Source organism: Capricornis sumatraensis, chromosome 21 (genome assembly GCF_032405125.1).
Source record: "Capricornis sumatraensis isolate serow.1 chromosome 21, serow.2, whole genome shotgun sequence".
In the NCBI taxonomy this organism is placed as follows: Eukaryota; Metazoa; Chordata; class Mammalia; order Artiodactyla; family Bovidae; genus Capricornis; species Capricornis sumatraensis.
Window position 1 is genome coordinate 44,429,923 of NC_091089.1, and position 131,357 is coordinate 44,561,279.

The 131,357-nt window shown below is 45.1% G+C and overlaps 1 protein-coding gene across 3 annotated transcripts; it reads right to left on the reverse strand.

Moving 5' to 3' along the window:
• Positions 1 to 13,542: 13,542 nt before the first annotated feature.
• PPP4R1 (protein phosphatase 4 regulatory subunit 1) lies at positions 13,543 to 62,267 on the reverse strand. Of its 3 annotated transcripts, none has more exons than XM_068993618.1 (20): positions 62,227 to 62,267; positions 62,090 to 62,134; positions 44,002 to 44,137; positions 43,087 to 43,193; positions 38,800 to 38,942; positions 38,210 to 38,356; positions 35,553 to 35,660; positions 35,357 to 35,422; positions 34,561 to 34,719; positions 33,860 to 33,987; positions 26,643 to 27,151; positions 23,858 to 24,006; positions 22,964 to 23,059; positions 21,421 to 21,606; positions 20,250 to 20,411; positions 17,903 to 18,003; positions 16,012 to 16,132; positions 15,767 to 15,901; positions 15,299 to 15,440; positions 13,543 to 14,577 (listed from the first exon to the last, which is right to left on the reverse strand). In XM_068993618.1, the coding sequence occupies exons 1-20, from the start codon at positions 62,231 to 62,233 to the stop codon at positions 14,414 to 14,416; spliced, it is 2,811 nt and encodes a 936-aa protein (XP_068849719.1). In that variant the 5' UTR covers positions 62,234 to 62,267; the 3' UTR covers positions 13,543 to 14,413. The 3 variants fall into 3 exon arrangements, with proteins under 3 accessions (XP_068849719.1, XP_068849718.1, XP_068849720.1); XM_068993617.1 differs by having other exon boundaries at positions 26,643 to 27,154; XM_068993619.1 differs by having other exon boundaries at positions 26,643 to 27,154; positions 44,002 to 44,086; positions 62,227 to 62,258.
• Positions 62,268 to 131,357: the final 69,090 nt, after the last annotated feature.

The following is a 131,357-nucleotide window of genomic DNA, read 5'->3' on the forward strand; positions in this document are numbered from 1 at the left end:
CCCGTGATTAAAGAGCAGATGAGGTTTCATTTGATAAGGAAATGCAGTTATTTCTGTGGCATGCAATACTCTCACTGTCCAATAATTATCCTAAAGTATTGATACATTTCTAGAAACTTCAGACAATTTCTGGAATACATATTAGGAACATATGTCCCCACAAATATAACCTAAGGTTTATCATTATCATTTCTTATTTGACAATTCTTCCCAAGTATTTAACATCTCATTTACAAGATGAGGGCAAATCTTTTGATTTCCTAGAGGGCTCCTGGAAAACGTGAGTTTCAGTTCAGTTCAGTCGCTCAGTCGTGTCCGACTCTTTGCGACCCCATGAATTGCAGCATGCCAGGCCTCCCTGTCCATCACCAACTCCAGGAGTTCACTCAGATTCACGTCCATCGAGTCAGTGATGCCATCCAGCCCAAGTTTACTTTGAGGTAAAAGGACTCTGAGTAGTTTTTTTTCTTTGTTTTTAAATTTCTTGGCTGCAGCATGAGGGATCTTAGTTCCCCAACCAGGGATGGAACCTGCGCCCCTTGGAGTGGAAGCATGAAGTCTTAACCACTGGATCACCAGGGAAGTCCCTCTATTTAGTAATTTGATGAGAAAATGTCAAAAGGATTGAACATTTAATTCAGTAGGATCACAGATCATTGATACAGTGATACTTAATTATCTATTTAAGCAAGGTGACAGTAGCAGATATTAAAGGGAAATACAGAAGTTTACCTTAAAAGTCAGTGCTCTTAATGTTTAGAAGACTGGGTTTTGTTCAGTGAAGACCTGATAAAAATAACGTGAAACAGAGTCAGTTATTCTTGTAACAGAAAATTTTTGCTGTCCACACAGATTACTTGAAAGGTAAACACAAACTCTTTCTTTATAATATAAAGAGCAGAACAATAATCTAAGAGAACTTTTTATCCTTTTAACTGAGGGAAAAATCAAATTCTTAATTTTGCACCAGTGTATTTTAATGATAAAACTAATTTTTTAGAAAAGCTTTAATCCATTTCAATCTTAGCCTGCTTGACCGCATACACACTTCCTTTTCCACAGACATTCTGCATCCTGTGCTGTCCATCCAGGCTCTGTCCCAGATTTCCTCCTCTTTCTTATCCTGGGACTGTCATTTTACTTTCCTTATCTACTTTTCATACTGAGTGGTTACTATCACTGACTTAGTGATTAGAGTTCTTAACCCTTAGAATCCTTAATTCTTGGTGAACACTACCTTAGCACTAGCATTCTGTGGACTGGAAAATTAATAATAATTTTATAATTTCTAGAAGCACATTTATCCTTGTTAAATTTTCCAATGGGGCACAAAACTTGTTTACAGAGAGACCCAAATATCTTTAAAACCAAAAGTGGATAAAAATTTGTTCAGTAATTAATGTGTCAGAATTTTTATTTTATTTGGAAATGATCTAGATATTCAGTGATATCTAATGAATGTCCATCACTTAACTTCTCTCAGTATAAGTTTAAGGTTTCAAGTTACCAAAAAGATTTTGAAAACTATTTTTAAGTAGACATACCGGTAAAGTATAAAGCTATTGTTTGGAAGGTTGATTTATAAATGTTTATCTTACCTCTATTTAATTCACTTGTTCTCAGCAATTATGTTCAGTCATGAAAATCTCACAAGATGTTAAACAGCTAATCATCTTAAGTTATCTTTCTTGCTGACAAATTCTGTAACAGAGATAACAGCTTATTTTTTAGCAAACCTAGGTAGAATAAAAATATTATATTTTATGTCAATAACTTTAATGACATGCCTGTTTTACTTAAACCAACAGACTTAAACTAGCTTTTATTTACTGAATATTATCCTAGATCATATGAACCTGAAAAACATTAAGGTTAGTTTCCATATTTCTGAGAATATATGATTTATGTCACACCTGTCTATATAACCTAATTAAATAGAGCTCTTTACAAATTAACTCTGGCAATACCATTTGGAGGTAGACATACATAAAGATAGACATAAGGAGATACCTTGTAGTGTCTGTTTAAAATTTTAGCCATGATTTTAAACACACTGTAGCATTTCTAGAAGAGAACAGAGAGAAAACATTCTGTGACATAAATCATACCAATGTTTTCTTAGGTCAGTCTTCCAAGGGAATAGAAATAAAATCAAAAATAGACAAATGGGACTTAATCAAATTTATAAGTTTCTGCACAGCAAAGGAAACCAATGAACAAAATGAAAACACAACTTGCAAAATGGGAGAAAATATTTGCAAATGATGTCAACACAACTTCCAAAAGTGTATAATCAGCTAATACAACTCAACAAAAAACACAAATAATCCTATCCAACAATGGGTAGGAGATCTAAAAAACACTTCTCCAAAGAAGAAACACAGATGGCCCCTAGGCACATGAGGAGATAGCTCATCATTGCTAACTATTAGAGAAACGGAAATCAAAACTACAATGAGGTACGACCTCACAGCAGTCAGAATGGCCATCATTAACAAGTCTAAAAATGCTGGAGAAGGTGTGGAGAGAAGGGAACCCTCCTACACTGTTGGTAGGAATATAAACTGGTCCAGGGACGGTGGAAACCAGTATGGTGGCTCCTTAAAAAACTAAAAATATAATTACCATACGATCTAGCAGTCCACTCTTGGCATATATCCAGACAAAACTATGATTCAAAACGATACATACACCTCTATGTTCATAGCAGCACTATTTACAATAGCCAAGACATGGTGACAAGCCAAATGCCCATCAGGAAGAATGGATAAAGATGTGGTACACATATACAATAGAAGATTATTCAGCCATGAAAAGTGGAAGTCGCTCAGTCGTGTCCAACTCTTTGCAACCCCATGGACTATAGAGTCCATGGAATTCTCCAGGCCAGAATACTGGAGTGGGTAACCTTTCCCTTCTTCAGGGGATCTTCCCAACTCAGGGATCAAACCCAGGTCTCCCGCATTGCAGGTGGATTCTTTACCACCTGAGCCACAAGGAAAGCTCAAGAATACTGGAGTGGGTAGACCTATCCCTTCTCCAGCAGATCTCGAACCGGGGTCTCCTGCATTGCAGGCAGATTCTTTACCGAGCTATGAGAGAAGCCCATTAAAACACAAAATAATGCCATTTGCAGCAACGTGGATGCAATTAGAGATTATTATAGTAAGAAAAAGACAAATATGTTACCGCTTATAATCTAAAATATGACACAAATGAATTTATCTATGAAACAGAGAACAGACGTGGTTTCCAAGGGGGAGGGAGCAACTGGGAGGCTGGGATTAACAGGTGCAAATATTACATACAGGATGGATAAACAAGGTCCTGTGTACAACACAGGGACCTGTATTCAATGTGGTAAACCACAGTGGAAAAGAATATTTAAAAGTTGAATATATAACTGAATCACTGCTATACAGTAGAGTGTAACACAGCCCTAGTCTTCAGAATCCTCTCCTCTGATGAGAACTGCTTAGAGAAAGCAGGGAGAGCACTTACAGCCCAGAGGCACAGAGAAAGAATGCAAGTCCCACCGGGGAAGGACTTCCGCTCCCTAAATCCCTGTCTTTTTGATGTCTGCAAGCCTTCTGAACAGTATGAAAAGGCAAAATGATAGGATACTGAAAGAGGAACTCCCCAGGTCAGTAGGTGCCCAATATGCTACTGGAGATCAGTGGAGAAATAACTCCAGAAAGAATAAAGGGATGGAGCCAAAGCAAAAACAATACCCAGCTGTGGATGTGACTGGTGATAGAAGCAAGGTCTGATGCTATAAAGAGCAATACTGCATAGGAACCTGGAATGTCAGGTCCATGAATCAAGGCAAATCAGAAGTGGTCAAACAGGAGATGGCAAGAGTGAACGTCAACATTCTAGGAATCAGCAAACTAAAATGGACTGGAATGGGTGAATTTAACTCAGATGACCACTGTATCTACTACTGCGGACAGGAATCCCTCAGAAGAAATGGAGTAGCCATTTCAGAAGAGTCTGAAATGCAGTACTTGGATGCAATCTCAAAAACAACAGAATGATCTCTGTTCATTTCCAAGGCAAACTATTCAATATCACAGTAATCCAAGTCTGTGCCCCAACCAGTAACGCTGAAGCAGCTGATGTTGAACGGTTCTATGAAGACCTAAAGGCCTTTTAGAACTAACACCCCCAAAAGATGTCCTTTTCATTATAGGGGACTGAAATGCAAAGTAGGAAGTCAAGAAACACCTGGAGTAACAGGCAAATTTGGCCTTGGGATATGGAATGAAGCAGGGCAAAGGCTAATAGAATTTTGCCAAGAGAACACACTGGTCATAGCAAACACCCTCTTCCAACAACACAAGAGAAGACTCTACACATGGACATCACCAGATGGTCAACACCAAAATCAGATTGATTATATTCTTTGCAGCCAAAGATGGAGACGCTCTATACAATCAACAAAAACAAGACCGGGAGCTGACTGTGGCTTAGATCATGAGCTCCTTATTACCAAATTTAGACTTAAATTGAAGACAGCAGGGAAAACCACTAGACCATTCAGGTATGACCTAAACAAATTCCTTATGATTATACAGTGGAAGTGAGAAATAGATTTAAGGGCCTAGATCTGATAGATAGAGTGCCTGATGAACTATGGACTAGGTTCATGACATTGTACAGGAGACAGGGATCAAGACCATCCCCATGGAAAAGAAATGCAAAAAAGCAAAATGGCTGTCTGGGGAGGCCTTACAAATAGCTGTGAAAAGAAGAGAAGAGAAAAGGAAAGATATAAGCATCTGAATGCAGAGTTCCAAAGAATAGCAAGGAGAGATAAGGAAGCCTTCCTCAGCGATCAATGCAAAGAAATAGAGGAAAACAACAGAATGGGAAAGACTGGAGATCTCTTCAAGAAAATTAGAGATACCAAGGGAACATTTCACGCAAAGATGGGCTCGATAAAGGACAGAAATGGTATGGACCTAACAGAAGCAGAAGCTATTAAGAGGTGGCAAGAATACACAGAACTGTACAAAAAAGATCTTCACGACCAAGATAATCAAGATCGTATGATCACTCACCTAGAGCCAGACATCCTGGAATGTGAAGTCAAGTGGGCCTTAGAAAGCATCACTACGAACAAAGCTAGTGGATGGAGGTGATGGAATTCCAGTTGAGCTATTTCAAATCCTGAAAGATGATGGTGTGAAAGTGCTGCACTCAATATGCCAGCACATTTGGAAAACTCAGCAGTGGCCACAGGACTGGAAAAGGTCAGTTTTCATTCCAATCCCAAGAAAGGCAATGCCAAAGAATGCTCAAACTACCGTACAGTTGCACTCATCTCACACGCTAGTAAGGTAATGCTTAAAATTCTCCAACCCAGGCTTCAGCGATACATGAACCATGAACTCCCTGATGTTCAAGCTGGATTTAGAAAAGGCAGAGGAACCAGAGATCAAATTGCCAACATCTGCTGGATCATCAAAAAAGCAAGAGAGTTCCAGAAAAATTATCTATTTCTGCTTTATTGACTATGCCAAAGCCTTTCACTTTGTGGGTCACAATAAACTGTGGAAAATTCTGAAAGAGATGGGAATAACAGACCACCTGACCTGCCTCTTGAGAAACCTGTATGCAGGTCAGGAAACAACAGTTAGAACTGGACATGGAACAACAGACTGGTTCCAAATAGGAAAAGGAGTACATCAAGGCTGTATATTGTCACCCTGCTTATTTAACTTATATGCAGAGTACATCATGAGAAACGCTGGGCTGGAAGAAGCACAAGCTGGAATCAAGATTGCCGGGAGAAATATCAATAACCTCAGATATTCAGATGACACCACCTTTATGGCAGAAAGTGAAGAGGAACTAAAAAGCCTCTTGATGAAAGTGAAAGAGGAGAGTGAAAAAGTTGGCTTAAAGCTCAACATTCAGAAAACTAAGATCATGGCATCTGGTCCCATCACTTCATGGGAAATAGATGGGGAAACAGTAGAAACAGTGTCAGACTTTATTTTGGGGGGCTCCAAAATCACTGCAGATGGTGACTGCAGCCATGAAATTAAAAGACGCTTACTTCATAGAAGAAAGGTTATGACCAACCTAGATAGCATATTGAAAAGCAGAGACATTACTTTGCCAACTAAGGTCCGTTTGGTCAAAGCTATGGTTTTTCCTTTGGTCATGTATGGATGTGAGAGTTGGACTGTGAAGAAAGCTGAGTGCCGAAGAATTGATGCTTTTGAACTGTGGTGTTTGAGCAGACTCTTGAGGGTCCCTTGGACTGCAAAGAGATCCAACCAGTCCGTTCTAAAGGAGATCAGTCCTGGGTGTTCTTTGGAAGGAATGATGCTAAAGCTGGAACTCCAGTACTTTGGCCACCTCATGGGAAGAGTTGACTCATTGGAAAAGACTCTGATGCTGGGAGGGATTGGGGGCAGGGAGAGAAGGGGACGACAGAGGATGAGATGGCTGGATGGCATCACTGACTCAATGGATGTGAGTCTGAGTGAACTCTGGGAGTTGGTGATGGACAGGGAAGCCTGGCATGCTGCGATTCATGGGGTCTCAAAGAATCGGACACGACTGAGCGACTGAACTGAACTGAAGCCTTCTGGGGTGAACAGGGAGGTTTGAGGACTGGAGAAAAAGCACAGGTGGAGGTTTGGTTTGTTTCTAGAGCCACATTACTGTTCTTGGAAAGACAGTTTGTGAGACAAGTGCTGTTGTTAAATTCTTCCAAGAGATGAGTCATGGTACCAACGTGCTGCCCACCCTCCCGACCTCATCATCTTCCTTTTGCTTCTTCGTATCAGTGAGGTCAGTCAAGATGAAAGTCAAAAGGTCCCATGTCCTAGGTTTAGAGCTGTGTGTCTTTGCAGAAGGACTTCCTAAAACATTCTAAAGGCTTCAGAATGTTTTTCTTTCTCTGTGGGTATACAGTTTCATTCCAGCTTTGGAGAGAAGGCTTAAAGAAAGTTCATATTAGGCTCTGAATATCCGTTTCTAATTTGGCCAACTTCTGACCATAGAGCTACCTAGAAAAAAAAAAAAACTTTCACATATCTTGTCCAGGTTTGGTCAGTATTCCTGACAGTGAACAACCCCATGAATGCAAGGGGTGTCCCCAAAGAGGGTGCAACAGATGCCCCCAAAATCCAGAGCCACCCCTAAAGGGCCCAAAGGAGGAGCTCTTTAGATGATTCCCCTGAGAGCTGGCGAGTCAGTAGGACGCTAGCAGCAAATGGGGTGCGGCCCTCAGTTCTGCCTCATCAACCTGATGGCAACTAAGCCTAGTTCTCAGGACACAAAATGAGACCAGTAAGAAGGTAACATCTGTCCCCAAGAGAGAAAAGGTCAACAACCAGTGGGTGCCTGAAAGCACACATATCACAGTTACCACTCAGTTCTCACAAGGACTCTGCCTGCTGGTCTGGATCTGGAAAGCAGGTGACAACAGAACATTTCCCCTCCCTCGCCACCAGGCACCATGGCGGACGCTAGCAGAGCTGGCTTTGGCAGGATTCTCGCCCTCTACCGGCTTCTCCAGTTTCCCCAGGCTTCCCTCTGCAGGCCCTGGGACAAGTTGTGTCCGGGGGTGTCTTCCTGGTCAACGGACGCTGTGGAGGAGGAGACAGAAACTCCTCTAGGTTAAAAGCTTTCTTCTACAGACGCTGATTCAGGATCACCTTTGGTACCATTACCTGCTTGTTCATCCTCAGACCTTTACTCACGTGAGGCCTCAAGGACCCAGCTGAGCCGAAGTCAGACCTGGTTTAACCACAGATGTGGCTGGCTCACAACTCAGACCCAGTCGAATCTGGACCCAGTCCTGTTTCTCAGTACGACCTAGTCTGACACAGCCGATTTCCAGGACCCAGACCGGAAGAAGAAATGTTCAGATAGAGTCTGATGGCTCAGGATAACAAAGCTGTGGGGCCCAGTGAGTACCTGCGCCTGGCAGTGTGCTGCTCACTGGACCATCGGGGGCTCCTCTGGGCCCGTCTGATGCTACAACTGTTAATCAAGAATTGGGGCCTAGAAAAACATTAAAAGTTGATTTGAATAAAAGTGACTTGAATCAGGCAGCACGTACTCTAGCAGCTAAAAGGAGTTCCAAGGAGCAGGAACAGGAAGTCACCTTGGGCTAAAGCTGGGTGGGTTATTGTGAGGTCATGCCAGCAGACCTGGAGACGTGGTAGGTTTGGTTCCAGGACACCCCAGTAAGGAGAATATTGCAATGAAACATGTCACAGGAAGGCTTTGGTTTCCCAGTGCTTATAAAAGTTACGTTTACATTACACTGTAGTCTGTTAAGTGTGCAGTAGCATTTTGCATAAAACAACGTACATGCCTTAATTTTTAAAAGTTGCTATTGGATAGACTTGCTTGACTCAAGGTTGCGACTCAAGGTTGCTACAAACCTTCAATTTGTTAAAGAAAAAAAAAATTTGCTGAGCACAATGAAATGAGGTGTGTACCTGCCTTTAGATGTCGGGCGTTGTCAGGCGCTTCCTGATTGACTGGTTTAAGATTCATTTCTGGGAGAGCTGAAGCTGTAGTTAATTCAGGCCAGGGCTGTGCACAAACCTCTCACCATCTGGGGCCCGAGTCAAGACCGAGGCTCAGAGCCCTAAGGTGTAGCTGCCGACACTCCACATCCCCTTAGTCTGAGAGGGGATGAGCTGGCACCAACCGACAACCTGGGCCCCAACCTCCGACAAGATCGGAACAGCTGGGCGCAGGGGGAACGGACAAGCGTGGTGCTCTTCTGAGCCGAGTGTCCCAGGCCTCACAGCTGCAGGCAGCGCTGCACATCCCGGCTGCAACTGGAGAAAGCAAGGGCTGCCCTCTGGGAGTTGCAGGGTGGAGGGGGTATTGGCAGCATTCCAAAGGAGGGCCCACCCCAAACTCCATTGCTTCTCACATGGGGATAAAAAAGTGTGTCCTCTACTGCTGCAAGGTTAACTCGATGCTGGGGGCTTCACGCCAGGGGCGGCAGTGCGGAAGGGCCTGCGCGTTCTCTGGATGAAACCTTAGCTCGGCCGGTGGCGCGGCGCCCACAGCACACATGGTCCACCCCCCTGGGGACAGAGGCCCCAAGCAGAGGTGTGGCTCCCAGTTGTCTGTTGACATCAGTTGGCGTTACCAGGAGGCAGCCATGTACACAGACGCCCTGTTACAGTGGAATTTCAGGTCAACTGTGATTAGTATTTGAACGTAAGATTGTTCCACACTTCATTGGGTATCTTTTTTTTTTTTTTTCCCCTGAGACTTTTTGCCTAAAGCAGTGACCTCAAAAGCTGTCTTTACTGGCTTTCCTCTCCTTTTCTGTTTATTTTCAGTCTGGCGTGCCCTGCCTTAAGGGCCCAGATGGCACTGATGGTGAAGAGCCCGCCTGCCAATGCAGGAGACATTAAGAGACGGGTCTGATCCCTGGGCTGGGAGGATGCTCTAGAAGAGGGAATGGCAGCCCACCCCAGCATCCTTGCCTAGAGAATTCCACGCACAGGGGAGCCTGGCAGGGGATGGTCGCAAAGAGTCAGACAAGACGAAAGCAACTTAGCGCTGCCTTAGCATCTCAAGTAGCAACTGGGCTGATGACCCTGATACAAAAGGGTAAATAGGTCCCTAGCGGTGTGCAGGTCAGAGCTGGTGACACTTGGGGGAGGCGGGTAGGGGGAGGTGGGGGGACCCAGTGTGGTGAGTGCAGGAGAACACGCACGGCCTGCTGACAGCTCGAGCAGGTGGGCCTGGAGGAGCAGAACGGATTACAACTGACCAGGTTTGGCTCTTGGCCTTGCGTGTAAAAGCGTGGGGACACCCACTGAGCAGGCGCACCAGGGCTGACGCTGCCACCTGGGGGCTATAATTCAGGCACCAGAGAAGCTGCTTTAATAGGAGACATCCTTCCCCTCTGCTCTCACCCACTGTGCCCACCGGGCCTGCAGGAGGGCAGCCCTGGGAACCCCAGGCTCTGGGCTCACCCACGTGCAGCTCAGCTCTGCACTGCCATCGCAGCTGCTGAGGCTGTGACCACCTGTCACCTGTGGGCATGACACCCAGAGCGTCTCAAAGCACTGACTTGCAACTCAGGAAATAAAATGCAAATACTGAGTGTGGAACAGTCGTTTTTGATGAGGCTTAAGAAAGTTATGGAAACAGTGTTAATCTGGGCAAGGCAGGACCCCACAGCCACGGGGTCCCCCTGCTCTGGTAGGAGCACTGGCCTCAGGCCTCACCTAGACTTGCTGGGTCACTGGCTGTATTTTCATGGGCTCCAGGGTGACTGAATGCATAGCGATGTTTGAGCAGCACTGTCCTAAATCACCTACTCAAGATACTTGAAAGCCAAAACACACTATAAGAGTCCAGAAAAATCTCCAAATGAAGGACGATCAAAGACAGGTGGCAGCCTCACCATGAGCATGTACACACCCACACACTTATACACACACACACCTGCACGTGCACAGGCACGTACTCTCCACTGTCTCTGTTCTGTCTGAGCCACAGGGAATGCCCTCCGGGCCTGGCACTGCTCGCTGTGAGGCCGTCCTCATATCACCCTTTGCCCACCCGCTCTCACTGGAACACCCTGGGATGAGCGGTCGCCCAGTGCAGGAGTGGCTGATAGCCTGCGCCATGGAGCATCTGAAGACACCAGTCCCCCCAGGAGACGTCTGCAGCCATTCAACCGCCACCGCTGACTCCTGAACATGAAACACAGCTGATGAAGGTGAAAGAGTCACGTGGTTAGGCTAAAACTGTGTCTGATTTTGTCAAATTTAAACCAGCAAAATGTGTCCTCAAAAAGATTCAGCAGAAATCAAGCTATAATAGTGCTGTAAAACATTCCAGGGACTAAAATCTGATCACTTAGGTTTTCTAGGAAAAAAATTTAAAAGGAAAATAACTTTCGTAAGATCGGACTAAAACTAGTCGGTTAGTCCCCTACGTAAACACTGCAGAGTACTGACTTAGTAGGGTTCACGGCAGAAGAGGCCTTCAACAAAAATGGGTCACAGTAGGAACTCTGTTTATAAATAGTCAAAATGTCCTCAAAGTCAAATCTCCACCGGCTCAAAACCCTCACTTTCAAGCGGTCACAAAACCCCCAGTTTGGAGTTGCTGGTGGAGGGCGAGAGCTGGACTGCCCTCCCCACAGTCATCTACCCCACGTCCAGCTCCGACCCTGGCAGGTCATCGCCCCACGGGGCTCGACGCGTTCACAAAGGCAAAGGTGGGGAGCCTCAAAGGCCTGCTCCCAGGCTCACCTGCTCTGGGCTGGAGGACTCCCACCATTCCGGAGGCAGGGGCTCAACTCTGGGCTCCTGGGCGCCTCTGCTTTTTCCTCCCGCTGCCCACTGCTTCCATCTCCTGGAACCTCAGAGAGGGCAGTGCTGGCAGCTGGTGCCTGAGACACAGCGCTTTCCCTGTTGGGGTCAGTTTCATATTGGCTGCTCCCTATCTCCGCTGCTCCCTATCTCCAACACACTGCCCCTCGCCACCCCCCAGGGTCCTGGTGCCCACCCGCTGGGGACGGGCTGCCAGGAGCAGGCCCACCCAGTGCCACACAGAGGTGGGAGGGACCCTGTGGGCTGCGTCATCAGGCCAGCTGTGGACTCAGCCCTCACCAATTTACGGTTCCAGAGAGTTCCAGAAAGACTGCAGGGTCTGGCACCACAAGGGCCTCGGGGGCTTCAAGGGGAAGCTCACAGGCACAAAGGCAACCCCTAAGCCTCTAGGAGTCACAGAGGGCTGGTGGCCTTGGGTGGTGGGTTTTGTTAGGGAGGGACACTCAGGTACTTGGGAGAGGCTCAAGGGGGACTCCCCCATGGGGACATGGGGGACCTGGGAGCAGGCCTGGCTGGAGGGAGGCAGGCGACAAAGGGGCTGCAGGAGGGGCGACATTCAAGGACACTGGCCAGGCAGGAGGCTCCAATCTGGAAAAAGTTTCCTGTTCACTCAGGTCACTCAGAGTCCCGCAGCAGCACAGAGTTACTCCCGCGAGGAGCCGCCCAACACTAAATGCCACCAGCACAAATCCTGTTCATTTTGGGTACTTACCAGATTGTGGTCTCTTTTAGCCTCTGGGGGACCTGGGAGAAGCACGGAGGCATCAGTGTCTGAGTCCGCTGGGTTTCACTGCCCCTGGGGGCCGGTGTCCTCCCGTCCTCAGAGGCTCCACCTGCCGCTCCATTCACCCCTAAGGGTGACTAGAGAAAGCCGCGATCAGGAGCTGACAGGCCAACCTCACCTTCTTTTGAGCTCTGACGGAGGTGGCCCACGGCGAGAAGCCTTGACCATCACTCAGGCGTCCTCCCCTGCCCGCTGTGTGGAGGCCCCTGGAATCCAGCTCAGGACCCGACGGTGAGGACATGGCCCAGTGCCACGGGAGGAGCTGGCTGATGCTCTAGCTGACCCTAAATCCAGGTTCTTCACCCCAAAACGGACTGTTATTCTTGCCACTGCTTCAAAAAAAAATGCAGCTACTAGTATAGCTGTTGTTCAGTTGCTCAGTCGAGTCTGATTCACCATCTCCCAGAGCTTGCTCAAACTCAATGTCCATTGAGTTGGTGATGCCATCCAAGCACCTCATCCTCTGTCATCCCCTTCTCCTCCTGCTTTCAATCTTTCCCAGCATCAGGTTCTTTTCTAATAAGTCAGTTCTTTGCATCAGGTGGCCAATGTATTGGAGATTCAGTTTCAGCATCAGTCCTTCCAATGAATATTCAGGGTTGATTTCGTTTAGGACTGACTGGTTTGATCTAGTGTAGAATTCTAATTAATTTACTGAACTGAAATGTGGGGGAAGGGACAGTAGTATATCTTTATAGCCTAATAGCAGAGAACATGCATCTCAGAAACTAGGCTGACATCAAGAGGCCTTACCTCCTTCCATCTCTACTCTTACATTGACTCACAGACGTGTTCCCCTAACGCCTGCCCGCCACCCCCATCACTTTTTACTCTGCGGCTCTGCCCTTATTACCTGCGTCACACATTACCTGTGTGCTTTTTTGTTCGTCTCCGTGAATCTGTCCACAAACGTTCCCAGAGCACAAACATCCAGTTATAATGAAAGAGGAGGAACCAGAGGCTCATCTGTAATGACAAGTGCAGGAAGCAGCCTGTGGATCCCCGAGGTCTGAGGTCACAGTGGGCTCACGACACGCCTGGGGAGTGCCCACCAGCTGAGAAGGCAGAACGGAAACCACGAGCAAGCATCTCTCACAGCCTTCACGAAGCTTGTCCATGCGGCATCTCACTTGCCAGACGTGGGGCGGGCAGGCTTCACCATCCCCTCGCACGCACAGACCTGGGCTCAGAGGCCTTTCCGGGGAGTGAAGACCGCCCCCCCCCAGGTGGTGTGGGGGGTGGGAACCGGGGTGCATACTCGCCCTCAGTGGGGAGGCCCTGCTACCGGCCCAGGATGTGCACAAGTTTCAAAGAAGTTACCAAACTAGTTAAAAGACAAATATTTTAATCCAGTTTTCCCATTTTATACTAAAATCATTAATACAGGTCACAAATTGCATTTATTCTAGAAAGCAGTCAGAAGTGTGTCCATCTCTGTATAGATCTTAGTAATAAATTTTATTTGGACAAGAGAACTTGTGCACAACAGTCCAAGAGCATGATTACAGACTGCGGCCCTCCCCGGGGGCACGGTGGTATACAGTATGTGAGACAAGTTGCACCTCAGAGCCGATCATGATCAAGTTAAAAACACCTGACATACAGAATACGTGCTAATAAATTTCCTCCGGGTCATGACCAGCATGAAGAAACCAGGACACGGATGCTCGGCAGACTCTGTGAGTGTGCACAGCAATATGCTGCATTTAAGAGTCACAATCAGCTCCACGTAGTGTTAGCATTGAGCCCTCAGGAGAAATCCAAAAAATATCTCCTCCCCGTTTATGCACGGCTAAACTAGTCATACTCTGGGCTGGACGGGGCGGCGGCCGCAGCCCCCGCAGGGCCCTGCCCGCGTGGACACGGCGAGGCCTGGTGCTGGCGGTCTCGGCCCAGCCCGGATGGCGGTCTCCACCTTCTGGCTGCGCTTCCGTCTTGCGGTGGTGAGATCAACCAGCGGGAAGCAAAGAGGCCTCGGCGTCGCATCCCTTCCGAGGAGAACGCTGGGCGATTCAAGTTTCGTTCAGTCAGGAAGACGGAAGGATTTAAGGCTTCGGTGACAATTATAATCCTCTGAGAAAAGTGTTTTCCCTTCAAGTCAAGACGAGACAACGGCGTTGACTGCACTTTCTCTTGACTCTGAGAATCCCTGGAATCGGTGTAGGCAACTTGCACCTGCAGCCGAGTGTCGCGGGAGGACGGGCCCCAAGGCTGTCCTGGCCACGCGTGGGCGCCAGCGGGACCTCGGCTCCCCGGGAGCGAGAGGCCCCCGGGACCACGCCAACTAGTAGGTGGAGGAGGCTGTGCTCAGGGCGTCTTCAGAGATCCTGGTGCTGGCCGGGTGGGTGCTGGCGAAGTACTTGACGTCACTGTCGCGGTCCATCTGCAGGGCCATGATGGTCTGCTCCACGGCTTCCTGGTGACAGCTGGCGGAGGTCAGGAAGTGCTCTGGAAACAGGAAGTGCAGACAATCAGAGTTAGCTTTGTTGGAGAACCAACAGTGATCCAGACTAACTCATGTTCTATGGAAAACACCCGAATATAAGAGAATCAAAAATTTACCTTGTTTTTCTAACAGACTAAATCATGTGAGATCTAATGGCAGCAATGCTAATAAATATATTAAAACTGGTGCTTGTTACAGCCATTACTTGACTTAGGTAGAGGAAAAACTTTTCCAAATACAAACTACCTACACAAAGAGAACCAGAGTCTTCTCCAACCATTCAGTGATGAATTCCAAAGGAGAAACGGGGAGCAACATACAGGCCCCTGTGTTCTATTTCAAAGTTTGTCTACGCAAAATTCTACCTGTCCCTGCTCACGAATTCACACGTTCAAGGGGTATATATCAGGCATTTGGGTGGGGGCAGTCCAACAGCCTGAGTCTCGAGGGAGGAGCTTATAATCTGCAGCAAAGCAGACAATAAGGGCATGTCCTCCACCTGACGCACATGCGCCTCCCGCCCCGAAGCTGAGATGGAGGTCAGGTGGGTGCCGAAGGCATGGTCCTCGCTGGATACCCAACTGGCCACACTACTGACTTCAAAGTATGAAGACAAGGCCATGTGGAACAGGCAGGTGAAAGTTCAGAGTCCCTCTCCTCGCCCCTGACTCAGTGTCAGACTTTCCCACAACCCCAGCCCTCCTGCTCAGGCCTCCGGCCCACCTTTCTCCAGCAGAGTTTGTCTCAGTGTCTTTGCAAGCAGCACGCGCACGTTGGGAACCCTGTCGTTCGCCAAGGTGAGCAGGTGTGGCATCAGCTGCACGGCGAACTGGTCCATGGGCAGGCAGTCATCCTCGATGACGGTCTGGGGACAGAGACCTGTGTCAGCTGCTGGCTCCATCAACCAGGCTGGAATGCCAGCTCGAGAAGCCCTTCAGAAACTGCTGAAGTGCCTCAGAGTCCCACGACTACCTTTAAACTAATATTCCAGGCACTCAGGAACTTGACATGATGCAGTAAGTCCCCGAGAGATGCACAGCGGAGGCTTGGCAACACGTTCACCTTCACAAACCTGGGAACTCCAGGCACCAATGGCCGCTACTGGGAGCGCAGGGGATGGGGTGGGGGTGGGGTGCCCAGATAGCAAAACTCTGCCTTCAGGGACAGGACGGGAGTGAAGGGGGCCCTCACCTGGCAGACAAAGACGAAGGCCTGTCGCCCGGACCACCGCGGACAGCGGCCGAAGCTCTCCACCAGCTCCTGGATGAGGTCTGCACCAAAGGTGGGCGGCGCTGCCCGGTGCAGCTTGCGCACCATCTCGCTGACCTGCGGGGGACACGCGGGTGAGCCACACCGCTGCCTGGCCTCACTGAGGCCGCTGCTCCAGGGCCCCGTTTCTCCTTTGGAATTCATCACTGAATAACGCGACCACCTACCAGCTTGTAGGAGATCCAGCGCACGGAGGACACCTTGTCCGCACAGAGGTTCAGGGCGATGGGGCGCAGGTAGTCGTACACATCCCGGGGGCTGTACAGCTCTAGGAGCAAGATGAGCTGCCTGCAGAACGATGAGAGGCAAAAACGCAGTCACAACCCCTCTGCCAGCATGAAAGACGGCTGCTCGCCTGCAGCACATGCCGTCCTGGTTGAGTCTGAGTGGAATGCACGGCGGGTCACATGCCCAGTCAGATGAACAACAAAGCGACGAGATGCCCCATCAAAGGGCACGCAGACCCCGGGAGAGGTGCCCTGCAGACCCTGTCCCAGCCTTGGAAAGCAGAGGAGGCCATGCCCTCGTGAGCAGAAGCCTCAAGCCCCCAACTCCATGGAAAGGCAGCAAAGCCTGTCAGCGCCCCACGTGGAAGCTGGCCCGGAAGGCCAGGCGGAGCTTCCTGAGCCGAGACCCCTGGCTGATGCCAAGCCAAGAGTCTTGTCCTGCTGGAAAGGGGTGGGGAGCACTGCCCAGATGGAGCACGGATCCAGGCAGTGACATGGCCCCAGGGAGGGTGAGGGCTCCAGGGGGCTCCAGCACACAGGCCTCCCCAGGACTGAGGCCCAACCAAGGGGGCAGAGGGCCTCCCTTTGCCCTGCACTGGGCAGCCTCTACCACACAGGTGGCAACCCCAGCCCAGGGCTGGGAGGGCTCCGGGTAGAGGAGGCCCCCAGTCCCCACCCTCAGCAAAACGCAACGGCAGCCCACACTGTGTAGAAGCGCCCTAGGCACAAAGGTGACACGGTGACACCACCTGACGTGGCGTCCGCTGCCTGGACAGACGCCCCCCGTCTACACCAGCTGCAGAGGAGGAAGCCGGGCGGGACAGAGCTCGGGTCAGCGACCCTGGAATGCGCTGAAATAAATACCCCAACCCCAAATCCAGGCAAAGGCGTCTTCTGAAAATGCAGGCGATGCCCAGAATCCAGAATATTTGACAAAGACCTCTGACAACGCCCAACTGAAAAACAGGCAATGGACTTGAAAAGACGTCTCTCCAGAGAACAGGTGCAAGTGGCCAACAGCACATGAGAAGGTGAGCATCACTAATCACTGAGGAGACGCGCACCGAGACCCACGGTGCCACTCTACACCTGCGGCGATACTGGCTACGACTGGAGAAAGAGGGAAGCGTGGGAAATGCGCCCCTAACCCGGGCACCCCCATCACTGGTGGGGATGCAAGAGCCGGCAGCCATTGTGGAAACAGCCATGCGGTTCCTCGATCAAATGAACACACAATCAGTGGATGACCCAGCATGTCCACCTCAAAAACCTGAAACCACCACCTATCCATGGGTGTTCACAGCAGCAACGCCCACAGCAGCTAAAACGCAGAACCCGGCCAGGGGAACAGACTGAAAGGTGGTGTGTTCACGAGAGCAGTGCACACTCGTCACAGGGAAGGGCATTCCGACAGCTGCCCGCGAAGAGCATGACGGCATGGCTATGTGAAGGGGCCGCACACCCGCCCGCGGCTCACGCGGTCGCCCCGGAGGAGCTGCTCGCAAGTGTACGGACACAGCGGACTGACTGGGCTGCGGGTGCCCGGGGCGTCCTTCTCGGATGAAGAGACGCTCTAAACGGGACGGTGGGGGCACCGCGCCAGCGGCAAAGGTGCTTGTGTGTATTTTACCACAATTTTAAAAAACGAAGGTGACAGAGTCTTAAAAAAAAACCAATCTGTGAGAACTCACTGCCAGTCAGACCCCACATCACAAGCCTCATGAAAAGAGCTGGACGCCAGACAGAAGTGAGGATCCACGCGGTGACGAGGCAGGAAACCCAGGACAGGCCGGGGGCGCAACCCCCACCCCAAACACACCCGAGGACTCACTCGGCCAGCTCGGCTCGGAAGCGCCAGTTCCTGCTGTTGTCAGTCACCAAGAACTCCTGAAGCTGATACAGGTACTCTCTTCTCTTGTCGATGTGAAGAAGCTGAAGAAGCAAAACAAGAGCGCTCACGAGGACGAGGCGGAGGCGGCTTCCCTCGCCCGCTGCTGAGCAGCTGCGAGCCGCGCGCCCGTCCTGGGGGAGGACAGAGGCCGTCTTCCAGCGCCGGCTGAAGCCTGCCGCTCCTGACTCCGCCACCCACCGTCAGGAGTTCTCCCTTCCTCGTCTTTGCTTCCTGGGCCAGCGCATGGCCTCCTCTGGCCTCCGCTGCGCCCTGCCCACACCCCAGGCAAGGCCCAGGAGCACCCCAGGGCCACCCCCGAGCAGGCACCATGCTCCTGCTCACACGTCTGTGCCCAGTGCACGGCACTGTAATGGCACATTGTAGGTGCTCATAAATACTTGACTGAAAAAAACTAATCTACCCCAATAATGGTTCTGTAAATATTTGAAAGTAGCTTCATAGTCAATGAGGGGGCAACCTCTAAAAGTTGACGTGTCTATTAGTCGCTCAGTTGTGCCCGACTCTTTGAGACCTCATGGACTGTAGCCCACCAGGCTCCTCTGTCCATGGGATTCTCCAGGCAAGAATACTGGAGTGGGTTGTCATACCCTCCTCCAGGGGATCTTCCTGACCCTGGGATCAAACCTAGGTCTCCTCCATTGCAGGCAGATTCTTTACCATCTGAGTCACAAAGAAACAGTCTAAGTTTAAACTCAGTATTCTGATTCTCTAGCTTCACAGAGTACTTTCTAACGACAATGTGCTAAAGGACGTCCTGACCATTATGTGGCTGGTTTCATGTTGAACTTATTATTGGAGCAATTCTGAAACTTTTTCATTTGCTCAACTAAATTAGCAAATGACTAAATATGGTAATGATGCTAAAAAACAGAGCTTTTACCACAAGAAAAGAAAAAGTGTGAAGAAAGGAGAGGAAATGGTGTTGGATTGGAAGTGAAGACACCATATAAACTAAATGCCTTTTCAAACCCTCTCCCCAAGCTCTTGTCCCCTGAGAACGAGAGCCTGGAGCTCAGCTCCAGACACCCAGGCTCCCCAGAAAGGACCAGGGCTGCCGGGGAGACAGGAGAAGCCGGGCCTGAAAGTGAGACGGGCCTGGAAATGAGGGGCAGAAAGGACACAGGAGGTGGCTTTAAGGGCTCTCAGTTGCCAAATTTACACTTCAAACAAACAACAGAAATGGATTCTGTTACACAGAATAAAAAGGTAATTCTGGAGTCCACACTGATACTATCAAAAAAAAGAAAAAAAAAAAACTTCCAAAAAGGCAGAGGAAGAGAAGGAAAAGGTTATCTTTACAGGAGATACTAGTAACTATAGAAAGAGTTACAAAAATAGAACATTGGTATTTTACAACCCACAGGGTCATAAGTGATTCAGGGGGGAGCTGGGTACAGACACACGAGCACAGAAGCAGCGGGGAGAGATGCTCAGAGCCTGAATGCACTGCCCATTGAGAGGCACCGACCCATGACCAGGAGTCTGGACTCAGCACCACCGGGGCCCCAGGAGCCCACACCATGTTACCCTTGAGAGGAGACCCAGGACCCATGCAGAGAGGCCGTGCCCCTGCACGCATCACCTGTGACACTGAATCTGACTAGCTGACAGCGCTCAGACATTTCAAACTGGGGACATTCGGCAAGACCACCAGCCCAGCCTCTTCAAACAGGCCCAGGCCACTGAAGGTGGGAGTCAGGGAGGCTGATCTAGATCTAAGGGACTGAAGAGACACTTCAATGCAACGTGCGATTCCCCACTGGGGTCTGAGTCGAGGGGACAATTCAGGACACTCTGAGAAACTGTGATTACAATTCTCCTGCACCTCAGACTTAGGACTACGGTAGCTGCCCAGGGCTAAACCATTTACGGTCAGTGCTCTCGTACTGGAGACCACGGTCCACGTCAGAGGGGGAGGACAAGGGGACCTCTCAGAGTTCCCACACAACACAGAAGGCTGAACGTCTACAGGACTTTCTGTGTGTTCAGTTCAGTAACGTTTGAGAAAAAAATGTACTAATGTTTGTAACCGTGATGTAACATCATTTCCAAATGAAACTCAGCGTGATTTTTAAATTAAACACTAAAGTGACATCAGCAAAACTGATCAGAGTGGGACTATTTTCTAAGTCATCTTTTGCCATCAAGCTCATGGCAACACTTCTCACGGAACACACGGGAACCTATCTTGATGGCAGCGTGGAGTCAAGACTCTAAATCTACAGTGCAAGACCAGTGTTTGAACGTAAAAGGACTTAGAAGTTACCTTCAGAAAGTCGTGCAAGTGCTTCAGGACACCTATCCTGACTTCATCGAGGTCTTTTAAAAATCCATTAAAAATTGGGACCAGGTCTGCAGCTGTGAGCTGGTCTCCCAGGATGACAGCGAGCTCATGGATGGAGAAGGCTAACGTTCTTCGAACCTTCCACTGCACGAGTGAAGACGATGGCATTAGTGAGCTGAACACAAAGTCCTGGTGCTTTGACGTCCGGACAATACATGAAGGCTAATTTATATCTGAACGTGTTATTAACCTCAAGTGAAATCAAAATAAAATAGTAATAATAGATACCCAGTTTAAAATGCTCACTTTCTATCAAAAACTGGCAGAAAAACGTCAAGTCCCTCAGAGTATGTATCATTCCCCCTTTCACTCAGGAAGAAACACAACGCTTGGCAAGCATGGTGGAGCCGCCTGCGTGCCTTCGGAGCACTGGGGGCCCAACCTCCTGGTGCCCCCCTCCTGGCTCCACACGGTCTACCCTGGATTCAAAACAACCCCAAAACATATTCTTAAGGAACTGGCCATTAAAGAAATACAAGATTGGGGAAATCTCTTGAAGGCAGCCCTGGAAAAGAACCACTGAACAGGAATGCCCTGCTTTTATAGGCAACTTTATGTCAAAACCTTATTTATCTTCATGTGGGCTTGATTTAAAATTTTACTTTTTTATTTTGCTTAAAACTTTACTTGCTGAGAAGCTGGTTAGGACAAGGGGTTTATATCCCCATTCCCAAACACCAGGACCTCTTCCTGAGACAGAACGCTGTGCCTGCAGCGATGTGCCCCACCATGGAGGAGGGCAGGGTGCTCCGCTCAGAGCTGTCCCGTCACTGTCACCACAGCCACGAGAGGCCGGGCAACAAAGGCGGAAAACCGCTCAGGGTCACCGGCTGTGTGGAGGAAGCATTTCTGCTACTGTTTCTGGCGGAAGGGCCCCACTTTCTTAAGAATTAATCTGCACATACATTTCAGACCACAGCGCCAGCACCTCTGTGAGTTGGGGACGTCGGCAGTTCAAATGGGAGGCGGATTTTAGGGGTTTAGTCCAAAAGAAGGAGCGATGTGCGAGTGGAGGGAGGAGCCTGGACCTGCAGCCTCCCCTCTGCGCGCCGCCCCGTGCCCCGGCCCCGAGGTTTGGCCGGCGGCCCTGCACCTGCATGTCCGAGGCCAGCGTCTCGTAGGTCTCACGCAGGCAGTGCCAGTTCTGGCGGCCGAGCGTCAGCGCCACGCCCGGCAGGCTGTAGGCGCAGTGCTTGGCGATCTCGGTGTCCACGGTCTGCGCCCGCGAGGGGTCGGTCATGGACAGGTACTGGTCAAGCAGGGCCTGGGGCACCACGTCCTAAACGAGACAGGGTAAGACTTTGTAGATTAGGTATGCTTATGTTAAATACCTGGATTTAACGCAGCATCTCATACAGCAGCAAAAAACCTGTCTCCACGTCTCTAATAACTGAGAGAGAAGAAAACATGCAAAGGGAAATACAAGTATCAGTGAATAAAAGTACCTCTAGGACAAAGACGACAGACAAGACCTTAAAACAGAAAACAGCTTAGATGACGATGAGAACTGTTCACTAAATTTACAAGACGCCAGAAACAAGAGCAGGTGCTTCAGTGCTGGCAAAGATTATAGAGTCTGGAGTGACCCAGAGACTCGGGAAACGGGTCTGCTCCCGCGCCGCCAACCAGCCAGCATCTTAAAACCACCACCAACCACCTCCAGAGGGGAGTTTTAGCAATGATCTATGGAAACTCGAAGTGTGCATACCTCTAACAACTAGTATCAATGATCTTGGGTGATACAGCTTTGCAGGGAGCTACAAGATAAAGGCACAATGCTGCCTTGGGTGAAAAACCAAGTGGGTGCTGGAGAAAACTGTGAAGGAAGCGCAATTCTGAACTTTGTAAACTTAGTCTCTATTTTTAAAAAATAAAGTGGAAGTTCATGGAAGCAATGAGCCAGACTGTATGTACTAGCTTGGAAAAGCGTGCTTTAAAACACTGTGAATGTGGGCTCCGTTTTTAATCAACAGAACAAACAACAATCAAGGATTCGCCCCCTTTGGCCCAGGCACCATCATGGTGCATGGGCTTCACCTGTAATGTCAGAGCACACCTGCACCCCCGCCACAGCCCTGCCCACATGGCGGGGGCGCTGCTGTGCTGGGGTGGGGGCGGAGGTGATCTGTGTTCCTGTGCAAAGAGCTCTAAGACACGATGTTTTTAAAATGAAAAGAAAGAAAGGCACCACCACACCCCAGCGGCCCCACACTTGAAGCCTCTGTCTCAGGGCACCCTGTGGCCGATGGCACCTCATGGCGGCTCTGGCCCTGCGTCCACGTTCTCCTCCCTGAAACCCAGCTCCACCTTACAAGCCACACAACCCAGGCATGAAGATCAGGCGTGACAGCCTGTCTGTCTCTGAAAGACAAAGGTGCGCATGCCTGTGCTCACGTGCCCGCAGACTCGCTCTGAGGAAACATGGAAGGAGGGTGGTTGTGGTCACCCTGGGGGGAAGGGGTCATTGTGTGAGAAAGGAAAGGTCTCTGCTTGTCCTCCACTCCACAGCTTGAATCTTCTCATCAAAAATATGACACACAAGCAAGCACTCCTTTCCAAAACATTATCAGAAGGGCCAGATTCGGGGAGAAATGGGCTGAAAGTGGGGTGAAAGTAACGTGTCTGGGGTCGCTGACCTGGACTTTAGCTCTCCTTTCCTCTTCAGGGCTGAAGCCACTGCCAGGGCCCACGTCTGAGCCATTGTGCATGGAGTGCAGGGCAGAGTCCACAGTCTGCTGGGAGAAAAGCCACTTAGACAGCCACCCCTGTCAGGCAGCTCCTTGCTCCTACACCGTCTAAGCTGCTCACCTTTCACGACCTCCAAAGGAGGAATGCATATGAAGTCTTCATGCTTTTCAACGTTTATCAACAGACGTAAGACCTCCTAAGAGTTCCCCTGCCTCAAATCAAATTTGCAGAATAGGCTACTTAAGGTTTAAAAATAAATTCCAGAAGAAATGTAATTGAAAAGCTAATATAGAAGTAATTTTGGAAAGGCCCAAATATCTAAAATTAGCAATCAATAAAAACAGTACTTAGAGGGTACTACAGTCAACTCTTCTACGGTATGTTGTACGCAGTTTTTCTTCTACTACTTCTGGCTATTTCTAAGTTCACAAAGACACCTTTTTTTCTTGTCACAGATGACACGGTAGCACGGGGAAAGCCAGTGCAGGACACAGGCCGGGGGCCAGCTCAGCCCACACCTACTCCTGGCCTCAAGTCCCGATCTTCACTCAACACCATGCTCGCTGCAGGGAGAGGCCGGTCAGAGACCCAGCGCCTCTCCAGAAAGACAGGGGGGCAGTTCGTCACCCCAACAGAGGGCTCTGCCCCCTGCAGTGCCCTCACCTGGGCTGCAGTGGGCAGGTGGGGAGGATGGACCAACTGCTAACTCCAAGCAAGGAGCCGTGACCCTCGGGTGTCACAGAGATGACATGCGGCGACTTTATGCAGAAGGGGGACACTAAGTGGCCGGGATGAGCCCCACGGCCGCCCGAGAACATGTGCCCGCCCTGCGGCACCCTCACCTCTTCACTGATCAAAGGCCCAGCGGCGTCATGGTCAAGCCGGCAGCTGGGGAGCTCGTCCTGGGGGGCCCTCCGGGCGGCCTCGCCGGCCTCGTCGCCAGCGTCCAGGCTGGAGGCGCGCAGGGCAGCAGCCAAGACATCCACCTGTGCTGTGGGTGGAAGGACAGGCTGTGAGCCGGGCCGCTGTGCGGGACTACCCCTTCGCGGACGCTGTTATGGGCTCAACGAGGCGCAGTGTTCTGGGGACACTACCCTCGAGAAGCTGGAAGAGACCACTACTGTGGTCAATCATTAGTTTTCCCAGGGAAGAAGTAGAAAACTAACACGCTTTCATGAGATTAAAGTGTTTACCCACTACTGTGCATTATTCTGCGTTAGTACGAGAAGAGGTGCTATCTAGTCAATTTCAAGGTCAGTGAACTATGTTTCGGGGACCATGAGTGGGACTGGCTTACTTACTAAGCCACCTTAGCAGGAGAGCAGTCACACAGACCCTGCCAACATAAAACACGGGAATTACAAAGACGTCTGTGGCAGTCACATTTAAACATCTCACATCTTACTCTGGTTTATTTATATTTTCCTCTAATTTTTTTAAGTGAAATCAGTGACTTGCCCCAAACACAGGGATCCCAAACAAGCACTGTCTTGTTCTCAGGAAAGCAAAACAACAGATCGCCTAGCAGCAGTGCTGAAGTCTGACAACCAGCATTGTCTACGACTTTGAGTTATATCTTCTGTATAAAAGTTGTTCAAAGCGAAGACAAGCATTCTTCCTCCTCTGCCCCAAATGAGGAATTTAGCAAAAAAAAGAAAAAAAATTTTGTTTAGCATTAATTCAAGTAACAATCCCCCTGGATGCTCAAAACATAGGAATTTATAAAGTTTAACTGCAAATTTACTTAGTACAAAGATGAGAAAGTGGGCTCCTGCTCTACTTAGAGATGATTAAAAAGCAATCAGCATTTTATTAAGATAGCCTATTACCATGCTACAGCATTTATAAAATTTACCATAAAGTTTCCTACGAGTAACTGGCAGCAGCGACACAGGAAATGTACAGGATGAGCTGACTGAACACATTACACTGAGGTGTCCAATCGTGAAAGCTTACTCGCGGACTGTATCCCCACTCTTCCGGGAATCTCGGCGGCTATCTGTACTAATCCTTTAGTCACTTCTGCTCCCCTTTCAGAATCCTCTGAGTTCCCACAAGGAAATCACCGCAGAACTAGAGGAGGCCGACTGTCCGGTCCATGCTCTGGACTGGCCAAGTGCTCAGCCCCTGGTGGACACGGCAGGTGGGGTCTGTGTCCCTGACCCCTGATGACGCTGTCCCGGGAAGCCTTTCACAGAGCACGCCTCACACAGGCAGCCTGCTCCAGGGGGCGCTCTGTACACGCCTGCTAGTCAGCCAACTCTCTAACACCTAATAAACATTAATGGGAATATCGAATATGCTACTTTAAATGCTTTTTAAACAATAAGCTAGAAGTAATTTGTGTAGTTTGCTTTTTGAAAAGAGCTACACGGACATATGAGTTTCAGGATATAACTGTGTGTTTCCCATCGTGAAACAGTGACTAACACTGTCTGACCTAAAATTTACAGCCTGTAATTGAGATTTTAGTAGCAATACTGTATTACGATTTAATTATTTCTCTAATTCAGCTCTTAAACCTGCTACAATTTAAACGTGTCACCCCATTCTCTCTGTCCGCAATGCTGATGATTGAGAACACAGTCATTTATCGACTAAATCATCCAGCGTCCCTTACCGAGCACCTTGTATGCGCCAGGTGCGTGCTCCAGACAAGTGACCATACGGTGACAGCAGACGCTAAGGCCCAGCGAAGACAACTGCTGACTTCCCCTCCACTGACGACACTTCCCAAGTTCAATGTAACTGGATTTTGTGTGCCTGGAAGGACACTGAAGGTATGGCTCTGTCTGCTTTAAAAGCAGGGATCTGCCAGCACTGAGCTAACTGACAGTTTACAAGTTTAGCTTCTGCAACAAACAAGGAAAGCCAAGTCCACAGAAGATCTGGAGACTTGCAGTTTGGGGATTTTTCAAAACTGCTTTCTGTTTCACAGTAACATTCCAGATTGCCCTGACGGTTAGCGTGGTCAGGAACCCTCCTGATGCTCTGATGTCACCGGCGTCAGATGCCCACGCTCAGACCATAAACCACCCCCGGAATGGGCGGCCTGGGCCCTCTCCCCACACCCATACTCCACGATGTGAGAGCAGCTTGCTGTTTTTAAACAGTCACACAGAGCGACCTTCAAGGCTGCCTTTCACAATGGCAGAACCCAGGTGACACATGTGTAACCCAATGGGAACAAGGGCCGAACTGAGGCACGAAGACGCCAGTGGGACCCTCGCCAATGAGCACCACATCCTGCTCCACAGGAAGACGGGCATCTCATCCCCGCTTACAGGTCATGGGCCTTCCTACACAGTCCTCCTTCTGTAAAACAAAGCACTGTCTATTGAGACCCAGGGCAGACGAGCAGAGGCAGGACTCAAGGTTTAACCTGTAGACCAGTGAGTGTGTGTGAACACATCAGAGCGATCTATGAACCAGGACACTGGAACCTGCTACACTCAGACAATGACAAGCTCCTCTAAAATTAACTCCCTAAAATGCAGACCGATCATGCTCAAGATAAGAATGCATGATGACAATGGTTGATAGCAATTTTTAAAAGGTAACCTTTCTGGCAGAAAAAACTCAGAAAGTAACATTTCATCAGAACAAAGAACCGACTCCCTCCCATACCTTTCACATCGGGGTCATCAATGTGTGGCTCCAGGTTTTCTATCATCTCCTCCAGCTCCTTCCTGGTGGCCATGGTGATGCTGGTGGGGCCGGGGGCGGGCACTTCGGGCTCCACATCCAGCCCCTGTGGACTGGGCTCGTTCCCGGAGCCCTGCTCCAGCTCCACGTCCAGGTCTATCTCGGGGAGAGGAGTCCTCCAGAAGTGGAAGGAGTTGTACTGCTCCTGGTCCAAGGGAGCTGAGTCCTGTGCACCGGTGCCGGCCTCTGGCTGGGACGCTAACCTGCAGGCGCAGGCCTCTTGCTCCTCCTCGCTGCCAGCCGCGTCCGGGGGAGGCTCCGGGAAAGACCGGTGAGGTGAGGAGCTCTCCGCAGGAGCGCTCAGTTCGCCCGGCGGCTGCCTCGGGGTCTCGGCACCGTCCGCCAGCGCCTCTTCCAGGTGGACGCTGGAATCACCCCCAGTGGGCCTGGCCTCTATGTCCTCTGGAGCATCTGCACCCCTGGTCCTTTCACTGCTTCGTTCGGGAAAAAGAAAGTCAAAGTATCAAGATAATTCCTGAAGAAAACCAAATAAAGATACTACTTAAAACAATTTAGAGTTAAAATTAAATATTAAAGATTTTTATTTTTAGAAATATTAACTTTAAATGTTAAATATTAAAGATTACAAGTTATCCATACAAATTCAGTGGTTTGTGTATATTACTGATGATGCTTCTTTTTCCATCAGGTGTCCTGTGGAAACATCAGTTAAGTCTAGATATTAAACTACTAGGTATTAGCTGGAGGAGATAATATTTAAGATGTGATGATAAAATATCATGCTAATTAAAATAATAAAGAAACTAAAAAGGAACAGTAGGAAGATAAATTCCCACAGGGCATTTTAAGCTAAATACATCTTCTAAATTATCTGATTTTTAGGATTATGGTATTGTCACTGTGTTCCAGTGACATACTGACAAGCTCAGAAGTAAAACCACCTTGCCCACACTGAAAAGAAACAAACCCCTCCACACAACATGAGAGAAGATCCTTATTCACTCTTACAAAATACATTCAAGTCCACTTAGGTGTAAATACAGTTAATTCTACTTCTGCACTTTCAGCTCTACTCCCAGATGCTTCCCTAAAATGGAGTCATGATCTAACTGGTAGAGAGATGGTACAAGCCACTACACCTAAAGCTCACTGGTCACTACATCCATCACCTAAGCTAAGTTTATCCCCTAAAGTTTATTTGACTCAATTACATTTAACAAACGTGTACTGAGCACCTCCTAGGAGCCAGGAGGTGACACTGTATTGAGGATCTGTGTGTGAATGAGACTCAGGTCCTGCTCCTGAGGTTGTAATTAGAGGCAAACAGCAACAAAGCAGGTGACCACCGGCAAAGCAGTGCGCACAGAAGCACGCCCATGATCCTGGGAGGCGGGGCTGGGAGGAAAGGCTTCAGTCGGAACAACAGGAGTCGTGTCTGAAGAAGCAGTCAGCGTCTGCGAGGCTGGAGGGGAAGTGAGCTCAGACAGGCGTGCGAAGGCAGGGGTGACAGAAGAGGGGCAGCGCTTTCAGGAAGCAGAAATGCGAGTGTGATGGCTCAGAGAGGAGACGCTGCCGTCTGCATGGGCCGCGCTGGGGTCTACACGCTGTTCCAGGTGGTGACGCCCTGGGAGGGTGGTCACACCCTGAGCCAGACCAGAGGGGACTCAGGAGGATGAGTGTGGGCTGGGCATGAATGTCCGCACGCCAGGCGTGCAGAGTAACCAAGAGTACGGCATTCTTCTCGTACAAAAGGGTGCGTGAGGCGTAGGGAGAAAGGTCAGAAGAGATGAAGAACTGGAGATGCAGGAGGCTGACGGAATAGCTGGCAAAGCCACGTCTTTCTCGAGAGAACAGACGGGGGCTGAGAACCCAGGCGGGCAGATGAGACAGGTGACGAGACACCTCTTTCTAAGAACCATGACAGGGAGGTGAGGATGGACACATGTCCCGTGAGTGTGGGGGGAAAGCTAAAGGTGCTCCCCTGAAACACAGAATAAAAGGCATTACACAGGAGGCTCCCCGGCCTGCACCCTGGCAGGTGACGGCACCACCTATGTGATACCCCAGCCACCGTGCATGGTCTCGGGAGGTCACTCCCTTCCCGGATTAGATTTTGTCTTATAGGAATGTTTACACTGTTTTCAGAAACGATTTTCTGAAAACACAGCATGATTATTTTACAAAGCTGTTTTAGATACAGATACAGACATTTTAAAAAGTCATCTGAAAACAGACCACACAGTGACAGCATTTAAAATTCTGGTGTTTCTCCTCCGTCCTGATAAACCATAAACTAGGCCACATGCGAACTGTGCGAGAGCTCGGTCCTCACCCTGCATTCGCGCTGCAGGCTCCACGCTCACACCCTGTTCAGAAAGCGAGGGGCTGGCTGCGAGGCCTACAGCACCCTGGAGGGCCCCAGCAGTCCTCCAAGCCAGTGCTCCTGTGTGTAATATGTACATATGAATTGCATGACGTTTTTCCAACCGTCTTCTCTATTAAAGATATTTTTTCTTTTGTTTTAAAAAATGATTGGGATAATTGGTAATATTTGAGTGAAATCTCTAGATGACAGTATTGTATCTATTTTAACTTTTCAATTGTGGTAATGAGACTGTGGTTATGTGTTCATGTCTGTGTGTCTTGAGAAAATACACAGTGAAATATTTAAGAAAGTATATCATGTCTAAAACTTATCTCAAAGAACTCAGAAAAATAATAACAAAGCAACTATGGTAAAATCTTAACATTTGAAGAAATCTAGAAGAAGGGTTTATGGGATTCTCTGGTATTTTTACAGCTTTTTTGATATTATGCAAACTAAATTTTAAAAATCAAAGCAACAGGACATTGCTTGGTGGGGGTGGGGAGCAAATGACTGAAACTTCAGACATCATCTGTTACCTGAAGAACTTAATAAATTTCCATTTAAAATTCACAAACAAAAACTTATTCAAAGCCAATTAGTTTGGAAAACTATTCCAAGGGCCTGAAGCTCCTTTATCACTGCCTCATCTCAGCATTAAAGTTAAATTTTAACATTCTCAGCAAGAAAAGCAGAGTCACCAGCCAAGTCACTCTGTCTGCTAATGAAAATTACTAATCTGTCCTGACTTCAAACTCCTGCCACGGTTTTCAAGAGAGAAAAACATCTTCCCTCACATGAAATTCTGCAAAGTATTAAATTCTGTATGAATACCAGTTGCTTCAAACTGTCAAAAATATGAATTCTCTAAATATGCTTTTTCCTGAAGCTGAGTAATAACCAGTGCACCATCAAGCTGCTGAAGACGGTCAGGATTCTGACCTTCCTAATAGTTAGTCTTGCAAACACCACCATACGAGAAAACACTGCCATACGTGCAAACACACTGGAGGAGAGGGGTTGGCACAGTGAGCAGAGCACCCAGCTCCTCGGAGGTGCCAGAGGGTCAGCCAGGAATACGTCTCCACCAGCACCCACGTCCCCTGGGATCTACACTGGCTGACAGTTAACATCCTTAGGGTCCAGGTGAGCCAAGACCCTGGCCTAGGGAAGTGACTGGGGAACCGCTGGTCCCAGAAGTGCATGGGCGAGCTGGGCAGCAGCAGACACGGACTCCATGTGCTCACTTAATGGAGTCTCAACATCAGTGAAATACTTCCAGATTTAAAACAATAACAATCAGTTTTACTTACACAAAGTTAGCTTTATGGTAAACTGACAAAGACTAGCAAAAACGATTCAGTTACTTAAGGCTTTTGGGATAAAATCCATTACTTTCTTACATTAACTCATTTGAGATTTATCATGTGCCGAGGGCATGCCAGGGCTGGTGATGGTATGAGAACACAAGATAAACCCAGGCTACCGTGCAAGGGACCTGCAGTCTGTGGATGTCGTGTGCAAGCACAGGATGAGGAGACAGGCCCACATCAGCGCTTGTTCTCCAGCGCTCAAGACAGACAGGATGCAAACGCTCTGGGTTTCCTCCAAGACACTGAGGTCGTCCGTCCAGACAGCTCTCTGTGAAATGAGGCGTGGGCAGAACAGGATGGCGTCCCAGACGGGAAGAGGGAGACCCAGAAGAAGGCAGTGTGCAGAGAGTAATGTGATATTAATAGCTGGTTTAGCTAAATGGAAGACAGGGTGCTCATCTCAGATAACAGTGCAAATCTCAACACTTAACCACTCTGGAAGCACCTTTCTCAACACCTTCAAAGAAGCCTGATCCAGGGTGAGTGAGGGTGAGTGAGAGAGAAACCTGGCATTTTATAAAGTCAGAGATTTATAACCAATACATGCTTCAAAGAGTAGTAAGTGATATTAAGTAGCTCCAGGATCAGATAAAACAATACAAACAAAATAAACAGCAGTGGAAACATATTGCTAAAAACTTGCTTTGTAAGACATCTGCTTGAGAAATCTGAATTCTAGGAAACCGAGAGGACCCTGAGAACAAGAACCAAGTCCTGTGTATCTGGCTACAGTCACTGGTTCATAGTAGGTGTTCAATTAGGTTTTGCTAAATGAACCAATCAACAAACCTTAAAAAGCAAAACTAGATTTAAGGCAGCTCAACACGTATTTAAGAGTGGGCCATCCAGCTAATGGCTCTGAGATAAATAATACATGGAACTACATGTCGGCTTTTACAATATCTAACAGAACTCTTTTCGCAGCCAGGAACTGCCTCCTCCCTCCACCAACATCATTAACATGAGTCAACAAAGTCTAAAAATATAGTGAAAGTCCAATGCTACAACAGCACTGACCTGACACTAAGACAGATCTCATTACAATGGAAGGGGAGTTAAGGTTTGTAGCCAAAAGATGACCAACAGTCTTTAAACAGCTCTTCCAACAAGATCCTATAGAGGCAGTCCAGCAAAATCACCAGCCATGTTTGGCCACACCAATGTTTTTGTCAATAAAGTTTTATTGGAACACAGTTGAGCCCACACACCACGGACTGTCTGCAAAGGCAAGGTGAGTAGTTCTGACAGAGACTTTAAAGTATTTTCCGCAGGTCTTTTATGGGAAGTCTACTCACCCCTGTCCTATACGACTCTCCGTAAATTTACATTATCACTTCCTAGACTCTTTCCAGATTCAGAAATAAATAAAAGCTATGCAACAGTCTTCATACAATTAGTGCCACTAGCGAAAAGCTCGCTGATCTTAACAGTGAGAGGAGAGAACCCCCACCGCCCATCATCACTGAAAAACGTCCTGCAGCAATGGTTTTCAAAAGCAGTGACTAACTTTCCTGGCTAGGAAGATAGCTTTAGGGTGATTTTTCTTCCTTCACAGAGAACAGTACCTTGGGTTTGACTATTTAGCAGGACAGGAGGAGAACGGGCAAAAAGGTAGAACAAGGCAGCAGAGAAGAAAGGAAGGAGTGCCAAGTCACAACATCAAGAGAGGAAATGCCCCAGAACCAAGACCTACAGAAGAAAATGTCCATTAGCATCGTGACAAGGGGGGCGGGTGCCCAGGGAACTCGGCCCAAGGGCACACCTGTCAGAGTCTGTGTGTGTTTCTCGTGCACTAAGGTTAGGTCTGGGCTGCTTTCCCCCAAGGATATTCTAAATCGTAAAAACTAAAACTCAATTTAAAATTAAATGCAAAAAAAAATTTTTTTAAGTAAAAATCACAGGTGTCCTCTTTAAGCTTTAAAATTTGGTTGCCTTATTGCTGTCATTCAATCTCTAAGTCATGTCTGACTCTTTTTGACCCCATGGACTGCAGCATGCCAGGCTCTTCTTTGTCCTTCACCAACTCCCGGAGTTTGTTCACTCATGTCCATTGAGTTGGTGATGCCATCCAACCATCTCATCCTCTGTCGTCCCCTTCTCCTCCTGCCTTCAACCTTTCCCAGCATCAGGGTCGTTTCCAATCAGTCAGCTGTTCGCATCAGGTGGCCAAAGTACTGGAGTTTCAGCTTCAGCATCAGTTGTTTCAATGAATATTCAGGGTTGATTTCCTTTAAGATTGACTGGTTTGATCTCCTTGCTGTCCAAGGGACTCTCAAGAGACTTCTCCAGCACCACCACTTGCAAGCATCAGTTCAGTGCTCAGCCTTCTTTAGGGTCCAACTCTCACATCCATACATGACTACTGGAAAAACCACAGCTTTGACTATATATATGGACCTTTGTCAGCAAAGTGGTGGTCTCTGCTTTTTAATATGCTGTCTAGCTTTACCGTGACTTTCCTTCCAAGGAGCAAACGTCTTTTAATTTCATGCCTTCAGTCTCCATTTGCAGTGATTTTAGAGCCCAAGAAAATAAAATCTGCCACTGTTTCCACTTTTTTCCCTTTTATTTGCCATGAAGTGATGAGACCAGATGCCATGATCTTAGTTTTTTGTCTTATTAAATGCTCTTAAAAGTTGATATTCCAGTTAATAAGTACACTGGTGGTGCATAGTTTAGTGGCTAAGTCATGTGTCTTGTGATCTCGTGGACTGTAGCCTACCAGACTCCTTTCCTATGGGATTCTCCAGGAGAGAATACTGGAGTGGGTTGCCATTTCCTTCTCCAGAGCATCTTCCCAACCCAGGAATTGAACACAGGTCTCCTGTATTGTAGGCAGATTCTTTACTGACTGAGCTATAAGGGAAGCTCCAGTAAGTACACAAACTTGGGGCTAATCATTAAAATATTTCCCCCATATAATTGTTGACAAATAATTATTATGATTACTGACATAATCATTATTCTGAGACAGAATGGAAGATCCAAAAGGAAATTGACTAAAGAGGAAAATAATGGTAAGAAACTGACTTTAGAGTAACACATAACCTAAATTAGGTTTTACTCCTTGAAAATCCAAACCCTTTAAATTGTATAACCATTACTTTGTATATTCTTTGTAAGTGTTAACAGATGGTTTACTAGGTAAATCATTAAATAAACTTACGCAAAAATTATCAAATCTATCATGACAGCTTTCCATGTGTCCAGCACCAAGCTAGCTGTGTTACATGCATCTTCATCTTCTCATTTCAATACACAATTAACCAAAGAGATGTTTAACAAATGTGTTTACAGTAAGATTCTATAAAAAATATTTGCCAACTTTTATAATCAAGAGAAATAATAAACTCTCCCAAAAGAACATAATAAAAGTAGTGAAAATGAAAAAACTGCTCACAAGACGTAAAACTTGAAAGCAAAGTTTTTAAAGATCTTACCTATTTTTGTCTTCTACTGATGTATCTTCTGAGCTTTTGTTTTCTTCTTTAAAATACTGGCCCGAGCTGGATGGATTAGCGAACGTAGATATGAAAGGTCCCAGAGACTGGAAAGCTGCTTGCCGAACCTATGGAGGGAAGAAAGGATAGGAGAAGACCCTGAGTCCATCCTCAGCGAGGAGCTACAATTCCCCCTCAATCATTTTCTCCTTTTTACTTTTAAGCTTTTTAATCTTGGCTTGAATATCCAAACCGTGAGGATGTGAATATGAGACCCTACAAAATATTTGCATGGAATAGAAATTTTGTCCTGTTTTAAAAAAAAAAGTTAATATAGAGTCCATCGTCTACTCCCAGAAGTTATCTGCAGTAATGTGTGTATTTGAGTGTGCAAAGTTGCTCAGTCGTGTCCGACTCTTTGTGACCCCGTGGACTGTAGCCCACCAGGCTCCTCTGTCCATGGGATTCTCCAGGCAAGAATACTGGAGTGGGTTGCCATTTTCTTCTCCAGGGGCTCTTCCCAACCCAGGGATCAAACCCAGGTCTCCTGCATTGCAGGCAGACGCTTTATCCTCTGAGCCACCAGGGAAGTCATCACCAGTAACATAACTTAAATGATAAATTATTTCTTAAATTATGGGATTAAAATCCTATTTTCTGTAAAATGCACTGTTTTACAAAAATGATAAACAAAGCCCTACCCAACGTGAAGGATCACTGATCAAATTAATGAAGAGTGCTGATAGTTTAGTCCGTCGAATCTCTTGACACGTGGCACATGAAACAGCCATGAAGCACTCCGCGCAGGCCTTGCGGACGCCCCACACGTTGTCCGAGCAGAGCTGGAAAAACCTGGGCAGCTGGGCGAGAGGGGCCCCGATCATTAGGCAGAGACACGCAGGTTTCAGTTGTTACTTTTACTTCATTGCTCACTTTCCCGGCATTTAAAACATTAGCTTAACAAAATTTAGAAGACTCATTTAATATTAGCAATTAGTAGCTTTAAATAAATCACACCCAATTCATTCCACTCCTGACCGTGGAAAAGCAAAGACACTCCTGACAAATACAGCTCGAGTTTGTACTTAATGACTCTCTGCATAATAGGTGGTTTCCAAAACTCGAGCACATTAACTTGTACATTAAGCCCTTACATCCCATGAACTAACCATTTAAAAGTCACCTGCTGTAAATCTAATTGGTCAGTAAAATATTCTAGGATTGTAATAAAATGAAAGATTCATTTGAATAAATACTGATTTTATAGAAATGAGAATTAAAAAGGGATTGATGATTCTTAACACATCCACACTTTTAACAAACTGTCATTAAACACAACACAATACAACCCAGATTACAGAAACTTAAACTCTCAGCATCATACTATCTTTCTGGAACTATGTTAACACAATTTGGTGGCTGCTGCATGTATTTCAAATTTCAGGAGCCGCTCTGTGACGCACTGCTTTCTCCTTGGTTCCTGTCTGCAGGCCTTACCAACATCTCCTCAGTAGCTTGCTGGCCGACGACGCTGCAAATATCTCCAAAATTGGCGGCACAGACCTGACAATGAAAGCATCATTGACATTTCAAAATATTGTAAGCGTTCTTTAAAAAAAATCTTTTAAATCCCACAGATCAATACAGTAACCGCAAGAAGAACCAAGTATCTTAAGCACCACCAGCACAATACCTTTCGAACATGAAACATTCTGCAGTCACAGCACATCTCACAAAACCGAGGGAGGATCAAACGCTCCGTGATGTCCTTGCCAACCATGGGGGCCATTTTGCACATTATCTAAAATAAATGAGAGCACAGACATACTGAATGCACCTTCACACTAAGACTTCTGCCAATTTATTAAAAGTATGTAACCTAAGGAAGTATAAAATATGACATGATGTCCTTATACATCACAAAAGAATTCATCTTACTTATCCAAGTTGAAGACAGAAAAACAGATATTAACTACTACCAACAGAATCAGCCCAACGACTATTAAAGGTACAATAAACCCGGAGAAAATCCTAAAAATTGCATTTTTACCTATAGCTTCAACCTTATTAATCATTTTGCCTAATAAAAAAAAAAAAAAAAAAAAAAAAAACTCCTGTATTTCCCTGATAAGAGAATAAATGGTGACTGCTCGAAGGCAAGACTATCCATCCACAAAAAGGTCTGGACGCGGGACACCTGCACTGCTAAGCAAAGCCTGCACACAGCCAGTCCTCATTGTGCAAAGCACCCACTGTCTCTGAAACTCACAAATGGGAAGACCACACGCTTACTCTGCAAAGCCAGGGCTCCAGGAAGGCATGGACAGAGGCCTGAGATGCACAGGATTTGGATAACACCATTCCAGCCAAAGTGAGGACAGACTGTTTGAAAACCAGCTCAACGTATTTGAATACCCTCCCCACAGAGTTAGAATACAAGGAATCTGACGGTCCGTCATCATTGTATGTCACGTCCACCCCCAGCCCAGGCAAATACTAGGAGGACAGGCAACTGACTGGGTAGAAAGGGGACTCTACCCACACGTGCATGGCTGTCTACAGACCACATCGCAAGGAACCTACAAGAGGCACTGCAACAAACAAGTGAGCTTAGGAGGTTTGCAGGACAAAGGACAGAATGAAAAAAAAATGTATTTCTGTAAATGATCAACGAACAACCGAAAATGTATACAAATATTCACAATAATGAAAAACAAACACACAAACATGAAATTTAACACAGTACACATATGATCTATTGAAAACTACCAAACACTGAGGAGATGAGGGAAAGACCTAAACAAATGGCGAGATCTCTGTGCCCACAGACTGTCAGGTTGGCCCATCCCTATCAGACCCACGACCCTCAGAGTGGGGTGGGGGCTGGGGGGGGGCACTGACACCCCCCATCCCCTAAAGCAACGTGGTTTCTTGACTCCAGACTGTTTACAGGCATCTCCAAGCCCAAGCTAACGATCACCAATCTGGCATAATTAAATTCTTAGGATGAATTATTCCCAAAACAAAACAACTGGGAAGACAAGGAATGCAAAACATTAACAATAAACACAAACCATTTGTGAGAGAATCACACGCTTCTCATTAGCACTGGGTGTAGCCTTTTGTTTTAATTACAATGTTTTACTATTCGTAAATCACATCAAAAATCATAACACAGCAAGTTAAGCTCTGCTCAATATAAACCAACAGTTACACCAAAATCAATTTCCTTTTTCTTGAGAAGTTTGAGAAATTAAAAAAAAAAAAATCTATGATTTGGAACTTGACGGAGGTGATACACCACCATGAACGTACTAAATGCTCCTCAACTGTGAACTTTAACATGACTGATCCTATATTATGTGAACTTCACTCCAATAAAAATGCAATTGCTGAAAACTATCTAAATTCATTGTTAACTGGTACCTAAGTATCTAAAAATAAAATAACGGAACTTCCAACGAAAGGCACTAGAGAGAAAATACAGTTCATCCTACACAAGATCCAGAAGCACTATTAAATCATTTCTAGTGTAACTTTCTTTCACATCAACACAAACCCCATTGCATTACGTTTAAATAGCAAATTCTCACTACCTAAATAATTTAAATTATTTTTCAGATGGATTCATCACTTTTCTATTATAAGAATTCTTACTTTCTAAACTGAGGAACCACAGATGTGAATGATAACATACTATCCGTGTAATTCAAGCCCAACTTGCAATGGCTCTCAAGTAATCAAACTATTTGCTAACCATGTCCCCAAACCAGAGAACTCAACATATTTGACTTTATTATGTGCATGACGACTTAATCTGTGTGTTTTTCTAGTAATTGTAACTTGTATCATATATTCCTCCCTGCAAAGAGCATGCCATCAAGGACAGGAGCAACAAGCAGCATCCCTCTCTTTTCTTACTGTGCACTCACAGTGCCTAGAAAAGTGCCCAATAGCAACTCGAGGAGCTCAAATGCGTCTTCATTCAATAAAGAGTTTTTAAAAGGATCCTGGCTATCTTTGCCACCTTACTTTTTCCTTTTGATGAGATGAATTCACAGCTGATTCACTATTTTCTTGCCGTTCATCCTGGCCTCTCTGAGCCTAGCAAGGACCATCATCCCAGGAGCTCCACGCAGCACAAGCCCTCCAGGAAAGACACCTCTGCCCTCGGAAGCCTGTGTCCGCTCCGAGCCCAGCATTTATGTTTCAAATTCCATGACCCGCAGCTACTCTGATACCCAACACGTACCCACCCTACCACATGTAATATGGCGTTGTGTCTAACGTCACCTCCTACGGTCACACACTAGCTCATCTCCCTGAACTGAAAAACTGAGCTCTGCTTACAGCCACAGCCTCCGTCTTCACGTCGTCGTTGCTGTCGGGGGCTGTCAGCTCCACGAGGACGGGGCACACCTTGGTCTCCACATCAAAGCGCTCGATCAGCTCCTGCTCCAGCAGGGCCAGCAAAGCTGCCTGGCTCGTTTTTCTTACCTGGGAAAAAACAAACATGTCAACAAGGCACGTCTACAGTATGATGAAACCTTAAGGCATGAAGTTCACAAATCTGCAGACTCCTCACCGAAGGTTCACAACTGGCACAACTTTTCAGATGAAAACTGGTGGCTGCTCTGCAAAGACAGAACTCAGCAGACTGTGTCGTAACAGGTCAAGGGGAACAGAAAAGCCACTCCTGGAAAAGAGGTCTCCCAGTGACAAACTCCTGGGGGCCGCCTGGAAGGGTGGCAGGTGAGCAGCAGCCATTGGCGCTGTCTGCTGCAGCACTAAGGCGATCTCCTAGACTCTGCCCCACCTCCTCTGAGATGTCATTTTGTCATTCTGAGAAACCGAATGACCAGATCTAAGTGGAAGGAACATTCTAAGCAGACCACCAGATGGCACACATTTCTGTGGGAACGTGGACAGGGCCCTCCTACCTGGTTATTCTGATCTGCGAGATATCGAACCACAATGGGCAGCAAGTACTTTGAGAAGGCGTACGGGATTGCTGGCCGGTTTTCTTGGCAGAACAAGGCAATGTGAGGCACCTGCTCCATCAGCTCTGCCCTCACGGTCGGCTCTGCGGAAACGACAGGAAGGTGAGTGGATGCATCCTGCCCGAACGAGGTTCTCGCCAGGCGGGCAGTCAGGAGAGCCCCAGACTCTCCTCCTGGCATCCTGAGTGTTCGGGGAACACACTCCACTCTGTGATGCTCTTCACAGTCACGGCAAGGTCACCCCCTCCCAGATTCTGTCTTCAGAGCCTGCCTGGAGCCTGCGGTCACTCCCTGTGAGGACTGGACCTGTCCACCTGAGTTCAGGTCAACTGTACATGGCATCACCCACAAACTCTGCTCTCTCAGAGCCCCCAGGACAGGCTATCAGGACTGGGTCCTAACCTGAATGCAGCCAGTGAGTGCAGGCTTTGTAGTCAGACTTAACGACGACGATAGAGGGTCAGCAAATACTAAAGGAGACCAACAGATTGAAAATAACAACAACAACAAAAATCTGAAGAGACCCAAGTGCATATGGTAAATTAAATGTGACAGCATTCCAAAAAGACCACTGTCCCAAGTAACGGTAAGAAAGCAAGCTGGTTACATGAGGAAAAAAGGTGAGATTCCTACACTGCTCTCTACACATAAATTCTAGGTGAATCAGAGATCCAAATTTTTTTTTTTTTTTAAGATCAAAAGCACTAAAAGACAAGATTTTAAGGGATTTTCCTGGTGGTCCAGAGGTTAGGGCTACGCACTTCCACTGCAGAGGGTTCAATCCCTGATTGGGGAAATAAGATCTTGTAAGCTATACGGCAAGGTAAAAAAAAAAGTTGAATCTTGAGGTGTGAAGCCCTTCAGTTCAGTTCAGTTGGTCAGTCGTGTCTGACTCTCTGCGACCCCACGAATCACAGCACCCCAGGCCTCCCTGTCCATCACCAACTCCCGGAGTTCACTCAGACTTGCGTCCATCGAGTCCGTGATGCCATCCAGCCATCTCATCCTCGGTCGTCCCCTTCTTCTCCTGCCCCCAATCCCTCCCAGCATCAGAGTCTTTTCCAATGAGTCAACTCTTCGCATGAGGTGGCCAAAGTACTGGAGTTTCAGCTTTAGCATCATTCCTTCCAAAGAAATCCCAGGGCTGATCTCCTTGCAGCCCAAGGGACTCTCAAGAGTCTTCTCCAACACCACAGTTCAAAAGCATCAATTCTTCAGCGCTCAGCCTTCTTCACAGTCCAACTCTCACATCCATACATGACCACTGGAAAAACCATAGCCTTGACTAGACGGACCTTAGTCGGCAAAGTAATGTCTCTGCTTTTGAATATACTATCTAGGTTGGTCATAACCTTTTTTCCAAGGAGTAAGCATCTTTTAATTTCCTGGCTGCAATCACCATATGCAGTGATTTTGGAGCCCAAAAACATAAAGTCTGACACTGTTTCCACTGTTTCCCCATCTATTTCCCATGAAGTAATAGGACTGGATGCCATGATCTTCGTTTTCTGAATGTTGAGCTTTAAGCCAACTTTTTCACTCTCCTCTTTTACTTTCAACAAGAGGCTTTTCAGTTCCTCTTCACTTTCTGCCATAAAGGTGGTGTCATCTGCATATCTGAGGTTATTGATATTGAGGCTATTGATATTTCTCCCGGCAATCTTGATTCCAGCTTGTGTTTCTTCCAGTCCAGCATTTCTCATAGAACTGTTCAACTTCAGGTGAAGCCCTTCAAGGCAAATAAAACCCCCAAACTAAGACCAGCTAATTTCACCTTACAAAGACTTCATTATGGACAAAAGATGTATCTAACAGGAGTTCTGTATTTTAAACCACGTATAAAATGTATAAAACATTTTGCCGACAAAGGTCCATAGAGTCAAAGCTATGGTTTTTCCAGTAGTCATGTACGGATGTGAGAGGTGGACTATGAAGAAAGCTGAGCACTGAAGAATTGATGCTTTTGAACTGTGGTGTTGGAGAAGACTCTTGAGAGTCCCTTGGACTGCAAGAAGATCCAACCAGTCCATCCTAAAGGAAATCAGTCCTGAATATTCATTGGAAGGACTGATGCTGAAGCTTCAATACTTTGGCCACGTGATGCGAAGAAATGAGTCATTAGAAAAGACCCTGATGCTGGGAAAGATTGAGGGCAGGAGAAAGGGATGACAGAGGATGAGATGGTTGGAGGACATCACTGACTCAACAGACATGAGTTTGAGCAAGCTCTGGGAGATGGTGAAGAACAGGGAAGCCTGGCATGCTGCAGTCTATGGGGTCGTAAAGAGCCAGACACGACTGAGCAATTGAACAACATTAACAATAAAACATCTACTTAGACAAAAGAAAACTTAAAAAAATATAGGAGTCTGAGATGGAGGAAACGTAACATTAAAAATATTAAGACCAAAACTTCCTGATATCTGACAGAGAGACTAGAAACCTCAAACTCAAGGAGGCTGCGACGGCGTGGCTCTGACAACCCTCTGGCCCTGACACTGCTCCCAGATGACTCCTAACAGTCAGAGGAGCTGCCCAGCAGGCCTTCCTGCCAACCCAGCTTCTCCTCAAGTCAAGGCTCTCTGCATTACTGTTTCAAATCACAAGCGGTGTGAACTCTCAGACCCAGAACAGTATAAATCTTTACAATCTAGCCCTCAGCCCCCTCGCTTAAGCCTAGTTTTTCTAAACTGCAGGACTAGTAAACCCACTGTTAACCAAATGGGCCAGTGTCCTAAGCTCCCCAGGCCCCTACACCTCTCCTTTCTTCTCCCCTCTGTGCCATCAGACCCAGTTCAGATGCCTCCAGCTGTCTGAAGCCAGCCCCGATCCTCCCTGTTACGGCTTACTGATAGTATGTCGGCTGCACTCACTCAACTGTTAATTTGATGGCAGGAATTCTTATTTATCTTGGTAATGGCTCTGACATTCAACCTAGAACCTGGCATAGCGTATGTACTGTTTACACATATCCAAAGTATAAATGTCAATAGAGATATTTATCAGGAACTCAACAACTTGAGATACATTTTAGAACACATACAGGAGAAGGGAATGGCTATCCACTCCAGTATTCTTGCCTGTGAAATCCCATGAACAGAGGAGCCTGGCGGGCTCCAATCCATGGGGTTGCAAAGGGTCAGATACAACTGAGCAACTAACACTTTCACTTTCACATATTAAAAAATAGCAGTGCAGTTTGTAAACAGGCAGAAGAAATACAAATTCTGCCTTCAAGAATATCTAGGTCTCTACTAAGAAAGGAATAAATACAATGGAATGCAACAATGCCAAAATTTTAAGTTAAATTGTTTATCTCTGCCAAATCAAAAATAAACTTAGTAAAAATAATAATTGACGACACTTCCCTAAAAGCACTTTGGAACAGGCATATACATGAGCAATTATACAGAACATCATATGAGATAATAATGGAATATTAGTGAGCTTACTCACTTTTTTTCCTACAGAAAAATAAAACTATCTACGGCTGATGTGAATAGTAAACATATTTCCATAAAAAGAGACGCTCACTAAAAAATGAGCTCATCTAAAAATAAAAGGATGAGAATGCTGACATGCCAGAAAGTTTGATAGAAATGGAAAAATAACCCATTTCAATAAAGAGATCATGGATTTAAAAAAAACATTTATTTCTGAATTGTTTCTAAAATCAAATATAGGAATATGCTCAAAGCAATATTAGGTTAAAATGGTAAATTTTACCTATGTTTTGCCTCAGTGAAAAGTATTTTTTAAAAACGTAGTAAACTCTATTCTAAGTCTCAAAACAAGTTTACCTCGTAAGCAGACTCTCCTCCTAACTGCACTTTAGAGACAAACAGCTTTAGTTTTACAATGAAATGATTAACATTTTTTAAGTAAGAATGCATTTTTTTCAAAAAAGTTTTACAGCCCACTCATCCCTTTTTACTTATTCAAAAGAGTTTAGTTTTTATTACAGTAATAAAATAGTTATTATGAATGTACATGATGCAAAACAATGTTCTTAGATTCTTCTGAAAAATTTCCAAAGTCAAACTAAATGGGCCTGGTATATAAAATGTCTGGATCTTAGTAACAGGTTTTTTATTTTCTTGTTACTCATGGGTTAGATAATTTAGTTAGGAAATATTTCCAAGAAACCTCATGTTACACTTAAGTTTTTCATTAGGTTTTAGAAACTTAAATTTGATAAAAGAAACCTTATTCTGCATAAACACACACCTGAGTCATCAGCTAATCTGCTGATTCTTTCCAGAACAGCAACGCACTCTCTCTCATCATCGCACACTTCCCTCAGCGTGTCCAGCAGACTCCGGGCCACCATCTGTCTGCACAGAAGAAGGTTATACCCTGGTCAGTGGCACCCAACAGTTAGTATTCAGAATTTAAAAGCCAGAATCCATACGGATTTAAAAAGTTTTTCTTAACACATTTTCTAAGTGACAATTTTCTAAGTGACAAATACTGGTATGGATTTTATTTTAATTAAGATGAGACTGAACATTTACCAGAATGCTTCACCTTTATCTGACAAATTTCTAAGGTCACTGAAAATTTGTTTCAAGTAACTATTAATACCTTCAATTATCACAGATAGGGGAAAAGTATAATTATTTTTCATATATAAAATGTTATCTTTACATATTTGATTAAATGAGTTTCATACATCTGCACTCAGAAGATGCTAGAAAAACTTTTCAATTTCCCAGAGGAAATGAGAATTTCCCAGGTGGTCTGGGGGCTGCAGGTGGAGAAACTGCAACTGGGGAGAGTTAGCACATGTCCCGCCCCGACAGCCAGCCACCTGGTCCACGGCAGGGACACACCGCCCCCTGCTGGAGGAATAACCGACTCAGTAGCCACTGCACATGAACGGCAAAATGATGCGTAACAGCAAAAAAGTAGTGGGGTTTTTTAGTTGTTTTTTGCCAAAAAGCCAAGAAAGAATGCGTTTTCTTACAGGATGGAGGAGTAACGAGTGTAAAGGCGGCCACAGCTGTGACCAGTAGTGAAGCTGGGTGACTCTCACTGCCTGTGGCAGTGACACCTGGTTTAAACTGGGTACTTCTGTGAACTGAAATTCGTGCAATAAAAGCCACCCTCCCGCCTCCCCCAGGGGCAAGCACATGCACGCACCTGTTAAACACGTTCTCACTCGCAGCATACTTGTCCAGTCTCCCCAGCGGCGTCAGCATGTCATCTTGCGAGACGAAGTCCAGGGCTGAAGGTGCAACAATCACATCAGACTCTGAGCTGCAGTCATCCAGACCAACTATCAGAGACATGAGAACAGTCCTCACACACCGAGCACGGAGAGGCACCCGGGCCTCCCGGGCAGCACAGGCCAACCCGCCCCTCGCTGCGTCTGGAGGGCACACAGCCACAGGAGGAGCTGGGTCGGAGGCCACGGATGACAAGGGGCCTCCTCTCCTCCTTCGATGGGTGCATTCTAACCGCCCCGAGAAGCACAGGGGTCAGAGGCCGCAGAGGCTCCGTCGTGTGACCAACTGACAGAGAGACCAGAAAAGGGTGACCCCACAGGCCTGAGAGCCCACACGCCCAACCAGACCACTGCCACCTGTAAATAAACGAAGGGTCAGACACCGACAGAGTTAATCCTGCCAGGCAGCCAGAGAACCCACACTGTACAGAGAAGAGCAAAGACGAGAGTTACAGCAGCCTTCTCGCCAGGAAGAACACAAGCCAGAGGCAGCAGAGCAGGCCTGCAAGGGACTGCAAGCGAAGCGCCAACCTACACCTCCAGATCCAGTGAACAGAAGTGAAAAAGTTGGCTTAAAGCTCAACATTCAGAAAACGAAGATCATGGCATCTGGTCCCATCACTTCATGGCAAATAGATAGGGAAACAGTGGAAAACAGTGGCAGACTTTATTTTTCTGGGCTCCAAAATCACTGCATACGGTGACTGCAGCCAGGAAATTAAGACGCTTACTCCTTGGAAGGAAACTTGTGACCAACCTAGACAGCATACTAAAAAGCAGAAACGTTACTTTGCCAACAAAGGTCCATCCTGTCAAGGCTATGGTTTTTCCTGCGGTCATGTATGGATGTGAGAGTTGGACTGTGAAGAAAGCTGAGTGCCAAAGAATTGATGCTTTTGAACTGTGGTGTTGGAGAAGACTCTTGAGAGTCCCTTGGACAGCAAGGAGATCCAACCAGTCCATCCTAAAGGAGATCAGTCCTGGGTGTTCAATGGAAGGAATGATGCTAAAGGTGAAACTCCAATACTTTGGCTACCTGATGCGAAGAGCTGACTCATCTGAAAAGACTCTGATGCTGGAGGGATTGGGGGCAGGAGGAGAACGGGACGACAGAGGATGAGATGCCTGGATGGCATAGCCGACTCGATGAACATGGGTTTGGGTGAACTCTGGGAGTTGGTGATGGACAGGGAGGCCTGGCGCGCTACGGTTCATGGGGTCGCAAAGAGTTGGACACGACTGAGCGACTGAACTGAACGTAAAGGTGAAACAAAGACTTCTTCTGACATACAAAAGCTGACAGACATCAGTAGCAGCAAACTTACAAGAAATACTGGAAGTCCTGGAACCAAAAAGAAAATTACCCCAGATGGAAATCGGAACCTACACAAAGGAATGAAGACCATCAGAAACGGCGAATGTGTGGGCAAACACAAACGCCTCTTCTTATTGAAAAAAAAAAAATCTTTAAAGATAATTGCTTAGGGCAAAACTATGCACTGTAAAATAAAGAGAAAAATATACTGTGAAGTTTATAATATGTGCAGAAGTAAAATACACGACTGTGTGTACTCAGTTGCTAAGTTATGTCTGACTCTTTTGTGACCCCACGGACTGTAGCCCACCAGGTTCCTCTGTCCATAGAGTTTTCCAGGCAAGAATACTGGAGTGGGCTGCCATTTCCTCCTTCAGGGGATCGTCCTGACCCAGGGGCTGAACCCAGGTCACCTGCATCTGCAGCACTGGCAGGCAGTCTTTAGCACTGAGCCACCTGGGAAGCCCAAAACATAAGATTACAACAGCACGAAGGCAGAAAAAGAGTGTATACTGTATACATATACATGAAGACTGACGGTAATGAGTCAGAGGAGCACACTCATCATAAACTTCGCAGCAGCTACTAAACACCAAAAACCCCACCTGAAACATACAGCAAGTAAGGCAATAAAGGCCATTAAATGGAATCACAGAAAATACTCAGACGAAAAAGAGAAGGAAAGGAAGACAAACAGGAAACAGCAATATGAGAGGAAAATCAAACCGTATCAGTAATCATGGTAAGTGCAAACACTCTAAACGCCCCCAATTAAAAGGTAGAGAATTGTCAAACTGGACTAAAAATAACACCTAACATGAAAATAATTTCTTACATACAGAAAGATTTTACCAGGTTGTTCTGATCTACGAGTTACAGCAAAGTACCTCATGCGTTATGAATCAGTTGTAAAACCACCCAGGCACTATCATTTGGCCTGTTTCCTCCTCTAGGATTGTTGGCTGGCATGACCTGGAAGGTGCCTTTATGCAGGCTCTAGAATTCTATGACTATGACCAAACTGTTTCATCAGTCGCACACCTGTCAATCTTAAAGATAAACATGAACATTGCAGGTTCTGGTCCCTAAAAAGGCAGGGGCTGTTGGGAAGAGTGCCAGAACAGTGATAGTCACGCATGGCTGTGTTTAGGACAAGCCTGGAGCACTCACCCTAAAAGGCAGACCCCCCCCCATGTCTCATATTCAGACCCTGATTGTGCAGGTGTGGAGTGAGACTCAGAAGCGATCGTTTTTAATAAATACCCCCAACAGGCTTAAACACAGATTGTTGAACAACTATATTTGAGAAATCCCAAGAGGGTAACAAACCATATTCTGCCTCCACTTGTGTTTCCGTCTGTCTTCACATCGTGGGTGAGGTTCGTCTCTACATGGAAGGGAGTGCTGTGCCCCAGCAGGGCGCTGGGGCAGACATACGCTCCCCAGCACTGCAGCCTCCTGCCAGCACTGGTGGACGCCCCCTGCCAGAACTTCCTCTCCAGGGTCAGGACTTCCTCGTCCACTCCTGACTGGACTAAGTGGCTCTGGATTTCCTCTTTATGGAGGCAGCAATGATCTAATTACTGTGGCTACAGACTGCATACTTAAGTCTTTACCTAGCCATCCTGCAAATGCCTGCCACAGGTGACAAGTAGGAGAAGCACACAAATAATCAATAAAGCTGTCACCACTAAAAAAGAGAAATCCTGCAGCATAAATGATGGTAGAGTCAGTAACATCCTAGATAAAAAAGACAGAACACAGAGCGTGAACGTAGCTATGCTGCTACAAGGACTGTGAATAGCTTATGCAAAGCGGTGCATTAATTTAAATAGATTATGGTAGATTAACAATGCAAATTACAATCCTGAGGAGTCCTGGCTCAGACAGTAAGAGTCTGCCTCCAATGCAGGAAACCTGGGTTCAATCCCTGGGTCGGGAAGATCCTCTGGAGAAAGGAATGGCTATCCACTCCAGTATTCTTGCCTGAAGAATTCCAGGGACACAGGAGCTTAGTGGGCTACAGTCCACGGAGTTGCAAAGAGTCAGACACAACTGCGCGACCAATATTTCCAATTCCAATGTGAAACGCCCAAGAAAGGATGGCTAGAAAGCCAACTGGGAATTAAAACAGAACGCTAAAAAATAATGAGTTAATATCCCCAAAGAAACTCACAAAAGGAGCAACAGAGAAAAAAAGACATGAAGAGAAATACGCAATCAGATCAATAATTACATTACTTATAAATAGACTAAACATTATAAGTCAAAAGGTAGAGAATCGCAAACTAGCAACAAGGTAAAAACTACAGGTGTTACTCAACTATAATCTGTCTATCAGAAATGTATTTTTAAAGTCCAAATTTCAACCCATGGATTGAAAAGAAAAGGATTAAGAAAAAAAGACATAAAACATGACACAGCACAAGAAAGCCAGCGTGGCTATTTTATCATCAGACAAAACAGGCAAGGAGCATCTCAGGAGAGGAGGAGGATCTTTCATCACCTGACATGTGTGCTCCAAGGCTGCCCCTCCTTTCTGGAACACTTACTTGATTCTGGATTCTTGGACACTACATAGTAATAGCCCCTTACAGTGCTCACTGCTTTAAACATCCAACTTCCTCCACTGACGAAGTGAAAAAATCATGTTGGCTTTTAATGTCATTTGAAATTTCAAAATGACTCAAAAGCAATGAAAACAATGATCATTCTGAAATGTTTTTTCAAATTGTATCTATACTCCCCAAATCCCAAGGCTCCTCTTCCCCTGTAAACCCATCCTGGGTAGCTGAAAGGGGACCAGCATGGAAAGGAAAAATGAAGATGACCTGAATGGTCAACATGAGACAGAATTCCTACACTTGTGCAGGAAACCTTCATTTCTCAAAATTTAATATTTAATTATAAAATAAAAGCTTCCATGAAGAAGCTAAATGATTCAAGTGTCAACAAAAACTTGTGTTTCTTAGTGAATTTTACCAGAATTCCTTACGGGAAGAGAAACCTGGGATATGGACTGAAGCCCTGTCCTTAAGGGTTAGTGCATCTTGCCTCAAGTCAGAGTCAACAGATTCTTCTAGTTCAAATCAGACCAGAATCAAATGTGTTACAGTGTAAATAAAGAGAACATCCAGGAAAGGGGAACAAGAGAAAGAAATGCTAAGACAAGGGCCTTCATCTTGTTACTTATAAAAGTGAATCCCTCCCCTTGTGTGAAACTAAGGGGCCACACAGCAGAGGTGGCCGTTGACACCCCTGCAGGTCAGGAAGGTCCGCTCCAACCCCACTTGGGCACCAGCAGAAACTCAGAACCACAGGAACCAACACCCCAACTTCCAGCCATTTTAAATTCAAGGAAAACGATGTCTTAAAATGTAAAAATTTAAAAGCTGGACCCATTTGAAATGTAAAGATGAGAGGTCCCTACATGGTTACAGCGAGAGTGACGTGACAAGGACAGAGGCTCGTTAAAGTTAAGACAAATCTGAGTCCAAATCTCAGGTCCTGCTCCTCGCGAACTCTGCCTGTGAACTTGTGCAGGTCATTCATTAACTTGGCTGCATTTCCTCACACAAACACGTGTTTGTTGTCAAGTCTTTCAGACACACAAAGATAACATCTATCACGCACCTAACACAGTGTCAAGCTAGGACATCAATATTCCCTCAAACCTACAATTCACGTGCTTCTGAGACAACCTCAGCACGGTTTCCCTGAGTTTTAAAAGTCTTCACCCGTCTCATTCAACCAGTAAGCAGGACGCTGTCTCCTGTTTACTGTGAGTGTCAGGCACTCAACGGAGAACACTGATACAAAACCTAGACAGAGTGTGTACACACAGAAGTGTCTATGAGCACACATGTATATATAGGCATGCACAGACACAAACACAAACATGCTCCAAAGAGCACACACACAACGTGCTCTTCACCTTACACGGCTAGGTGTGCCCGGAGAGCAAGAGAAGGCCTCACAGCCCACAGTCCTGGGAGGACACGGGGCTGCCCCGCAGGACAGACGGTGGAAGAGTGTCCTAAGCCAAGAAGCCTAGGGACAGGGTATCAAGGAAAACCAAGTCACATCAAGACAGATGAGAAGACGTTCAGGGCACAGGGTTCACACAGAAGTGAGGCGGGAGGAAGAGGAGGGGCCCAGATCAACCTGGCCTTCTGCATTTCAAAGAGTTTGCAAAATCTTCCTACTTGGCTGGAAAACCTGCCTTTGAGATTTTCTAAGCAACAACATAGTTAAATTCAACCATTACGTCCTTTGAGCAGTGGACATAACTATATGAATAAGTGATTTAAATGTGATTTTAAAAGATCAATTGTTAATTAAAACCATCTTTTTCATTTGGAAAGAAGCAGAGCTCGTCATGTCTCTCCCAAGGGCAGGGTATTCCAAGAGCACCAGAGCCTGAAGACACAGAAAATCCCTGCTGGAAGGCTGGCGTTAGATGATTGGTTGGGCACTGTAGGCTGTTCACTGGAGTGGGCATCTTTGCCTAGCTGGGAGTCAGGAAGCTTGCTGGTGATCATCAGGGGCTTTTGGCAACAGTTACAAAGGGGCTCAGCCAGCTTGAAGGTGACCTTGCTTCTGGGCTCCGATTCTGTGGCCTTGGTGCGAGGCCTCCCACCTGCGGCCTGGGGGCAGAACTCAACATCCCTCATCCCGACAGCCTCCTCTCTAGTTCCTGGATTCTCTGGGAGTACGTACTCCATCTTGAGTATTTCCCACCTTTCTAGACCATCCTTGCTTCTTTCACAACCTTTTGTGTAGGTGGTTTCTCTCCCCCAACTCTGTCCTCATATGGATGCTGTTCACACACACGCCTCTCCTCCGCTGGATAACCCCCAGCTTCAACCACACTCGCAATGCAGAGGACCCCAACGTTCTCCTGCTCTGATCCCCACGTCCAGGGCTGCAGGTCCTTCAGGGTCTCTGCATCCATGTCATGTGTTTTCTGAAAACCCAACTGTCCAAATTAGTCTTATAAAAAATCAGTTTCTCCTGCAGACTCTCTAATGACCATCACTTCCCCAGGAAACTGAGTTCTCAGGCATGAGGCCTGCAGGTACTTTTCAAAGCCCTTTTCTTGCCCCCGTTATTTAATTGGTCGCTGCTGCTGCTGCTGGTAAGTTGCTTCAGTTGTGTCCGACTCTGTGCAACCCCATAGATGGCAGCCCACCTGGCTCCCCCGTCCCTGGGATTCTCCAGGCAAGAACACTGGAGTGGGTTGCCATTTCCTTCTCCAATGCATGAAAGTGAAAAGTGAAAGTGAAGTTGCTTCCAGGCTCCTCCGTCCATGCAGCAGACTTAAGAGACATGGTTTTGATCCCTGGGTTGGGAAGATCCCCTGGAGAAGGAAATGGCAACCCACTCCAGTATTCTTGCCTGGAGAATCCCACGGACAGAGGAGCCTGGCAGGCTACAGTCCGTGTGGTCACAAAGAGTGGGACATGCCTGAAGCTACTGAGCACACGCACACGCGAGGTACATGAACCTTTCCCAACGAGTAAGTCAAGCGGGTGACTTTAAGGGCTATTCCAGACCTATTTCCAGGAATGCTCCACCACAGACATGCACCAAGGGTGTGGACCCAAGGTGTTCCCATCCACAATCTCCCACCTCCCTGAGCTCAAGACTGCATGGCCCCTGAGCAAAAACCCTCCACTGCACAGCACAGGGACCCTCTGACACATGGACAAAAGCGTTAAGATACCACCTCTCTGAAGGCTGTAATACCTACTTTCACAAGTCAGGTATTTGTTCCACAATGATTGATAGCTCATTAAAAATAATTTTCAGATTTTTGACATGTAAGTTGGGAGAAATTCAAGAAAATTAGTGGCACTACTAGCAAAGCTCTTTCCATCCACTTATCTACATCAACAAAATTTCTCTGTGCTTACAGCTCTGAAAATCAAAAGTAAAACTCATGCTAAATAGTCTCATTTGAGCAATAAATTATATTCACCCATGAATACATAAGTTATTTTTTAAAAGCTCCACTTTATTGAGACGCTTATTCAATTTTGTTTACCAAGTGTTTATTATAATTTGTAATACATTCTGGTGGATCAACTGAGTATTAATAATAATAACAAAAACAAAGTTTTAAAGATTTTTATGCCCACAGGAAATTAAAAATTTCTATTTTTCCTTATATCTTTGGTGCCAAAAATAAGTGACAGAGTAATCAATAAAACTTTCAAGCATAAAAATATATTAAGGTAAAATTTTGTTAAGGAAATAGATCAAAGAACAATGGAAAATCCGCAATTTGAAGAATTTATTCTTAGACTTTTGAAAATGGCTAATAGTGTATATATGTGCTATATTATTTAAATTCCATTTTTAACAGTGATATGACAGTTTCATTTTGAAAATACTTTTAAACTTAAAAAATGTGAGTTTTCTAAATTATTTTTAGAAGATATCCAGTAGTTAAGTGTGAAGACCACTGCCCTCTACCATCACAATAGTCAACTGTCTACTCGCCTCCTCATTCTAACCAGGCTACCCGGCCTCCCCTCCCCCACCCACCTGGATGCACCCCACCCCCCCACAGCCCACGCTGGGGGCTCTTTTCTGCAGGTGCCGCAAGCTCTACCGTACCAAGCTGCTCCTGGTCTGCCCTCTTTTTCCTCATTGCAGTTGAAACTCACCTACTCACAAATACCATCCAGGAAGTACTTCCTACTTCTGATAAAGATCTTTTCCTCCCATGAACTGCCCCCATTCTTGGGGGGGGCCGGTGCTTTGCTCCACCAGCAGTCGCAGTGTTTCATTTTCTTCTTCTTTCCTTTCGCCCTCCAAACCAAACACAGATAAAGTCCCAGAAGACAAAGCCTGTTTGCTAATCTTTTTATTAACAAACAAACCCAGACAATGGAGTCTCCTGCTCCTGAAGAATGCCTGTTCACTCGTAACTGTTCACCTTCCATCTTCCCCTTGATAATGCTAAGGCCACGATAAACTTGCCCAATTTTGTTGTTTCCCAAGTCCTTTATATCAGAAAATGGAAGATAAGACAAACCATACAGATTTAATCATTTTTATAAGAACTACCTTAACATTTAGGGTTTTACACATTTTAACAAATAAACCTACAAACAGAGAGGAAGGGCAAAATCTTCTGAAAAGCAGAAAGCCAGCGAGGAAACTGATTCAGGTGAGAGTCACCAACACACACTAATGCCAAGAGGTGTGTAAGGCTTGCCTGGGGATGGAAAATCCCCTGGAGTCAAATCACTGCCCTTACTAACAACAGAAGGAAAAAGAAAGAATCTTAAAGTAGAGAAAGCTGGCAGGCACCACACTTTAACCGAGAACAGAGAACTGACATTGGGTGCTTTCTGAGACAAGCACTGGGAAAACAAGGGAATTACTTACATAGCATCCCTGGAAAGGGAGGGAGGGAGGAAGAAGCAAGCAAAACCTGAATTAAATCACGAGGAAACATTAAAACCAAGTTGACTCCTCAAAACTCGCTATAATGAATGATAAAGGCTGAGAACTTTTTCCAAATTAAAGAGACAAGACAACTAAATGCAGTGCAGGGGCCTGGAAGGCAAGACAGTTGCTATAATTGATATTATTGGACCACTGGTGAGATCTGACAATGAACTACATATTACATAACTGATCAGTGTCAAAGTTACTCTTTCTGAACTTGCTGTCAGAGGAGCCTGGCCTTACTCTCAGGAGATACAGCCTAATGATCAGGTCTAGACATGGGTGAACTCTGGGAGTTGGTGATGGACAGGGAGGCCTGGCGTGCTGCGATTCATGGGGTCACAGAGTCGGACATGACTGAACGATTGAACTGAACTGAGACAACTTCATCTTAAAAGGCGCAACAAAGAAGATTAAGTATATATTACAGTTGTGTGTCTAATTACAACTGTAGAGAGAAAAAGAGCAAATTGCCAAAATGGTAACAATGCCGAATAGAGGTGAAGAGTTTGAGGAATTAACTATGACACCTGTGCAACCTTTGTGTAAATCTGAAAGTTCTCAAAGTAACAAGTAATTGATTTAAAAATAAATCAGTTCATTATTTTACTGCAAGTCAGGTTTACAGCCTTATTCGGCTGGACCAGAAAAATCACGATTTATCTCGGCAAGTGTATACTTAAGTCCTGCAGTGTGGGGGCGCACTGCAATGGGTGAAGAATTAAAGGCTCCAGATGTAGCTCCTTGAGCACCTGCTATATCCAGTATCAATTTCTGACAATATAATGCTTATCAGAAATCTTTTCTTCGAATATTAAAGTTCTTAGAAATGATCTTTACTCCTAAGAATAAATCTGTCCTAGAGCATATTTAATTTAACAATTGAATTTAAGCTGGAATAATGTGCTAAAATCAACCCTGAATATCGACTGGAAGGAATGATGCTGAAGCTCCAATACTTTGGCCACATGATGTGAAGAGCCGACTCTCTGGAAAAGACCCTATGCTGGGAAAGACTGAAGGCAGGAGGAGAAGGGGACAACAGAGGATGAGATGGTTGGATGGTATCACCGACTCAATGGACATGAGTTTGAGCAAGCTCCGGGAGACAGTGATGGACAGGGAAGCCTGGGGTGCTGCAGTCCGTGGGGTCGCTAAGAGTCGGACATGACTCAACAACAACACTGAGCCAAAGTTCAATCTATGAATATTTCAAAAAACATTTCCCTAAAGTACACACATAAAAGAAGCAGGGGTGTGTCTGCCTGCTCTGCAATTAGGTACCAAGACCTCGTTGTCTGTGCGGCATCTGCGGGTCAGCGATGCGACACTCGGAGCGCTCGCAGGCATGGACTCGCATGCATTATAGATGGGGAGTTTGTTCCTCCACGAGCAGACGTGTCACCTGCAGTCGTGCTAACCCAATTGCTCAGTTAGTGATACTTTCGTTCTGTATGTAATCCAAATGCAAAAGTCGAGCTAATCCAGGGCCAGACTGCCACCAATCCCCAGAAATGAAGCGCTGAATCTACTTGCGTCTAGAACTTTATTTCCACCCAAAACTAACTTGACAGATGTCAAGTCTGACTCTGAATACAACTTCCAAGCTGTATATAAATTTCAATATAAATCCAGCCACAAGAGTGTGGCTGATTGCTTTGATAACCAGACACATCGGATCACACAGCACTCTTCCCACCTCTGCTCCAACGACTGGCTCCCTTACACACGAGTGGGTTAAAATACAAAGAAAAAGGGTATACTGTGCCTCCAACATTCGCATGACAGACAGGTGCTACTTGGACACAAATGAGTTTACCCACCAAATACTTGGAACATGCTATGACCTTCACATCCTCCAGAACCTTCAGGAGGGCAGATGACCTAAATTAGTGATAAATGAAGGGAAGTCACAGCTGGCAGGCAGGAAAGGCACAGTAATAAGGAGTAACACAATAATAAAGACTGTCGGGGTTTAGGCAGATGGGGAGGGGGCGGTGAATGGAGAGTAGCATGGAAACACATACATGAACACGTGTAAAACAGACAGCCAGTGGGAATTTGCTATGACTCAGTGAACTCAAAGGTGCTCTGTGACAACTTAGAGGGGTGGGACGGGGCAGGAGGTGGGAAGGAGGTTCAAGAGGGAGAGGACATGTATACCCATGCCTGATCCATGCTGATGTATAGCGGAAACCAACACAATATTTTAATTATCCTTCCATTGAAAATAAAGAAAGAAAGAAAAAAGGCATTTGGTGATTGAAAGCAAGATACAATTGCCCTGTGACAAAGAAAAAAAAAAGACTGTCAGCCAGCTCTAGAGGGGACCTAACCCTGTCAAGACAGGTGACAGAGCAAATCACTTAACTGCTCAGATGAGCCTCATCAGGTGCCACTTCCGTGGTGAGTAATTTAAGGGGCTACACACCTCACAGGTGGAGTATCAGCAAGGTTACAGCACAATGCCCAACACACAATATGACAATCCATGGTGATTCCAAAAATGAACAAACTCCAGAAATTTCTCCTACTTCCCTCCTGCAGCAAGTTAAAGAGCTATGTCAGTGCTATGAAGCAGCTTGGATGGGATGGGAGTTTGGGGGAGAATGGACACAGGTATGGCTGAGCCCCTTTGCTAAGCACCTGAAACTATCACAACATTGCTCATCAGCTCTACTTAAAAAAAAAAAAAAATTTAGAGCTATGTTAGATGATATTTAGGAAAAGAACTTTTAAAACCTACAAGGTCTGAATTGTAGCTGAAGCTCCAATACTCTGGCCATCTGATGTGAAGAGCTGACTCACTGGAAAAGACCCTGATGCTGGGAAAGATTCCAGGTAAGAGGAGAAGGGGGCGACAGAAGATGAGATGGTTAGACGGCATCATGGACTCAATGGACATGAATCTGAGCAAACTCTGGGAGACAGTGAAGAACAGGGGAGCCTGGCACGAAGCAGTCCCTGGGGTTGAAAAGAGTGGGACACGACTTATCGACTGAAAGACAACAAAGTCTGCCTCCACACCATCTCTATCTGCAAGAGCCTGGGTCTACGCTTTTTCACGCTTGACATGAAAAGAATGAACACGTAACCTGCCCTCTAGCTCCTGGTTTCTATAATCCTGGAACCACTGGCTCAGGAGACACACAGCACAACTCACGTCCATGTGATCCTCTGAATGATACAGCAAACCAATTTAAAACATGAAGTTTTACAATATTCTTGTTACCATTGAGGCTGACCCCAAAGGGCGAAATGTGCTTATTAGCAAGATGAAAACAAGCAAACAAGCAAAATGTTGCTTCTTTTAATCTGGTAGTCAGTATTTAGATGAAAGTGAATTTAGTAGTTATAGACATGAGCTTTATTACAGTAGAACATGCAAAGAAAAATGTCTTAAGAATTTAACCACTTAAAACTTTCATAAATTATCACACCTCACTACACCCTTGGATGTCATTCTGTCCGCAGAACATCAGACTCATGAAAGATTTACAGTTAAAATAAATGACACCTGGGATGGCCTTAAAGCACTCTACTGCCTCCCCTACAAAAGTTCAGGTGTTAGAAGGTGGATAAGTGAAAGCTGAGTGGTGGGTTTATGATGGTTCATTTGCTTTTGTGTATTTTTTAAATGTCCCGTTAAAAATATTAACAGTACTTACTTTAAAAAAAAAAAAAGCAATTCATCCTATTAAAAGACTAGAGAAAAAATCATAAATGCAGAACAAGCATCTGAAAAAGTCCAACGTTCAATTCTAATTTCCCAAAAGGTCTCAGGAGACTCAGGGGACTTTCTCAACCTGAGAAAGGGCATTTGTGAAAAAATAATACATTGAACATCAAGATTCAAAACTTCCGCTCTTCAAAACACACTGTTAGGACAATGAAAGGAAAATCAAAGAATGGGAAATGGCATTTGCAAATCACGTATCTGAGAAAGGATCTGTGTCTGGAATATACAAAGAACTCTCAAAATTTAGAAAACAAGTAACCCAATAAATAAACGAGCAAAAGATCTGAACAGACACTTCACCATAAAAGACAGATGCTGAAAGAGCCATGAAAAAAATGAGCATTATCAGACTTGACGGAGATGAAAATTCAAACTGCAAAGTTGTGCCAGCAAGGGTGCAGGGCACCTGGGTTCTCCCACACACTGGGGTCGGGGGGAGAGGTAGGGGGAAGACTGCACAGCCACTCTGAAAAACGGGCTGGCAGCTTCTTAGAAATCTCAGCAGCCAAACCACCCCCAGGTACACACCCGAGAGAAGGGTATGTCCACCAAGAGACTTGCTCCTGAGTGCTCAGCAGCGTGGCGGAGCCAGCCCAAAGCCTAGCAACATTGTAAAGTCAGGAAACAGCTGAGGAAAGTAGGCACTTGCTCCAGATGGTATGGATCGTGATACAGCGGGTGAAGGTCCACGGCTGCAGCCTGGAGTCAGCTCTGAGCTTTATGTTGCTGGGTGCTTCTTACCCTACATTCAGCTATAAGCGCAGCATGAGAAATGCTCAAAGACTACCCACACTGGTACCAATCAGGCAGGAAAACGAGTCTGCCCCTAGGTCTGGGGAGAAAGGGGCTAAAAAGACCATCTCAGGAGGGGAGGACTGTGGGGAGGTGGCCCAGAGGCCTGTGCTCAAGTCCCCTCTTACAGGCTCCAGGGAGCACGGGCCTTTCCACCACCTTCCCCAAGGTGCAGGGATGTGTCACCTGCCCTTCTCTCAAAACATTAAAACAGCTGTATTTTCAGATCCAACTTCAAAGTCCAACAACTTCCCAATTCAAGGGTAGGAACTGCCCACCCTATCATGTAGCTGACAGCAAACATTCTCAGTCACCAGGAGAGAGAAATCCGAAATTCCAAAATATAAGGCACATGTTGTGAAGTAACGACAGTTCAATAAACAAATACAACACCTTTGTCTGGACCAGAGGAGGAACAAGGCCCGGGCGTAAGAACGAACAGAAAGCCCCGCGTGTAGCTGTCTGGGTCCCAAATCCTGCAGCCACCAGCCCAAGAGGCCGGCACAGCGCGCGCGGTTACAGAGGACAAAGACGACTCTCCCAAGAGGACTCTTTCTTTGAGAAATTCCACAAACGGGATCATGATCCAAGGCATCATTGACCGATTCCATACGCACATGGGTGCCACTAAACCCATGTTTAAGCCCCTTTCCTAGGACATCAATTATATTATCTCCAAATAGAGACTTCTCCTGTCCAGTCTTGTTGGTAGCAGTCGAAACATGCTACAAGTCTCTTGACTCACTCTCCCAAATCCCCATTTAACAACTCTTCTAAACATGGTTTTCAAGGACGCCTTCCTCGGGGTTTGCGACCCACTGACTGGCCACCTGGGGACACACACTCTGAACGTTCCCAGGCAATGTGACTCCCAAGAAGCTTATCAATCCCAGTCTCCCTAAGTAGCCGTGGGCACAGAGGCTCCGAAAGGAGTGAGGCAGGGTAGTTACACCCCATCAGCCCTGGTTCTATCACTAACTGCTTCAAACCAGAAAAACAGCATTGGGCAACAGGATTCCAAAACTTTAACAGGAAAAAGTCATGCTATGCCATATTCCAGAACACAGCTCCGAGGCCCGTCCGAGGCACGCTAGTCACAGCTGAGAGAAATTAACATGAAGACTAGATTAGCTGTATTACGCACGAGCCTCATTCGAATCACCCCTCCCTACCAGGTTAAATTAAACCTCAGGCAGCATGCTACATGCACCTTCAAGGGTATTATTCTAAGTACAGGTTCAAACAAACTGCCTACACTAGCTGGGGCTGCTCGATGGTGCAAACTCAGGAATCTAAAGGAAAAATGGTCTTTAATATAAAAATACTCTAAATATTAGAATTAGGAGGTTTGGCTTAAATTCTGGCTGGTACTTGGAGGAGTTTTGTCCCCTGAGAGAATCATTTAGTCTCTATGCATATCAGTTAACATATTTATTATTATCAGAACACCAGAGTCTACAAATCCCATCGATTCTAGAAAGAACTCACGTACGAGAGCAACTGGAAACCACTAACCTGATGTCATCTTTCTTTTAGAATAATATTCTTCAACATATTACTTGAACCAAAATTTAAACTTTAATGAAACTCCTTCAGTGAAATTATTTTTACAAACACTAACTCATCAAATCCTACTGTATCTGAAGTCCCATCTTACCTACCCTAGAAATACAGCAACTTAACTGTACACCAGAATTGTGTCTGTGAAGAACTGATGACAGAAATTTAAAATCTCCTCCTCCGAGAGTCTATCTGGAACTCCACACTGGAACCCATCATCCCAGGAACACAAAGGGTTCCCTAGCTTGGAAGTCGCTCTGCTTTCTCTTTGAAATTCAAAGTGCCTCTCATCAGCGGTTAAGTACTGGAAATATCACTTTTAAGCAAACTGAGTTTTTCAATGGGCAAGTCTCCTAAACTTAATAGTACCGTACAAAGATGTTATTTATTTACCCTGATAAGGAGTCTGCCTGCAATGCAGGAGACCAGGGTTCGATCCCTGGTTTGGGAACACCCCCTGGAGAAAGAACTGGCAACCCACTCCAGTATTCTTGCCTGGAAAATACCACGGACAGAGAGGAGCCTGGCCGGCCAGAGTTCATGGGGTTGCAAAGAGTCAGACACAACTAACAGACTCCACTTCTCTCTCTTCTCTATGATCCTCTGAGGTGTACATACAAGGTACCATTTTTCACACATTAGGGGTTTTTTTCCTCCAAGAGTATCAGTTAAGTCCATCTCTGACCAACCCTTTCCTGTTCTACTCACGTTTCTACTGATTCTACATAGAGACTAGAGGCTTAAAATGAAACAAATCAATGAATGACCTGAGACTCTCATCTCAGGATCTGGTGATAGCCCCTTTTCAAGATCTGGATCTCACCTGGGGCCTCCCCCGGGCTCCCCAGCTGCTCATTACTTGTACAACAGCACTGACTCTCTTTTAAGTCTAGGACCTGCATTTAGGAAAGGCCACCAAGAATCTGGAGCTCAAGCAGCTGACTCAGCCCTTGGTGTAGCTGAAGGGGCAAGCCCCGAGATAGCCTCCGCCAGCACTGCCCCAGGCAGAAGACCTGGCTCAGAGACATAGTCCAGCCGTGCAGGCAGCCCAACCCCCACCTCCTCCACCTCAACGTCTCTGGTCCACTCCCTTGTCCAGGACATGCCCAGCCTCTCCATTTCCTCCCCAGCCATCTCACCCTGGACCAAGGCCCCATGGCTAGCTTCCCCTCTCACCCAACCCTCCCTTCACAATAGACCGTGAGGGGTCCTTTAACTGGCCGTAGGTAGGTTCCAAGATGGCTTGTTCCTGAATATTCTGAGTAAAGCCATCACCTGTAGAAACTGCAGCCACTAAGAAAAATAAGCAATTATTCCAACAAAGACTTCCACCAAACTATAAATATGCAAATAAGCTACCTGTACCTTCTAAGGTTGAACATTTTATCCTAAATTGAAACACACTCGACAGCACTCGACAGTAAATCAACTGTACTTCAATAAAACACACACGGAGGGAACAAACAGGATCTTAAAAAAGTTAAGAGCACTAGCAGCACCTGTAAATATGTAAATTCTGTGGCGTGATGTTCAACATCAGTATCCCCTCCCTGCACTTTCTTTCCAGCTTCCCTTATAACACCACCAAAAATTGTAGTCACTATTTACCAGGTATTATTCTAAGTGTTTTGTGTGAATTAATTTATGAAAAGCTCTAACAGCTCTCTAAGGTAGCTAACGTTAATTACGCCTATTTATAAATGACTACATTTGGCACTGAGAAGTTCAAGTGAGTTGCAGTCTGCTCAAACAGGACGCCAAGGCTGGAACTAAGCAGTCCTGCTCCTAAGCCCGGTCTGTCCAAGACTGTACTGGGATGCCCGGACACCTCACTGTCACACTTATATCATCAAAGCTACTTGGGAACCGCTAGAAGGACACAGAGCGTGACTGCCTCTGCTGCTCTCCCCTCAGCGGTCTGGAGAGTCCTGAAGAAATCAGGCCAAGTTCCACACTGGTGGGCTGCCCCTTTCAGACTGTGCTCCTTAAGGGTGAAGGAGAAAACTGCAGCTCATCTCTTAGGCTTTGATTATCCAGGGTACCCAAGTGACAGTAAATGAATGAGACAGTCCTCGACACCTGCTGCAGAGGGGCGTCTTCCACCGAGAAAAAGCCTTGGGCCTAAACACACGCCTGAGAAGGCCCCGCATGGGGACAGTCCTTAGTCAACTCTCCGAACCTCTCCAACGCTAACCCTGCCAGGAGCCCCAGAGCTGCGGTAACCGACACCTGAAACTTAGCAGGTGCGCGCGTCCTAGTGGACAGCACGAAAGGAGATGGGAGAGCCGGCCTTCACTACATGAGCACTGCTGCCTTCAGAGAGCCTTTTTACTGAAGAAGAAAAAAACCGTAAACCCAGACTGCACCAAACACGAGTTTACGAATGGTTCATTCACTTTAGAAATATTTTTTCCTAAAAGCTCCTTATAAAGAGTCAATTTCCCTCACGTCACTCAAAATACCCCGTAATTTACTGAGCTTAATGTGGGCAAGGAAACCACGTTAGACAACGCTAGGGATCAGCTCCCGGCACCTACAGGAGGGACGCCCAGGTACAGCCCCCGGGGCACCCCCGAGGCGGCCCGGACCACCTCACTGTTCCCGGAGCCCCCACGTCCCCGTAAGCTGCCCCCGCTGGAGCCGCCTCCCAGCTCCCTTCCGACCCCGGAGCAGAGCACGCGAGCGGGACGCCTCCTTCCCGACGCTCCTCCGGGAACAATGTCAAACTTTTTGTTTTTCCTGAAGCACAAGACTCCTCCGCTCGGAAACTTCACGGTCCCCAGGAAGCCAAGCGTGGAGGCGCGGGAAGGCCCGGCCAAGCCGCCAGCCTTTGCGCCGAAGAAAGGCGGTCGATGCTTGCGGGCCCGTCCCGCCCGGGCCGCCCCTTCCGCCTCCGCAGACCCGGGCCCCCCGGACCCCGCAGCCCGGACCCCGGACCCGGGCCGGCGGCCTCGGCGGGGCTCTGGGCGGCGGGCGGCGCCCCGAGCCCTGCCTGCCGCGGCCCCGGCCCCGCCGACCAGCCGCCGCGCTCCTGCTTCCGCCGCCGCGGCTCCGCCCGAACGGCCGCCCCGAGCCGCCGAGGCCTGGGCTCCCCGCCGCCCGCGCCCTGCCTCCCGCCCGCCCGGCTCGCACTCACATCCGTCCGCGTCCTCCGGCAGGTCCTCCTGCAGCAGCGACAGGTCTGCGCCGAGGGAGACAAGAAAGGCCGTGAGCCCGCCGCCCGCCGCCCCGCGCCCTCGCGTCCCCGCCCGCCGCCCGCCGCGGGGCCCGTACCCGCCATCTTGCGGCGCCCCCTCCTCCGCCGTCGCCCGGGGACCCGGGGCTCCAGGGGCGGCGCGCGCGGCGGCCGGTGGACGCGCGCGGGGGGCGGTGCCGCGGGGACGCGCGAGGCGGGCCGAGGGCGGCGGGCCGGGGGCGGCTCCGGACGCCGGGCGGACCCGGCCCGCCCCGCCCGCCTGCGAGCCGCTCCGCCTCCCGCCTCGCTCGCTCCGCCCTCCGGCGCGCTCTCGGCTCGGCCGGCCCCTCGGTGCGCCGAGTCCGAGGCGCTGCTGCTGCTGCTGCTGCTGCCGCCCCCGCCGTCGCCGGGGCCCCGCGCCGTGTGCCGGGCTCAGCCGGGCGGGGCCGCCCGCGCGCTTTGTTGGGTCACTGGCGCCGCCCGTCGGCCCGCGGGGCCCGGTCCCGGCACCTGCCCGCCCGTCTGCTCGGCCGCGCGCCGGGGCCACCTCCGGGCGTGAAGCGCCGGCCGCCGGGTGCGGCGAACAAAGCCGCGGGGATGGCGCGGCGGTGGGCGTGCGGCCCGGTTGCAGGAGGACCAACGAACCTCGCCCCCGGGATCGTTGGGATTAAGGAAGAACGACAGGAGCCGAGCACCGAGTACTGGGCGTCCCGCAGGTGCTGGGGAACAGCGCCTCGCCTTAGCTTTTGTCTGTAAATAATTTAAATAATTGTCGTAGCACTCGAGGCGCTCGGCTGAAATTTGCAGCACGCGTTCTGTTACTTCCGTCTTTCCACAAGTGCTCAGGGATGCACGCAACCGCCCAGTATGGAGGGGGGCTCAGCCCCAGTTTCCTGGCCCACTGGCCTCTGTCCAGGACTCAAGCCTACCTCCCGGTCCCCCAAGGCCTCCAGGATGGTCATGCCCTGAATGACCTTTACACAGGGACGTGTGTAAATGACGCCGCGGTGGGGGTCTGGCCTCGGGGGAGGAGACGGAATTCCGAATGGTCTGCACGATGATCTTAACCAAGGACATTATATTACATTTAATGCCGTGAAAGAAAGCCTCTGAAATACGTAATTCTGGATAATAAAATGGGTCCCACGTAGCTATTCAGAATACTTCTCTCTCAGATGTTACAGGTTGCAATATGGATTTCAAGAAGAGAAGTCAAAGTCGCTCAGTCCTGACCCGACTCTTAGCAACCCCATGGACTGTAGCCTGCCAGGGTCCTCTGTCCATGGAAATCTCCAGGCCAGAATACTGGAGTGGGTTGCTCCTTCCCTTCTCCAGGGGATCTTCCCAACCCAGCGATCAAACCCAGGTCTCCTGCATTGCAGGCGGGTTCTTTACCGTCTGAGCCACTGGGGAAACATGCATTCCATAGTATGTATTATTAATATTTTGCTAGAGCAAGAAAAACTAGAACAGCATCTCTAACTCTAGTGTCTAGTTTTCTAGTGTCTGTCTAGTTTAACAAAATAATTAAAACTAAAAGCCAAATGGCCACCATCTAGTTCTCTCCTTCCTTGCAGGACACTATTATGTAAATTCAGCTGATACTCTCAAAATGACAAGGAGTTAGAAATTCACAACTGTCATTTGACTCAGTCTATCAGAGCTTTGCCCTGCTAATGCTACCACTTCAGTAATCCTGGGTGGAAAGGGGAGGGCAGGGCACTGGGGTCTTTCCACTAGCTTGGGGTCTCCCTGCAGCAGCATAGACTCTACAGTGCCAGCTAGGCTTTGGCCCCCAGACACACGTGGAGGTGAAGGGGACCATCTGGGCGATCCACCCAGTAGAGTAAGACTCAGTGATGGTGATAAAACAGATGTTATGTTACAAATACTTTGGCCACCTGATGTGAAGAGCCAACTCATTGGAAGACACCCTGATGCTGGGAAAGATTGAGGGCAGGAGGAGAAGGGGGTGACAGAGGATGAGATGGTTGGATGGCATCACTGACTCAATGGACATGAGTTTGAGCAAACTCCGAGAGAGAGAGAGAGAGAGAGAGAGAGAGAGAGAGAGAGAAGGACAGAGGAGCCTGGCATGCTGCAGTTCATGTCAGCAAAGAGTCGGACACGACTGAGCAAGTGAACAACAACCAAATGCTAGCCTGGGATATATAGGTCGACTAAAACTCTGCCTTGGGTAAGCAAGGCTGCACAGTGAATTTTATCTCACTTTCTCTGGGAAGGCAGCCAAGGAGGAGGGGCTGTGTAATTGTGCAGGAGCTGTGCATTTGATTATCATCTTACCTGCATCCCACTTTAGGGCAGGTCCCTGGAGGCAGCTCAGTGTTTAGACATTTCAGTGAGGACGTTTTTATTCATGGTTCAGCACAAGCACGTTTTTCACATGTGATTTTTCTGTCACTCTCTAGTCCTTGCTCAAAGATACAATAAATGGTTTTTATGCCAGTATTTGTAAAGGGTGCTGTGTTTCCTCCTCATAGTAAATGACATTTAAAGAACAGTCATTGTTGTGCTATGGCCTTACCCCAGCTGCACTTACAGTGTAGACGGTGGATGCCGAGCTGTGTGTTTGGAGGTCAGAGCACAGCCCAGAGTCTGCGTCCTTCACCTGCTCTGCCCCTAAAATCTGCAAAACGGGGAATTCACGTCACTGCTTTCAAAAGTATTATCCAATCATGGCTACTAAGACCTGGATTTTTCAGAAGTCCTCCTCCAAATGATAGTGAAGACTTTTATGAGTAGCCAAGGAGCCTTGGAAATTGATAAACTTGGCTCTTAAAACAACTTAATAAGTATGTTTATTATTGCAGACATAAGTATTATGGGAAAATATTGCTAATAAAAAACCTACCTGACATTGCTTGCTGTGTCATTTATTAATTTTTGAATTGGTAATTGAACGGTTTACTTTTTCTTCAGGATGGTCCTTCCTAAAGTGGAAAGTATGTAAAAGGCAGATCTTTTACCGTTTTGAATAATAATAAATGAATCAATCTGATAATGGAGACATGCTTTTACAATAAAAATGGCTTTTAAATAAATTTTTTAACCTTTATTTTCATTCATCTCTGAGTTTTTTTTTTAAGCCAGGTTTATTCTTCAAAAACTATTTGAAGAACAAATATTTTCCTTTTTTTTAAAATTAATTTCCAATCTCTTACCCAAAGCCTCCTGTACATATTTTGGCAAATTGTATAAAGATAAGTATTTGTGTGAAGTTTCTGTTATCTTTCTTTTCTATGCTTCTTTTAAGTCCCATTTAAGCTCTGTGTCAAGATGAAATTCCAAATTGTGAGTTCTTAGTTTTTCGTAGAGCTTTCATAGTTTGGTTTTGTTTTTCAAAGACACTGGTCTCTTTTTATTCACATTTTTTCACACCACCTTAGGAAAAGAAAGAATAAAGAAGAGAGGGAGGAAACAGCCACAAAACTGAGCCAGAGTTCTCTCTACTCAGGCTGTCCTTTTCCTCTTTATAGGGGTCCGAGGCTGCCCTGAGATGCACAGAACTTCAGCTCTGTCCATGGTCACCAGGCCGCAGGTTCCCCAGCCTAGGCTTGTTCTGAGCAGAACAGTGCAACCTGGAACCACTACTGTAACCAAGTAGAAAGGAAAGTAAACCCTGTTTCTCATCCACCATGTTAAGGACTCCATTTCTTTCACCACGCTCCAGATGAATAGAACCAAAAGGATTCTGCATCAAGGAATTTTGTAGCTATTCCAGCCAAGGAATGGCACCCATCCAGATTGTTCCACACATTTTAATTTCATTAGGAAAGCTAAGATGTGAAATAGCGAGCATTAATGGCAGTATTGGTTTTCTTTATGACTTTCTCTCAAAATGCGCAAAGCACCAGTGGCAATCAAGCTCAGAGCAACGTGGAAGAACCTGTACTTGGTGACTGGTGGAGTACGTGCTTGAGGAAATGTTTATTATTCTGAATCTGGATGGATGAGTCACGTTGAGCCAGAAAAAAATCATAAGCAAACCGCATACTCAAACCCAGATGAGCTCAATGATTATCTCTTAATTCTAAAGTCTTTCTCATACTATGGCTGCTCCCTGGTTCTGTGATACAGAGGAAAGTTTCCATTCCAATTTCACTTCTGTGTAACTCTTTGTAACAAAATTCCTCTGTTCCTGGTGGTTGGTTCCTTTATTTGATTTAAAAAAAAAATATATATATATATATATCGGTACCATACACAAGACAAGACTCTACACATGGACATCACCAGATGGTTGAAACTGAAATCAGATTGATTATATTCTTTGCAGCCAAAGATGGAGAAACTCTACACAGTCAGCAAAAACAAGACCAGGAGCTGAATGTGGCTCGGATCATGAACTCCTTATTGCCAGATTCAGACTGAAATTGAAGAAAGTGGAGAAAACCACTAGACCATTTAGGTATGACCTAAATCAAATCCCTTATGACTATATAGTGGAAGTAAGAAATAGATTTAAGGGACTAGATCTGACAGACAGAGTGCCTGATGAACTATGGATGGATGTTCATGACATTGTACAGGAGACAGGGGTCAAGACCATCCCCCAAAAAAAGAAATAAAAAAAGTAAAATGGCTGTCTGAGGAGGCCTTACAAATAGCTGTGAAAAGAAAGGAAGCAAAAAGCAAAGGAGAAAAGGAAAGATATAGAGTTCCAAAGAATAGCAAGGAGAGACAAGAAAGCCTTCCTCAGCGATCAATGCAAAGAAATAGAGGAAAACAACAGAATGGGGAAAGACTAAAGATCTCTTCGAGAAAATCAGAGATACCAAGGGAACATTTCATGCAAATATGGGCTCAGTAAAGGTCAGAAATGGTAGTGACCTAACAGAAGCAGAAGATATTAAGAAGAGGTGGCAAGAATACACAGAAGAACTGTACAAAGAAGATCTTAGTGACCCAGATAATCGTGATGGTGTGATCACTCACCTAGAGCCAGACATCCTGGAATGTGAAGTCAAGTGGGCCTTAGAAAGCATCACTACGAACAAAGCTAGTGGAGGTGATGGAATTCCAGTTGAGCTATTTCAAATCCTGAAAGATGATGCTGTGAAAGTGCTGCACTCAATATGCCAGCACATTTGGAAAACTCAGCAGTGGCCACAGGACTGGAAAAGGTCAGTTTTCATTCCAGTCCCAAAGAAAGGCAATGCCAAAGAATGCTCAAACTACCGCACAATTGCAGTCATCTCACACGCTAGTAAAGTAATGCTTAAAATTCTCCAAGGCAGGCTTCAGCAATACGTGAACCGTGAACTTCCTGACGTTCGAGCTGGATTTAGAAAAGGCAGAGGAACCAGCGATCAAATTGCCAACATCCGCTGGATCATGGAAAAAGCAAGAGAGTTTCAGAACATCTATTTCTGCTTTATTGACTATGCCAAAGCCTTTGACTGCATGGATCACAATAAACTGTGGAAAATTCTGAAAGAGATGGGAATATCAGACCATCTGACTTGCCTCTTGAGAAACCTGTATGCAGGTCAGGAAGCAACAGTTAGAACTGGACATGGAACAACAGACTGGTTCCAAATAGGAAAAGGAGTACATCAAGGCTGTATATTGTCACCTTGCTTATTTAACTTATATGCAGAGTACATCATGAGAAACACTGGGCTGGATGAAGCACAAGCTGAAATCAAGATTGCCGGGAGAAATATCAATAACCTCAGATATACAGATGACACCGCCCTTACGGCAGAAAGTGAAGAAGAACTAAAGAGCCTCTTGATGAAAGTGAAAGAGAAGAGTGAAAAAGTTGGCTTAAAGCTCAACATTCAGAAAACAAAGATCATGGCATCCGGTCCCATCACTTCATGGCAAATAGATAGGGAAACAGTGGAAACAGTGGCTGACTTAATTTTTCTGGGCTCCAAGATTGCTGCAGATGGTGATTGCAGCCATGAAATTAAAAGATGTTTACTCCTTGGAAGGAAAGTTACGACCAGTCTAGACAGCATATTAAAAAGCAGAGACATTACTTTGTCAACAAAGGTCTGTCTAGTCAAGGCTATGGTTTTCCAGTGGTCATGTATGGATGCAAGAGTTGGACTGTGAAGAAAGCTGAGTGCTGAAGAATTGATGCTTTTGAACTGTGGTGTTGGAGAAGACTCTTGAGAGTCCCTTGGACTGTAAGGAGATCCAACCAGTCCATCCTAAAGGAGCCCTGGGTGTTCACTGAAGGACTGATGTTGAAGCTGAAAGTCCAGTACTTTGGCCACATGATGTGAAGAGCTGACTCATTTGAAAAGACCGTGATGCTGGGAAAGGTTGAGGGCAGGAGGAGAAGGGGATGACAGAGGATGAGATGGTTGGATGGCATCATCGACTAGATGGACATGGGTTTGGGTAGACTCTGGGAGATGGTGATGGACAGGGAGGCCTGGAGTGCTGCGGTTCATGGGGTCGCAAAGAGTCGGACATGACTGAGCAACTGAACTGGACTGACAGAGACAGAAGTGAAGTTACTCAGTCATGTCCAACTCTACAACCCCATGAGCTGTAGCCTGTAAGGTTCCTCTGTCAATGGGATTTCCCAGGCAAGAATACTGGAGTGGGTTACCATTTCCTTCTCCAGAGGATCTTCCCAACCCAGGGATTGAATCCAGGTCTCCTGCACTGCAGGCAGACTCCTTACTGGCTGAACCAGGAGGGAAGTCCATTGGCGCCATAACACAATGCAATTCATACAAAAGATAGCTACTCCACTTTTTAACTTTTTATTTTGAAATAATTACAGATTCATAGGAAGTTGCAAAACACGTACAGGATGGTCCTGTGTACTCTTTCCCCAGCTTCCCCCAATGGTAACAGTACATCTTAAAACATTCTTGAGATGTATGTACTAGGTATTATGCCAAGTGCTTTTCAGATTTAATCCACAAAACTCTACGAAGTCGGTATTGATATTTACCTATTTTACATTTTAAAAATCAAAGCTCAAAGACGTTAAAATTTTATGAAAGTCAGATAGAAAATAGCAGAGTTGGAATTCAAATGATGGAATCCTAATTCTAAATGATGCTAATAGGATCTATATGTCATCATGTTCATGACTTTTCCATCAAATTTGTCTCTCGGCCAGAGAAGCTGGTCAAGAGAATGAAAAGGAAAGCCTCAGGAAAGCCTCTGTCATTTCACATGTACAGTCTTGGGATCATCTTAACTCCAGTTGGGTCGTCTCTCTGTCCCCTGCTGATTTTGACCACAGAAACATTTTAGGAGTCACTCTTTCCCTTTGTTCTCACCTAACACCCTAACCAAGGGATAAGCTGCTTGAAAACCATACTAGCAACTTCCTAACTAGCCTTTTACGATTTCTTCTGGCCAAGGATGCAAAAAATTATCTTTCTTATGTCATGTTTTGCTTGTATCAGTTCTGTGCCTTAGTAGTGACCCGCCACCAGATCTCCCATGTTTCATTAGAGACTGTTTGGGCTTCTCTGGTGGGTCAGCTGGTAAAGAATCCGCCTGTAATGCAGGAGACCTGGGTTTGATCCCTGGGTTGGGAAGATCCCCTGGAGAAGGGACCAGCTACCCACTCCAGTATTCTGGCCTGGAGAATTCTGGGTGGCAAGGAAGTCGCACACCTGAGCGACTTTCACTCATCATCTTTCCACTTTTTTTTTTGGCCCTGCCCTTCAGCTTGAAGGATCTTAGTTTTCCCACCAGGGATGGAACCTGTGCCCTGAGCAGTGGGTCCACGTGTGTGGATGCCTGATAACAGTGGCAATCTAAGGTAGTAAGAGAAAGACAAAAGCAGAACAGCAGATCTGGGAGCAGTGTTTCCAGGTATTGGTAATATTCCATTTCTTAGACTGCATGGAGGTTGCCTGTGCATGAATGCTTTGTGATCATTTTTCATGCCATGTCTTATGATTTGGGCCATTTTTTTCTGTATGCATGTTTTACTTTTAAAAGCACTTTACTTTTATTTACTTTTAAATACACTGAACTCTTCAGAACCGTACACTTAAAAATGGTTAAGATGGTAAATTTAACGTTATATATCTTCCCCTTACACACAATTTTAGAAAATGTTATTAAAGAATTTGCCTCTTCCTGAAAAATTTGGGTCACAAAATCTAACCCAGCACCTAAGAATTTTAAATATTCTCAGTTTTTCATCTTTAGGCAGAAATAAAGTAGTGGAGGGGAGGGAGAGAAAGGAAGGAAACGGGGAGGGGGTGGGGAAGGGGAGCGGAGGAGGAGGAAAACCAGGAAGAAGAGCGGGATGGGGGCGAGGGCGGGGAAAGTGAAAGAGGAAGCCTTTACCTGATGTAATTTGATTATTCGTGCTACTTTTGATTTTGAAGCCTGTTTCCCAGGCAGGTGAGAGGCACCGCGTGCGCCCCCAGTTTCTCCCCTCCCGTCCAGACCCTCAGCCGCCCGTTAGGATGCTCAGCCCTCCGCTCTCCCCCGCTCCTCCCCCACAAGCCCTTCGGTTGAGAGTCCGCGAGCCTTGAACTGGAGAGAGAAAGAGGCGCGCGCCTCTATCCAGAGGCCCGAGCTCCGCGTCCTGGGTCGGTGGAGGTGGATCGGTCGCTTCACCCCCTTGCGATGTGGCTCCCAGGTTTTCGAAGTGCAAGTGGTAACCTGCAAGTGCCTTTCACGCGGGCTATTGTGAGGGTCTCAGCAGTGAATCCCTGTAATGTGCGGAGACCTCGTCTACACGTGGTGAGACGCACAGAGAGCCCCGGTCCCGTCCGCTGCGTGCACCTGCGCGTCCCTGTCGCCGCCGTCGGGGGCACCGAGGGTACCCAGGGGAGCGCCCGGGCTTCCTTTCTGCAGATGTCACTGCGCGTACGGAAAGGACGCCTAGCCCCCCAGTTTAACGCAGCTCGGGACGGCACAGCTCATTTCCATCTTTCTGCCGGTTTAGACATAAATGAAGCGTATCTCGGGGAGGTCACGGCGCTTGACTCCAGCCTTGGTGGTGTTTAACTTCAGCTGGCTTGCAGCATGGGGGGCGGGGGTGAGGGTGGGGGTTGGGCAATCCCCGCTGCTCCTACGTCATTTCCGGCATCCCCGAGACTGCGCTGCTCAGTGACCACGTGTGCGCCTCCAATCGGGTGTGACTTTGTCAATAATTGGTATAACGGTGACCTGGTTTTGTTACTATCATCAGAAGATGCCGTTTCAAATATAATTAAGCAGCCTAAACATGGAGGAAAATCTCCTTATATGCTTCCTCTGTTGAAATTCTGTCAAAGAGCTCTTAATCCATACATTTATAACTGCCAGAGTCAATGCTGCAATGTTAATAAATATTGTGAAAGCTGTTATTTTATAAAGACTGTTTTAGATAGAGAAAGAACATCATATACTTTTGAAGCCAACAAATTTTTATAAACATTTGATTACTAATACAGGGTAGTAGTGATGATACAGCGATTCCGAACTTTTCAGAGTTTCGTTGGTGTCCGACTCTTTGCGACCCCATGGACTGCAGCAGGCCAGGCTTCCCTGACCATCACCAACTCCAGAAGCTTGCTCAAACTCATGTCCATGGAGTCAGTGATGCCTTCCAACCGTCTTATCCTCTGTCATCCCCTTCTCCTGCCTTCAATCTTCCCCAGCATCAGGGGTCTTTTCCAATGAGTCAGTTCTTTGCATCAGGTGGCTAAAGTATTGGAGTTTCAGCGTCAGTATCAGTCCTTCCAGTGAGTATTCAAGACTGATTTCCTTTAGGATTGGCTGGTTGGATCTCCTTGCAGTCCAAGGGACTCTCAAGAATCTTCTCCAACACCACAGTTCAAAAGCATCAATTCTTCAGCGCTCAGCTTTCTTTATAGACCAACTCTCACATCCATACATGACTACTGGAAATAGCTTTGATTAGATGGACCTTTGTTGGCAAAGTAATGTCTCTGCTTTTTAATATGCTGTCTAGGTTTGTAATAGCTTTTCTTTCAAGGAGCAAGCGTCTTTTCATTTCATGGCAGCATGAAATTGTTTCATCTAATAAACTTAAAAATAGATGCTACAAGAATACTTCCAACAATTCCTTATAGATTTAAGCCTATAGAAACTACACATTAAAACAAAAAGCCTATCAAAATATTTGCTATGGTGTGCCAGCCATTTTTTGGTAATTGAAGACATAAGGTAGTTTTAAGATTTTCCTAGGTAGTCAATACCTTCAAGCAAATATGTCACTGAAAACCATTTTCCTGAAATAATTCTGTTATGCACAAAGATTGGATTTCCTACGTGGCGCAGTGGTAAAGAATCTGTCTGCCAGTGCAGAAGACGCAGGTTCAGTCCCTGGCTCAGGAAGATTCCTTGGAGTGGGAAATGGCAACCCACTCTAATATTCTTGCCTGGAGAATCCCATGACTGAGTGAGTGAGCACAAACATGCATGCACAAAGAGTAGTGCTGTCTCAAATGTGCAGCAGAGTGACTGTGAAAGTGACTTTGCAGATGATGACACTGACAAGTTTTGTTTCTATGCTGAAGTGTCAAAGTTTAAAATACAGGTTACTAAACTATTTAAGGATAAAATTATAATCCTAGTTAAATTTTTTATAACATGCCAAGCATTTTTGGATTTCAGAAACTCAGTCTGTGATGGTGATAGTCATCTTCTGGCATTAGGGCTTCTCTGTTGGCTCAGACATAAAGAATCTGCCTGCAATGCAGGAGGCCTGGGTTCAGTCCCTGGGTCGGGAAGAGCCTCTGGAGAAGGGAATGGCACCCCACTCCAGTATTCATGCCTGGAAAATCCCATGGACAGAGGTGCCTGGTGGGCTGTAGTCCATGGGATTGCAGATAGTAGGACATGACTGAACAATTCACATTTGAGTGAAGTTGGAATTCCCCTACCTTTGGTTAAAAGTGTTGTTTTTAAGATTTGGTCATTAGGTGTTTGACCATGATATATATTGAGGAGATTGCTCAAATGTACGTTATGAATAAACATGGTGTGTGTGTGCCTGTTAACGTGTGCCATTTTATTGTCTACAGTTTCTTAATATTTTTCAACATCTCCCAAATCAATGTGGGTTGATAAGAGGCAATAGCCTCTGATAAGATGAAAATATATGGTCTATGTATTAAAGAGCTATAAGAAATGAGTTCTTTTCTTGTTGTTGTGCATATGCTAGGTTGTGTCCCACTCTTTGTGACCCAGTGGACTGCAGCACACCAGGCTTCCCTGTCCTTCACTATCTTCCAGGGTTTGTTCGAACTCATGTCCATTGAATTGATGATGCTATCTAGCCTGAAGGGGCTCATCTTCCAGTGTCATATCTATTTGCCTGTCATACTGTTCATGTGGTTCTCATGGCAAGAATATTGGAGTGCTTTGTCATAACTCTTCCTTTGATTTACAGTAAATAAAACTTAAGTGGGCAACAGATATAGAAGATACATGAATGACCAATAGGCACATGAAAATATGCTCAATATCACTAATTACTGCTGCTGCTGCTGCTAAGTCACTTCAGTCATGTCCGACTCTGTGTGACCTCATAGACGGCAGCCCACCAGGCTCCCCCATCCCTGGGATTCTCCAGGCAAGAACACTGGAGTGGGTTGCCATTTCCTTCTCCAATGCATGAAGGTGAAAAGAGAAAGTGAAGTTGCTCAGTCGTGTCTGACTCTTAGCAACCCCATGGACTGTAGCCTACCAGGCTCCTCCGCCCATGGGATTTTCCAGGCAAGAGTACTGCAGTGGGATGCCATTGCCTTCTCCAGTCACTAATTACTGCTGTTGCTGCTGCTAAGTCACTTCAGTTGTGTCCGACTCTGTGTGACCCCATAGACAGCAGCCCACCAGAAGGCTGCAGTCCATGGGGTCACTAATTACTAGGGGAATGCAAATCAAAACCACAATGAGATACCACTTCACACTTACTAAGATGACTATTATTAGGAAGGAAGGGAAGGAGGAAGGGAATGTGAGCCCTGACAAGAGCATGGTGAAACTGGCGGGACCCTGATGCACTGCTGGTGAAAATATACAGTGATGCAGCTGCTGTGGGAAACGACGTGGCCGTGCCTCAGAACAAACTGAACAAAGAATCCCCAGATAATCCAGCAATTCTGCCTGTGGGTATATACCCCCAAAGAACTGGAAGCATGGACTCAGACAGATATTTGCATACTCACATTCATAGCTGCATCATTCATAAAAAGCCGAGTCCTTCTGGGCTTCACAAACCCAACCCTTCCCACTCAGTCAAAAGTTTTAAGGTAGGTGCAGACGTTCAAAAGTAGGTGTATAGACGATGTGGAAGCAAGAAGGAATTTCTTAATTTTGAATTTTAAATAGTGGTCATCATTTCTGACTTACTTTCAATCTGTGCTTAATGTCTTTGGACTGACTGGTACACATTTTTGGCGTGATTCTTTTCCCTTTTATTTTACATAAACATCTCTATGGGAGCTGATTTAAGGAGAGTGAAATTCACCGAGGGCCTGGTTCTCTGTCTGTTTATAGGTTTGCCTCCAGGGAAAGCTAGTTTGGCAGGATGAAGAGATTCCTTATCAGCATATTTTGGTTAATCCGTGATCACTGACCGAAGTCAAAACCTGTTGTGACAAACGTATTCAAACGGCACAGCTGACATTTGTCTGCAGGTCTGGCCACTCAGTGAGAGGGTTCCTGGGCTGTGTTTCCATGTCTGCTCCTCTCGTCTGCCAGCCACGCTGCTGTATCTGTCTTGGGCCAGAGGACCAGCACCAGGAGGTGTGAGCGATTTCTGTATCGTAGTTATTTAAATTGTTTTGTTGACTAAGTTTAGTTCAGTCGCTTAGTCATGTCCAACTCTTTGTGACTCCATGGACTGCAGCAGGCCAGGCTTCCCTGTCCATCACCAATTCCAGAAGCTTCCTCAAACTCATGTGCATGGAGTCAGTGATGCCATCCAATCATCTCATCCTCTGTCATCCCCTTCTCCTGCCTTCAGTCTTTCCCAGCATCAGGGGTCTTTTGCAATGAGTCAGTTCTTTGAATCAGGTGGCCAAAGTATTAGAGGTGCAGCTTCAGCATCAGTCCTTCAGCAGCATTTAGTCCCTCTTTGTTGACTAAAGAGATGATTATTTAAGGACATTAGCTATTTTGACAAGTATCCTATTGAGTAGAGTACACAACTGACATGCTTGGGTTTACAGGAATTCTCTCTCAGGTTAGGGAGCCCTGCTGCCTGCTAAGTGCCTTTCGTGGTTCTTTCGTCAGTGGTCTTGCCCTGTAACTTCTAAGAATCCCCTGGAGGGCTGGTCAAGGCTCAGAGCGCTCTGCCCCACCCCAGAGTTTCTGAGTCACTAGGTCTGTGGTGGGGCCTGAGGATGTGCATTTCCGACACTGCTGGTCTAGAGGCCACACTTAGAGGACCCATGACACACAGAAAGCTTGTGGTGAAAGTGTGGACTTATCTCACAAGTTTGCATTAAAAGCCATGGCTTCTTTACAGATTTTCAAACTTCCTCTGCTGAGCACATACTACTGTGCAGTGAAAAAGATTAAAAATAGGAGGGGCACCTTGAGATTTTCACAACTTCATGTCATTAGAATGTATGCTTGTTTCCATAGGAGACACCTTTGAATTCAAGAAAAGGGACCAACAAACCGAAAGGCCCATGAGCTGAACTCTTTCAGACCCAGCTCTGCAGCCGTGGAATGAGAAAGGCTGGGAGAGGCTGCAGGTCTAGTTCAGAACCAAGGGTCCAAGTTCTTCTTCCCTATCTCACAGCAGGGTTTATAGCCTTATGTTAAGAACAGAAACATATAAACGACAAGGACCTACTGTATTGCACAGTATATTGCTATACTCAATGTCCTATGATACACCATAATGGAAAAGAATACGAAAAATAATATATATATATATTTATAACTGAATCACTTTGCTATACAGTAGAAACTAACACAACATTGTAAGCCAACCATACTGCAATAAAATAAAATTTTAAAAAAGAATGCAGATGAAAAATACAGCAAATGAAAGACGCTGAATTAGCCCTTCTCAAAAAGCATCTTTAAAAAATAAAAAGCATCTGTACCTGTGGGGATGCTGAGGTGACATCTAGGATCTGGCCTTTCTCACCTCCCCTGCAGGGGAGGAGCAAATAAATCTGCTTTTGCAAATTAAAGAACAATGCTAGTGCTCTTTCTGGGAAGATTCATATACGAGACATAGTGTCTGAATTGAATCCATCAGTCATGGGGCGTAATCTCAAGTCAAAGGAGAAGAAAATTCCCTGGAAGATCCCCAACGTTGTTGGTCTCACCCTGAATTAAAAGCCTTCCTTTGAGTCCTACACATCAAGGAATGGGGCTGAGCTACTTGCTGTTTAAATACCACAAGCAACCTGCTATGGCCATATATAATCAACACATGAAACTTGGGCTTGAAAGAACAGCAGGGCCCTAACCCTATCTGCCACCTATCAGCTTTGTTATTCTTCAGTCGCCTAGTTGTGTCTGACTCTGTGACCCCATGGACTGGCCTCTCTGTCCCACACCATTTCCTGAAGTTGGCCCAAGTTTATGTCCATTGAATCAGTGATGCCATCCAGCCATCTCATCCTCTGACCCCCTCTTCTCCTTCTGCCCTCAATCTTTCCCAGCATCAGGGACTTGTCAGCTGTGTGATCTTAATTCACCTGTTGGTTAACTGAGAAAACGTCATTATTAAGGACTTGTAATGGCAACCCACTCCAGTACTCTTGCTTGGAAAATCCCATGGATAGAGGAGCCTGGTAGGCTGCAGGCCATGGGGTCACTAAGAGTCAGACATGACCGAGTGACTCCACTTTCACTTTTCCCTTTCATGCTTTGGAGAAGGAAATGACAACCCCCTTCAGTATTCTTGCCTGGAGAATCCCAGGGATGGCGAAGCCTGGTGGGCTGTCGTCTATGGGGTCGCACAGAGTCGGACACGACTGAAGCGACTTAGCAGCAGCAGCAGCATTAAGGACTTGTATCTGCCAGGAACATTGTTTATAAAAGGGACTTAACAAGCTTTCTTTGTGAAATAGGGGTCATGGTGCCCCTGCTGTCGGGGACCAAGTTCTGAAAACCTCCAGAGTCTCTGGATACACATGCTCTTCTCTCTCTGCCCCCTGATGAAGAGCCACCCCATGGCTGTGACCTCCCGCAGCATGGCCCTCTGAACTTTAGGTGTTTGGGGAGCCCAATGAGATACAAAGCTGTGAAAGTGTCTGGGAATGGTTTCCCTGGGTACCAGACATCAACTCACAAAGCCACTTGAAAGAACTTCCTGCATGAAACACACCCCAGCAGTGCTGGGCAGGGCATCCTGTCCTCCGTGGTTGGTCACAGGCATGATTACAAAGGGAAGGCCTTCCTGCAGTCCCCACAAAGCCCCTGATGAACTACCTCACACTTTGGGGGCACTCTACTGTTTACTGACTCAAACTCAGCACCTTCAGATCTAACACTTTCAGGAAGCTATTGTCCCGAGGAATTTGCAACTGTTTTTAAAGAAGGTACGTATTAGTTTTCTCTCCTGTGGCCTAGTCTCCCCTAATATTTGAAACAAGCAAAAATGTCTTTTGAGTTAAGCATGGAATGAACATTTTCCATCTCATGCTGACTCAGTCTTTAGAAGTGAAATTACAATTTATTTCCATAGAAAAGAAAATATTGGTAGAGGTACAATTAAGGAGGAGCTTCCCAGGTAGTGCTAGTGGTAAAGAACCTGCCTACCAATGCAGGAGACATAAGAGACACAGGTTTGATCCTGAGTTGGGAAGATCCCCTGGAGGAGGGCATGGCAACCCACTCTAATATTCTTGCGTAGAGAAGCCCATGGACAGAGGAGCCTGGTGGCTACTGTCCTCAGGGTTGCACAGAGTTGGACACAACTGAAGCGACTTAACACACACATACAATTGAGAAAGATGTGAAAGGTAAAGTCCTTAAACTCCAGAAATCCTATCTTTTCAGTAAATTCTTTTGCAAATAGCGGTCAATTCAGCTGATTGGTCAATGCAGCTTATAATAGAGCCAGACCACAAGTATATCCCTACCTGGGGTCTGTGGATTCGAATCTGCAGCCACAAGGGCTCCTTCATCCCAGGCAGGTAGCTGTCCGTCACTGCTTCCTCTGGGAATGTCTGGGGAAAGTCTGGCTGGCAGACTAGTAGCACTTACTTTGTATTCTTATAAGTGGAGCCTCGTTCATGTATTATACAAAGTGATTAGGACCTGAGTGGTCTTCAGTCAGTAGGTGACCCAGCAGGAGGTAGAAACCCTTCTGATGTGAACCTGGGTGAGCACTGGACATGCCAGAGTCACCCAACGCCTTCACTAAGAATGTATTTCCTGGTTTCTCCACTTCCTTAAACAGAAAAGTCACTGACAAAGCAAAATGTCTCATTAGTGTGGGTAACACCTTTCTGTAGAAAAATCAGGGTGACATAATAGAACAAGAAGGTGTTTAACCTAAATATAAGCAGATATTAACATCTAACTTCCAGATTACTGGAATTACAGGGAATGAAGGAGCAGGTTACCCAGCCTCTGGAGAAAGCAGAATTCTAGAAAGCGGAAGATTAAATGGGGCAGCTGTTCATACCAACAGGTGAATGTGATGGTTAAGAGCAGGGAGAGGAATACTGTTCTAGATTAAAGGAAATTTTAAAAGATTTTCTGAGCAACCAAATGTAAGGTATGACCTCAGTTGGAATTTGGTTTGAATAAATCACCTGTCAAAGACAATTTGGTGCAGTTGTAGAAATTTGATTATAGGGTGAGTATTAGTGCATCAGAGGAGAATTATTGCTAATTAGGTTTGGTGTAATAATGCTGCCACAGTCAAGTAAGAAAAACTTCTTAAAAAAAATCTTTTGGCTGACCTGCGTGGCATATGGGATCTTAGTTCCCCAACCAGGGATTGAACCCATGCCCCCTGCATTGAAAGTATGGAGTCTTAACCACTGGACTGCTGGGGAAGTCCCCCAAAGTCCTTGTTTTTCAGAAGTACATTCTAGGTATCTGAAGGTGAAATGACACGTCTATTAAAAAAAGAAAACTTTCCAACAAAAGAAAAGAAAAAGATGCAGCAAGCGTATTGAGTTGTTGTTTTCAGTCGCCCAGTCGTGTCCGACTCTTTGCGACCCCATGGACTGCAGCATGGACCCCATAGACAGGCTTTCCTGTCCCTCACCATCTTCCAAAGTTAGCCCAAGTTCACGTCCATTGCATCGGTGATGCCACCCAGCCATCTCATCCTCTGACGCCCTCTTCTCCTTCTGTCCTTAATCTTTCCCAGCATCAGGGACTTTTCCAATGAGTCAGCTGTTCACATCAGGTGACCAAAACGTATTGAATATTAATTGTTAAATCTAGGTAATGCATAGATTGCATTATATTCTTCTCTGCACTTTTCTGATGTTTGAAATTTTCTCTAAAGGTTAAAAACATACTAGATTTAATATTTTGTTTAGTTTCCTAGCTTTCGGATACATTAGCCATATGAGCCTACCCAAGTTATTTAAATTCTCTGAGGCTCTGGTCCCTCATTAGAAAATTGGTGATAAAGAGAAATTCAAAGTTGCATGAAGATTTAATCATACATATGTAAAAATGCTCTGTAAATGGGCAAAGCTCACAAATTTTGCTCCTTCTTTTTTATGCACTTGGCTTTTTAAAGTCTTGAAATAAACTCCAGATTGCAAAGGACTCAGCATCTCTCAAAGTGATGCAGGTGCTTGCATTAACCAGGGTTCTCTAGAGAAAGAAAACCAATAGGATATATTTATATATCTACCATTCATCGATCGATCAGTCAATCTACCTGTCTAGTCCTACTCTATTTACCCATCCGTCCATCCATCCGTCTATCTATCCTTCTATCTATCTATGAAGACCAAGAGAGACCCACAGAGAAACAAATAGATAGAGGAAGAGATTTTACAGAACTGGCTGCTATGGAGGCCAGCAAGCCCACGTCTGCAGGGCTGGCAGGCTGGCGACCTGAGGAGGAGATGGTCCTGCAGGTGGAAGGCCATGACTAGCAGGATCCGCTCGTCTCTGCAAGACCTCAGGTTTTGTTCTGAAAAGGCCTTCGACTAGTTGGATGAGCCCCCAACCACATTTTGAAGAGTCATTTACTCTACTCCATCTGCTGATTTAAGCATCAACCTTGTCTAAAAAATACCTCCGCAGCAACATCTGCAATAATGTTTGACTAAATATCTGAGTACCGGGGCCTAACTAGATTGACACATAAAATTAACCATTGCCATGTTTCAAAAACAATTGATTAAAGAGATAGCTAGTGTTTTGCTCTGTACAATTCTGTGCAGTTGCCTAAAACTGGCCTACTGTTGTGCCATTCTGAGTCATTCAATGTTGTACCTTTCCAACTTGCAAGAAACATTTAGGGGTTAGAAATATGCACCTAAATTTAATTGGCACCTTTCCTGTAGCTTCCCTTGTGGCTCAGCTGGTAAAGAATCTGCCTACAATATAGGAGACCTGGGTTCGATCCCTCGGTTGGAAAGATCCCATGGAAAAGGGAAATGCTACCCACTCCAGTATTCTGGCCTGGAGAATTCCATGGACTCTATAGTCCATGGGCGCAAAGAGTCCGACCCAACTGAGCAACTTTCACTTTCACTTCCTGTAACTTCTTATCGAAAATTTATCCTTAAACAGAATATAGTAAATTCCTTGTTTTCCAAGATGAGAATGTAAGACCCATGAGAACAAGGGTCCTTCTGTCCCCACACTGTTGTAACCGTGGTAACTGTAGCCTTGGTACCAAGGGCAGTGCCTGACAGAGGAAGTGCTCTCCATAGACTATATTGAGGGAATCCATGATGAGAGGACTAAGCAGGTATCAGAAGGGCAGTTAGTAAAGTGTGATCAGGATATTGCATGGATAGCTTCTAGGATCAAATCTGGCTGCAGTCCACATGCATAGAGGAAACTCCATTTCAGTTTAATCTGAAACATTTTACTGCTTGCCCAAACACTGGAGACCAGGGGTTATTGAAGTAGCAATTGTTAGGTAAAATATGAAGATCCTCTTCAAGCATGTTCTGCATGGAATCTTTCACATGGATGGGATGACATGCCAATCACTGATATAATCTAACTGTCTTCAGTGAGAATTCTCAGAGCCAGCCTTTGGACTTTATAGTGGTTAACTGTAGAGGGTGTGGAGCTGACTTTCCAAAAATAGCTCCATGTCATCTCAGGGCATAGAATTCCTGAAGGGCCACCATTTGGGGCATATTCCTTAAATCTTGAGAGGATTTAACTTTCTAGCATGCTCAATCAAGATGCAAATGCTTCACTAGGATAATATGTGAAAACTGTCAAGTTGGTCCTTCAGCAGGGATCCACTCAGTCTATTAACTGACTCAGCAATTAGTAGATGTCTCACATTTGTTTCCTTTGTGATGACTTTTCTCAGTTTTGACAATTCAGAAATATACATAATCAATTCTGCCCTTGTAGCTGTTGAGTTGTGTTGGTCCTCTCTCAGTTGTGTCCGACTCTTTGCCACCCCGTGGACTCTAGCCCATCAGGTTTCTCTGTCCATGGGATTTGCCAGGCAAGAATACTGGAGTGGGCTGCCATTCCCTTCTCCAGGGGATCTTCCCGACCCAGGGATCAAACCCATGCCTCCTGCTTCTCCTGGGCTGGCAAGTTGATTCCTTACCCTCTGAGCCACCAGGGAAGCCTCTTATAACTGTAGAGAAATCGAATTCCATTAAAGCCACAGAGTTTGTGTTTAGTGTCTCTGTTTCCCCTTACACAATTAGTTAGATGCACGTTAGAAATAGTCTAATTGTTTCCACCTTCATGAAGAGGAAGGGCAGTGTTCCGGGCTCCCGCTCAGGGAGGGGTCTGGCCTGTGGAATGCCGTCAGATGACTCTCCGCTGACGTGTCTGTGGCGGTTGCCAGGGTGTTGCCCATATGTTTATACACTTATATAAAAATGACCGAAGGGATGAAGAATGAGCAGCAGCACTTCAGCATTTGGAATCATTTCCATAAACCTATTAGATTTCTCTTTCATCCATCCTCCCAAAGTCAAAAAACATACATTGTACAGAAAACAAGACCAAGAAACGTTTCTATAAATTCACAGTCGTACTGTTGGCCTCTCATAGAATGTTATCATGTGAGCAGATATGACACTGCTGCTGCTGCTGCTGCTAAGTCACCTCAGTCATGTCCGACTCTGTGCGACCCCACAGACAGCAGCCCATGAGGCTCCTCCATCCATGGGATTCTGCAGGCAAGAACACTGGAGTGGGTTGCCATTTCCTTCTTCAATGCATGAAAGTGAAAAGTGAAAGTGAAGTCACTCAGTTGTATCCGACTTTTAGTGACCCCATGGACTGCAGCCTACCAGGCTCCTCCATCCATGGGATTTTCCAGGCAAGAGTACTGGAGTGGGGTCCCATCGCCTTCTCTGGATATGATGCTAGGAAGTATCATTTCAAATATAAGTGTCATTTTAAAAATAAATAAGCCCCAAACCTGTAGGAAAAATTTAATGTTTCCCAGTTGGATGTGAAGGTCTATTATGAATGTCTCTGTCTCATAATATCCATCATTTAAGTTACAACCTCAAGCTGATATACAAGTTGCATTTTGACTAGAAAAACTCCTCTTTGGTTCCCTTTCTTGGACAAAATTTTACCATATTACACTACTTTTCAAAATCACTCAAGATATAAATGGTTCACCAGTCATATTCTCTGAGAAGAGAATTCCATGCCCTATTTCTATTTTTTGGTAACAGAGACACTAGGAGTTGATAGAAAGAGCACCTTATCTCTGCTGCAACCAGCAGCAGCGCAATGGCACGTTTTCTGGGACAGCTCCTGATCGCACAGCTCCTGTAACCGCGATGAAAATTAAGGGGAACAAAGTGTCCAAGTTCTCAGCCAAAGGTCTGGCATATTTCACACTCCACATCTCTGTTTCTCTTGCTTATCCTAAGGGATCTGAAATCTGTATGTGGAAGACCTGAAAATGCTTATATAGACGGGGGTCTCTACGAAGCAGGCAAAATTCTGCTACTACAGGTCACCTACTTTTCATGTGTTTGCATTTTATATTATAATATAAAAGAGACTGAAATCCTTTCCCTTCTTCTTCTAAGAAGGCCAACCTCTTCAGAAAGTATCCATCCAATATTGTCACATTAAAAAGGTCCGTCTAGTCAAGGCTATGGTTTTTCCAGTAGTCATGTATGGATGTGAGAGTTGGACTGTGAAGAAGGCTGAGCGCCGAAGAATTGATGCTTTTGAACTGTGGTGTTGGAGAAGACTCTTGAGAGTTCCTTGGACTGCAAGGAGATCCAACCAGTCCATCCTAAAGGAGATCAGTCCTGGGTGTTCTTTGGAAGGAATGATGCTAAAGCTGAAACTCCAGTTTTGGCCACCTCATGTGAAGAGTTGACTCATTGGAAAAGACTCTGATGCTGGGAGGGATTGGGGGCAGGAGGAGACGGGGACGACAGAGGATGAGATGGCTGGATGGCATCACTGACTCGATGGACATGAGTCTGAGTGAACTCCAGGAGTTGGTGATGGTCAGGGAGGCCTGGCATGCTGCAATTGATAGGGTCGCAAAGAATCGGACATGACTGAACGACTGAACTGAACTGAACTGAGCTGAATGTCACATATGTATGTATTGCTGCCCTTTTGTCAAGGTAAAGAACATGCTACAAGTTCAAAGTTGCATCTGTAAAGCAAATGTGCCTGTAATCGGTGTGACAAACATTATTTGTAGGCAGAAACACAACCATCTTGTCCCCTTTGCTGATACTCAGTTGTTTGGAGGAAATGATGCATTTTAGACATCTAATAAATCACTCACAGAATTATGTATCCATAAGTTGACAAGTCAGCACATTTCTCTTTAAAAATTTCAAACCATCTTCGAGTAGAAGGACAGACTTCCCTGTTACTAGTGATACTCACACAAAGCCACACGAATTGAAGGACAATCTCTCACCTTTTGCAGCCTCCTTCTCACACTTCCTTTTATACTAAATGTTTGCTGCGGCTCTGTTCTGATGGATGTATGTGTGTGTGCGCTCAGTCGGTTAGTCATGTCCAGCTGTTTTCGACCCCATGGACTGTATCCCATGAGGCTCCTCTGTCCATAGAATTTTCCAGGCAAGAATACTGGAGCAGGTTGCCGTTTCCTACTCCAGGGGATCTTCCTGACCCAGGGATTGAACCCTAGTCTCTTGCATCTCCTGCATTGGCAGGCAGATTCTTTATCATTGATCCACCTGGGAAGCCCAACTGATGGATGTATAATCTCTTGAAAACATATACTGTGCTTTCTAACAGTTCATTTCACGGAATAAAGATTTGAAACCTTACTGGATGACATGGTGTTGCCTCTCATTATAAAGATTCTGAGTTATCAGTTCCCTTTCTCCACAAATGACCATTGTCCCCTACTGACCAGCCCCTTACCCCTGTTTCCAGAATTCAGGCCCAACAGTGTCAGAAATGCAATTGTTGGTAGTCACCTGGGTAACTTCAAATTGTCCATCTTTTAGAATGCCCCCAAAATGGAAGGTCCCAATATGAGATCCTCCTAAATAACAGATTAAAAAAAAAACTTAGGCAAGATACCACCATCTCAATTTCTGTAAAATAAAACCCAGACCACTATCAAAGATGATAGACTGGCACCAAAACCTAATCATTCACGTCAAAAAGAGAGAGTACTGACTCTGGCCCCTTTAGAACAGGGCTGCTCTGCAGCATTCACAGTTGTCTTTCCTGGTTCGTCTTCTGTTATATTTTCCCTTTGACCTTATGCCTCTTCATCTTGTTTAAAGCCTGCTTGATAATGGTTCTCTGCACAACTGTATCCGTGTTTGCTGAAGACTTTGCAAAAGTCCACTGGGCATGGGCACCAAGGACAAGTGAGTTTCTGAGTATCTCTCATTTATTCCCTCCAGCCAGGAGAACCTAAATGCTTGGTAGCAAGTGTGCTCCAGGGACGTGCAGGCAGTGCAGAAGGTCACGAGGTGGCCGTGTGTAGCTGTCCTGTGACATCTCCAAGTGTAGGGCAAGCAATAGGGATGAGTGACATGGCTGCTCTCCTGTCTCTCATCAGAAAGTCAAATGTAAATTGGCTCAGAATTGGCAGTGAGCAGAAAGTGGGCTGGAGAAACTGAGGGGGATGCTGGAAATGAGGGGGGCATCCCCTCAGCCCCCTCGTAGCTCCCACAAATGGTGACTTGCATGAATGCAAAGGAAAGAAATTTACTTGGGGTTGTCCACCACTTTTTGATACCCTGGAGCCAGCCAGGATCCTTCCAGGCTACATTCAATAAAGAAATACCCAAGGCTGGGTGTCATAGGATGTGCAATCCCACTGTGGACTGTGGATAAGAACGAGGAGAAAATTATTTACTGAGCATCTTCTGTGACCCAGACCTGGTGCTCACCGTGTGGTGTTCACAATAATACTGTGTGGAAATGCCAGCTCCAAGGATGGAAGGGTGATGAGAAAGTTGAACCTTAGAGACAGTAAGTGAAAGTGAAGTTGCTTAGTTGTGCCCAACTCTTAGTGACACCATGGACTGCAGCCTACCAGGCTCCTCTGTCCATGGAATTCTCCAGGCAAGAGTACTGGAGTGGGGTGCCATTTCTTTCTCCAGGGGATCTTCCCGACCCAGGAATTGAACCCAGGTCTCCCACATTGTAGGCAGACGCTTTACCATGTGAGCCACCAGGGAAGTCCAAGTTATAAGAGAGAGTAAGTAGCCTGCCCAATTTTGTAGCATTGATAAGAGTCAGCAGGAAGGGTCCCACCCAGATCTGTCTGATTATGAAGCCTTTACCAGCTTTAATCTTGAGGAGGATGGCTGGGGTGACGGAAAAGGCAGAAGACCTCAAATGCACAGAGTCTAGGTGGAGCTCCAGTTCCCTCACCCATCATTCTCCGTTCTCCCTCTCCAGCAGGTACAGTGTTGAAGCAAGACCTCCAGCTGCCCGCCATGTTGCCTGGGCCTGACTCTCCTTCTCTATGAACAGGTGACTGGACAACAGCACTGACTCAGGAGTAGGCCTGTTGGGGCGGCGCCCATACCCAGCCCTGCCTTCCTGCGGACCCACTGTGCACTTAGTTCTCTCTGCACACGGACTCGGTGTTTCCTGTCCTGATTTGACTTTACAGAGACCCTCCCATGGGTCACCAATCGTGGTTCTGGAGATACTGTTCAATACAGCCTGAACTGGGTAGTCGTTTTTCTGGCTGTTGTTATTAACAACGTATGGAATGTCTCTCTTCTTCAACAAGTGCCATTTCATTTCAGACCACTTTAAAGTGAGCGAATGTGCTGGCAACGGCTTACAGACACAGTGGTGCAGCCCTGTGATGGTGAGGCCTGTGGAGCTGTATCTCGGCTTTATTACTATTTCTGAACACACCTGTCCTTGTGCAAACTGTACTAGGAGGGCCTCAGGCCAGAACACCCTGTGATATCTATGTTTGTTAACAAGGCAGGGAAAGGAAATGAATTCCGCCAACTCCCCACCAGGCCTGTGGGGATGAAAACTCCAGGGATCCACCCCCTGCAAGAAGTACAATTGGTACAAAAATACTGCTTCCCTATAAGAAAAGTTTCTAAGTCCAGGACATGCAACAGCATAAGTGCTCTTTTGCTTTTCAGTTTCCTGATATTTGATTTTATTTAATTTTTTCACTCTTGATTTTGTTTTGAAAGTTAAAGAAGTTACTCTGTTAATACTACTCAGCCATAAAAAAGAATGAAATAGTGCCATTTGCAGCAACATGGATGCAGTTACAGATGATCAAACTAAGTGAAGTAAGTTAGAAAGTGAAAGACAAATACCACATGGTATCACTTATATATAGAATCTAAAATTTGTTTCAACAAATGAACTTATCCATGAGACAGAAAGAGACTCACAGACATAGAGAATAGACTGGTGTGGCCAAGGTGGGAGGGAGGGTGGGGGAGGGATGGACTGCGAGTTTGGAATTAGCAGATGCAAACTATTACATACAGGATGGATGAACAACAAGATCCTCTTGTGTAGCACAGGGAACTGTATTTAATATCTAAGATAAGTCATAATCAAAAAAATACGAAAAAGAATATATATGTAAAATTGAATTACTTTGCTATACAGCAGAAATTAAGAAAACATTGTAAATCATTTATATTTCAATTTTAAAAAATTTACTAGAACCACGCACAAAAAAAAAAAAAAAAAGAAAAAAATTACTTTTTTACTTTCAGCAGTTCAAGGTGTCTCAGGGCAACCTTGCTCCTGATAGTGAAGATGTTTAATAAAATGGGGACACTCTCGGTCCTGCCGGTCAGTCTCAAATCTCTGGCAGCTCATTTTTCCTGCCAGAGATTGGATGACCACTCCATCAAGGCACCTTAGAGGAGGTGCGATTCCACAGACTCTAAGGTACCTCTGCCTGAAGTGTAATCATTCAGACAATCAATATTCACTAAGCTCTGCACAGGCCCCAGTGTTTAACACTGTGGAGGATGCAAAAAACCAGGCTCGTGATTCCTTCCTAAAGAAGCTTAGGGATTTCCCTCGTTACTGAGTGGCTAAGACTCTGTGTTCCCAATGCAGGGGGCCCAGATTCGATCCCTGGTCAGAGCATTAGATCCCACAGGAAGCAACTAAGACGCAGTGTGGCCAAATTGATTAATTAATATATATAAAAAAAGAAGAAACTTAACTTCTTTTGGGGAGAGGAAGTAAACAAATCAAAAGCCTTCATAGAGCATGTGTGTGCTTAGTTGCTCAGTCCTGTCCAACTCTTTGCGACCCCCACAGACTGCAGCCCACCTGGCTCCTCTGTCCATGGGGATTCCCCAGGCAAGAATCCTGAGTCGGTTGCCATGCCCCCCTCCAGGGGATCTTCCCAACCCAGGGATCGATCCCAGGTCTCCCACATTGCAGGTGGATTCTTTACCAGCTGAGCCACCAGGGAAGCCCAAGAACACTGGAGTGGGTATCCTATCTCTTCTCCAGGGGATCTTCCTGACCCAGGAATTGAATGGGGTCTCCTGCATGGCAAGAGGATTCTTTACCAGCTGAGCCATCAGGGAAGCCCTTTCATAGGACATATATCATATAATTAACTCCTGGAAAGAAAAGTGATTAGAAGTTCAGAAGAGAGATGGACTCCTGACAAATTTCATTCACTAGATCACAAATCCATTCAGTCACTCCACCAACGAGGATTTATGGACTTGTGTTTAGGCGCTGAGGGAATTTCAAGATGAATAAGAAAAGGCCCTTCACACTGGACTTACAGTAAAGTAGACAAGCTGAGTCATGTTCACAAATAACTATAATTCAAGTGAGAAGGTATTATAGTAAGTGCCGCAAGAGATGTAGAGATAAACGTGTTGGAATTTCAGATCGCAAGGGGACGGGAGCTTGGAGCCAGTCCAAGGAGGCTCACAAAGCAGATACTCAGAATGAGCCCTGCCACAGGGGAGGGTCTGCACATGTGCAGGTGGCTACAATCACTTCCAGCAGTGGTGCCCAGACAGCATCATCTTACGCTGGCCATTGGTACTTGGAACATATTTTATATGAGAACGATATTCTATCTGGTCTTGGTTTCCCCAGCCTGTCCTCAAAACTCATTTAATTCACAGTGTATGTGAGGAATATGGTCAACATATTCTTTCAACCATACATAGATACTATGTCAGGATTCCTATGGGAAAATTCCAGCTATGCAAATATCTGAAGCCAGGCACACACTTCCTGCTGCCCCACTGTGGGGTACCCTTTCAGCATTGCCCCCAGACCCCTCAGGCCTCCAGCCGACAAGGAGGACCACAAAGGTGCCTGGGAACAGGGAAGTTGGCAAGGAAAGTTCCTCCTGGTCATGGGGCCTGGAGCTTACATAACTCCCAAGGGTTCTATTTAAGAAAAATAACTTAGAAATCACTGACTTTTACCAATTTTATGAAAACATAAGTCTGTGTGGACATTTCAAAAGGGCCCCTCATGGGACCTGGAGAGTCCTGGCAATGAGACACCATGAATTCAAAGCTTCATTCACTTTCTGGAAAATGGAACCCTGAGATTTGAAAAGCTTAGGAATGAGGATTCTGTTTACTCTCCATGCATCAACCGAATTGTGGTGAAGTGCTCTGTACTAGGGGGAAAGGGACCAGGGTTGCAGCAGCCGCCCCCCTTGCTGGCCATTAAGTAGAGGGAAAAGGTGGTGAGGGAAGGAAGGTGGGTGGGGGAGGCCTGGTGGGGTCCATCAGAGCATGTGTGGGAGCCAGACCGACCAGGGCTGGCATTCCGGGTTGTTCCGGAGTCAACCCTGGCAGGTGGCTCTACTGTTTTGATCCTGAGGTTGCTCATTCGTAAAACGGGGGGAATCGTCCTTGTCATGTGTAATGGTGCCAACTTCAGAGGAAGGTTTCAACGAAACGTTTAAAGTACCTAGCCCAGGTGGTCCAGCAGTTAGGACTCGGCGCTTTCAGGGCTGATAGTGAGAGTTCAATTTTAGGTCGGGAAACTGAGATACCACAAGCCAAATGGCACAGCCAAAAAAAAAGTATTAAAAATAAATAAATAAATAAAATACCTAATCAATGCCTGGTTCTCCACAAGTGTTTAACCACACGGAGCGATAAGTGGTCTGGAAATTATGATGCTATCTATTTCAAATAACTTTGCAAAAACCCACCTTCCTGCCAGGAGCTCAAGTTCACTTGCTTCTACCCTGGAATGAAGAAGGGACCGCAAGAGATGTGGCCAGACCTGGCCGGACTCCAGAACCTCCTGGAGACGAGGGACACACTCACGAGTCCTTTGTGAATGGTAAGACCAGGACACCTGGCAACCTGTGTTGATCAGAGCCTGGCTGTCAGAGATGACCCCCAGATGTCCCAGCCACTGGCCGATTACAGCGCTTCCAAAGCGAAGGAAAGCCAGACAGCTCGGAGGGACCGGAGAAGCAGGCTGGGTGAGGGGGCTGAAACATGGGCTCTGGGGTATTTTTATTTAAAACTGGCCAGGTAGAGCCCTCACCTTTTACAGACAACACTGAAACATTTAGAGATGAAGTGATAGGTCCTCTGCGACTTGCTTCCCCGGGGGGAAAAATAGTTGAGGGAGCAGATAAAATGGGCCATGTCTCTTTTGTATAGGTCTCACATGTGTCATAGTAAAAAGATTAGAAATGACCAGATAAATAAAATCACACTGTAACTGGGCAAATGTCCGCATGCGTCCTGCACCGTACCCTCCCCCTCCCCCCGGCCTGCCAGCGAGGTTCACCTGATTAGTATCCTCCCACGTGTCCTGCCCAGCCCGGCCTCTGTGTCCCTGGAATGGGACAGGCTCTTCCCCACTGTGGGGGGTGGGGCATGGGTTTTGCGAGAGGCTTTGTGGCGGAGGTGAGTGGTCCCCACTGGGTGTTGCGAGTCTGCTCTCTTCGTTTTCCTCCTCGCTGGGCTCAGCCTTGAGTTCAGGACACCTGTGTGCTCTGCTTCCTGGGCCCAACACCTGCTTGGCCAGCTGCCTCCGTGAGGTCTCCAGGAGCCACACATGTTGACCATCCTGACTTCTCTTTTGTATTTGGAACCTGGTGCTTGAGCTCAACCCAGTTTCATTCCTGGGGATTCTTGCCCCATTTTTCTCTCCGTTTGCTCCCCTCACCCTGTCTCTGTGATCAACTGGTGCTCTCAACTCAGAGTGACAACAAAAGATGGAATAATTGCCTTTATTCAACCCAGTAGAATGTACATTTCATTTCCCAGGATTTTTATTGAGGAATTGTAAATTTACTATTTATGCTGCTTTAAATGGATCAATTTCAGCCACCCTAATGAAATCACTACAGCAAACCTCTGACGCATTAGAATACATGCCATCTACTCGTTGCCTACTACTGCTGGTGCACGTTGCCACGTGAATGGCTTCGAAAACATGCATTTCTTCTCTCACGGTTCTGGAGGCCAGAGCCTGAGGTGGGTCTTCCTGAGTCAGAATTGAGGTGGCAGCAGGGGCATGCTGGTCCAGAGGTTCTGGGGGAATCTGTTTCCTGACCTGCCCAGCTCTTAGGGCTTCCTGCGCTTGCTGGCTCCTGGCCCCTTCCTCCATGGTCAAAGCTGGCAGGGTAGCACCTTCAAGAATTTCTCTGACTCTGATCCTTCCACTTCCCTCTTCCCCTCCAAATGACTCTTGGGCTTACATTGGGCCCAGCTGCAAAATCCAGAATACCCTCTTTAAGGCCAGCCGATTAGCCACCTTAGTTCCACCTATAACATTCATCCTCCCTTTGCCTAAAACGACATAGACACAGCTTCCAAGGCTTACTGTATGGAAGTCTTTGTGGGGAGGGTGCTTTATTCTGCCTACCACACACCACTGTTGTTATTTAATTGCTAAGTCATGTCCCGACTCTGAAATCCCATGGACTATAGCCCACCAGGCTTCTCTGTCTGTGGGATTTCCCAGGTAAGAATACTGGAGCGTGTTGCTATTTCCTTCTCCAGGGGATCTTGCTGATCCAGGAAATCAAACTCATCTCCTGTGCCGCAGGCTGGAAGCCCAAATAAAAACTGTACAGATGACCAAGTTACCCTTCAGTTAAATTTGTCCAAACAAACCAGTGATTGGACTTTCCTGGTGGTCCAGTGATTAAGAATCTGCCCTCCAATGTAGGGGACATGGGTTCAATCCCTGGTCCAGGAACATCCTAGATACCTTGAGGCAGCTAAGCCAATGAGCCACAACTATGGAGTCCACACGCCCCAGAGCCCCGTGCTCTGCAATAAGAGGAGCTGCCCTCAATAAAGAGTAGCCCCTGCTCACCAGAACTAGAGAAAACTCACATACAGCAACGAAGACCCAAAATAGCCAAAATAAGTACATACATACATACTTTATGTATAGATGGTGGTCAAACGTCTCACGTCCCACACCATCCATCTCCACCTCAGCCTTTCCAGGTTTCCAGAAAGGGCACCCGGTGATTTTGTGTGAACTCCTGATCTTACAAAACGGCCTCTTGGGTGACAGTACCTGACCTACACCCGTCATCTACTGCTGTCTCAGCACCATCCTGCTCTCCTCGCAGCCCCAGGATCCCAGTGAAGCTGCACTAGGGCACAACCTCAGGGTCCAACAGTCCTGTGCTGTGCTGGGTACAGGAGATCCTCTGGCAGAGAAGAGAATCCTGAAGCTGGAGCAGAAACAGCTTCTATTTTTCCAGCTTGTTTTATAGATGAGGAAAACAAGGCCTTGGGATGTTAGGTGACTTTAGAAAGATGTATAGAAAGTGGTGTTGGGGTTCAGAACCAGAAGTAGATCTTGAGGGGTAAACAGAGCCTACCTCAGTTTCTTCCCAAATCACCATTCATCACATCTATAATTCTTTTAGAGGAATACTTGCTTTGGATTCACAGACATACAGAACAGATTTGTGGTAGCCAAGAGGCAGGTGGGAGGTGGGGAGGGATGGATTGGGAGGTTGGGATTAGCAGGTAGAAACTATTATATATAGGATGGATAAACAACGAGGTCCTACCGTACAGCACAGGGAACTGTATTCAATGTGATAAACCACAATGGAAAAGAACATATTTTTTAAAAAATGTATATATACATATATATGTATATATATTCATATATACACGTATAACTGAATCACTGTATATACATACAGGAGAAATTAACACAACACAGCAAATCAACTGTACTTCAATTTAAAAAAAGAAAATACTTGTTTTTAACAAGAAGGTCAATGTCACTTACAAGTTATGAGACTAGAGCCCCATGATAGAAGAATGAAAGTCCTTTGTTCCAAAAGAGATAAGATATGGAAACATACTGAGGAAAAGTAACAGTGAAGACAACGGTTAAGCCTGAATTCAGAATATGCTCCTTTTACACACTCAGGCCAAGCCTAGGGAGGTGGCACCTCCTCTTAGGAGTCGTCCCAGATGTGAGAGTGGGTCCCAAAGGGGTGTAGCCCTCCCCCCAGGTGGTGGATGCATGAGGCCGGCTGCACCCAGCACTGGTAGCCCGCCTGCTGGCCCAAGGGAGCAGGGACTCACAGGCTGTTCGAGTCCTGCCCACGCCTTTTCTCGTGCTGTCTATGCTCCCTGACTCATTCACTCATTCATTGGTTCTCCGTAGGGGTACCTGCTCTGAGAGCCAGTGCAGCAGGGATTGGAGAGAAAGAGAAGGTGAAGAATTTCCCAGAGCCCAACCTCCAAGTATGTAGTTCACAGAATTAAACTTTCATATCCCCGAGCTCTGCCACACCCCACAGAGGTAACAGCCTCGGAAATACCACAGTTGGAGGTGTCTAAGCGCTCAGAAGGTCCTCCCGTGGGAAAAGCACAGAAACAGGGCAGCGCTTGGCCAGGAGCCCGAGAGAGGCCAGGTGTATAGCCTGGTCAGAGGAAGGCACTGTGGTCAGGTCTTCAGAGCAAAGCGAGCATCACTCATGCTGCTTGGGGCCAGCTCCTTTACCTTGAAAGAAATTGTCCTTGCTCAATGGACCACATGAGGTCAGTTCATGTCTATCTTTCTCGTGAGTGGACTCTCTTACTTCTCAGGTGAGCAATCCATGCAAATATATTGATGCCTGGGAGGAATGTGGAGGGTGCGTGTGTGTGCTGTTGCTTCAGTTGTGTCCGACTCTGTGTGACCCTGGGGACTGTAGTCCACCAGGTTCCTCTGTCCATGGGATTCTCCAGGCAAGGATACTGGAGTGGGTGGCCTTGCCCTCCCCTAGGGGATCTTCCCGGCCTAGAGATTGAACTTGTGTCTCTTACATCTCCTGCATTAGCAGGCAGATTCTTTACCACTAGCACCACCTGGGAAACCCCCAGTGGAGGGTGATTCCTTATTTAACAATTCCATTTGTAAATAAACCCAGATCTTAACAAAAGGGAAACAATGATATACTTTCTCTGTGTCACTATTGAAGGGACAGTTGATATTACAACTGTTTTCTCTGTGTTGTGTGTTTAACTGTGAGGCATTCTCCTCATCAGGGGCTGGCAGTTTAATTCAACAGTCTTCTGTCGATTCCCCGTAATCAGACATCTGAGTAAGTCTGTAAAGAGAAATGTCTCCTCCGTAGAGGATATTGAGATGATTTCTCTAAGTGTGTAGAAGTGATGTTTAGTCAAACAGTGAATCATTTTGTGTGTTAAATAATGCAAAATGAATTTTGACAAATACGTGTCAGATTGAAAAAAGATGCAGGTGATTTAATTCAGTTTTACATCATTCAACTTAGCTATTCTAATTCATGGCCACATAGAATGAGCTTTCATGAGAGGGACTGATTGATCACCATTACTTTTCTTCCTTTTTTCTTTCCTTTTTTTATAATACTCCTGAAATAGGGCTGAAGAGTTATTTTTAAAAATAGCTTTTTGTGCTTGCCAGATCAACAGCAAAATCATTTAGAATTTTAAATAAAGTACATTTGAGGGTCCTTAAAAACCTCACCATGGAGACCAGAGAGTGAACGGTTACCATGGAGATGTGTATGCGTCCACAGTGCCCGAGTTATGATGGCCCACAGTCAGACGTGAGTGTGAATCGGAAACCGCATGTAAAGCATTTTCAGTTCCTCACTGCAAGCCTGGTGACAAATGAAATGAATATGAAACAGACTTTAGTACCCTAGAAGTGTGCTCACCCTTGGGATAGGAAGAGGAAATCTTGGCTTCCCGACTTTACCCAAATTCCTGACTCAGTTTGGAGAGAAGGCTGAGCAATCATGTCTTAAACAAGCTTCTCCGGAGACTTTGAGAACCAGCCCAGCGTGAGAATCTCACAAACCAGAGTTTCTGGGCAGTTAGTCATCAGGTACAGGTTGGCTGTGGTTAAATACAGAGTTTTTGCTGATCTTTCAGGGATTTACTTTGATGTTAAAAGTTAATTGCAGCTAATTAAAATTCATAAAAACCTAGTTCTTTCTTAAGTATTGATATCCAATTCATATACGTTACTGTATTTACTAATTTGGCGCATTTTAGCCATCATTTTCAGAGGAGCTTTTACAATTTAAATTCCCTTTGTTATGATTGTAGTAAACTTGATTTAAAAAAAATATACCTAAGACTTTAATGAAACAAAACTGTCTCAAGTTCTTAAATAGCTAATTAAAATGTCAAACTAAACAGATAATCTCTTCAGTATTCTAATAGTGTAAAAGCACAGTGAGATTTCAGCCAAATTATCACAAAGAAAAGTTATATATTTGAAATCTGAATCACTATGCTAACTTCTCTGACTCTAATAACCCAGTTATTAAATACTTCGAAAATGTATGAAATGCAAATCCTCAGATTCTGTAAGACAGAAATACATTTATTAGACTTTCTGGGTTTGATCTTCTTAAACATTTTTAGACTTAATGAAGGGCAGGTCAACCCACTTCACTATTCTTGCCTGGAGAACTCCATAGACAGAGAAGCCTGGTGGGCTACAGTCCATAGGATCCAAAGAGTCGGACACGACTTGAGCCAATAACACTTTCACTTTCTAAAGCTTCTCAAGGAGAACATTTCCTCCTTGCTTATGAAGGAGAGGTTCTGTAAGGGACGTTAATGGAAGGTTGTGCTAAACGTGAGTTTTCATCACTACGTACGTGCTGGGGTTCAGGGTTTTCATCTGGAGCTCTCGGATGGCAGGTGTGACAATCACCACTGCTGGAGATGGTGACACACTGTGGTCACCACCAACTAGTGTGGCTGCACATCTCAGCTGCTGACCTGGGCATCAGAGGGTAGGATGGGGGGTTGTGACATGGTCTGTAACGTGGTCTTCCTGCTTAATCCTGCCTGGGGACTGAGATGGGGCAAGTATGAAAAGGAGAGGAAGGGAACTGGACACTAGAGGTCTCACCTGGTCAGTGGATATTCTAGGAGCAGATAATCCAAAGGGTTTCCCTGTAGGGAGAATGGCAGATAGTTTCCAAATAACTGGGGTCTGAGAAGTAGGTCCCCACCTGGATTTGGTGAAAGAGGCTCATAGTCTATGTGTCCACCTAGTAGTAATCTGTACTAGTTAGTACAAAGACTAGGCTGCTGTAACAAAGAGCTCTGCATTAGCTGGTTCACTGAACAGCCCTGTGGAAAATGTGCCAGACTGACGGGGAAGCTGTGCTCCTCACGATGGTTCTGTGACCCAGGTACCTACATGCTGTTGCTTCACTGTCCCCCAGGGCTTCCTAACCTGGGGTTCTCAGCCCCCAAAGAGTCCATGGATAGAGTTCAAAGGCTCCATAAACTTGGCTTGGGAAAAAATTACATCTCGATTTTATATTTAACATTTCCTTCAATTATGAACATAGGCAACAAACCTTGGTACTATTAGCCATAGTACTTGTGAATTCATCTCCTATATGAATAATAGATATTTTGTATAGGTTTCAGCTGTCTTGATGATTTATATTCATCATTACCTTGAAATTATGGACATGAATTTGTGCAAACTCCAGGAGATGGGGAAGGACAGGGGAGCCTGGACTGCTGCAGAGTCTGACATGACCTATCAAATGAACCACAACAACAGCAATGGTAATGATTAAAACTGCTGCTACTTATTATTAGATAGCTCACTAAAGCATATATATTACTATATCACAGATTAGTCTTTAAAACATAGATAACATTTTAAGTACATTTCAAAGCAATTTATTTATGATTTCAATAATTTTATTTTCTACTTACATGTGAAATCTACTGTTTCACTGAGTTACAACATATACACAGTGTCTTAAATACACACAAGTGCTAAGTGTCTGGCTAGCTGAAGGTATAGATTTTAGTGGTATCAAAATGTAGAACTTCATCACCTAAGACCGTTTCCCTTTGGTTTTTCCCAGTTCTCTTTTGGTGACGCTCTTGCAAAAGTAACTATTATTCAGACTACTGTTACCACTAATTAGTGTTATTTGTTCTTGACATTTAAATGAAATCATATAGTATGTGCACTCTTTTTTAAAGGACGATTTTTTTAAACAGTTTTAGGTTTACAACAAAACTGAGAGAAAGGCTCAGAGAACCGCAGACCCCTCTTCCCACATGCATAGCCTCCACCCTTATCAGCACCACTCTCCAGAATGATCCTTTTTTTTTAAACCAACACGGGGGTTTTCCAGGTGGCTCAGCAGTAAAGACTCTACCTCCCAGTGCAGGAGACACAGGAGACGTGGGTTCAATCCCTGGATCAGGAAGATTCCCTGGAGGAGGAAATGGCGATCCATTCCAGTATTTTTGCCTGGAGAATTCTATGGACAGAGGAGCCCAGTGGGCTTCAGTCCATGGGGTCGCAAAGAGTCAGACATGATTGAGCACCCACACACGCAGGAACCTACATGGACACATCATAGTCACCCTAAGTCCACAGTTTACCTTAGTGTTCACTCTTGGTGCTGTACATTCTGTGAATTTGGACAAATGTATAAAGATATATCTACCATCATAGTATTAACTGCCCTAAGACTCCTCTGTGCTCTGCCTTAGATGGTGACTGCAGCCATGAAATTAAAAGATGCTTACTCCTTGGAAGAAAAGTTATGACCAACCTAGATAGCATATTCAAAACCAGAGACATTACTCTGCCGACTAAGGTCCGTCTAGTCAAGGCTATGGTTTTTCCTGTGGTCTTGTATGGATGTGAGAGTTGGACTGTGAAGAAGGCTTTTGAACTGTGGTGTTGGAGAAGACTCTTGAGAGTCCCTTGGACTGCAAGGAGATCCAACCAGTCCATTCTGAAGGAGATCAACCCTGGGATTTCTTTGGAAGGAATGATGCTAAAGCTGAAACTCCAGTACTTTGGCCACCTCATGAGAAGAATTGACTCATTGGAAAAGACTCTGATGCTGGGAGGGATTGGGGGCAGGAGGAGAAGGGGACGACCGAGGATGAGATGGCTGGATGGCACCGTGGACTCAATGGACGTGAGTCTGAGTGAACTCTGGGAGATGGTGATGGACAGGGAAGCCTGGCGTGCTGCGATTCATGGGGTCGCAAAGAGTCGGACACGACTGAACGACTGAACTGAACTGAACTGAACTGCCATCTGAATATTTTTTTATTAAGATATAACTGACATATCACATTAGCTTCAGGTGTACAAGGTAATGGTTTGATATTTATGTGTGTTGTGAAATAATCACCACGATACATATAATTAACATCTGGACACTTTTGTTTTGGCTTCTTTCATACAACACAATGTCTCTGGGGCTCATCCATGCTTTTGTCTGTGTCGGCAATCCACTCCCTTTCCTGCTGCGTAGCATTTCATTTTATGAATAGAAACAATTTCTCTATTCTTCTGTTGGTGGACATATGAGTTCTTTCTTGTTTTTGACTGTTAGATGTAAAGCTATATCTAAATTTTTTTTAGACTAGTGGACATAAAGCTATGTCAAATAGTCAAAAGCATTCTTATACATATATCTTTGCAAACATATGCACTCATTTCTCTTGGGTGGGATTGCTGGGTCGCAAGGTGATCACCTGTGTGGTTGTTGTAGATTCTGCTGAACTATTTTCAAATTGGTTGAATGAGATTATGCTCTCATTAGGAAGCAATGTTTAAGTGATCTAGTTGCTCCACATTCTCACAGATATTAGGGATTATTGGTGTTTCAAACTTCAGTCACTCTGCCTGCCTGATAAGTCGTGTTACTTGTGTCCTGCTCTTTACAACCCAATGGACTGTTGCCCACCAGGCTCTTCTGTCCATGGGATTCGCCAGGTAAGAATACTGGAGTAGGTTGCCATTCCCTTCTCCAGGGGCTCTTCCTAACCCAAGGATCGAACCTGGGTCTCCTAAATTGCGGACAGATTCTTTACTGTCTGAGCCACCAGGGAAGCCCATTCAGTCAATGTTTTATGGTGTATTTTATTTCATGCACTTAAACCTGTCTTTCTGAGAAGGGATCCACAGGTATGACCAGACTCTCAGACGGTTTCATGGTGCAAGGGGTTTCAAATGCCTGGTGAAACCTGGGAGATTTGATTTTCTAACTCAAGGGAAGGACAAGAAGCAGAAGTTCAGGATAAGCAACTTCCTTTCGACAATGAGGAGGAAGTTGCTCATGGCTCTGTCTCTAGTCAGTTGCTCACTCCCAGCCTCAGCAGTGTCTGGGAAACAGTCTCTGGTGGAGCAGCCCCACGCTGGGGCTAAGCTCTACTAATACAGAAGATGGGTGTGTGGCAAAGGTAGCGATGTGTGCTCAGTCGTGTCCATCTCTAAGACCTCCTGGACTGTAGCCCACCAGGCTTTTCTGTCCGAGGAATTCTCCAGGAAGGAATACTGGAGTGGGTTGCCATTTCCTACTCCAGGGGATCTTCCTGATCCAGGGATTGAACCTGAGTCTCCTGCACTGGCAGGCAGATTCTTTACCATTGAGCCAAATGTGGAAAAAGAGATGATTAATTATTGGCAGTCTCCCCCAGGATTGACAGTCCTGGTGATTTTTCTGTGGAGTGGACTTTCAGCGTAAATGGACCTGCACCCAGGGGTGGAGACCTGCTAAGTCACCTAGATGTCCTATCCTACTTTTCAGGGACATATTGGGGTTTGGGGCACTGGTTTCAGGCCCTCATGCTAAGCTTGCTCCCAGGCAAACAGGTAGGGGGATGAGGTCCATGAGGCCCTCCAGCAGTGGATATATAAGACATGCTATTTCAGATGTGTCAGTGAGTAAGAGCATGACCCAAGGGGGAGTGAAGCAACTTTATTTGGAGAGAACGCTGAGGGTGTTGGTGTGATGGTGGCCTGAGTCATGCCTTCCTCAAGCACAGGACATACCTGGCACTTCACTCTTCAATAAGATTGCCAAAAATATGCTGAAACTTTTCCAGGAAGTTGTCATAGTGTTTCAACCAAGGTCTCTTGGGCCATCCCTGAGTGTGGCTTTTACCCACTATCCGACTGATTACAGCAGCCACCGAAGGACATCTGGAGGCCTTGGGGTCGGCTGCCCTGTTTCTTCACTCTGCACAGGACAGCAGCTACAGAAGAGAGCAGAGATGAGGTGGGAGCAAGTGCCAACGTGTCCATCGAGGAGAGGCATAGGCGGCATCCAAATGAGGTGGCTGGATGACTCAGGAGTTAGGGAAGGATACTCCGGCTCCTCCCAGTGCCGAAGTGGTGCATGAGGCTCTCCTGTGTAGCTCGAGGTCAGAGCAGAACCGATTGTCTTTCTACAGAGTGAACTCACACACGTCAGCGCTGGTTGACATGGAGATTTGGGTCCATATGGAAACCAAAGAGGACAATGATAGGATGAAATCTTGCAGTAATACGTGTGTGTGTTGTGTATGTATAGTGTGTGTACCAGGAAACAAGCAAAGAAAAGCAAAAAGTCAAACTATCTGGGATGCGGAGAGCCACACCAAATCCCTTGCACCCCTTCCCTATCTCATCTTGGGCTCCTGTGTGTGTGTGTGTGTGTGTGTGTGTGTGTGTGTTAGTCACTCAGTCTTGTCTGACACTTTGTGACCCCATAGCCTGTAGCCTGCCAGGCTTCTCTTTCCATGGAATTCTCCAGATAAGAATACTGGAGTACTGGGTTGCCATTCCCTTCTCCAGGGGATCTTCCCCAACCCAGGGATCAAACCTGGGTCTCCTGAATTACAGGCAGATTATTTACCATATGAGCCAACAAGGAATATCTTCCCCCTATTTGGCTGGCAGCAGACCCTGGTAGAGATGAGAATAGGTTTGATTTACAACTCGAGGAGGGGGCTGGGAAAATTTATAAGATGCCAGAGCAGGTTTGGGATCTGCTAACATCTGGTGTGGGGTAGATGGTGCTGCTAAGAAATGGAGGAGGCAGGAATTTTGAGAGAAGGAAAATAATTTAAAAGATGAATAGTACTGAGGGAGGAAACAGTGGTACTTGGGGAAGAGAGTGTGGTTACCTGATGAACATCTATCAGAGGAGTCTGGACGTTTCCAGACTTCTATCAGAGGGCCTGGGTTTCCAGCAGGACACGAAGGGACACATTAATGAGGCCAGGCCTCTAAACGCCACACTGTAGGGGTTGCGTGTGGGTGACCTTGAGTGCTGGAGTCATGTGTGATGTGTGTGAAGGCACTGGATGTCTACCCACCTGCTGCCCCAGCCTGGGAACACTGGCGAAGTGGTCTGTGGGCCACACAGGTGTGTATAGTTCATAAAGGGGCTCTGTGGAGAGCCGTACTTTCTGACTATTACAACTCCTCAGTGGGTTACAGGGGTGTTTAGATGGCACCTAAGCTTTGAACCTGTGAGTTCCATCCAGATCTGTGGAGAAATTCTATTTTGGGGAAAGTTATAAATAGCATTTTCATGAACTCTTATGAAGAAAAAACACACAAGTAAAAACATACCCACAGGCTAAGGCTGAGCAGACAGACCTGAATAAAAAGTTGTTAGTTGGCACAAAATACACTGGGATCTTTTGAACTAAAGCTCACGGCTGCTTGGCAGAACATGAATGCTGAGTGTGTACCAAATAGGCATATTATCTACACTTGGCAGCAGACAAACCAAGTGTGCTTCCTGGACAATACAGTTCTGATCTTAACACTCTTCTTTCCTCATTTATAATATCTGGTTTAATGAAGAAGGGTAATGGGGAATATTTTCTTGACAATTTGACAATAAACACGGACATCTGTATTGAATATAATGTTCCATTTGTTGGAATTCTGCTCAACGTTATGTACCAGCCTAGATGGGAGGAGGATTTGGGGGAGAATGGATACAAGTATATGTATGGCTGAGTCCCTTTGCTGTTTGCCTAAAACTATCACAACATTGTTAATCAGCCATATCCCAATACAAAATGTTTTTGGTGTTAAAAAAATAAAATAAAATTTTGTGTTCAGGGGCAGAGTGACTAGTTCATTAACGTGTTGGTGAAGTTTCTTGTGGGTGAAGCTCAGGGTTGAGGACCAATCTTTTTCTTAAATGTGGTCATGCTCTGGGCTGTGCTGAGCAGGGGCAGAAGGGGGAGGTTTGCCAAAACTCTTTATGGACTAGGCTTGAAAACCCAGGCACAGGGAGGAAATTGATAGCGTCGGAAATCCTTCTCAAGGGGTTTTTCAGCAGCAGACTCCTTACAGCTGCAGAATATGGTGAGACACAGCCTCCATTTAAAATGTAACAGAGGGGAGGGTGGGGTTTTTGACCATGAGCCGCCTGTTCTCCTTGCTCAGCCTTACAATAAACCTTACTCTGCTCAAATATATATATACATGTATGTATATGTGTGTGTGTAATATATATATATATGCATAGGACTTCCCAGGTGGCGCTAGTGGAAAAGAATCGGCCTGTCAATGCAGGAGATGCAAGAGACGCAATTTTGATCCCTGGGTTGGGAAGATCCCCTGAAGTAGGAAATGGCAACCCATTCCAGTACTCTTGCATGGAAAATTCCATGGACAGAGGAGCCTGGTGGGCTAAGAGTCCAAGGAGTTACAAAGAGTTGGACACGACTAAGCAGCTGAGTACATACATGTATATGTGTGTGTGTGTAAATCAGAGGCTTGAGACTTCCCTGGTGGTCCACTGGCTAAGACTCCAAGCTAGCAATGCAGGGGGCCAAGGTCCGACCTCTGGTCAGGGAACTACATCCTATGTGCCACACCTAAGAGTTCACCTGCATGCTGCAACAGATTGAAGATTCAGCGTGCGGCAACTAAAATCTGGTGCAGCCAAATAAATAAATATTACAAAAAAATTAAGTTGGGACTTAAAGGGAAAGGCATTTTTTTTCCTGCCTCCGTGATGGGTTGTGTCTCAAAATAAACAATTTGATGGAGAAGGATCAGAGTTAATGATTGTGGGGGAAAGACAGAATTAGAAAGTTGCTGTGTTTCTCTTCTAATAAAGCAGTAATAGATATAGGCAAAGAAGAATGGCCTCTGAAGCCAGCAGGTGAGCAGCTGATGAGTAACATTCAGTTGGATGGTCCGACTGGCCACATCTGAACCACTGATCAATCTTGATGTGACCAAAAGTGAGACAATGAGACCTGAGTGCTCTTCTTCTTGAGACACAGTAGGAAATGCACAGCCCCACCTTTCATGTATTTTTGCTCCCAACTGAACCTGAGTATCAGTGAACTTCTGGATCTAAGCATCCATTTACAGGAAATATGGGGTGTAGTAAATGAACAAAAAGTATTTAATCAACCAAAATTAGATTGTGAGAAATTCTATGAGAAAACTGTCCCAATATCTTCGATAAATAAATGGCATGAACAAAAAAGAGAATAAAGGAAATTGTTAAAAACTAAAGGAGCCTTGAGACTTGTCAATCAAATGCACTGTCTGGACCTAGTCTGAATCCTGATTTGAACAAACTGTGAAAAGACATTTGTAAGACAAGTGGGGAAATTTAAATGCTGACTCTGTATTTGATAATATTAAAGCATCTTTAAAAAAAATGACTAGATAATAAATATATTATGAGTAGATAATAAATATTGTTCTTTACAGCGTTGGACTTGACTTCCACCACCAGTCACATCCACAGCTGGGTGTTGTTTTCGCTTTGGCTCTGTCTCTTCATTCTTTCTGGTGTTATTTCTCTACTCCTCTCTAGTAGCATATTGGGCACCTACCGACCTGGGGCGTTCATCGTTCAGTGTCATACCTTTCCGCCTTTTCATACTGTTCACGGGGTTCTCAAGGCAAGAATACTGAAGTGGTCTACCATTCCCTTCTCCAGTGGATCGAGTTTTGTCAGAACTCTCCACCATGACCCGTCCGTCTTGGTTGGCTCTTTATGGCATGGCTCATAGTTTCATTGAGTTAGACAAGGCTGTGGTCCATGTGACAGTTTGATTATTTTTCTGTGACTGTGGTTTTCATTCTGTATGTCCTCTGACCGATAAGGATATGAGGCTTATGGGAGCTTCCTGATGGGAGAGACTGATTGTGGGGGAAACTGGGTCTTGTTCTGATGGGCGGGGTTATGCTCAGTAATGCTTTAATCCAATTTTCTGTTGAGGTGTGGGGCTGTGTTCCCTCCCTGTTGTTAGATCCCATGCTGTTAGATCCATGAACCTAGAATGTTAGCTCCATGAATCAGGGTAAATTGGAAGTGGTCAAACAGGAGATGGCAAAAGTGAACATCAACATTTTAGAAATCAGTGAACTAAAATGGACTGGAATGGGTGAATTTAATTCAGATGACCATTATATCTACTACTGTGGGGAAGAATCCCTTAGAAAACATGGAGTAGCCCTCGCAGTCAACAAAAAAGTCTGAAATGCAGCACTTGGGTGCAGCCTCAAAAATGACAGAATGATTTCTGTTCATTTCCAAGGCAAACCATTCAATACCACAGTAATGCAAGTCTATGCCCCAACCAGTAATGCTGAAGAAGCTGAAGTTGAACAGTTCTATGAAGACCTACAAGACCTTTTAGAACTGACACCCAAAAATGATGTCCTTTTCATTATAGGGGACTGGAACGCAAGAGTAGGAAGTCAAGAGATACCTGGAATAATAGGCAAATTTGGCCTTGGAGTACAGAATGAATCAGGGCAAAGGCTAATAGAGTTTGACCAAGAGAACCCACTGGTCATAGCAAACACCCTCTTTCAACAACTCAAGAGAAGACTCTATTCATGGACATCATCAGATGGTGAATACCAAAATCTGATTATATTCTTTGCAGCCAAAGATGGAGAAGCTCTATACAGGCAGAAAAAACAAGACTAGGAGCTGACTGCAGCTCAGATCATGAACTCCTTATTGCCAAATTCAGACTTAAATTGAAGAAAGTAGGGAAAACCATTAGACCATTCAGGTATGACCTAAGTCAAATCCCTTACAATTATACAGTGGAAGTGACAAATAGATTCAAGGGACTAGATCTGATGGACAGAGTGCCTGAAGAACTATGTACAAAGATTTGTGACATTGTACAGGAGGCAGTGATCAAGACCATCCCCAAGAAAAAGAAAAGCAAAAAGGCAAAACGGTTGTCTGAGGAGGCCTTACAAAGAGCTGAGAAAAGAAGAGAAGATAAAGGCAAAGGAGAAAGGGAAAGATATAACCATTTGAATGTAGTGTTCCAAAGAATAGCAAGGAGAGGTAAGAAAGCCTTCCTCAGTGATCAACGCAAAGAAATAGAAGAAAACAATAAAATGGGAAAGACCAGAGATCTCTTCAAGAAAATTAGTGAAACCAAAGGAACATTTTGTGCAAAGATGGGCACGATAAAGGACAGAAGTGGTATGGAACTAACAGAAGATATTTAAAAGAGTTGGCAAGAATACACAGAAGAACTATACAAAGAAGATCGTCATGACCCAGACAACCATGATGGCGTGATCAGTCACAATGAGCCGGACATCCTGGAATGTGAAGTCAAGTGGTCTTTAGGAAACATCACTACGAACAAAGCTAGTGGAGGTGATGGGATTCCAGTTGAGCTGTTTCAGATCCTGAAAGATGATGCTGTGAAAGTGCTGCATTCAATTTGCCAGCAAATTTGGAAAACTCAGCAGTGGCCACAGGATTGGAAAAGGTCAGTTTTCATTCCAATCCCAAAGAAAGGCAATGCCAAAGAATGTTCAAACTACTGCATAAATGCACTCATCTCACACGCTAGTAAAGTAATGCTCAAAATTCTCCAAGCCAGGCTTCAGCAATATGTGACCATGAACTTCCAGATGTTCAAGCTGGTTTTAGAAAGGGCAGAGGAACCAGAGATCAAATTGCCAACATCTATTGGATCATAGAAAAATCAAGAGAGTTCCAGAAAAACATCTACTTCTGCTTTATTGACTACGCCAAAGCCTTTGACTGTGTGGATCACAACAAACTGTGGAAATTTCTTCAAGAGATAGGGATACCAGACCACCTTACCTGCCTCCTGAAAAATTTGTATGCAGGTCAAGAAGTAACTGTTAGAACTGGACATGGAACAACAGACTGGTTCCAAACAGGGAAAAGAATATGTCAAGGCTGTATATTGTCACCCTGCTTATTTAACTTATATGCAGAGTATATCATACAAAATGCTGGGCTGGATGAAGCACAAGCTAGAATCAAGATTGCTCGGTGAAATATCAATATCCTCAGATACGCAGATGACATCACCCTTATGGCAGAAAGTGAAAAAGAACTAAAAGGCCTCCTGATGAAAGTAAAAGAAGAAAGTTAAAAAGTTGGCTTAAAACTCAACATTCAGAAAACTAACATCATGGCATCTGGTTCCATCACTTCATGGCAAATAGATGGGGAAACAATGGGAACAGTGAGAGACTTTATTTTCTTGGGTTCCAAAATCACTGTAGACAGTGACTACAGCCATGAAATTAAAAGACCCTTGCTCCTTGGAAGAAAAGCTATGACCAACCTAGACAGCATATTAAAAAGCAGAGACATTGTTTTGTCGGGAAAGGTCCCTCTTGTCAAAGCTATGGTTTTTCCAGTAGTCATGTATGGATGTGAGAATTGGAGTATAAAGAAAGCTGAGCGCTGAAGTATCGATGCTTTTAAACTGTGGTGTTGGAGAAGACTCTTGAGTGTCCTTTGGACTGCGAGGAGATCAAACTAGTCTATCCTAAAGGAAATCAGTCCTGAATTTTCATTGGAAGAACTGATCCTGAAGCTGAAACTCCAATACTTTGGCCACTTGATTGGAAGAACTGACTCACTGGAAAAGTCCCTGATGCTGGTAAAAATTGAAGGCAGGAGGAGAAGGGGACGACAGAGGATGTGATGGGTGGATGGCATTGCTGACTCAATGGACATGAGTTTGAGCAAGTTCCGGGAGTTGGTTTTGGACAGGGAAGCCTGGTGTTCTGCCGTCCATGGGGTAGTAAAGAGTCGAACACGACTGAGTGACTGAACTGAACTGAAATGATATTGTGGTTATGTTGAAGAAGAAGATGATGAAGAATAAGTTTTATCTTTTAAAAGTACATCCAAATTATTTCAGGTGAAATGTTATGTTGAGTTGGGGAAGCTGCATGGGAGGCATATATATTAAATAAGACTGTTCAGGGACAGGGGTGGAGAAGGAAATGGCAACCCACTCCAGTGTTCTTGCCTGGAGAATCCCAGGGATGGGGGAGCCTGGTGGGCTGCCGTCTATGGAATTGCACAGAGTTGGACACAACTGAAGCGACTTAGCAGCAGCAGCAGCAGGGACAGGGGGCACAGGTTCAATCCCTGATTGGGATCCACAAATTAAGATCCACAAGTCTTGTGGTGTGGCCAAAAAGTTGTGCAATTATTTATAATTATTAAAGCTGGGTGACAGGAAGTCATTTTATTCTGGATGTAAAATCAACTTTTGTGGATGTTTGAATATTTTCATGAAAAAAATGACATTGGGAAAACTGAGTAACATACCTCTCATCCTATACTCAAATAAATAAACCTGAGCTACAAAAACTGAAACAAAAAAGCAATCATGGAAGGATTGTTTTCAAGGTCTCAAAATGTGGCAGGATTTTCTAAGAATGATCACCTTTCTGTTGGTTTTCCTGTGACTGTGTTCCTTTTGTTCATGTTTTATTAATGCTTTGGCCCTATTACAAATGACATCTGATGGTTTCCTTTTCTGTGCTGTTTTGTCAGGTTTTCCTATTAGGGTCAGGATACCTTCCTACAACAAATTGTGGCATTTTCCATATTTTCCAAAGCTTGGGATTAAAGTTATTATTTTAGAGATAGTTCTCCAAATGTTTGTTTATTTTTTTCCCCAGCAGTATCCAGTGATCCGTTGAGTGTTTTCTCCCCCTCTTTCTCTTTTAACCTCAAGGTTAACTAATGAGTTTTTATATATTCATGTTTCAGTCTTTTCTTCTAATTGGTTCTTGTGTCCTGAGACATTAACCTTGAAGTCTCTGATGGCATCCTTGCTTTCTGAAATAAGATCTTTGAGGCTTATCTTGTACTTTTACTGCCCTGGACCTGTAAACAGCCATTTTCCCGTGAAACCCTGGTTCCTTTTAGTGGGAAATGGGTTTTAGAGACCACACAGTGGATGCCAGGTGCACTTAGGTTACTGTGTTGTCATTGCTTCTGGTCTTTTCAGCTTAGAGCTAGGAAAAGAATATTAATTTTTTTAAAAGAAAAATACATCATGAGTTCATACGTATCTTTCTGTCTAAATTTAATATCTCATGGACTTAACTTCTTGATTTTATATTTGTATCTTTTTCCTCTTATGTTGAATAGTTTGGATCCTAATAAAATTAACACAATTACTTTATGTAGATATATACATATACATATTGCATGTGTGTGTACAGTGGTTGCTTAATAATATGTCAACTTGGCTAAACAGAACTGTTTTCCAGAATTCCCTTCCTAAGAGATTTCTGTCTGGGGTCAGCATGAGAGAACTCTGTGAGAGGTTCTGAAGCAGCTGTGCTCACCCTGAAAGCCAGTGTAGGCTGGCGGAGCTCCAGGACATCTTGTGGATCAGCCACTCACCTGTTGGAGTGGGTATCACCTTGGTGCAGCGTCCTCCTCTCCTGGAGGATCTTGTTTCTCGGCTTCTCCAAATTCTGGGCCAGGTGTGAGAAGACAATAGGGGCACGTCCCTTATCCCTCCCATCTCAAATGCATCTTTCCTTCTGTCTATGATCCTTTGACTTCAGGCTTAATTCGAGTGTAGAATCAGGAGCCAGATGAGACTAGTCGGCCAGCTTCCCAGCTGCGTAGTTCAAACCTTTGTATAGAGTCCTTCACTCTATGTTATTTCTAGGGGTTCTGCTTCTTCCATTGATTTCTGACTGGTACATATATGTACACACATGTATGTATGTATACATGACTATATATACATATATATACACACACATGCATATGTGTATTTATGCATATAGATAACAATATAGTTTAATCTTTCTTTGTGATTGTTTCTGTAGAGAACATTATGTGTTGGATAAAACATCTCTGCTCCATGACTTGAAATACCACTTGTTTCTTACACTAAATTTTCACATTTCTTTGAGTCTGGTCTGAACTTCATGATATTCTAGCCCACTGAGGTCTCTATTCAAGTGTCAGTTTTACCCAGTTTTAATTGCTGTAGGTTTCTTTCTTTATACATATGTATATGTATATATATATATATACACACACACATATATATATTGTTTCTTTATTATTATATTTCTTTATTTTAATTGTTTTTTTTGGCCATGCTTTGAGCATGTGGAATCTTAGTTAGCTGACCAGAGATTGAACCCAGGCTCTGTGCAGTGGAATCACAGAATCTTAACCAGTGGACCACCAGGGAAGTCCCTGCTGTAGGTTTCCAATATTTTTTAATATCTCACATGTCCCCTCCTCTTATATTATTTTTTTATATATCACATTTCTCCTATTCATTATTATTTATCCTTTCTATGGAATTTAGAATCAGTTAGCTAACTTTTAAATAATCCTGCTAATATTTTTGTTGGTTATATCCATTTTGATTATTTTTGTTTTCTTAGAAAATTATTCCACACACATTAAAATTGTTTTTCACACAAATCTCCCTTGTTAACTATGGTTAGAGTCCCTTATTCTTTCCTAATGAAATGATATTCAATCACTGCTTCTTTTTTTGTGTGCATCCAAATTTGTGTCCACAGATTCTTTCTTTTGAAGAAATGGAGCCTCTTCTCTGGCTCCATTTATCATCGCCTCCCCAGGTAGGCCCTCTCTATCTTTAATGGAATAACAGAGTCCTTAGAATTGAAGTTACTAATTTACACAAATTCTTTCTTTCAAAGTTTTGGATTTGTCTATCAAATGTATTATCTTACATTTTAATTTGTTCCTTTTTACTTTTGACTTTATGATTTTTTCCCTTTGCCTTCCTTAGAGAAAAAGAAATTAGAAGGAAAAGTGATTGTGTATGAGAAGTATCTGTTTTCAGTGTAAAGGTGAAGTGTTTCTTCCATTCCTTCACTGAATAACATTTAATGCTTGCTATGTTCCAAGTTAGATACTAGACAAGAAGAAAACAAAAGTACCCTTTTTTCTAGGGAATAGAAATCGCTTCAGCGTATAAATACTATCAGATTCACAGGAAAGCTTTTCTGGAAATTCTAAACCTGAACCGGCAGGCCTTGCCTCTTCTTTGGCTCCATTTATCGTCACCTCCCCAGGTAGGTCCTCTCTATCTTTAATGGAATGACAGGGTCCTTAGAATTGAAGTTACTAATTTACATACGTTGGCCTGAAAGGCCTGGGTCATTGCTCTTGCTCTCTCAGTGGCTTCTTCAGACCTGAACCACCTCTGAAGCCATGCCTTTATGCGCCAAGAGGCCTTACAGTCAAAAGGCCATTAGTTTCTAGCAACCAAGATAAGGCAAGTGGACACTAACAATAGGGACATCTCAGCCAAATGGCACACTCTTGCCTCAATGTACCTACTATTTTGGCATATACTTCCTCAAACAATTCAACCATTTCTCTTATGTATAGCAAATGGATGTCAACCAGAAATAAAACTCCCTACCTGAGAAGTTCTTCAGGCAGTAAAAGATGTTCCTTTTGGCTCTCAGTTTCCATAGCACAGGAGGCGCCTTTTCACGGCTCCAGGTGAGCACAGAGGGCATACAAGGGCCTGTTCGTTTAGAGTCACCACCAACAAAAGTCAGAGGTTAGAAACTGCCCAGAGGTTGGTCCAAGCCCTTTGCAAACGCAGAGCCAGTAGACCGTCTGAGGACCCAGCGAGCTCGGGGAAGAGGGTGGTCCAGTCCCGGGTCCCTCGGCCTCTGCTCTTCCCATGGTCTCTCATTTCCTCCTCTGAAAGACCAGGGCTATCAGAGTGCCTGTGCACTCTGTTATGTGAGTGTTAAGGGTTAACACATACAAAACGCTTAGTACAGTAACTGGTGTAGCACAGTTAGTAAGTGTAGGCTCAGATTTCGAAAATACAACAGATACCTGCATACCTGGAATCTTCAGCACTTCAACGATTACGGGATCCCTGGGTTCCTAGGATTAGATGGGAAAGAAAATAGAGCAGTCTTGGATTACAGAATTTTAGGTACGTTTTATTTCAAAGAACAAGAGATGTATCATTTGTTCTTTTCCTTTTAAAAGATTTCTTTTTAATTGGAGGGTAATTGCTTTACAATATTGTGTTGATTTCTGCCATACGTCAACATGAATCAGTGATAGGTATGCATATGTCCCCTCCTTCTTGAACCTCCCTCCCACCTCCCACCCCATCTCATCTCTCTAGGTAGTCACAGAACACTGAATTTGAACTCTCTGTGTCATACAGTAAATTTCCACTAATTTTACATATGGTAGTTTATATGTTTCAAATTTCTGAAACCAGTGGGTGGCTACAGCATTTCCACCTAAGCAATGTTTACAGGTAGCAGTTGGCTGAAATTAGAGAGTATCTTGTAGTTAACCCACAGTTGTTACTTAGCTATCAAATCTCTTAGCACATCATGAAAATGGCATAGGTTTAATTTTTACAGTATTTTATAATAATTATATTTCAGCATAATATTGAGAAAAGGTTCAATTTTTCCATGCAAAAAATATGCTGTGGATTCACCACTGGGGAGATGCTGTGTAGATGACAGGGCACTGTGAGCCCACCTCATCTCCTGCCTGTTTCGTCCACTGACCTTAGTTCCTGGACCAGGAAACTCCTGCCCTCAGCAGTAATGAGACAGAGCAGGACCATATAGTCCTTGCCCCGTACCGCCCACCCTCATGTCCTCTGCCTGCCTTTTGCCTGTGGAAAACTTTAGTCAAAGAATCAGTTTTATCAGAGAAGTGAGAAATGCTGAAACACAGGAAAACAGCCTGAGGAGACTAATAATGATGTAGTCATTAAGCATAGTCGAGGACCTTCAGTCCTTTCTCAAGGGCTAAAGATAATATTCTGAGCCATATCCTGTGAGCTGTCTTATAGATACCAAAGCACCAGGTGGAGAAGTTAACCACACGGTGACTAGACTGTACCCAGGACTTGAGCTGCCACAATGCTGAGAATTGACCACAAAGAAGGGGGAACAAGTGCACTCCGGAACTGAAGATGAACTGCACCTAAAACAGCCAAGATAATGCTAGTCAGACCACTGATGACCAGTTTGAAGATGACTGTTAGAACTGACTACTCTTTCTGCATGTAACCACCCCTATTTTGTCTATAAAAGCTCTCCCCCGCTGTTTGTCAGGGGGGAGTCGGCCTTGGGACTGATGTCCGCCATCCTCTCCTGCCAGTTGCCCGCATCTTAAATAAAGCAAGCTTTCCTTCCCACCAGCCTGACCTGTTTGCTGGCTTCTGAGTGGCACGCAGCCGGACTCGCCCACACATACCTTTCGGTAACAGTAAGACTGCTGAGCTCTAACCACTGGACTGTCAGGGGATCCCTTGTTGTTTCTCTTAAAACAATTCAAAGCACCAAACTTATTCTAAACCAAAGCTTTAAGTAAATTACTCCCTGGTCCATTATTTTTTCTTCTCACATTTGGTCAATGAGAGAATTTCAGTGTCAAAGTGATGGGTTTTTTTACCTGAGGGACCTACTGTGACCTTTCAGTATCCATCTGGCAGAGAGTGCCTGAAAGACCCCGATGGGACCAAGGATCAGAGGCATTTCTTCTTTAATGGTAACAGATAAGGCCAAGGTGTAAAGAAAGTACTTGGGGAAAATGGATTCCATTTGAAAACGGGACAGTTGGATGCCAGAAAAGGAGGCCGGTCCTCTCCTGATGCGATGGGAAGTGGAAGAGTGGCCTGGGGGGACTGGAAGTCACTTTCAGCTCCCAACTTCTTCTCTTTGAACTGCCTACCGAGCATGGCTCAGCGTGCTGCTGCTTGAAAAGTCTCTTTTTCCACTTAAATGAAACTCCCAAAGAGATTTCAGTGGATGCATAGCCTGATCAGACATGGCCTGTGCCTCCATGTTTGCATTGGATATTCATCCAACTCAACTCAGTGGTTCATATCTGGGTGGGAGGGAGGGGAGTGGGGAGTAGACTTGGCAGATATATTTCCAAATAGGAAATCGTCTGCTGTGTCTCCCAGGAATTCTACGCACAGAATACTTCTGTGCTGTCTACGCTGCTTCGATTCAGACACCCTGGTCACCAAATGTGTGGGGTGTTCTTCCCATACCAAGCAATTCCCTGGCACCCCAGAAACTCCAATACTTTGGGCCCCTGATGTGAAGAACCGAATTATTGGAAAAGACCCTGGTAGTGGGAAAGATTGAAGGCAGGAGGAGAAGGGGATGACAGAGGATGAGATGGTTGGATGGCATCACCGACTCAATGGACACGAGTTTGAGCAGACTCTAGGAGATGGTGAAGGACAGGGAAGCCTGGTGTGCTGCAGTGCATGGGGTCTCAAAGAGTTGGACACGACTGAACGACTGAACAACAGCAACAAACTGACATCCCGCAGTTTACTCAACTCTGATGCTTATTCACCAGTAGAGAGCACTAGATTCCGGAGGCGAAGGGTTCACAAGGCTGCCTCCATGTCTGATGACAATCTCAAGTCCAGGAAGTGGCCTCTGCTTCCAACCGACTGGCTACAAATCAGAGGTTCCATCTCCCCTACTCGGGTTTGGTTCTCTCCTTAGGAAGCTCTCCCTTGCCTGGTGCTCAGTCCAGTGAGCCCCCCACCCTGTTCTCCATAACCCAGGGAGCCCACCAGGCTTTGCCCGTATTCCCTGCACAGCACCACAACCTGGAAGCTCTCGGTTTCCACCAGATGGGGCAATCATAGCGCTCACCTCACTTCTTTCTCATCTCTTAGGTGCTCACTGTCCTTTGTTGCCTATATCCAGGGTCTTAAAATATTTTTTTAAAATCTAGCTTCATTTTCTGGGGAGGTGATGTTTCAGGCAGGTACATAAATCTGGTCCCTATTACTTTATCTTGGCCAGGAGCAAAAATCTACAACTCCCTTGTTAATTTCTATATTCCTTTCTGAAGCCAGTAAGTGAAACCCTATTAGATCTACATGCTACTAAGAAAATAAAAAAGCATACAGAGTAAGGTCCTTTTATGTATAAATAAGAAAAGCATATGGACACACACATTTTTAAAAGACATTAAAAATTAAATGCAGTGACTTCACTGATGGTCCAGTGGCTAAAACTCCATGCTCCTAATGCAAGAGCCCTGTGTTCAATCCCTGATAAGGGAACTAGATCTCATATACTGCAAGTAAAGATCCCATATGTTGCAACTAAGACCCGGCACAGCCAAAGAAATACAGTTGTTTTTTAAAATTCCTATTTAAAAAATATCAAATGCAAATAGCTTCTCTGGATAAATTCTAGCCTCTGGTAGTAGCTTGTTCTTTGTGGAATTATCTACAAAGCCAACAACAGGAAAAGGATATAGTGATCACTTAGAACATTCAAGGAAAACATGCAAAACTGCCCCAAATTTCCTCTTCATTTGTGGTGTGATCTCTGTCTCTGCTTCTCCTTCCTTTCCTCTGTCTAAAATTGCAGTATCTGAAACTGGCTTTAGAGTAAAAAAGGAAGACTCATTGAATTGTTTATGTTAGTAGCTGAAAATTTGGTTTTACTTTAAAAGGAACTTTTTACATAAAATAATAATATAAAAAAATAACATAATCAGTATTTCAAAATGTTCCTATTTCAAAACCCAAACAAACACCTTTGAAAACTCTACTTTCCTAGTTCTGTTTTTTACCAGACATGGAAAACATTGAAACCAAACCAATCCCTCAGAAATGTGTTCCTAACCACAACTGCATGTAGGCAGACAAACAGAATTGATGTCAGTTCCTGGAAAAGTCAGACTTGGGAGCCACATTAACTATTTCGCCTCCTCTGCTCCTCATTCCTGGTCTGCTCCTATTCAGAGAGAGTGATGGCCAGTCAGACATATCCCTTCTCTTCCTGCCTCTGTTCTGGTTGTGCTTCTGGGTTCTGGAACATCGGCCCTGGATTTCCAGGATGCCTTTTGCCGGCCCCTGGCTCCTTTGTAAGAAACCACCACACTATCTTCCAAAGCATGAGTGCTCCCTAAATAGATTTAGTAGTGTCTGACTGTTTGCAACCCCATGGGCTTTGTAACCTCTCAGGCTTCTCCGTGCATGAAATTCTCCAGGCAAGAATACCGGAGTGGGTTGCTATTTCCTGCTCCAGGGGATCTTCCTGACCCAGAAATCAAACCCACGTCTCTTCTGTCTCCTACACTGATAGGCAGGTACTTTATCACTAGTCCCAAGCCCCTTCCAAAGTGGACCATTTTGCATTCCCACCAGCAGCGAAGGAGGGTTCCTGTTATTCTACGTCCTCACCAGCATTTGTTTTGATATTGTTTTGAAGTTAGCTGTTCTGATAGGTGTGCAGTGGTATCTTGTTCCTAATTTGCAATTTCCCGGTAATATACAGCATTGAGAATATTTTCATATGTCTGTGTGTCATTTGGTGAGGCGTCTGTTCAGGTCTTTTACTCATTTTTAAATTGGGTTGTTCTTTTTTTTTTTTTTTTACTGTTGAATGTTAAGAATTCTTTGTACATTCCACATTTGTTTTTGTTCGCCATCGTGTACTAGTGCCTACTGAGTGACTGAAGAAGTGAAAGCAAAATGGCAGATAATTCAAGCTGTGGGTAAAGATTAGTTATTGAAATAAAAAGTGTAAGAGTGAGTTGAGAAGAGAATATTAGGACCAAGACTGTGAGGATTTCTCTCATTTAAATGCTGGATAGAAGAAAATCTCCAAATGGATGTTTGGAACATAAAGCAACTCGACCTCATTAACCATTAGAAATGCAGATTATAACCACAATGAAATAGTATGACACACCCACCAGAATGGTTGCAATTCTTGGAAAGGATGGAATTACCAAGTCTGAGCATCTGGAATGCTCATACTCTGAGGGAACTGTAAATTCATACAAACAACTTGGAAAGCCAATGGCATCAATTAACGCTGAATGCAGGGGGATGGGAGGGAGGCCCAAGAGGGAGGGAATCTATGTATACTTACGACTGATTCATGTTGTTGTATGTTGGAGACTAACACAACATTGTAAAGCAATTGTATTCCAATTAAAACTAAATTAAAATTGTATTTAAGTATTTAAAATGTATGATTAAAAATAACAAATATTTAATACTGGGTAGAAAAAAAAAGCTGAATGTATTTACATTTTATCACCTAGCAATTCCATGATTAGTTATATAGCCAACTGTCTGATATATAGAACTTCATGATTCTATTTATAAAACATTCAAAACCAGGCAAAATGAATCTGTTGCATTAAAAGCCAGGATAGTCATTATTTCTAGAGAAAGGTACTAACTTGCAGGGGGAGGGTCAAGGTGAAGATGAGTCTAAGCTCCAGGCATTTCCTGATCTGGGAGTTGGTTATGTGAGTGTGTTCAGTTCATGATGATTCACCAAGCTATTCATTTTATGGTTTGTGAGCTTGTGTTTACACATTAATTTAAAATGTATTTAAAAAGAAAAAGATAAGTCTGCTTGGAATCCTCCAAAAGGAAATCATAATGCTTTTTTCCATCCCCTCAGTGGCTGAAAAACTGTGAATCTCTGAGCCATTATAAGAGCAAAGGAATTTGTTTATAAAAACTTGTCAACTGTTTTTAGTGTTGATGCTTCAACTTAGAACCTAATACTATTGTTAAGAAAAGACTTTCTTGATGGTCATGGAATGATAAAAATATTTGGGAAGTTGTCTAGGATATTTTGGAGAAGGAAATGACACCCCACTCCAGTATTCTTGCCTGGAGAATTCCATGGACAGAGGAGCCTGGCGGGCTACATAGAGTCCATGGGGTCACAGAGAGTCAGACACGACTGAAAGACTATCACTAGGATATTTAATGGGTCGGGAGAGAAAACACGTGGGCCTCCAAACTGTGTTTTGCTATCGTTCTTATCAACATAAACTTCTTTAGCCAAGACAGTTGTAACACATAAATGAAATGATTTATTGCTGGGATGCTTGCTCTGGTGTTTGTAAATCCACTGTTGATGAATAGCAGAGTCACAAGGAGCTCTCAGCTGAGCTTTAGGAAATTGCTGAGAAATGCGGCGACAGTTTCCACCTCTGAAACAGGGTTGAGCATGGAAGGTTGTCCACAGGGCTGGGTGGATTCTCAGCTCTCCCGCTTCCTGGAGAGAGGTGATTGTTAGTGCCTTGAATTGAGGTGACTGGGGTGAAACAATCAAATTCTAGCAGAACAAAAGTATGCCAGAATTTTGACCAGAAGAAATGGTTTGTGCCCTCATCCTGACACTGGCTATGTGACTGTGGGTCCTCTCTGCACCCTGGGGTCCTCATCTATAACCTGGGGGTGATTCACCGGTTCCCTGGGTGGCATCACAGATGTGAAAGTATTTAGCATGTGGTGTTCAATAAACATCCTCCTTGTTCCTTTCATAACTGAGAAATGAGGGGAAAAAACACATGTTATACAGATATAGAGAAGAGACTTGTGGTTGTCAAGGGGGAGGGGGTGGGGGAGTGAAGGATGGGGAGTTTGGGATAGCAGATGCAAACTAGTATATATAGAGTGAATAAATAACAAGGTTCTACTGTATAGCATGGGGAACTATAGGCAATATCCTGTGGTTAAACCATATAGAAAGAATATTTTGAAAAGAATATCTATATGTGTATAGCTGTGAAAAAAGAAGTGAAAAGCAATGGAGAAAAGGAAAGATATACCCATTTGAATTCAGAGTTCCAAAGAATAGCAAGGAGAGATAAGAAAGCCTTCCTCAGTGATCAACGCAAAGAAATAGAGGAAAACAATAGAATGGGAAAGACCAGAGATATCTTCAAAAAAGTAGAGATACCAAGGGAACATTTCATGCAAAGATGGGCATAATAAAAGGCAGAAATGGTATGGACCTAACAGAAGCAGAAGATATTAAGATGAGGTGGCAAGAATACAAAGAAGAAATGTACAAAGAAGATCTTAGTGACCCAGATAATCATGATGGTGTGATCACTCACCTAGAGCCAGACATCCTGGAGTGTGAAGTCAAGTGGGCCTTAGGAAGCATCACTACGAACAAAGCTAGTGGAGGTGATGAAATTCCAGTTGAGCTATTTCAAATCCTAAAAGATAATGCTGTGAAAGTGCTGCATTCAATTTGCCAGCAAATTTGGAAAACTCAGAAGTGGCCACATGATTGGAAAAGGTCAATTTTCATTCCAACCCCAAAGAAAGTCAATGCCAAAAATGTTCAAACTACTACACAATTGCACTCATCTTACATGCTAGCAAAGTAATGCTTAAAATTCTCCAAGCCAGGCTTCAACAGTACATGAACCGTGAACTTCCAGATGTTCAAGCTGTATTTAGAAAAAGCAGAGGAACCAGAGATCAAATTTGCTACCATCCACTGGATCATTGAAAAAGCAAGAGAGTTCCAGAAAAACATCTCTTTCTGCTTTATGCCAAAGCCTTTGATTGTGTGTATCACAACAAATTGTGGAAAATTTTTAAAGAGATGGGAATACTGGAGCAGCTGACCTGCCTCCTGAGAAACCTGTATGTAGGTCAGGAAGCAACAGTTAGAACTGGACATGGAACAACAGACTGGTTCCAAATAGGGAAAGGAGTACATCAAGGTTGTATATTGTCACCATATTTATTTAACTTACATGCAGAGTACATCATGAGAAATGCTGGACTGGATGAAGCACAAGCTGGAATCAAGATTGCTTGGTGAAATATCAATAACCTCAGATATGCAGATGACACCACCCTTATGGCAGAAAGTGAAAAAGAACTAAAGAGCCTCTTGATAAAAGCAAAAGAGGAAAGCGAAAAAGTTGGCTTAAAACTCAACATTCAGAAAACAAAGATCATGGCATCTGGTCCCATCACTTCATGGCAAATAGATGGGGAAACCGTGGAAACAGTGAGAGACTTTATTTTGGGGGATTCCAAAGTCACTGCAGATGGTGACTGCAGCCATAAAGTAAAAAGACTTTCTCCTTGGAAGAAAAGTTATGACCAACCTAAACGGCATATTAAAAAGCAGAGACATTAGTTTGCCAACAAAGATCCAACTAGTCAAACTATGGTTTTTCTGGTAGTCGTGTATGGATGTGAGAGTTGGATTATAAAGAAAGCTGAGTCCCAAAGAACGGATGCTTTTGAACTGTGGTGTTGCAGGAGACTCTTGAGAGTCCCTTGGACAGCAAGGAGATCCAACCAGTCCATCCTAAAGGAAATCAGTCCTGAATGTTCATTGGAAGGTCTGATGTTGAAGCTGAAACTCGAATACTTTGGCCACCTGATGTGAAGAACTGACTTATTTGAAAAGACCCTAATACTGGGAAAGATTGAAAGCGGGAGGAGAAGGGGACAACAGAGGATGAGATGGTTGGATGGCATCACCGACTCAATGGACATGAGTTTGAGTAAACTTGGGGAGTTGGTGATGGGAAGCCTGGTGTACTGCAGTGCACAGCGTCTCAAAGAGTCGGACGCAACTGAGCGGCTGAACGGTATGTGTATAACTGAGTCACTTTGCTCTACAGCAGAGATTGTAAGTCAGCTATACTTCATAAAAAAACCCCACATGTATTGTAATCTATATATTTTTCAGTAAACATACATTTTTTGTTAGCAGAGTTTTTGAATATACAACTTATCCAACGATGTAATCTCCTGAAAAGTGCTTCATCCTCAGAGGACCTTGGTTCATGTCCTTCTTGCCATTTGTTAAATATATGATCTTAAATAAGATACTTCCAGGGCTTCCCAGGTGGCACTAGTGGTAAAGAAACTACCTGCCAACGCAAGAGATGCAGGAGACACAGGTTCAGTCCCTGGGAGTTTGATCCCTGGGTTGGGAAGATCCTCTGGAGAACGGAACAGCAACCTACTCCGGTATTCTTGCCTGGTGAATTCTGTGGACAATGGAGCCTGTTGGGTTGCAGTCCTTTGGGTCGCAAAAGAGTCAGATACAACTGAGCATGTGACTGCACAAGTTACTTACAGTAACTGTAATTTAGTTTTTTTCCTTACAAAACAGCAAAATGTTACTAGTTTCCCTACAGGCTATTGTGAGGATGAAGAGAGATGTGCAGAATAATCAGGGGTCTTTGTTTGCAAGTGAAGCCCTCTCACCTCACCTCAACCACTACAGGGGGTGTACTGGCTCTTGCTGCCAAATTCAGGCCAAGGCAGAGGTGACCTGTTCTTGCTGTAACTGCTACTGTGGATCCATGTTGGCAGTTCTATTTTTCTGCAACAGACACCATTAAAGAGGCCCAAGCTAGGCTCTCCAGGCTTAAAACCAACATTATCAATGCTGGGACATCCCTGGTGGTCCAGTGGCTGAGACTCCAGGCTCCCAGGGCAGGGGGCCCAGGTTCCCTCCCTGGTCAGGGCGCTAGAGCCCACGTATTGCACCTGAGTTCCCAGGCCACAGTTAAGACCTGGCGCAGCCAGATGACTATTAATGACTGAATAATTAAATATTAAAAAAATAATAAGTGTTGTCTCCTTTGAGAGTTTCCTAGTCACCTGCCCATGCTCCCTCAAGGTAAAGTCTGTGACCCTCGGCCATTTCCCTTTCTTCCCTGTGGATGTTGGTGTGGTCATCACAGCTCTTCCCCACCTCTCTGAAACAGGGGGAATTGAAGCAATCTTGAGCTTTCTTGGACTGACTTGGACGTGTCAATTCTTTCTCTCCTAAGGGTGAGTTCTTTTCCAGCAGACACATTGGTGGCAGGCAAAAATAAGGGGTGCCTTTAGGGGGGTCTTGGTGTTGGGGATTGACTTTAACCCCAGTGCGCTTCAGTCATGCTCTCCTCCTTATGCATATAGATACAAATCAAACTGTTCATCTTTCTTTATGCATATGAGAAATAGTATCATATATTTGTATTTTACATATTTGTGTTTTATATTGTTTACAAATGTATAGTGAATAGTTTTTCTACAGGCTCACTGAAATCCTTCTTAACTGTTACTATTCCTTGAAGTATAGCACAGTATGTAAAAGCACATGCTTGATCGAGGAAAAAATGTGACTTTCAATCATGGTTTCATCACTGACTGCTGGTCTTGAATATTTTAGGCTAACCTCTGTTTCAGGCTTGATTTCCCTATGAAATTATCTCATATGTGGCATTAATAACCATAATTTACGCTGAGACATCTGATGCATATATGCTTGCCTATTATTTTTATTATTTATTTGTATGTTCATTCTGTAGTCTTCTAAAGAAATGAATGCCTCAGATTCCTATAAAAAGCTAACAATATATATAAAATAATAAAGCAAAATGTATCACTCAATTCAGATTGTCACAGCAAAGTACAATAGGTGGGGGACTTAAACAACAGAAATTAATTTTCTCCTAGTTCTGGAAGTTAGTTGGATCAGGGTTCAGCCAATTCCGATTTTGGCGAGGACTCCCTTCCTGGCTGGCTTGCAGATGTCACCTTCTTGCTGCCTTTCCTCCATGTGTGCACAGAGAGAGTGAGCAGAAAGCAATCTGATGTCTCTTCTTATAAGGACACTAATCCTATCAGATCAGGGCCCCATCCTATGACTTCATTTGATCTTAATTCCCTAGATGGTGATGGACAGGGAGGCCTGGAGTGCTGCGATTCATGGGGTCGCAAAGAGTCGGACATGACTGAGCGACTGAACTGAACTGAACTGACTGACCTCCAGGGGAAAAAAAAATTACCTTTCCCTGCCAGCTCAGTGGTAAAGAATCTGCCTCCAATGCAGGAGACCAGGGTTTGATTCCTGGGTTGGGAAGATCCCCTAGAGAAGATAATGGCAACCTACTCCAGTATTCTTGCCTGGAGAATCCCATGGACAGAGGAGACTGGCAGGCTACAGTCCATGGGGTCACAAAGAGTCGGACATGACTGAGGGACTAACACTTTAACTTCTCACGTCCAGAAAAGCCCCATTTCCAAATACGGTTACACTGGGGATGGGGCTTCAACATATGAATTTGTGAAGGGGACACATTTAGTCCGTAGTATTAATACAAAAATAACAAAATTAATCTAAAATTGAGTAAACTAGAAACAAACAAAAACTAACTGTACATTAAATAATTACATAGCCACACAGAAAAAATAATTCAATTAACTTTTGAACCAAGCACTCTAATTGTGTTCCCTTAGTAGATAGAAGGGGAAAAAAAAGAACTGCAGAGAAATTGTGGATTTCCTTAGTAGTTTTGTCATTAAAAAGGTATTGATTTAGTGATGTTGGAACTATTTTGTGTGTATTGAAGGATACTTGTGTTATGAGTTGTTGGGAATCATGGAAAAGGGAACTATAATTAAGTCATGAGAAAGAAGAGCTGTGGTTCTATTAGCTGTCCACAGGTTTATCTAGGCAAGAATACTGGAGTGGGGTGCCATTTCCTTCTCCAGGGGATCTTCTCTGCCTAGGGGCTGAACCAGCTCCTCCTATGTCTCCTGTATTGGCAGGTGGATTTTTTACCACTGAGCCACCTGGGAACCCCTGGTGTCTAAGTACCATTCTGAATTAAAAGGAATCAGGGCTGCTTAGAGAAATAGTTGACTGCAGGTCTAGGGCAGGAAATATTATAAAAGTGAATCTGAAACCTTTATTGGGTCAGATAACTTATTAAATATAAAGGGGAAAGATATCTTAAATGGAGAAGTCTGGTGGACACCACCTGCCCTGAGTTAGCATCACTGGTAATGGCATAAATTGACATCTGTGTCCCATGCCAGGACACAGTGGGAAGGACAGAGCATTACCTTTGTAGTTTCCTGCCAAACCATTTGACCTGAATCTAATTAGGAGGAAAGAAGGAGTCATAGCCAGATTGTGGAAGATATTCTATAGGACAACTAGCTCTTCAAAAATGTCAAAAATCTGAAAGATAGAAGGAGACAGGAAACTGGATTATCGGTCCTGGGATTTCTTTGGAAGGAATGATGCTAAAGCTGAAACTCCAGTACTTTGGCCACCTCATGTGAAGAGTTGACTCATTGGAAAAGACTCTGATGCTGGGAGGGATTGGGGGCAGGAGGAGAAGGGAACGACAGAGGATGAGATGGCTGGATGGCATCACCGACTTGATGGACGTGAGTTTGAGTGAACTCTGGGAGTTGGTGATGGACAGGGAGGCCTGGTGTGCTGCAATTCATGGGGTCGCAAAGAGTCGGACACGACTGAGCGATTGAACTGAACTGAATATAAAGTTAGTTATCATAATTGTTGCCACCTGATGTGAAGAGCTAACTCATTGGAAAAAGACTCTGATGCTGGGAAAGATTGAGGGGAGGGGGAGAAGGGGGTGACAGAGGATGAGATGGTTGGATGACATCACTGACTCAATAGACATGAATTTGAGCAAACTCTGGGAGACAGGGAAGGACAGGGAAGCCTGGCATGCTGCAATCCATGGCGTTGCAAAGAGAAGGACATGACTTAGTGACTGAACAGTAAAAACATGTTAACTATCTCTGGAACAGTAATATTGTAATTTTATATAAGAATGTTTTGTTCTTGGGAGATACAGGCTAAAGTACTTTAATTTACTTTATTTACTTTTACTTAATTTACTTTATTTAAATATATATATATTTAAATATATATATATATATATATATATATTTCAGTACTTCCAGACTCCTGGATTTCATGGGCCAAAATAAATTTAAAGATAACAATATATACACACATATAAAACAAAATAAACCAAAAAATGGGAGAACTGATACATAGCTGATGTAAACAATTTTTAAAAATTCATCTATTATTCCATCTGTTATGTCATTTAAAATGTCATTTTAATGAAATAATGACCTCAAAGGAAAAGGCAGTCTATTATCTCAGGGTGAAAAAATTTTAAGCTGGCTGCCTTTGTCCGTGTGAACACATAGTTTCTTGTGCACTGCAGACAAATGAAAATGGTGGCGGCTGGCATGGCCCCTGGACAGGTGTTGGGGGCCTCCTGGTGAGGAATCGCATCAGCAACATTCTGGCTGGGCAGCTCTGCTTCCAGCCTCCAGGAGACAGAGGAGGAAGGGACACCCTTCCTCCGGAACCTACCCCGCTGGACAACTCGGACAGTATGAGTCTTGCGTAGAGGAGCTGACAGTGGCTGCTCAGGGCTCCCACTCGGCTCCTGCGCTTCTGAACGCAGCACATCAGAATTTAGCCAGTTCAGCTTTTCCCCTTGGATGAGGTAAGATGTGAATCCAGAGAGAAATAAGCTGGGAACCTATCTTTCCCCCACTTTTATGAATACGTTTGTGACGTCTGAAGGCTGTCGTGTTTTCCTCAGTCATCTCTAGATCTAACACACCCATCTTTCAAACATCCTTCTTAAGCTGTGAGTTGGTTACTTGATTTTTTTCACTTTTAAGTTTTTTTTAATATTGCACTGAGAAGGTATTCACTCCATCTGTAATTTCTCAAAGTCTAGACTTTGAGATCACTCGAACTGTTTCTATAGCTCTAGTAAGTGCTTGTTTGTGTGTGCTGTGTGAGTGTTTGTGTGGTTGTGCACATACGTGCTAAGTCACTTCAGTTGTGTCCGACTCTTCGTGCCTCCATGGACTGTATTCCACCATGCTTCTCTGTCCATGAGGATTCTCCAGGCAAGAATACTGGAGTCGGTTGTCATGCTCTCCTCCAGGGGGTCTTCCCCAACCAGCGATTGAACCCGCGTCTCTTACGTCTCCTGCATTGGCAGGGGGACTCTTTACCACTAGTGCCATCTGCAAAGCGCACATGTTTGTTAAAATCATGAGGCTGAAATGCAGATTTGCTTTCCTTGAAAATGCTTCACATCACACTCATCTGCTCAGCAGTGGGGTTTCCCTGTTTTCCAGCTTTCTCTTTCCTAGCTGAGCTCTCTAATCTTTGGCTCCTGAACTCTGCAGAAGTCAGACCCTCCTGACTGTTCCAGAGTGATACTACCAGACACTTCTCCGGCGGAGCTTCTCCTGACCCCAGTGTCTTTACAGGCCAAAGGTCCTCAGACAGAACAGTTAAACGAGGATATCTTATATCTGATAATGGACTTGTAAACAACAAAGAAAACAAAAACTAAAAAATCCAAACACTGCCAGTAATACTACTCTCATTCATAAAAGAAAGGGTATTTTAATATCCACAGAGTACAAAAGTCATAGTCTTGGGATAACTCAGGAGCCATGCTTTCAGCTGTGACATTGATTGAGGCTACAAAAAAGTGCCACACCTGCATTTGGGAGCTCATGCCCAGAACCTCAGCCATAGGCAACCTTCAGTGTCTCCCTGGACAATGTACTTCTCGGGGTTTAGATGAAATACATTACTCAGGTGACATCTCGTAATGGAGGCACAGCTATGACACAGTGTAAAAAGTGGGAAATCCTCTCAAAAAGGAAGGATGATGTCCAACGGGAGATGCGAGGACAGAGAAAGTAGAAAGGCTCGGGGTGCAGCCTAAGAAAGAGAGTTTAATAAGTAATGCAGTGAGATCAAAGTTTCTCAAATTTCAGTGCACATCAGCATCATTCACAGGGCTTGTTGAAACACAGAATCTGGGCTCTGATTCAGTGATTTGGGGAGGGGCTTGAGAACTTGCATTTAGGACTATTTTCCAGGTGATTCTGCTGCTGGTCTGAGAGCAGAGCATTAGAGATGCAGAGATTGGGGCTTAGGCAGTGGTGCAGAAGTAAGAAAGCAGAGTGGGTTGGTGCAGGTAAGATGGGCAGCAGGATTCTGTGGAAGAGCAAATGCCATGTGAAAGAGCTTGGACTTCTCCTGGACAGGCAATGCGGAGCCATGCAAGATTTCTGAGTGAAAGAGTAGAATTTAAAACAGAAATGCATGAACAGGAATGAAGTGCTGACACAGGCTACAACAGGGACAGACTTTGAAAACATTATGCTCAGTGAGAGAAGCCAGTCACCAAAGACCACGTATCCTATGATTCCGTTTATATGAAATATCCGGAGTCAGCAAGTCCATGGAGACAGAAAGCAGATTAGTGGGTACTAGGGGCTGGGCAGAGGAGGGGGTGAGGAATGACTGCTTAATGGTGATAGTCACAACACTCTGAATGTGCTAAATGTCACCAACAGCAAATTTTATGTTATGTGCACATTTATCATGGTTAAAAAAAACACCCAGTGTCATATTTCTTACAAAATTAGGTTATATCACAATGAAATACTCTGGATATAATTCTAACAGTTAAAATATGTATATTTGTATATACAGAAGAGTTATAAGCATTTCTTTTCTCAGCTATTTGTAAGGCCTCCTCAGACAACCATTTTCTTTGTTTGCATTTCTTTTTCTTGGGGATGATCTTGATCACTGCCTCCTGTACAATGTTACGAATCTCTGTCCTTAGATCTTCAGGCACTCTATCAGATCTAATCCCTTTAGAATTTATTTGCTTTGAATCTATTTGGTACTTCCATTGTATAATCATAAAGGATTTGACTTAGGTCATACCTGAATGGTCTAGTGGTTTTCCCTACTTTCTTCAGTTTAGTCTGAATTTGGCAATAAGGAATTCATGATCTGAGCCACAGTCAGCTCCTGGTCTTGTTTTTGCTGACTGTATAGAGTTTCTCCATCTTCGGCTGCAAAGAATATAATCAATCTGATTTTGGTATTGACCATCTGGTGATGTCCATGTGTAGAGTCTTCTCTTGTGTTGTTGGAAGAGGGTGTTTGCTATGACCAGTGCGTTCTCTTGGTGAAACTCTGTTAGCTTTTGCCCTGCTTCATTCCATACTCCAAAGCCAAACTTGCCTGTTATTCCAGGTATCTCTTGACTTCCTACTTTTGCATTCCAGTCCCCTATAATGAAAAGGACATCCTTTTTTAGGTGTCAGTTCTAGAAGGTCTTGTAGGTCTTCATAGAACTGTTCAACTTCAGCTCCTTCAGCATTACTGGTCGGGGCATAGACCTGGATTACCATGATATTGAATGGTTTGCCATGGAAACGAACAGAGATCATTCTGTCATTTTTGAGGCTGCACCCAAGTATTGCATTTTGGAGTCTTTCGTTGACTATGAGGGCTACTCCATTTCTTCTAAGGGATTCTTGCCCACAGTAGTAGATATAATGGTCATCTGAGTTAAATTTACCCATTCTAGTCCATTTTAATTCACTGATTCCTAAAATGTCGATGTTCACTCTTGCCATCTCCTGTTTTACTACTTCCAGTTTACCTTGATTCATGGGTCTAATATTCCAGGTTCCTATGAAATATTGTTCTTTACAGCATCAGGCTTTACTTCCATCACCAGTCACATCCACAACTGGGAGTGTTTTCACTTTGGCTCCGTCTCTTCATTCTTTCTGGAGTTATTTCTCCACTGATCTCCAGTAGCATATTGGGTACCTACCAACCCGGGGAGTTCCCCTTTCAGTATCCTATCATTTTGCCTTTTCATACTATTCATGGGGTTCTCAAGGCAAGAAAACAGAAGTGGTTTGCCATTCCCTTCTCCAGTGGACCACATTTTGTGTAGAACTCTCCACCATGACCTGTCCATCTTGGGTGGTCCTACACGGCATGGCTCATAGTTTCACTGAGATAGACAAGGCTGTGGTCCATGTGATCAGTTTGATAGTTTTCTGTGACTGTGGTTTTCATTCTGTCTGCCCTCTGACTGATAAGGATAAGAAGCTTATGGAAACTTTCTGATGGGAGAGACTGACTGGGGCGGAAACTGGGTCTTGTTCTGATGGCGGGGTCATGCGCAGTAAATCTTTAATCCAATTTTCTGTTGAGGTGTGGGGCTGTATTCCCTCCCTGTTGTTTGACCTGAGACCAAACTATGGTGGAGGTAATGAAGATAACGGTGACCTCCTTCAAAAGGAAAACTAAACAGCCTCATGATGAAAGTGAAGGAGGAGAGTAAAAAAGTTGGCTTAAAACTCAACATTCAAAAAACTAAGATCATGGCATCTGGTTCCATCACTTCATGGCAAATAGATGGGAAACAATGGAAACAATGAGAGACTTTATTTTGGGGGGCTCCAAAATTACTGCAGATAGTGACTACAGTCATGAAATTAAAAGACCCTTGCTCCTTGGAAGAAAAGCTATGACCAACCTAGATAGCATATTAAAACACAGATACATTACTTTGCCAACAAAGGTCCATCTAGTCAAAGCTATGGTTTTTCCAGTAGACGTGTATGGATGCGAGAGTTGGACCATAAAGAAAGCTGAGCACTGTAGAATTGATGCTTTTGAATTGTGGTGTTGAGAAGACTCTTGAGAGTCCCTTGGACTGCAAGGAGATCCAGTCAGTTAATCCTCAAGAAAATCAGTCCTGAATATTCATTGAAAGAACTGATCCTGAAGCTGAAACTCCAATACTTTGGCCACCTGATGTGAGGAACTGACTCACTGGAAAAGACTCTGATGCTGGGAAAGATTGAAGGCAGGAGAAGGGGATGACAGCAGATGAGATGGTTGGATGGCATTACCGACTCGATGGACAGGAGTTTGAGCAAGCTCCAGGAGTTGGTGATGAACAGGGAGGCCTGGCGTGCTGCAGTCCATGGGGTCACAAAGAGTCGGACATAACTGAGCAACTGAACTGAACTGAACTGATAAGCATTTCAGGATTACAACTTTATGTATAGAAAAAAGATCAGAAATAATTATGTGAGCATGTGTGTGTATTTTGGATAATGAATGTTATTTCCCTTGTGTTAAAGTTTAAAATTTTTTTCAATAAATATGCAGATGTGTGTGTGTACACACTCAGTCCTGTCTGATTCTTTACTACCCCATGGACTGTAGCCCACCAGGGTCTGCTGTCCATGGGATTCTCCAGGCAAGAATACTGGATTGGGTTGCCATTTCCTCCTCCAGCGGATATTCCTGACCCAGCGATCAAACCCGAGTTTCTTTTGTCTCCTGCATTGACAGGGAGATTCTTTACCACTGAGTCACCTGGGAAGCCCTAATATGCAGATCAGTTTAGTTCAGTCACTCAGTCGTGTCTGACTCTTTGCGACCCCATGGACTGCAGCGTGCCAGGCTTCCCTGTCCTTCAACTCCCGGAGCTTGCTCAAACTCATGTACATTGAGTAAGTGATGCCATCCAACCATCTCATCCTCTGTCGTCCCCTTCTCCTCCTGCCTTTGGTCTTTCCCAGCATCAGGATCTTTTCCTAATGAGTCAGTTCTTTGTATCCGGTGGCCAAAGTATTGGAGCTTCAGCTTCAGCATCAGTTCTTCCAATGAATATTCAGGACTGATTTCCTTTAGGATTGACTGGTTTGATCTCTTTGCTGTTGAAGGGGCTCTCAAGAGTTTTCTCCAACATCACAGTTCAAAAACATCAATTCTTCAGCACTCAGCTTTCTTTATAGTCCAACTTTCACACCCATATGTGACTACTGGAAAAACCATAGCTTTGACTAGATGGACCTTTGTTGGCAAAGTAATGTCTTTGCTTTTTAATATGCTGTCTAGGTTGGTCATAGCTTTTCTTCCAAGGAACAAGCATCTTTTAATTTCATGGCTGTGTTCATCATCTGCAGTGATTTTGGAGCCTAAGAAAATTAAGTCTGTCACTGTTCATTGTTGCCCCATCTATTTGCCATGAAGTGATTGAACTGGATTCCATAACATTAGTTTTCTGAATGTTGAGTTTTAAGTCAGCTTTTTTGCTCTCCTCTTTCACTGTCATCAAGAGACTCTTTAGTTCTTCTTCACTTTCTGTCATGAGGGTGGTGTCATCTGTGTATTGAAGGTTATTGATATTTCTCATGGCAGTCTTGATTTCAGCTTGTGCTTCATCCATTCTGGCATATTGCATGATGTACTCTGCATATAAGTTACATAAGCAAGGTGACAGTATACAGCCTTGATGTGCTCCTTTCCCAATTTGAAACCAGTCCATTGTTCCATGTCTGGTTCTAACTGTTGCTTCTTGACCTGCATACAGATTCCTCAGGAGGCAGGTAAGTTGGTCTGGTATTCCTATCTCCTGAAGAATTTTCTGCAGTTTATTTTGATCCGCACACTCAAAGGCTTTAGCATAGTCAATGAAGCAGAAATCGATGTTCTTCTGGAATTCTCTTGCTTTTCCCATGATTCAAAGAATGTTGGCAATTTGATCTCTGGTTCCACTGCCTTTTCTAAATCCACCTTGAACATCTGAAAGTTCTCCATTCATGTACTGTTGAAACCTAGCTTGGAGAATTTTGAGCATTACTTTGTTAGTGTGTGAGATGAGTCCAATTGTTCATTAGTTTGAATATTCTTTGGCATTGCCTTACTTTGGGATTGGAATGATAACTGACCTTTTCCAGTTCTGTGGCCACTGCTGAGTTTTCCAAATTTGCTGGTATATTGAGTGCAGCAGTTTTACAGTGTCATCTTTTAGGATTTGAAATAGCTTAGCTGGAATTCCATCACCTCCTCTAGTTTTGTTCATAGTGATGCTTTCTAAGGGCCACTTGACTTCACACTCCAGGATGTCTGGCTCTAGATGAGTGATCACACCATCATGGTTATCTGGATCATGAAGAACTTTTGTGGAGTTCTTCTATGTACTCTTGCTACCTCTTTTTAATATCATCTGCTTCTTTTAGGTCCTTATCATTTCTGTTCTTATAGTGCCCATTTTTGCATGAAATGTTCCCTTGGTATCTCTAATTTTCTTGAAGAGATCTCTGGTCTTTGCCATCCAATTGTTTTCTTCTTTTTCTTTGCACTTATCACTTAGGAAGGCTTTCTTATCTCTCCTTGCTATTCTTTGAAACTCTGCATTCAGATGGATATATCTTTCCTTTTCTCCTTTGCCTTTGGCTTCTCTTCTTTTCTCAGCTATTTGGAAGGCCTGCTCAGACAACTGTTCTTCTTCTTGGGGATAGTATTACTTACATAATTGAAAAATATTTTAAAGAAGGAGAAACAGGAGAGTACCAACTCCAGTGTAATCCCACCAAGAATAACTCAGAGGCTGCGGGGGAAGGGGTTGAGCCTGAGCTTTGGGGCAGGTCTGGGTCTCATATGTGAGACTCTGGAGGGCACAAGAGTGAGGAAATGAGCCATCTCGAGCAGAAGTGATGATCATCCGCCACCAACCCCCAAGACTACACACCACGGTTTCCCCAGAGACCTCCTCCAGGATATCCAGCCTCCTTCTGATACTTCTCTTTGGGTGTTTTCCTCACTGAGGTGTCAGCATGTCCCAGGATTTCATTCATTCATCCATTCATTATTCAGCCAGTATTTACTGAGCACC

Bases quoted from the DNA above. Each gene is read 5' to 3' on its own strand.
- PPP4R1 (XM_068993617.1), bottom strand. The intron at 18,004-20,249 runs GTAACTTCTAAG...TTGCTTCTTCAG, and splicing joins ACTTGCACGACTTTCTGAAG to CTTCTTCACATCGACAAGAG. The intron at 15,441-15,766 runs GTGAGGGCCCCC...CTCTGTCCCCAG, and splicing joins CCTTCGTCTTTGTCTGCCAG to ACCGTCATCGAGGATGACTG.